The sequence below is a fragment of the Talpa occidentalis genome, unplaced genomic scaffold, assembly GCF_014898055.3.
Source record: "Talpa occidentalis isolate TD23 unplaced genomic scaffold, MPIMG_talOcc4v2.1 talOcc4.10, whole genome shotgun sequence".
Lineage (NCBI taxonomy): Eukaryota > Metazoa > Chordata > Mammalia > Eulipotyphla > Talpidae > Talpa > Talpa occidentalis.
The window spans coordinates 92290010-92434188 of NW_023600993.1; the positions used below are offsets into that span (position 1 = coordinate 92290010).

Below are 144179 nucleotides of genomic sequence, written 5' to 3' on the forward strand. Positions count from 1 at the left end.
CCCCAGCAACAGTCAGGGACAGCACTGGTCAGTAGTGCTGGTCACCTGGCCACTAGCGTTGCAGCTCCTTGTGAGTGCTTGGCCCTCACCACCAACAAACAGCTCTTAGAGACACCAGGCCTGGGCCTCTGGTGCTCCCTGCAGAGGCAGGCTGGAGGCAGGTGTGGCTGGCCCCAGCCTCTGTGAGGCTCTTTGGCTTCTCTATGAAGCTTTTCAGCTTCTCATCTTCCTCTAGAGGTTGGCTGGAGGCTTCTTCCTTGTTCGGAGGCCAGGAACAGAGTCAGAGTGCGTGTCCAAGCTGGCGCCTGCTCTGCCTTTTATCCTTTCAGGGCCCCCTCCCCCACCCCACCACAAATCTAATTGGATGGTTGTCAATCCTACGCCTGATTGGACCATACCACGGTCAGCTCACAGCTCACACCTGATAAGTCTTTTCCATGATCCAGGCGCCAAATCCAGGGGCCTCTCTACTGCCTGCAGCTGGGAGTAGCCACAGAATGGAGCTGGCTCAGTGGGACCCCATTCCCCTCCCTATTGCCCTGAACCAGGGGCTGGTGCCCTGGGGTGGCATGGTAAGGGGACCGCAGCCGTCCACCACCACCACTGGCCTCTGCTGCAGCTTGAGCCCCAGTAGGGCCACCGGTGGCCGGTGGCATAATGCCCATCACCCGCTGCTCCTGGGGCCCACAAGCAGTGCTGTGGGGCCAAGAGCCCAAGCCCCAAGTGGGGGAAGCCATATCTCTGGTTTCAGAGTGGCAGCACCCACTCTGCATTGAGTCCTGCAGTCAGTGAGCACAGGAAGACACAGGAAGGCCTGCAGCAGATGAGATGCATTTAAGTCCTTTCATGATAAACCCTAGGAAGCAAAAGAAAAGTCCAGTGGGGCTTAACTAAAGCACCCTGGAGCTGTAAAAACTTGTTTCACTAGAGGGTCAATCCTCAGAAAGGTTCTCTGTTGTCAGATTATCCCATAGAGACTTATCCTGCCCCATGGCCTCAGCCTAGCAGGGCTGGAACATGCTCAGGTCCTCAAAGTCCTCAAAGTGCCAGAAGCATATGTTGTGGCAGGACATGCAGACTGTGGTTGAGGACCTGGAGCACATGCAGACATGGAGCACAAGCAGACCTTGTCCCAGTGAGCCTATTGGGGATGCTTGTCATAGCACATGGGAAGGGGTGAATAGGGGTGAATAGGCAGAATAATGGGGTGGGGGTGGAGCAGGGATTGGGTGAGAGGGGAGCAGTAAGCCATTGGTCTTACTTTGCAGTGGACACATGCACGAATGTGCACAACCAGACTTAGGGAGTAGAGTGGCCCATGAGTCTGAGAATCAAGTTACAGGTGGGCTGAGGTGGAGGCTCAGTGACTGAGAGCACTAAATCATTGGGTCAGTTTGGGTATTGGGAGAAGCAGATACCAAGAAAATGCCAGATATGCAAGAAATTTATTTGGGGAACTTCTGTCCAGGATGAGGGGGGGAATTAAAATTAGACAGAGGGAGAGTCTGCAGAGCGTGATGGATGCCTGACACTAAGAAAGGACACAGGAGGGAAGGATCGTGTGAGAGGGGCTCCGACAGCAGCAAGGTTCTGACTAAGTTCCAGACAGGCCTAGAGGGACTTTCAGCACCAAAATTGCCCATTAGAGGCAACCCAAGAAGGGCCAGAATGACCCTCTTCTGATACTCCCAGTTGTGGCCAGTCATTGACTGGAAGCAGTCAGGGAAGCTTGGCCTGACATGAAAGGTGTAGCAGCTGGAGGCTGTCAATCACCCAACTGCCTGAAGCAAGGCCCCAGGAAGGGAGATCCATCCAGGCAAGGCAGCCCCTTGGCTGCCACAATGGAGATGATTTCTTTTCAGAAACCTCAATCATGAAAGTGTCTATAACAAAGCCATTGGTCTTACTTTGCAGTGGACACATGCACGTATGTGCACACACACACTCGTGACGCATACATGAGTATACAGACGAGCACAAACACTGCACACACACATTCATAGTCACAGGCGAGTTGCAGAATAAGCTCTGAACTAGCTTCTAGTATTTAGTCTGCTATTGACAAGAGTGTATGGCCTTGAAAAAACGTTCTTTCCATGAACACTTTTTGACTCTAAAATTAGAGGCATCAGTCCCATCACGTTTGATGCTAACATTTCATGAGTTTATGGATCCTCTTACAACCCAACATGAGAGAGTCAGACACAATTAGTGAAAAGTCCCTGCAAGGTTGAGCTCAGCACTGTGAAGCTGTCCACAGCCTCTGCAGCATGGGTTCAATTCCCAGCCAGCCAGGGGGAGATCCACATGATGTGGCAGACCTCTCCTGTCTTGCCCGCTGCTCCCCTCAGCAGTGTCCTCGGTCTGTCTGCCTTTTCTGTTCTCTGGTCTGTCTCTGGTGAATTCTCTCACCCTCCACATCTCTGGCCTGTACCCCAGTTCTTGTATAAATAAATAAATCTTAAAAAAAAAAAAAGAAAAGTCCCCACAAGAAGAACCAGGGCACACCCTTCATTTAGCTCCCATTTATTGAGAGCCAGACATGGCTGGTGCTCTGGTAGGTTGGTGATCAAATAATATGGTTCTTGCCCTTCTAGAGCAATTTCAAGTGGAGAGACCCAGGGAAAAAGGAAGTAAGGAAATAAACAATGGCAGACACTTGTAGGGGATAAATAAGATTCAGTGCAGAGAACTGTCTAGAATGGGGACTGCTAAGAAATTCCACGCATTGTTCATTTGTCCGATGTGAAGGGTCATTTGTCCGTTCCACACATATTTGTGGATCATTTACTGGGTGCCAGGCATGCTGCTATCTGTTAGGTTAAGTGATTTCTTAGTCAAGAACATGGACAAAGGCTTTCCTTTTGGACATTTTCCCAGACCCGCTTGGCTCTTCGTTACAACAGTGCTTGTCACAGACTGACTGGTGCGTCTCTTGTTAACGAAAGCCTTTTCTAGTCCCAGATCTTTGTGTTTTATTTTCTCATGTGAAAAAGTGATGTGAAGCGACCAGAGGCAAAGTCACAGAGCCAGGGAGCCTTTGATTTTTTCCAGTTCTGCAGCCTGGGTCACGTCACCTGGTCACTCTGGACTCCCCTCTGTCCCTGTGAGGAGATCTCAGCTCCCAGGTAACTACACAGAAACGTTGATTTTTCGGTGACATTCAAGCCAAAAAATTCATTTTTTAAATTTCTTCATGTGTTTTAATTAGACTAAAAACTGAGTATTTTCTTCACAGCAACACCAATGGCACTGAGCCCCAGTCCGTTCCTCCCATGAACTTCATTTTTAAAATTTTTAAAAAAGTATTTATTTTCTTGCATGATTTTGTACGTCTGTACAATATTTGATTCCTCTTCTAAGGTGTGGCCCCCATCATTCTCCCATCACCACAGTCCCTTGTGCTTACAGATGGAATATAGGGAAACAGAACAATGAGTCAGGAAAAAGACAACACTTACAAGCTGGCCGTAGACCTGAGGCATCCAGCAGGGGAGGGGGAAGGAGATGGATCAAAATTTTTAAATTTAAAATTTTTTTTATAATAAATTTTATTTTTATATTTCCCATACAATTGCAACCCCCTTATTTTGACCCCAATCCCTCCTACCTCTACCACATCCTAGTTCTGTGGCCTCAACCTCATTACCCACTTCTTTGGAGTCCAATTTCCTCCTTGGGAAATCAGTTTGCAGGCAGATCCTTCCTTCTGTCCTCTATCTCCTAGGAGGTGTTTTGTCTTGTTTTGGAAACCCAAGGAGAGGCAGCGGGCCCAGCTGTTTCTGGATGGGATAGAATGCTGTTGCCTCCTTGGGCATTTCTCTCCGCCTCTGGCACTTTAAGATCCTGGGGTTGCAAGAAAAGAGGGTGACTTTTGTTAAGCAGCTGCTGCTCGCTGTTGTGTTGGAGGTCAGGGAGCTCCATCAGAGGCTGCCGTGGTAATGTGTTTATTTATCACTGCCTAGGTCCACGCTCCCCGCACCATCGCCCGGCCCCTTCGGTTTGTTCTGCCCAAGGCCGTTGGGGTCCGACAGAGATCAACAGTGTTTCTACAGAGATGAAGCAGCTCGTCAAAACCTGAATTAGATGTTAAATCTTTTTGAAGTGGGGAGGAGGCAAAGGGTGGGAGGAATCATATTGTGCTAAGAATTTATCCTGTGTTGTTTCCTGGGAGATAATGTCCCCAGAAAGATTTGTTACCGGGCAAGTTGCAAACCGCTGTTTCAGGCTGATAGGTGTTGCCAATTCATTTTGATGAATCCTGCCAGTCAGAAAAGTATTTTCCCTCCTTTCATTCGTTGAGGCCAGTGGGAAATGGACGATGGTTTAAGAGCTGAGGTGGCATACCCTGGCATGGCCCAGACAGGTGGGTTTGAGGATGCATTGATGTGTGCATGGTGCCACAAAAGGAAATGTGACAGAGACGAGCAGGCTGAAACTAGTCAGCCCCTCTGCCCTCTGCCTCGGTCCCAGCCTATGTTCCCAGTTGCCACTTTTTTAGTTATTAACTATTCTCTGTTGCTCTCCCATTCAGATGCCACCCCATCCCCTGCTCAGCTTCCAAACAGTCCCAATGTCCCAGTCCCTGTTAGTGTGGGTGGAAGTGCCACAGACTGGGCACACATTCTGGTTCTCTCCCTGATGGGCTGACCTGAGAAAATTACAGGATCTCTGCGACCATTTCTTTATCCATAAAGTAGCGTGCTACACAGCCCAGTGCTCCCTCGCTCTGTGGACTGTTACTAGCCACACTCTTGCTCCCCAAATGTAGGAGCTGGACAGACTCAGATACATGCGGGAGCAAATTCCTTGCCATCGGAACTTTTGCTATCATTCCCTGAAACACATTATCCTCACTCACTGTCTGCACACAGGATCCAAACACAGTTGGATTTTGATGCTTAAACTTATTTAGCGTGACATATTGTCGTTAAAACAATACAGTTCTGGCAAATACTAAGTGCTCAACTAATGCTCGTGGGGATGATGAGGACAATGAGGTGACCCTGAAGTGGAGAATGGAGCTACTTTGCCACTCACCAGGCTTCTGGATTTCCTGGGCTTTCTAGCCTCCAGCAGTCCCACTACCCTCCTTTCTACCATTTCTGTCAGCGCAACCCTACTGGGCTCCCTGCTCATTTCCTAGGTCTTTCTTGGATGCACTTTCCCCCCTCTTTTCCCTGGCCAGTTACCAGACATGCTGCAGGTCCTCCACCCCAATCTCAGGGCTTTCCCCTGGACCCACATTCATCATTCCCAGACCTCAGTGTATCTTTGACTTTGGACTCTTACTTCCAGTGAGGTCTCATCTTTTAGCCCTTGCAGCTGGGGCATCTCCCCCACCTCTGGTCCAGGCCCTGCCCAGCTCATTCTTCCTATTGTGGGTACGAGTCCCACAAGTTCAAATATGATGGTCATATCAAGCTGGGCATTTTGGGGTTAACAAAGACTGCTGTGGACTTTATTTTATTCCTTTTGTTCTTCACACACAGCCAAAGCTGTCCTTTTCCTTGTCTAATCTTTGCACTAGTTTTCCTCTTTTTTTCCCCTACTAACACTAGAAGAAGTTTGTTTTAGCTATCTGAGCTTGGCAACTTTGATACCTCTTGCTAACCAAACCCCCAGGCCACAGACCCTCAGAAAGCTGAAGAGCTGAGCTGTCTTGATTGATAAGGTCGCTTACACACAGAGGTATTTCAGAAATATTATACTTACACACATAAATATTATGTCCAGTGACTATTTGTTGAATTGCACCATATGGTTGAAAGAACATGGGCTGAGAATCCAGGCTCGTCTGTTTCAAATCTTGGCTTTGTCACTTACTAACTACATGAAGTCAAGATTGGCATCACAGCCATGGGCAGAAATGAAATTGTTCGTGCCACATCACTGGAGTGATTTGAGCAGAGCCTACTCAGTGTGCTCCATACAGGCATGAACTTAAGATTTTGTTTTACAAGCTGGTGATTATATTGGCTGTCAATGGAGCTTAAATTCTGGCATCTAGGAACCAACTTAAATACTTGGTCAAAAAATAGCTGGGTCAGAAATACTCCCCCTTTCCTTCCTGAAATGTTAAAATTCAATAGGAAAATGACCTGTTCAAAGATGAACTCTATTTTATAAAGATGTTTCCAGTGGGCTCTGAGAAAAAATATTTCATAAACCAGGGGCAGTCACTAAATCAAGGAGTGGAGAAAAAAAATAGACTTGCTAAAGCAGTACCATTTTGGTGCAGGAAGGTGATATATTCACTATTTTTTACTATATTTGGCTGCGAATTCCAGACAGTTTTTGCCTTGATCTATGACTGAGATTCCGTGGCAGGGCAACATTTGAACTAACTATCAGGGCTTCTTACTACAACAGGAGACCATAAATGCGGGTGACTGGGTGAATATTTGGAGACTGGAGGCAGTTTCAACTAGAAAGTTCTGTTAGACTCATGGAAATCTGCAGGCAAGACATACACTGCTACTGATAGAAGATAAGGCTGTGCTGAAAGTGACTTCAGACAGGGGGTGTCTTTGGTGCCAGTTGGATTTCCAAGGAAATAAACTGAGATGGAGTTTAGAAGCAGGGTGTTTATTAGGAATGTCTCTGGGATTTGCATGTATGGACACGTGCGCTGGAGAGGAAGCAGAAGTGAGAAATGGGAAAAGTCCAGTTGCTATTCAGCTCTAAGGACAACTTTGGTGGACCCCAAGGGAAAATCTGGAGTTAGAATGATGAAAGGGGTGTCTTTGTCACCGATTCTGATGTGTATGTTGGGAGGGTTACCCCTACACATCCAACAAACAATTCTTTGGATGCCAGCTAGATGTCCTAAAATCCAACTCAATTTTGATCTATCTGGAGATAACATCAGCTTCCACAGGTTAAGAGTTCAGTCCTACAAGATTACCTCCTCCCAGCCCACAATTTCAGAGGACTGTCATGAGTTATGAGACCAGATATTACTTGTGCTTCTAACTGATGGACTAACGAAAGAAAGTTCCTTGCAATAAAGCAAGGAAAAGAAACAAAAGCTATAAAAATCAGAAAGAAAGAAAGAATAGTGGCATTATTGGTCACTATTTGACATAATGTTCTACATATTTAATGTAAAGGAATCTAGAAAAAGACAAAAACTGTAGTAAATAACAAGTGAGTTCCAGTAGTCTATAGGATATAAAAAATCAACAAAAATTGGGCCTTCCTGGTGGCACAAGGGGTTAAGATGCAACCTGTGAAGCTATCTGTAGCCTCTGCAGCACGAGTTCAATGCCTGACCCGCACACATGGTGCAGCATGTGGCTTTCCCGCTCGCTCTGGCTGGCTCGCCCGCAGGCTTGCCCGCTGCTCCCCTCAGCGGGGTATTTCAGTCAATCTGCCTGGTCTGTTTCCCACTTTGTCTCTGGTTAATCCTCTCACCCCCCACATCTCTAGCCTGTATCCCAGCTCTTGTATGCATAAATAAATCTTTAAAAAATCAATAAAAAGAACAATATCATTCACAAATTGTTTTCAAAAAGAAGAAATGTTTACAGGCATAGCTAACAAATTATTCAGGGGTTGTATGCTGAAACATGATGAAAATTATTAAAGAAGAGTTTTCAAATGTTGTAACATACCATGTTCATGGATTGGATGACTCAGGATAGTATAAATGCCAGTTATTCTCAAATCAATATATAGGCTTAATACAATTTATATAGAAATAACAGCAAGATTATTTTGCAGACACTTAAAAGAATAATTCTAAAATGTATATGGAAATGCAAAGAAGCAAGAATAACCAAAACTCATTTGAGGAAAAATAAAATGAGAGAAATAACTCTATCTGATTTCAAGATGTGTTATATAGTTAAGTAATCAAGACTGTATGGTATTGGTGGAGGAAAGATATACAGAGCAATGGAATGGAATAAAGAATACACAGTCCCACCCAAGTTTGGTCAACTGATTTTTGACAAAGGTGCAAACACAATTTAATGGAAGGAAGATTTTCAAAAAGTGAAAAGCTTTGGACATTCATATGTAAAAAAAAGTAAATCATGACCTAAATCTCACACTTAAAGCAATGAACTCAAAATGGACCTTACAACTAAAAATAAAACAAATCTATATGAAAAGTTTAGAAGGATATCTCCAGAGTTAGGGCTTGGTGAGGACTTTCTAGAGATTAAGCCAAAAAACAAAATCAATGAAAGAAATTGATTAATAAATTGGATTTCTTTAAATGAGCCCAAAGCAATAAAACTAAAATAAGTCTGTAAATGACCCTGCTAAAGGGATAAAAAGATAAGCTGCTGATTGGGAAAAAAAAAAATTTGTGAATTATTCACTTCAGAGGACTCATTTGCAGACTATTTAAAGAACTTTTGAAACTCAATATTAAAAACAATATAATTAAAAAATATGCAGAAACATGTCATGGAAGAATACACTGGATAACATACAAGCATTAAAAAGATGCTGAACATCATTACTTATTAAGGGAAAGCAAATTAAGATCACATTAGATATCATAACACAATTGTTAGAACAGCTAAAATAAAAAGTGACCTCATATGCTGGGTGGGATGTAGAGCAGCTAGATCTTTTACACACTGCTGATGGGCATATAGAATGGCATAGTCACTTTGGAAAATAGTTTGGTAGTTTCTTAAACTCATACCATCCAGAATTGCACTTCTGGGCATTTATCCCACAAAAATGAAAACATGTGCACACAAAAACCTGTACATGAATTTTCATAGCAGCTTTGTTTGTAGTAACCTCCAACTGAAAATAACCAAAATATTCTTCCATGGGTGAATGGTAAAATAAACTGCGGTACAAGCATACCATGGAGTGTTACTCACTAACAAATGGGAACAAACTATTGATATTCATAACAACTTGGATGGCTCTCAAGGGTATTAAGTGAAAAAAGCTGATCTCAAAAGGTCATATACTGTGTGACTTATTTACATAACTTTTTTTTAAATGACAAAATTGTAGAAATAAAGTACACATTAGCAGTTGCTTGGGGTGAGTGGGGTAAGGGGTGGTTGTAACTGTAGAGATAGCATGAAGTGGGTCTTTGTGGTCATGGAATTATTCTGTATCTGATTTCTGATGATTAGTGTAATCTACACATATGATGAAATGAGCATACACACATCGTTTCAATATTAATGTACTGACTTTGATGTACTGTAGTTAGATAGGCTTGACTATTGGGGAAACTGGGTAAAAGTACAGGGTTCTCTGTACTCTCTTTGCTACTTCCTGTGAATCTACCAATATTTCAAATTAAAAAGTGAGGGAAACATGGCCACGCTAATATTGCCAGTTCCATATGTTTTTCCAGATCTTGTTATATTTCCATCCAGTTCCATATGCAACCTTGTTAACAGTTCCATCAAGAGGTGGGGTCTATTTACCCTCCCTTGAATCTAGACAGGCTTTTGTGATCACCCTCATAAATAGAATGTGGCAGAGGGGGTGCTGTATGTAATGTTAAGTCACAATAGGTAATGCAGTTTGTTTGACGCTCCATTTCTCTCATGACCTTGGGGTTTTGGACCTCCACTCTAAAGAAATGTGGCCACTCTGTCCCTCTCTTCCTGCAGAGACCTTGCACAGAGGCCCATTGAGATAGGTTGCCCAGGGCTCGCTCCTCCAGCTCCAGCTGGAGGCCTCTCAGGTGAGGCCCCACATGTGAAATCAAAGAAGCCAACCGATGACCTAGGCCCAGCCAACCTCCCAGGGTAACTTGGTGAGAACCACCTTGCTAAGCCCAAGCACCTGCTGTATTGTGATACAAGATACACCATGAGAGATTGTAATAAAATGATTGGCTTGGTTTTAAGCCCCCACATTTTGGATGACTCATTTTGCAGCTATACCTGCAAAAAACAGGCCAAGCATATTTATAGGAATCTCTCAAGAGCACTTTGGCCATGCGTGTGCCACATGACAAAGTTCAGTCATTAAGGGAGGGTGAGACAAGAACAGAATGAGACAGACTGTTAGGTAAAATGGAATGTTCAGAAACAGGTGATTCTCTCTCCCTCTCTCTCTCTTTCTGTGTCTTTCTCTCTCATACATACACTATACACACATTGGAATATATATACACACATAAATATTCATATATATTTATATAAATGAGCATATGTGTTATGTATATGTATGTAATGTATGTAGGTAATATTTCATCATGTAGGGAAAAGAAAAATAAATCACTAGTCGATAAGGGGGGGGGGGGCTAGGTTAGTAATTTGTTAATAAAGCAAAGTAAATCCTCACTTGCCCTAACCCAGTATACTACATTCTAGACCAAATAGCTATCTTTCATAAAAACTTCTATCCTAGGATAAATAAGCATTTTAACATATTTAAATTTAGAAGTCCTAATAAAATGGCCAGCCTATATATTCAAAGGATAAGAAACAAAATAAAAATAAGACAACACATCACAGACATATTTGCATATGAATGACAGAAATTGAATTGCTAGTCATGCTCTAAAAGGAATTTGTGCAAATAAAATTGAAAAAAAATCATAATTCCAAAAGTTAAATATGGATATGCTTTCAAAAGACATGGGCAGGGCTCACAATATAAAAAAGAAAATGGCTAATAAATGTAGACTATTTAATCTCAGTAGCAATATGAGAAATCTGAATACAAAATCAGTGTGACATAGTTTGTCAAATTAACGAAGTTTATGAGAACAACCATATTCTAGGGAGAATATGATAAGTACTCTCACTTACAGTTAATGATACAAAATTGGGGAAATTTTGCAACCTGGCAAAATATGTAAAGAATGTTAAAATGTTTATACCTTTTGACCAAGTATCTGCATTCCTAAGAGTTTTTCTAAGGACACTGTATTAGCTTCCTAGAGCTGCTGTAATGAGACAGCACCAATGGGTGGTTGAATGAAACAAGAACCAGAGAAATGAACTGTCTCATAGTTCTGGAGGCTAGAAGGATGCTTCCTTCTGTGAAATGCAAGGGAGAATCCTTTGCATGTCACTCTGCTAGCATCAGGTGGTTTGCTAGCAATCTCTGGTGTTCCTTAGCTTATGAATACACCACCCCAAATTTTTCCCTCATCTTCATCTGGGGTTCTGTGTGCCTGTGTCTAACTCTGTCTCCAAACTTTCCTGATTTGTAAGGATAACAGCCATACTGGCCTCATCCTCTGCAAAGACCCTATTTCTAAATAAGGTTAAGTTCACAGATATTGGGATTAGGATCTTTACATCTTTTGGAGAGACACAATTCAACCCATAACAGACAGAATCCAAAAAAAAAAAAAAAAAGCATAAAGGCATTCAGCATAATGTCACTGCCAACTATTAGAAATGATAAAAACACATAGCAGGTGGAGCTAACTATCCACTAAAGGTAGTGAAATTCTCTGGTCATAAAAATAATTTTATGAAGATTTTTTTTAAATAATGAGGGTCATAGGGGCAGAGTTTATGACAATTTAAGCAAGAAAACACAACATCATGTAAGCACAACATGATCTTGATGTAAAATGCCTAAGAAAAAGATTTTGTGTACAAAGGAAATGCATTTACTTGTTCACACTGAATATGAGAGTTATGGAAAATTGTTAATCTTATTTTAATTTTTTATGTTTCTAAGTTTTTATGTTCCTTAAATGTAAAAAAAGTTGACTTTACAAATGCCTATGGTACCTTTCAATATAAAAAGACTAGACATTTCTCCACTTATTAGAACTCCTTAACAAACTGCCATGAGATTTTTGCCTTAAAAGGCTAGTACTGAGGAGGGAGAAATTTGTTTTGAACTCAGGAACTTCCTATGCCTTAGAGAAGTTCTGTAATAATAATCAGAAGACTTGGGATTTATAAACTGCACACAGAGTTTTGAAGATCTTGTTTCAAGCCTATCTAGTTGTTCATTAAGCTCCTTCTCTCTGAACTTCACTTCATCCTTATGTGACATGAAAGGGCAACATATAGTGTCAGCTCGGGAGGACATTCTGAGTGTCCAGCTAAATCTACATCATCCCCTGGCAGACTCTTTGTCGGGGACCTTATGACCCAAGAAGGTTGCCATGTCTGCTGTCTCTCCCACTTATTCCTCTAACACCCTCATCCAGGGACATTCTATCCAGTTCCTATTCCCTTCTAGTTCTTTCTTCTCTATTTGTGGGATTCTAACTATACACCTCCATGGTCTCCTACTTGTTTTCAGTTCCTTGACATTCAATTTTCCATGAAAATTTCTAAGTGTTGAAAACTTTTTTAAGGGAATTGTAGAATTAGAGAAACTTAGCTCTGAAATGATTTCCAAAAAAAGATAATTTATGGAGATAAGGATTTCCTCATATTTCTTCTTAATAACACTATTATTTTAATAATATTAATTCTATTACATATTAGATAATACACAATTTTAATGATAATATTTCCTTTCAACAAAGTGCATGCATAATAATTGGAGCCAGAATTTTGTACCTGTTGCAAATACTCCCTGAGGACACAATGCAGCAGCTAATAGATCCTCAGGTGTCTTAATAGAGGATGCTAATTCCCCATTACATTTTCCATTTGCATAGTGAAAAAAAGTTACAACTTGGCATCACCATTGTCTTTGAAGAAAGGAAGCTTCTATTAAAAGAGAGGCTACTTCTTGAACTGATCATCTTAATTTATGTATCAGTTCAGATCGAGAAGTAGGCGTGAGAGTTTGCAGAGTTACTCATTACAGTACAGAGGGAGTAACTGGAAGTCTTTTGGGAAATTGAAGAGGCAGCAGGCAAAGAAGCAAGAGTCAGAGTGGGAGGGTGAGGACAGGATGCCACAGGTAAGGGCAGGAGGGGCAGGGAGGAGCCTGGGTTGGGGGGACTTTCTTTTGGCAAAAAAGAAAGCCTAACAGTTTTTAGGTTTCTGTTGTGTGATAGCCACGTAAAGCTCCACCTTGGCATGAAGTCTACTATATTTAAAAATGTGAGGGATTTTGGTTTATGGTTTGCTTGTTTATATATTTCTGTTTATTGGATGAAAAGCTTGGCATTCATCCCTCACTGAGGCAATCAGGAACCCCAAAAGTAGAGGAAGTTGAGCTTAGAAGGGCTATAAACACCCTGGAATATGGAGAAATTTGGGAAGCCACAGGTCAGATAGTTGGGGGTTCAAGGAAATCGTGACTGTGACTCAGGGTGAGGAAGCCCCAGCAGACCTTGGGGTTGCCCATGCATGGTCAGTCAGAAGCAGGGCCCTAGCACACCTCACTGCCCATTCTCCCTCCCTCTGGGGTGACAGCTGCCCTGCCAGTGCCTCAAGAGCCTCTTTTAAGAGAGAGGAAACAAAGCCTTCAGCCTACACATTTTTTTTTTAATTAATAAATTTTATTTTTATATTCCCCCTACACATTTTAAGGGACTTTATTTTTCCTTTTTAATTGAGGAAAGGTTGTACAGTGCAAATGAACAATGGGTCTCATTTCCAGCCTCCCCCAGAAAATGGCTGCTTCTTGATTGCTACAGGAAGGAAACAGAGGCTAGACTTGTCAGAAATCAGCATGAGAAAGAGGAGACCAACTTGAGACATATTGTAGGACAGGAAAGTCAAAATGTTACCAATCAATCAGTAATCCAAGGCTTTCCTTTCAGATCCTGATGGGATTTAGCATTTTGGAGGATAAACAAGGAAGGCAGTCTTGAGGTTGCCCAGAGAATCATGAAGCAGGTGAGCATTTTAGTTCCTGGACTGGCTTTTGAGGGAACAGGGAAGGGATAATCCTTTATTGAGCACTTGCTGTGTGATAGGCACTGCACAAACATCATCTCATTGAATGTCATCTAACAATGTCCCTCCAGAGCATGTGTTACTGCCCACCACACAGATGATGGGCTGACACTGCGTGCAGGAACTGCTGCCACAAGGCTGGTACGTGTGCCAAATGCAGCAAACGATTGGCTTGGGGAGGCAATCAGGCTGGTGACTGCTGGTATTGAGCAGTGAGGACAGGGAACATTTCCATCACTGCAGGAATTTTATTGGGTAGCGCTGTTCCAGAAAAGACTGAACATAGAACAGAATCTGTAGAACAGATTGTAATAGTCTCAGGAATAGGGAAGTGTATTCACAAGAGATTTGATAGGAGTGAAGCAGAGTGCCATCAGGGTTCCAGGAATGAGGGAGAGCTCCCCAATTTGGATCCCTAAAGGGAAGATACAGAGGGTTCAAAGCTGGCAGCAGAATAAATAACCTCTTGCCAAGACAAAGGGAGGGCAGGATAGAGGGCCTTAGGTAGATAATACAGCTGTGTGGCGGGGCTGCCAACAGACTTTAGACATTGTGAAGATGGTCATAGGGGATGTGACTTATGACTGTTGTCCCAGCTGGATAAAAGATAGTGTGGTTGAGCCAATATTTGGGCAGAGCTGCGGGAGGTGAGACTGACAATAAAACTTTAAGTCCACTTTATGTTTATGCAGAATGTGTGTGTGTGTGTGTATTGGGGTGACAATTAGGCCTTGACTGAACAGCTTATTTTCTTGTATAGCCTGGGTGCCACCCTGAACCCTCCTGTGAGCACATCAGGTTAGAAATAGAATCTTAGAGATGCTTCAGCATTGAAATAACTGTCCCCCTCCCTTTTTCTGTGAGGACCTGTTTTAAACTCATGTCCACTTTGAGCTTCCCCTCTTGGGCAAAGGAGATAAGTTGGCTAGGGCTCTACAACAACTTTCTTTTCAAATGTGTGTTGGAATTGTCCATCTAGTTCAGCCTTAAGTATACACGCTTGCCTGGACTAGCAGAAAAGAATGAAGCAATGTTAAAGGTCTCACATTCCAGCAAGGTCAGTATTTCCTCAGTAATAATTGCAACAGAAATGTCTCCATCAGCTCAGTCACCACCGTCAGAATCAGTTCTTAAGGTATCTCTAAGAAACAGGCACCACTGGTATTAATATTAACACACCATTGATATCAATATCCACCATTGATATTAATAATTGCTCTCTATATACAAATAAACTTGTATAAAGAACAATTGTACAAGGTGCTCCTTGAAGAAGGAGGGGGACTCTGTCTGAGTCTTGATACTCTGTGCTCTTACTGGAGATCTGCAATAAATTAAGAAGTTCTGAAGTAAAGAAACCAAAGAAACCGTTTTAAATTCAGTTTAAGCCAGAATTTCCCAGACTATTTTGTTTGAAAGTCAGCTTCCCTACCTCCCTCCTTCCTACTTTCCCTTCGGTTTTTTTCATCCCTTCTTTCTCTCACTTCTTTCTCTCTCCACTCCATGTTTATAGTAATTACTTAATTTCCAAATTAGCCTTTCAAAACAATATTATTACCCAAGGTCATGTAGTAGGTTGATGATACATAGACTCTTTCTAATGCTGCATGTGACCTCAGGTCTATCATTCAGGAGACAGAAACCCAAGGATGGGCATTAGAATGGAAACTAGGACCTTCTATTGGATTCATAGTTGTGAAGTGGATTCAGAAATCAGGAGTCCAGGGTTGATGTTTCACTCTTAAGGCCAGTCAAGGCAAAGAGGGACATGTTAAACAGCACCACAGGAGTACAAATAATCTGAAATAATGAATGATGGAATTTGGAGGAAGACATTATTTCCATGAGGTTGTCTGGAGATACTCCTCATAACTTTGTGATACTCATAACTTTGTGATACTCCTCATAACTTTGTGATCCTTCCTTGAAGACATTGCCCAAATTTTATTAGTTGAGCATAAGTTTGAGATACTTTTCTATTCATTGGTTCAGTTTCAAATGCTAGTGACTCCATGATCACTGCAGGCAAAGAGTTACCTCCTTAGAATGCCATTTTCATTGGCATTTTACCTACCATTTCATGAAGCTAATTGTGAGCTGACATGGTTTACCACCACATTTTTTCCTCACCACCCCCTACTTGATATATTAGCATGGCCTAACTTACCTCCCTTTCTCACAATATCACCTTAGCTCCCCTTCATACCCTAGTGCTCATAAGAAAGATCTTGACAGATAATGATTACCTTACTTGAACCACCATCACTCCCCACTGCTAATAAGGTAAACCCCAACCAACTTCTTTGAATTCATCTGAGCTTGTGGCCCCACTGCTGCTGTGCCAGCCTGCTCCCTTCCTCCAGATATGCCTTTATTTTCACTCACCCAGCAAACTTATATATGCACTTTAAGACCCATTCCAATTGTCATGGACTCCTGTGAAGTATTTCTTGGCACTTGAGGTAAATGTTATTTGTTTCTTCTTCTGTATAATCATTGCATTTGTACGTATCCACACTTTGGGTCTTTTGCTTTTAAGGTAAAATGGAAATTATTCGAAAGAGGTTCCTGTGCCAGAGAATTTTGAAAAAACAAAACATTGAGCTCAGCCTTCCCTCTCTTCTAGCCTACTTTGATGAATTCACATCACTGTCACTGCCGACAACTACAACATACATCGTGCTCTACACGTTGGGTGATATGTGTTACATACACTTTCTCTTCAATCCTTAAGACAGAAATTCACGTTTTATCCCCACTGAGCAGATGGCCATATCCAAGGTGGCCCAGAGCCAAAAGCTGTGTTCTTTCCACGATGTGACACTGGAGATGACTCTCTCAGTGCATGACTAACCATATTACATGCCACTTAGCCCACTCTATGTTTATAGTAATTACTCTTAATTTCCAAATTAGCCTTTCAAAACAATATTATTACCCAAGGTCATGTAGTAGGTTGATGATACATAGACTCTTTCTAATGCTGCATGTGACCTTAGGTCTATCATTCAGGAGACAGAAACCCAAGGATGGGCATTAGAATGGAAACTAGGACCTTCTATTGGATTCATAGTTGTGAAGTGGATTCAGAAATCAGGAGTCCGGGGTTGATGTTTCACTCTTAAGGCCAGTCAAGGCAAAGAGGGACATGTTAAACAGCACCACAGGAGTACAAAAAGCAAAATCCAGATTAATGAATTTGTGTCTTCAACAGCTACATTGCAAGGAAAAGCGAGCAGAAAGAAAGAAGAAGAGAGAGAGAAAGGAACAGGTAGCAAGAAAAAGACTCTAGATTAAAAGAGAATTATGTGATGACATCAACAATTGCAATGCAGGTATCTTACTCCAATCTTGACTTTTATTTAACAAATTCATGAGAGCCATGTAAATGATCAAGGAAAATCTCATTAATGATTGAAAATTTGATAAAATTAATAAATCATTGTTAATATTTTAGGCATTATTATACAATTATATTTTAAAAAGGAGTTCCTAGTTTTATAGCTATAAATATTAAAAGTTATTGACACAGAGGGAGACATTTTAGATATACTTTAAAATAATCTGGGAGAAGGGCCCATCCAGTTCATAATTGTTGAAGCTGGGTGATGAGTATTTGAAGATCCACTTTTTTTTCTATATAAATTTAAAAATTCTAACTATAGAACATGAAAGTAAGTAAGTAACCAGGATGTCCATTGCATGAGCAGAAGGATTGATAGATGTGTTGAATATTTTGTTGTCAATAAAGTAACTATCAAAGCAGAAAACATATCTTTGAGCCAGATTCTTGTCCCAGTGGCTAGATTCTTGTTCTATCACTCAAAGGACTACCCACTTATAAATTTCAAAAACTTACAGGTATATCTCCTGATCATATAACTTACTGTCCTAGCAGCCTGTATTTTGAAAATGGGTTTCAATTTACCCCTTGATTTATTAAACTATGTAAATTTTTGGCCTAGGAACAATTTCTCAGTTTTATAATGTGATCAGTGTTAAAGATTCCAGAAGAGAATCTGTTTGCCAAAGTGCCTTTGGTGTGATAAAATTAGAGTTTCCATAGTAACTCTTTCTACCCTGATGTGGGTTGATCCTAGACGAGACCATGCTGAGTTTTCCCAACAGTAAGGAGGGAGTGTGATGGAAACAGCTTGAGTTGGATCCTGGTAGGGACTAACTAGATTTGTTTCTGCACGAAGAAAGTCTTTTAAATCACCAATTCCAAGAATAGAGCAAAGCAAAGTTCACCTGGGTCAAGGTTGATATCTAAGAAGTCTTTGCAGGAGGGGGGCAGTGGCAAAGGGTTTGCATTTTAGCACAGTTATTCTATCAACGTCAAGCTCACTCAATGGGGCTTATTCAGGATGGGGGTGGGTTGCTCAAACAGGAGCAAGGCCTTGCAAAGGAAGGGTCCGGGTTATGTATCTGAAACAGCAAGAATGAAAATCAAGAGCAAGTATAAGGGGCCAGTCAGCTAACATATAGGAGTTTGGGATGAAAGGGCCCATAGGAACATCTGGGTGTGTGTTTGTCTTGCGTCTGTCCCCACCCCGTATCTTCACCACCATACACAGAATGGTAAGTATTTCTGAAACTCACTTTTCTGGCAGGCCGGGAGGTACTGATATCTTCCTAAACTGTGTCTTCATTTCTTACTGTTGGCTAGGGCTGAGGAGGCTGCTGGCGATAGTCAGTGCCCACTGCTGTGCCAGAGCAAGTACAGTGAGCAATTTTTCCAGATGCTTCTTTTCTGGCTCATGAGAAAATGCAAGGCAGCATAGACTAGAAGATGAGGTCCAGCCTCTTGGCCAACCTGGTTTCGAGCTGTGTTTGAAGCTAATGCTCTGGGCCAGCAACCATTGACCTTTGTGTCCAAGGCTTCCCGAGTCAGGGAGCCTCAAATCCTGCAATCTACACTCCACACTTGGCGCTGTTTACTTATCTGATGGAGCTGTTCTCTTGGAAAACTGTGTTATTCCTGTAATGCAAAGTGACAGAGAAAATAAAAACACCCAGCTGAGAAAAAGCCACAATGTTAATGTGAAACACAAACTTTCTGTTCATCTGAATCTTAGTTTATTTTAAAAGAGAACCATAACGGCTCAGATCCTGGAGATGGGGAGGGGCTGTTGCCACAGCTGCCGGGTTCTCAGCTCCTTCCCTGACTTGCCTTCTGGTCTTAATCCTTTGCACTTTTCCCAGGAGCCAAGGTGGTATGATGTGGCTTTGCCCTCCCTGAGTATGGCTGCAAGACCAAGGGAAGAGCAAATTCTTGAGTTTACAGTAGATGAGGCTGAAACGAATGTCACCATGCTCTGCCCACTCACCCCGGAGTCCCTCTGACTGAACAAAAGCTCTGCCCAAGTTCCCCAGGGGCTTTGTTCTGGAGGAATCTGGCTTTGTGTTCCATCTGAACCAAGTTTGGGGTCTGAGCCCAAACTCTTACATTGAGCAACATCTGGTTGGCATCTTCTCTACCCTGTTTCCTGGTGTTTGCCTACATTTTTGGAATTAGCTCAGTTTTCTTCATTTCCTTCTGCATATTTTCTGAGCAGCACTATACCTATAAGAATTTTAGCCACATAAAGCCCAGGGGGAGTCCTGCTATGTAGATTGCTTCCTGTCCTCACTCCACCCCAAAACTGGAAAAACAGGAGCCCATGGTGGAAAATGAAGAGAAGCAGTCCAAGTATTAGAAGAAAAGCAGGAAATTATCCAGAGGAGGGGGTTTCATGAAACAAGGGAAGCATGCTCTGTCAAGTTATAGCTAAGAAGACAGTTGGGAAAAAATGCCCACTAAGTTAAGAATTGGTGACCTTAACTAACTGGGTAGTGATGTTGAAAAATGGAATGCAGTAAATTGAGAAGTTCAGGGGAGTAAAGAAAAATGAAATGTTCTTTTCAAGACATTGACTCTTGAGCAGCAGTTCTGAACTTGGGGAGCACATTAGAATTCCCTGGACAGCATTTAAAAAATCCTGATGCTTAGGTTCCCTTCCAGAGACTCTGGTTTAATTGGTCTTTTGAGGGAACTTGTTTTGTTTGTTTTTTGTATTTATTTCTTTTTTTTTTTAAAGATTTATTTATGTATGCATACAAGAACTGGGGTACAGGCCAGAGGTGCGGGGGTGGTGGGAGGATTCACCAGAGACAGAACGGGGAGCAGACCAGGCAGATTGACTGAAATACACTGCTGAAGGGAGCAGCGGGCGAGACAGGAGAGATCTGCTGCACCATGTGGGTAGCTCCCTGGCTGGGGATTGAACTCATGATGCAGTGGCTGCTGAGCTTCATAGTACTACAACTTACCCCTTGTGCCACTTGGGAGGCACCTGTTTTTTGTATTTATTTCTAAGATGGAAACCACTTGAATTATTTGTAGCCCAACTGTCACTAGCCAGGAAAGAGGAAGACATTAAAATTACAAGGGTGGTGGATGAAATTACCATGAAGCAGCAGCTGGGTGAGCTCAGATCTGAACAGGTGAACCAAAAGTGCTGGGGGGCTTCCACTGCCAATGACTGTTCCACTTGATGGTTTCTAGTCCATAACATTGGAGGTCAGGTTTTCTTCTGAGACTTCCTTTTAACCAAAAGCAGGGTGTCTAATGGAGTTTTTCATTTGATTTACAAAAAACAAGTCTTTCCATAAGAATATAATAAATGAATATAAGGAAATTCCTTTCCTGAAGGATGGAAGGATTATAACTATATCTATGACGGAGGTGAAAATGATGGAAACTGCAGATGAGGAAAAAGTGGACAACACAAACTTCCTGGGAGTAAATCATGTCTTGAGAAGGGGAGAAAACTGAACTAATTAGACACATATCTCTGTCTTTCCATGAGGACATCTAAAATATCAGTGCCAACTCATTCAAAAGTCACTGGGCTTTCTCTTTAAGTATTTTCATGTAAGGGAGGCCAAGTTCAAGCTGATGGTCTATCACCCCGAATCAATCGTAATGTATTGTGCTCAAAGGGAGGAGATAAATACAGATTAAAATAAACCAATGAGCCAGGAAAACTGAGACTTGAGCCAATGGTGATACCCCAGGTGGAAGGGCATGAAGACATTGTGGCAAGTTAAGCAGACAAGGTCTAGCAGAGAAAACAAGGTAGGCAATGGCAGGGGTGGGGTGTGGGTGGCAGAAGTGGGTAGTTCTTAGACAACTCTTGTGGGCACTGGGTCTTTTCTGTGATTCTCTCACCAACTCTGCAATTGAGTATGGCCTGGATCTGAAAGGGGAAGATAAGAATACCTTTCTCCAGTCTTTATAATCATTGCTTCATGTCTACCACACACAAAATATGTATTTTTAAAATTTTACAATTGAGTATGGCCTGGATCTGAAAGGGGAAGATAAGAATACCTTTCTCCAGTCTTTATAATCATTGCTTCATGTCTACCACACACAAAATATGTATTTTTAAAATTTGTTTGCTTTTGTATAAAGATAAATGTACAAGATAAAAAAAATCAAGTGATATAAGAAGTTTAAAATAAAAAGAGCTCCCTCCTACATCTCCTACACTGAGTCCTGCTCCCCAGTGGCTTTACTATTTTGTGAGTGGGCATTCTTAAGTGAGCATTTTTGTAATATCAATTTTTAAAGGTCAAAAACTAGATAATTGTATGGTACTGTGATAAATAAAAGGAAACTGCAGTGGATTGCCAGGATAGCTGCCCAGGGAGCTCTCTGACAAGCTGAATTTTTTGACGGATGTGTAAAAACGGTGGGGGAAATAGGCTCTATTGATATGAGTAATTTTTGAGGACTAGAGGATAACAAGGAAGGACTGCAGGCAGAAAAAGTCACATTCTGTAAAGGTGAATGAAGAGGGATATCAAATTGTGCAGCAATGGTTTTCCTTGAGCTTGGATTACTCAAGAGATAATTGGTGAACATTCAGACAGGAATGTTATGCTCACCAGGAGCCAACAAGCACTTGCTAAAATAAACCAGGAAATAGGCTTAAGTGCTATTCTATTTTTTTTTAAATAAGGTCTTTAGATTGGTTGTTCAAGGAGGACTAGAAAGAGTGTCCCTGAAATTATTCAGGGGCTTGAAATGTGATATGATATTGTAGACAAGAGGAAGGTAAATGTTCTGGGTAGTACTGAAATTGAAAGGGTTTTAAGCTAACAGTAACCAAAGGATGTATAAACAAATCAACCTCAGAGGAAAGGGGAAGGCACTATATACTCTGTGTCCTGATTTATTGTATGTCTTGTTTTCACTACCTTCTGTGACAGTAGAGAGACCATGCCTAGTACATAGTAGGTGCTCAATAAATAGATGCTGAGTGATGAAATGATCAACCGGAAGCCTGAACAATGAATGAATGATGGCATGAATCCAGGAGGAGACAATAACTAATGATCGGGGCCACTCAATTGGGAAAGAAATAACCAAACAACAACAAAAAAAACCTTTCAAGCCATGGACGAGAAATATCATAGAGCTTCCAAGCAGTAGGTGGCATTGCAAGAACTCTGTTCTTTGGTGTCAGTCTCAGTTTCTCAAGCATGGACAAGGGACTGGGTGGGTCCAAGCAAGCTTTTGCCTATTTTTTGAGCCTCTTTATTCCTGAATTTATGTTGTTGTAACATTGGAAACTTACAGAGTCCCACCAATTACCTTTCTCTTCTCTAGGGCTCCCAGAGAGAGCCCACATTAGTTGCTGAGACTTGATAATTCCCTGCTAAGCAATCGCCTTTGTAGGAACTTACGCTTCCGGTGGCATCCAGTTGATAACTAAGAAGGTGCCCCCAGCCCCTTGGCCACTGAGTGTGTTCCTGGAAAGCCACTCAGTCTCTTACTTTGCTCTTCCATCCACTTACTTTCAAGCCATGAGAATGAGATGCTCTTAAGTATTTTTTGGAGGTCTTAAAATTGAAGCCTGAGTTTTAATAATTTGTTCAGTTTGTGCTTAAAAATAACATCAGGATTGTGAGCATGCTAGTCTGGCTGGGCCTCACCACCAAACCATCATTTTCCGTAGCTGAGAAGGAATGTCCCCTCTCTCCTTTTCCCAGGCCTACATCTGTCCTCTCACATGTTTCTCCAAATTAAGACCAGGCACTTTGATGAGAACTTGTAAGAATTACTCTCTTAACAGCTTTCAAATATACAATACAGTAATTTAACTATAGTCACCACACTATCCATTACATCCCAGGACTTGTTTATTTAATAACTAGAAGTTTGTGCTTTTTGGTCACTTACACCCAATTATTTGCCCATACTCCCCTCATCTCTGGCAACTACCAAACTGTCAGTTATACCTCAGCTCAAAAAAGAAAAAAAAGGAACAGGCACTTAGCACTTAGGCATTTTGGCTTGAAGCAGCCCTTGTGGACAATGAGGGACACACAAGTAGGGGCTGGCCCTGGACTGTCTGTTATTGGTGAGAGCAGTCTCTGCCTGATTCTTCTGCATCCTTTATCTTCTGGTTACTGAAAGTGTGGTCCACATGGCCCAGGAGCTTGTTGGAAATACAGCATCTCAGCACCAGCCCTGGAGCGGCTGAAATCAGATTCTGCAGTTGAACAAGATCACCAGGTGACTCGCAAGTACATTATTGTTTGGAAGTCCTAGTCAGTATTGCCTAACTAGGAGGGTAAGTGAAGAAGCAGACAGTTAACATTTGTTGTAAGCACAGGGAAGGACAGAGGGAAAAGGAGGGAAGGGATTGGCAGAGGGGAGGAAAAGGAGTCATGTTTAAATGATGTGAATTAATACAGGTGGAAGCACTCTGCATTTACGACGAGTGTGACATAAAATTGTACCCAAGTGTATGTGGCAGACCAAGGCAACTGCTATAGGTTTTTCCCACTTTCATAAGAAAATACCATGCATCTTAGGAAGAGTTACTTGCATATTCACATTTTACTTCCTGACTTAGGTACATTTTTTAAAAATAGGTTAAATAAGCTCCATATGTCCTTGGGACACTTTTTTAGGAAATTCTTCATAAATGAGAGAAAAGGTGAATTTCTTAGTTCAGGACAATTTATCAAAGATCTAAAGGAGATTTTAGATCTTCTCATGCAGAAACATGTTTTCAATAATACAAAGTTGTTCTTGTGGAGCTTGAGGTCTAGTGTGGAGAGACAAACCTGAAGATACTCCCAGAAAAATAACACGTGACTCAATCGTGTGCTCCTAAAGCTAAGGGTATAGACATCATAGGAGTTCCAGGTAAGAAAACGTGTCTCTACTGAGACTGGGAAAGGGATTAGAAGGGACTGGAAAAGGGGTCCTGGGGTACAATGCTTGAGGTGAGCCTTGAAGCCTAGGTTGGAGTTTGCCAGATATTGTAGAACAAGATGGTCTTAAAGAGGAAGGTATGTTTTGGGGACTGAGGTCGTGTCATGTAACTGAAGCTCAGGATGTGGTGAAATAGGAGGAGGGTGGGACCAGGAGTGAGCTAGATGTTGGTGGCGGGGTGAGCTAGATGCCAAGGGCTTTGAATGGCAGTACAAGAAAATGAAGAGTTGGATCTGTATTCTCATTCTAGAAAGATAATGGAAGGCAGTGTAGGTGATAGAGAAGCAGGGATAGGAGAGGGAGGAGGCAGTGGGGAAAGCCCATGGTTATACTGGATGAGGGACATTGCAAGGCAGTTGTGTAAAAACAAGGCCAGATCGTCTGGGAGATGGTATCTAGGTAGTGACCAAACATAGAGTTAGAAGAAACAAGGAACATTTCAGAGATATTCTGGAGAGATTCAGTCTCTGCTGCCCTGTGCCTGGTTTATTTTTTGACAAAAGATCCCTAACAATCACCAAGTCTGATTGCTGAGATCTCGAGCTCCGGCTGTGGGGAAAACAATGTCACTCGAAAGCCCAGAAGCTCTTCACTCTCATTTTTGTATTTTGTTTGCTTTTCAAGGAACTCCTGCCATTCTGTAACACTCTACACTGAGCCCCAAGTGTCTTTCACCACTAGGCTAGATGTTTCCACACAGCCCAAGCTAGTAAGTCACAGTTGCAGAGAAAGCATTTCTGGTCAACATTTCCCTCCTGAGTCTGCAGAACTCCTTTAATGGCACTTAGGGATGGTGCAGCACATGAAGAGAGAAATATGTGTGGGATGGTGAGGAGGAGATTTGTTGACCATTTTAAAGTGATGACAGGAACCAAAAAAAAATTCTACCCCACTAAACCTGAACATTTAAACTCAAAAGCAGAGTTTTCTAGGAGGCATGTACCCTGGAGTTTGGAGATTGGAAATCTGTCCTAAGTCCTACTAGCTTCTCCTCCAGTTTTTCACCCCCCAGACTTCCTCCAATCAGGATTACAGCTAGGACCCCCTCCCTTATCCCTGGGACTCCATGGTTCTCAGCAGAGTTTCTGAATATTCTGGAATTGAGTATAGACTTTATGCATATGCATGTGGTTTTCTTGTATTTTCCTGACAGAGGATTTATTACATGAGATTCTTAAAAGATCTATGACTTCGAAAAGGGAAAGAACATTTGTTCTATATATCATGCACCCCCACCCCCAGCCCTGAGCAAATATATAACCTCCATCTCCATCAGCGGGAATCCTAGAACACTCTCTCCAGCTGACACCACTGTCTGAGCTCCCCAGCCATCATCCTCATGGCCTGTCTGCTTCAGCAACACACACAGCCATGAGCAGACCCCAGAGCTGAGCTGATTGTTTTGGTGCTTATGAAATGCCGCCTTCATCTTTCTTACCATTTGCAGGTGACATGTACTCATTCCTGGCAATATTATCTGTTTTTGAAATTTACTCAGCCCTCCCCTTGATTTTTTTTTATACTCAGAGAACAGAGTTCAAAAATATAAACAGGGTGTAGGAGCCCTTCCTTGAATGAATACATTGTCTCCCATCCTCATGCCAACTTAACACATGCTCATCCTACTTGTTCACACTTCTCTGTCTTTCCCTAATTGGATACCTGACAATCACATCTGCAAGACACAACGCAGATATATCTTCTCTTTGATGTTTGATGTCTTCCCAGCTACTGTGCTACTTCCTCCCACCCCACCCCTCTGATTTGTGTACAGAAGTTTGGGGACAGCACTAAATTCAGTGGGTTCCCACTGGGCCCTGTGTTTCTTGAAGGCAATGGCTTGCCTACTGTTGAATCCTCCTAACGCAAGACGATTAGCATTATGTGTCAAATTAGCATGTGCTTTGAATTGTATGGATCAAAGTATCACTTTGTAATCATCCTTTAAAAGGATGACTAATAAAAGATAAGAGTCCTGAACTAGGATATCAGTTGGGAATGCAGTGTTTACCGGATCAGAATGTCAGGCAGAATACTGTTCAAAAACAATTCTTTTGGGGGGTCATACAAATAACTAGGGACTATCTTGGATTTATTGCTAATTATCTCCTATCAGAAACCAGTAGTTCTTTGGCACCTTCACCCAGTTTACCAAGCTCCTACTGGGTGTCAGAGTCTGTGCTGAATACACAGTCACAAATAGAATGGTAATAAGTTCCGTCCTTCTGAAATTACACTCTGGTTGTGATTCTTTTGTCTTTATTTTACCTTTTGTATTCAGGTTTAAATTATGTTATCATTTCTGCCAAAACAAAAATATTTAGCTGGGATTTGATTTTTTTTTTTTTTGTAAGAGTAGGGTATCTGCTCTTAGGTGTCCTATTATAGTTAAAACCAAGGTGATCTTAAATTTTAATTACTGTTATGGATTGAATGTTAGTATTTCCATAAGATTCATATATTGAAATCCTAATTCCCAAGGAGTTGTGGTCCTTGGGAAGCAACTACGTTTGGATGAAGTCATGGGGTTGAAGTCAACATGATGGGATTAGGGCCCTTCTGGAAGAGGAAGAGACCTGAGTTTTCTCTTTCCACCATATAAAACAAGGAGGTTGAGGTCTGCAAGCCAGGAAGAGCTCTCACCAAGAAATGACTCTACTGGCACCTTGATCTTGGACTCCCCAACCTCCAGAACTGTGAGAAGTAAGTGTCCATTGTTTAAGTCATCCAGATGGGGCTGAATAACACACTCACATCTTAACAGGTCTATAAAATAGGTACCATGATCATTGTTATTATGCATATTTCAGAGATGAAGAATCAAGAACAAAGAGATAAAGTCATTTGTTAAAACTGAGACCATAATCCCAGAACCAGGATCCTTAACCTTTTTTTTTTTTTAAATTGGGAATCCAGGAATGGAGAAATTGTTTAGAACAACCAAACCATACCAGTCACACTGGTGTTTTAAGCTACATTCACCTTAAAGTATAGAAGAAGATGATTAGAACACATTCCATCACACAGGAACATTCTAAATTTCATTTCAACCTCAATTACTCCTGGAAAAGTTTCTGAGAACAAGGACAGAACTTATTCTGTATTCTCACATAATAACTAAAAAAGTCTACAATAAATGTTCATGGAAATGGATTCCTTTGTTTATATGAGTTTCCCAGCTAGGCTGTAGGGAAGAAGGGATGAGCAAGCCACTGGGAAACTCTACACCTATTCTCCCTGGAGTAGGGAAGTTGAAGTCATGAGACAGGAGACAGGAGCCATCAGAATGTGGACCTCCTGCCAAGACCGTGGTTGTGTTTCACTCATCACCCCGGCTTCAAGGTGCATTAAGTGCTCATTGCATGAATCCTCAAATGAAAATGAAGAATATAAATTATAAACCTATAAATAAGTAAACGTTTACTAAATAGTTGTCATTACAGCATACTAAATGCTTTATATGTCTTTTCATTCTTCCAATAACCCTATCATATACATGCCATCATTAAACCTTTTATACTGAGGAGCATGAGATTCAGAATTATTTGCTCAAGGTAACAGCTGAGGTTTGGATACAAGAAGTCGATCTCCAGGCTTGTGGTCACAGTGCTGCACCATCTCCCTGTCGGGAGATGCAACACAGGATGTGGGCATAGTCCCTGGGAAGAAGGTAACCTGTGGGAGGTGGCAGGAAAGTACAAAGTATGGGCAGAAGAAGACAGGTCTTGGAATTAGGTGCCTGGCAATTGTCACCTATTCAGTAGCACATTCCTTGCCATCTCGAAGGCCCAGTCTTACTCCAAAGGGTTAAATGAGATAATGTATGTACAATCTTCACTTGAATATGTTAAGTGCTTAATACACATTTATCATCATAACGATATTATTATTGAATGTCATTCCTTCTACTCTGAAGTAGGCAGTACACAAGAATCAAACTAAAATACCTAAAGTCCAGGGTTTTGGGTAACAAATGTCTAGTCCAAACCACAGCTTATTAAAATGGGTATGACTTCCAGAGTTCCCTCTATGCCTTCTATTCCTCTGCTATGTTAATGAGTTGTAATAAACCCTTAAAAGAAAACCTTTTAACATATTTTCTGTTTATCTCAAATATTTCCTTCCTTTGTCTTCAAGGTTGGGCAGTAATTAGAAAAAAATTTCTATTTTCCTTTCTTTCTCGGATCCCACTCAAGTCGAGCAGGTCCTGGCTCCATGCCCACCCACCTTTATTCCAGATGTTACCCTGGCGAACCTCTCTGGCTGTAACCAGGCAACCATTGGGAAGAGGGCCCTCCTGGCTTGGGGCCTAGAAACAGAAGAAAAACAAACAGGAGGATGTCTTGAGTCTTCTACTTTGGTTTTTCAATCTCACTTCCCTCCAACTTTTATTATTTTTGTAATGGAAACTGGGGGTTGGTATCTGGGCTGTCTGTTCACATACCAAATGTCCGGTCTGTTCTGAAGCAGGGCTAGATTTGGACTCTGGTTGGATTTCATCCTATTGATTCTGATTTGGGACTATGAAAGCCAAGGAAAACATTCTTGTGCCTCCTCTCACCATAATGGAAAGAAAAGCATGGACCATGTGGGTACACACTGATGAAGTTCAGGGCCCAGCAAAGAAAGGGCGCCCAGGCAAATAAGTAGCTTCATACAGACAAACTAGACCTTCCAAGTGGAATTTCTCTGCCCAGTTTTGTTTGTAAAGCATGGCTTCAATGCACGCCTCTCTCACCCTCTTTGCCACTTGCCTAGATTCTGGGTTAGTCTTCCTTGTGGCCTTCCTTTATATCCAAAGCTTAGAACTCAAGTTCTCCTATCCTGATTCGGTTGGAGAGACCATTTTAGACACAAAAGTACTGATAGCATGACCTCTTTAAACCAACCCAATTGTTTTCCATAGCCCATAGACTCATTTCTCAAAGTCCGGAATGTCTTTGAGAAATGTCATTCATTCATTCAACACCTATTTCCCAAGTACCTACCTTCTATGAGGCATTGCTACTCTTCCAGGTGCCTTGGATGTATCTTGTAAACAAAACTGGACAAAAATAAAAAAAACAAAACAAAACCCTTGCCCTCGTGGAACTTGAATTCTAATGGTAGAAGCAGATGATTCGTAAGCACAGAAACATGATGTCAGATGTTGAGGTCTATAAAAAACAATAAAACCATGAGAAGATGGGGGAGCAAGAGTAGGGGTCATCTGTGCTCACTAAGAAAATGACAGATGTGAAGAGATCAGTAAATTGGGGACTGATCCAGTCAAGAGGAATATATCTGGAGGAAGAACTTTCCTGGGCAAAGGGAAGAGCAAGTGTAAAGGCCCTGAGGTAAGACAAGACTTTATAGTAGGGCTTTTGAGTAGTGATTTGATCTAATTTATTCATAGAAGAATGATCTAGTATGCTGTAGATTTTTTTTTTTTTTTCTGGAATGCAAGGGCCATAGCGGGAGACTAGTTAGGAGACTATGGCAATAGGCTGGGAAGAGATGGGGATTAGACCAGAGCAGTGGTGGCTTCTGTCAATGCCTTTTATATGATGATTCTCTACAAGTAGACATCTGCTTTCTGGTTAATTCTGCTGGCCACAGGGTATCTCTCCCTACTTAGAGATACCTATTGAGTATCTCTCCCTACTGAGAGATAGAGGTAACTGGACTGCTTGCCTGGACTGCTTTAGGGATGCTGAGAGTTTCAGTTATCCTTTTCAATGGTTTTGGAGTTATTTTCTGTAGGTTTCTTCCCTTCATTATTATGGTCCTACCCCTTGAGTTCATGAAAACCAGATTTTGTCTGGTTTATGACCATGTCCTCTTAGGCCTCCTCTTCTCCAGAACCAACACTCTGCATCCTGACTCTTTATTCATATGGCATTTTCACAGCCATGCCACCCCATCCTGGGCATCCTCTTGGGTAGACCTTTAGTTGGGAGAACTGTATCTTTACCATCTTGGCAGTCTGGAGCGACAAGGAAGCAAAGCTTCTGCCATCCAAATCTCTACATTTCTGTAACATGTAGCCATTGACCTCTCAGTGATTTAGCATATTTATTTTACAGGGGCAACTAACTCACTTCCATCATTTTCCTTTCAGGGGCATGGTAAGAGTTAACTTCTAAATGAACTCACAGCACTCTGCAGACGACAGCAAACACCCAGTGTAATATTATCCTTATAAAACATATCTTTCCATAATGTGGTCCAAAGCATAGAGAATTTTTCTACTCTAGCATTTCCTGCCATTAATGTTTTCCTTTTGCAATCTTCAGATAGTGTTATGAGTGAGTTTTGTGATATAAAAAGCTACATAAACACTCTCACCTTGTAATCTACTGTAATGGTGTTAGTTAGATAGCCGCAGGCCTTTCTGCCTTGTCTTCCTTCCCCTTTAAGTGTAACAACACTAAAGTGTTATACCTTTCAGAGCTGGATGAGATAATGTCTCTTAAGAGTGAGCTGTGAGAAGTAGAGAACATTGCAAAGAAGTGGTACTGACACTCAGACCAAAATTGGTCCATAAAGCTGGGCAAATTCCCCATTCCAGGCCCCAAACCATGGTCACAAATTTTCCATTCCCATTCCAGCCCCCAAACCATCATAAATGCAGATCTGTTGGAATTGTCCCCAGGTAGATTTGGGAGCATCAAAGATGGAGATCATTTTTTTTCTCTAAGGTGATATTGGTGAACTGGACTATCTGCTAGCCAAAGAGGGACATGTGCATTTGAGATCATACAGTCATTTATCAATTATCAAACAGCCACCAAAACATCAACTAGGCTCTGTAATTTGTTGTAAACATAAAAATATGAATTAAACAGACTCTTGCCTCTGAAGAACTTTACATGGAAAAGGAAGATATGCTCAGATATTTGAAACAGTAGGAGATGCAAGCCAAAGATGTAAAAATGAGGGAGAAGAAATACCTGAAAATTATTTAACAGTTCTCCAGAGAACTCTTGTGATATGAAAATAGCATGTTTTAGTACAAAGCATGTCCAATTCTGCAATCTGGAATGTGTAGATTGTATGTACAACCCAATGTCCATTTTCATAGGAAAAATCAAAAAAATCAAATCTTTTTTTAGAATATGTGCCCAAAAGACATCTGGGCCAACTGAAATCAATAGAAATATAAACCAGTGACAGAAGATTGGCCACTGAACATTGACATAGGTGAGACTACACATCTTGCCTCTTAAGAAGCTTAAAGTCAATGGTACATGTGTTTGTCCATTTGGTCCTATTTACTATAATTTTAAGCATATTTCTATAAAGGGTGACATGTACAGAGAAGCTTTAGAAATGGATGAGAATAATGTGAAATAATGATAGTTATGTGTAATAAACAGAAATGGTCTCTATGTGAGAACATTATTTTCAAAATCATCATTGGTGAGATTAATTTAGATACAGAAGACTTTCACTGTTCAACAAATTCTAGGAACTAGCTCCAGAACCATTTGCATGACCACAAATTGTGACTGGTAGGTTTATAAGATCTGATATATGTGTTTTCTTAGATTCGCTTGATGAAATGTGCTTGTTGAGCTCTATGCCACTTGCTGGGGAAACTCCAGCTGCCACTACCACCCCTGGCACAGACATTGGCATTGGTCTCCCTGAGGAAGAGGGCTGGGTTCTGACAGGGCTTTCATTGAGTCATTTACAATGAGAGCCCAGGACCAATGGCGCCAGTGCCAGTGAGGTTGTGACTCCTCTTTCCACGTCCAAGCTGAGATGCCATTCTCTATCATTGAGCATAAGAGTTTATTTCCCCAAGTCCTGAGGGCCACAGGAGTATAAAGTGTTAATGGCCCTCAGGGAAAACTTGAAAAGAGCCATAGGAGACCAGAGGAAGTGTCAGAAAAATGACAGTTCCTTTTTTTTTTTTTTTTTCTAAAGAGCTATTCCAAGGTGTGGTGGTTCTTTATGACCTATTTAGGGACAAACTGTATAAACCAGCTGCGGATCTCATAATGCTGTGGACAGTGTGTTAAGTGAAGTACTACCCTGCATTTGCTTTCCCTCCCTGCCTCATTGCACTTTTACCTTCACCCTCGCTCCCCTGGAATGGTGCCTCTTAGCAAAGCACTAGCACTTAAGCTTCACGCCAGGCTATTTTCTAGGTGGACAACTCAATTGTCTTCCTCATAATTCTCTTTCAGACTTGAAGTGAAGACTATCCTTGGCATTTAGGAGTGTAAAAAGATTTTTTCAGATATGCCAAAAGGAAATTCCATAGCATAGTTTTACAATGGAAATAGGAGAGAAAACGAGGTTTGACCATCCTCTGAATTGGAAAGACCAAAGAGTTACATCCTTTGATGGGTTTGTTTGAAACAAAGAAAGATACAAATAACCTGAAAACTTTTTTTTTCCATTCTCTTATTGTTTTTTCTTCATGCCTTTTATGAGTATAAGAAATTGTATTATTCTCCCTATTTTCTCATTTACTTATAAAATGAAACTCCAAATAGACAGGAGTATTATCTTTCATGTTGACAGCCAATTTCCTAGCACCTTGAATTGAGGAGCTAGAATCCTTACATCACATGGTAGGGGAAATTTAAAGTATTGATCATAAGTGTTAATTTATTGATTGATTTATTGATTCATGGAATAAACATTTATGCAAAAGATCTTCTTAAAATTCTCTCCATGGCAACACTTCATTATTTCTTTTTTTCTTTTTTATTGTGGCAACACCAGTGTACAACATTGTAGGTGATTCAGAAGTGTCTGGGTATTTTCTTCATTTCTTGTGACTGAGAACCTACTGGCCCCAAAGGAACCACATACTGGGTTCACATAGAGCTGATATTAAGCTATTAGACACTTATATAAATGAACTAGTTTGTAAAATCATGAAATACTTCTCTTTCAGTTAATCTGTAGCATAACAGTAACTATGAGAAAGTATATGATTAATTTATAGTATAATTTCTAATATATACTCATTAGTTCAAGTTAATTATCATTGGGTGTCCCAATGATCATAGTTAAATAGGTTTTTTGACACAGAATTATTTAATTGATTATGAAGATAATGAATAAAGGAGTATCTCAGTATCATAAAGAATAGAAAACTTTGAAAGTAATTATCAGTTCAGCAAAAGCTGGAAGAGGCTTCTACACCAGGAACATTATTACTCTATTAAAGAGAAATGTTCTATTTAGTGATTCTAAAGTATCTCAAGATATCATGAAAGTAATGGCCATAAAATCAGGTCCTAAGAGCAGTAAGGGCACAGGTTCCTGCAGCCTCATTTGGCTGCTGAGTGGATCGATGTGACAGCAGAGAGGAGTGTCTGATCCCCCACCACTGCTCCAGATGACCCAAATTGACAGTGGCAATGCACAGATGGATCAAAGGCCAGGTACTCCAGGCCTGGATCATGTGAAAATTGCTGACATCCAGAGGTGGGTCTACACGTTCCATCAGCTGCCCTCAGGCTACAAGGAAGAACTGGACATCAATAACCTAATGTTTTATACCATTTCTTATGTGACATCAAGGCTCACACAGGGGCATCACTAGCTAGAGATACACACCCAATAAAAGACCACACCAACAATTACTAAAAATCAATGTATGCTTTGGAAATTATTATAATGCTTTAATGAATATTTTATATTATGACTTTGATGAATGATTATGATGCCTATGTAGTAGAGAATTTAAAATGCATCTCAAATCACAGTGAGATACCACCTCATACCTGTGAGAATGGTCTGTATCCAAAAAACTACAAGCAATAAGAGTTGTTTGAGGAATAAGTGTTGTATGGAGCAAAAGGAATCCTTATACATTGTTGGTGGGATTGTAGACTAGTCCAACCTCATTGAAAAACAGTATGCACATTTCTCAAAATACTAAAAATAGATCTACCATATGATCCAGTATTTTTTTTCCTATGCAACCACAGAAAGAAAGCAAAAATACTAACTCAGAGGATACATGCACTGTGTTCATGGCAGCACTATTTGCAATGGCCAAGATATGGAAACAACCTAAATGCCCAAGGTCAGATGAGTGGATTAGGTATATATTTAAAATGGAATAATGAAGTCTGGCCATTTTAACAACACGGATTGAGCTGGAAGGGATTATGCTAAGTGAAATAAAGTCAGATGGAGAAAGACAAATACCACTCATATGTGGAATGTGAAGAAACAAAATAGTGGAACAGATAAAACTAAATAAAAATAAACCTGAAAAATCCAACTGTAGAATTAAGGCTACCAGAAGGAGTGGTAGGTGTGGGGGAGCAAGCAAGGAAGGGGGCCCAATGAACTATGGTGGGGGATTATGGATTCTTTGGTGTTAGGGGCGGAGTGGTGACATACATTGTAAAAGGTGTGAACTTAAAAGGTGTGAACCCCTAACCCACATGTTGTTGTAAACCAATGTTACTTCAATTAAAAACAATTGATACAGGGCCTCCCCGGTGGTGCAGCGGTTGAGCGCTGGGTTGCGAAGCTGCCCGCAGCCTTTGCAGTGCCGGTTCGATCCCCGGCTGCTCCCCGGCCACCAGAGGAGGGTCCCACATGGCGCGCTAGACCTCTCCTGCCGCCCGCTGCTCCCCTCAGCAGTGTACTTCGGTCATTCTGCCTGCTCTGCTCCCTGCTCTGGCTCTGGTGAATTCTCTCACCCTCCCGCGCTTCTGACTGTACCCAGTGCTTGTATAAATAAATAAATAAATCTTTAAAAAAAAAAAATTTAAAAAAAAAAAAAAAACAAAAAAAAAAACAATTGATACAATTAACAAATAATTGTATTTGGTGTTGCTCTTATCGTAAATGTAGTAATATCATAATACCTTTTCTCACCGTGAAAATGATTTTTAAATAGGTTAAGACTCATAAGAAGTTGTAATCATGCAGTGTTCCTCTGTACACTTTACCCAGCTTCCCCCAATAACATTTTCACACACAGTCACAGTACAGTGTCCAGTCAGGAAATTAACATGCTATAATGCTGTTAACTTCAGCACAGGACATATTCCGATTTCACTAGGATTTATGTGCACTCTTTCATGTGTGTGTGTGTGTGTGTGTGTGTGTGTGTACATGTGTATGTATGTGTGTGACCTCTACTTTTAAGGACTCTTTCCCTAGGATCTCTGTGCCAAGGTTGTCGCATTTTAGTCACTGCTAGGTAGAGGCGAAGTTACACATGTGTGTGCCCCACATACTCACATTCCTTTCACTTAAGAATATTCATCCCATATGGAGAAATAGACCGTGTTTATTAATCACTCCAGAAAGTATGTCATTTCATTAGATTGAGCTCTGTCTCTAGGCATTGACTCATAGGAGGGAACGGCTCCCCAGTGACCCAGAGCCCCTATGACATGCTCCATGGACACCACACTTTAGGGCCAGCTGCTCCAATGCACTGCTGGAATCCCAGGCAGCAATGTGGAATGGCACGCCAAGGACTGCAGAGCTGTCATAGCCCAAGCAGGGTTATTTGTGGCTTCCAAGGAGGGGCTGTAACCTTTTATGTTATCCACAAATCTCAGCCGGCAAGAGTCAGGGAGAAAATGCAACCATGCTGTTTGACCTAGCTAGCTCTTGCCTACCTTCCCCCTCCTATTACCATTCCTTTCCCAGCCCTGAGTAGCCTGCATGGCTGTCCCAGAAAAAGGACATGCCATCAATAATATCTTTAGCATTGCATCAGGTCCAGCTGAGATGGTCAGGCATCTCTTCTGATTAGAAGGAGAGCCCAACAGCCTTGTTGACAAAATGGAAACTTCCCCATTTGAGATGTGAACATTCTGTGTTCTTCACAAGTTACAACAGAAAGTTTTACTTTTTGACTGGGGTATTTTGAATGGCAGTTATAAGGCAGGGACAGTCATGTCTGCATCAGCACTGCCTTATCTTCTATCAGTAAGGATGCCAGGACTCAGAATATCTCCTCTTTTTTTTTTTTTCCTCTGTTTTTGCAGGACACATGGAAAAGGCTGTTTTGTTGTCACTTGATAAAAAATTATGGTTTGAATTACCGTTTATCAACTTACCTAGTTGTATGTTTATTTATTTCAACCACCATGGGAGTCAAATTAGTGAAATGGTGACAAGTACAGCCTCTGGAATCAGCAGGTCTTGGCTTTCAGGTCTGCCTCAAACACTTACTGACTGTGTGGCCTTCAAATTAGGTGAGTGCTACCAGTTGAATTTTGTTGTCCTCAAATTCTTATGTTGAAGTTGTAATCCTCAGTACCTGAGAATGCGACCTTATTTGGAGGCAGCATTTTTATAGAGGTAATCAAGTGAATATAAGATCATTAGGATGGGCCCTAATCCATTATGGCTGGTGTCCTTCAACAGAGGGGCTATTTGGACACAGAGACAGGCACAGTGGGAGAATGACCTGTGGACTAAGGGCAGGGGTTGGGGTGATTCTTTTACAAACTGAAGGATGCCAGAGATAGTCCATAAGCCACGAGGAGCAAGTGAGGAAGCCTGGACAGATCCTTTCCTCCCAGTTTTCAGAAGGGACCAACACTGACCAGTCACCTGCTACCCCCTAGGAGTTCCAAGGATTCCTCAGCCTTTGGGCAATTGGGAAAGTCCTTTTGGAGGAAAACTTAGCTGGATGGGAAATGAAGCCCAATACTGCTCAATCCAGAAGAAATCTTGATTCCACGGATCAAGTGGAGGAGATAGTATATTTCACAAGCCTCTAAGCTGGTATGTCCTAGAGACATTACCTTATCACTTGTTAGCCCAGTTTCCTTATTCTGGGAGCAGAAGAAGAGAGAAGGGGAAACTTTAAGCCCAGGTTTTTCATTCCTATCTCTGTCACTCAGGGCACAGCACACAGACTCACAGATTTTCAAGGGTGAGCCTCATCAAGAAAAACAAACAAAAACCTAGAGCGTTCTCTTTGGGATGATGCAACTTGGAGGTGTTCTGATTTTCACTTTATAAGGAAAATATGAGAGTCTTCTACTTGGAATGTGAATGAGATTGACAGAAGCATATTTAACTGGGGAGTAAGAGAGAAGAACAAGTTCTTTAAGTGAAAACAAAGAAAGGTTGCTGTATTATTTAATTATCAGCTAGTTGCCTATTTTACTGCCTTTGAATAAGCCAGGAATAGCTTGATTTTTAATCACAGGAATTTGGGGCAGAGGGGCCCACCATCCATTCTCAAAGAGAACTATCAGGTATTTTGGAATGGATCTCTTGAATATCACATGACAGAGAGAGCCGCCCCATGGGAAAGATGAACAAACCAAGGAAGAAAAATTCTTCCTCTGCATACAATCAGAGGAGTCCTCCCAAAATGGAGTAGATGTATGTCTTGATTTAGGCTTCTCCTAGATCTTGAGGCAAATATTTAGATGCAGATAATTTATTTGGAGGAGGATTCTGGAATGCAGAGGTGTGGACATTGAGAAAGGAAGACAGGTAAGGCAGAAATGTCAATAAATGATCTCATCTTGAAGATCTTCTGAAAAACTGCATAGAAAATATCTCAGATTCATCCCACCCCATGATGGTCCCCCCCATCTCCTGAGAATTTAGGGATTCTCTGAGGTGTTATTTTCCCTATCCCCATATTTCCACCTTGAACCTGAGTATGGCAGAGAATCTTTTGTGGCCTGAAGAAAGACCTCAATCAGAGAATGGTGCAGACACTTTATGTGTGAAACTTGGGACTCTGGTGTACTAAGTGAATCTCAGCATCTGCTACAGTAGAATTAAAATGTAGAGTTTACCTTCTCCAGATCTTCACAACTAGTAAGAAGGAGCACTAACACTGAAACATTGGTCCCTTGGGATCCACACGATTAGGCGCTCAGAAGAAACAGTAGCTTGAAATAAAATTTAAATTAAATACATGACACTCTGGATTTTGAAAGTGTGCCGTAAATCATTCTCTAGGAAAGAAATTGAGATATAGTTTCTATTAAGCAAGAGTAGTTTGAGGGAAAATAGAGAGGAATAGAACTAAAATTGTGTGGAACAATTAAAATAATCACAGGAAGCATTAATGAGTAGAATTGACAGTGTGGAAAATTGAATTTGCTAAGCAGAAGCTAAGCCCAAGAAAGAAATAAAAAGCACAGAGATTAATAATAAACAGAGAAATGAAAGAAAGGTTAGAACATTTGACATTGAACATTGAGTGTCAATATACATATAATAGAATCTCTTACAGATGATATGGGAAAGTGAAATGATCAATACTATAGTAATAGAAAGACACGATCACATCTTCAAATATAATAACCATGTCCATAATAAAAACATATATCATCAACTCTAAATTACTAAAGACTTGTTTAAAGGATTTTGAAACAGAAAAGAGCTGTAAGGATGACAAAACCAAATATGAGGTCAGTAAATAAGGACACCAATTATGAACTACTAATATAATGGTAAGTTTTCTGGTACAACACATCCATACACATAAAAATATGCTTACTTCTGCTTGAACACCCTCTACTATAGATTTCGTAGTGGATATTTTGGTAAGCCATAAACTAGTAGGATTTAGACATAATTTTCCCTATCTTCAATGAAACCACTCCCCCTCACATGCATATTAATTACTCCTATCCCTTTTATAGATTTATCTCTAAGAACTGTCCTTGTTGAGAATAAGGGGAAAGCTTCTAGAAGGTTGTTCTTGGTAATCTTACTTCCCATCTTGATCATCTTCACAACTCGTACACCACAAGTCTCTACCACTTGAAATGTTTAACAAATCTCCAACACTGTTGATATATTTTTAGAGATATTTTTCAGTTGGAATATAGTTTATAAGAAGTGATTTGATCATCTTAGTGCCAACAGTCATGGGACCATCACCACAATCAAGAAAGAAGACAGTTTGGGGCCTCCCCTGGTGGCGCAGCGGTTGAGTGCTGGGCTGCGAAGCTGCCCGCACCCTCTGCAGCGCCGGTTTGATCCCCGGCCACCGGCGAGGGTCCCACATGGCACGCAGACCTCTCCTGCCGCCCGCTGCTCCCCTCAGCAGTGTATTTCATCAGTCTGCCTGTCCTGTTCCCCGCTTTGGCTCTGGTGAATTCTCTCACCCTCCCGAGCTTCTGACTGTACCCAGTGTTTGTATAAATAAATAAATATATCTTTAAAAAAAAGATAAAAGACAGTTTCATTGCACTGTGAAATGTGCTCATGCTCTTCAAAGTCAATCTCTTCCACATCTTATGCCTACGGCAACTGTGAGTTGATTTGCTGTTCATTTAGCTTTAAAATTTCCCCACTTTTTTGGTAGTTTTTGAATCTGATTTGTTTATTTAGTATGATTTATTTGAGGCATATTGGTATTGTTATATGTATTAGTGGTTGATTTATTTTATTGCTGAGTAGCTTCTATTACACACACACACACACACACACACACACACACACTATTGGTTATCTGTTCATCCACTGATGGACAATGGCTTAAGTCATGGGCATGGTAGTGTTTGGGGATGAATTTTCTCCTTCCCCAAATTCATATGTGTAAGTCCTAAACCTTAGTACCTCAGAAAGTCTGCTTATTTTGACATAGGGTTTTTCTAGAGGTAATCAAATGAAAATTAAATGACTAGGTGTAGCTTTATTCCAATGTGACTAGTGTCCTTTTAAGAAGAGGAAATTTGAACACACAGAGAAGGAAGACATACACAGAAAGAAATTGATGTCAAGACAGAGGGAGGAGATGACCATCTGTAAGTCCAAGAGAGAGACCTGGAAAAAACAGATCCTTCCATCACCACCATTAGAAAGAATCAATCCTGCCAACACCTATTATTATACTTGTGTTTCACATACTTCTTAATATGTCTGTACCTCCTGTTCATTTCTAATGCCTCTGAAGGCAGACCCTGTGTTTCTGGTTACTCTTGTCTTAGTCCTTAGCCTAATTTCCATTGTATAATAAGTGCTCAGAACACGTCTGGTTCAATAAAAGTTCTCCTGAGGGAAAAGTTCATCCTCCATTTTACACGGAGTAGAGACTTTCTGGACTCTTACTTTTGAGATAATCCAGTTTTTTTCCCCCTTAAATTATGTACCTGCCAGCCACATCCATGACCAAGAGGAAGAATGCACTGCTTGACCTGACTCATAATCCACAGTAGGACAGCGTGACTAAAAGCACAGATGCTGAAATCAGGCTACCTTAGCATTTGGATTTTGGTTTCCATATCACCAGATGAAAGATTTTCTTTCAACTAAACATCACAAAGCTATTTCCTTACCTGTATAATAGTATCTACCTCAGAGGGATTGTTGTGAAGATTAAATATGAAATCTGAGGTACTCAGCACATTATTAGCATTGTTATGTTTTTTACTCCTCAGCATTGCACCAACATGCCCAGTGCCAGCTTATGAGTTCCACCAGCCCAGCAGTTGACTTCCAGATCAATGACATCTTTTCCAGAAAACTGCATTACAATCTTTAAAAGCTAGAGCCATGAAGTTCACTCAAGTAGAGATGTTAGAAGTGTGATGGTTTCATTTTATGTATCAACTTGGCTGGGCTAAGGGATGCCCAGGTAACTGGTGAGACTTTGTGGGTGTATCTCAGAGGGTGTTTCTGGAAGGTTAGCATCTGAATGGATAGGCTGAGTACAAAGTGACCTTCATACTCAGGTCTCATCCAATCCCTTGAAGGCCTGAGTCAATAAACAGGGAGAGGAAGGGCAGACTCACTCTGTGCTTGACCTGGGAAATGTAACTTCTGCTGCCCTTGGACATTGATGCTGCTGGTTTATGGGTCTTCAGTCTCCAGCTGGGATTTACATCATTGTCTTCTCTGGCCCTCAGGCCTTCAGTTTTGGATTGGAATTTGCAACATTGGTTCTCCTGGACCTCCAGAAAGCAGATAGCAGATTTGGGGACTTCTCAGTCTCCATTATCACTGAGTCAGTCCCTCATAACCTATCTCTTTCTACATATCCATATCTATTATCAGTCATTCGTTCTGATTTTCTGGAGAATCCTAATACAGGATATGGTCAGTCTTTCCTTTGCTCCATTTTAAGAGGGAACAAACATTAGTGGGTATTTGTCAAGTACTTATACTCACTATAACTGGTAGAGGGTGAAGGTCTGAAATGCAAAGAATAATGTTGGACAGATCTGATGAGTTTGGTGCTTTAGTTCCATCACTTAGGAATTAACACAATCTCAGACAAATCAAATCGTCCCTCTAGTCTTCATCTTTTGTTTATAAAACTATGTTATATGGTAGTTGCTGTCCTCTATGCCTCGTTCATGGTGCTGGGTCCAGAACTATTCATTATTTATTCAATCAAGTTTATCCTAAAAGGTTGGCACTTTGCTACCCAGTTGGCATTTCCTCCAGCGTGTGGGCTGCCAGGCCTCTAGCTTTGTCCTTTCTCCTTTTCCTAGGCCGGATGGAACTGGTTTTCCTTCCTGGCACACACTCCACAAAAGGACTTGGGAAAGGAACAAAGACTGAAGAGCCAGCCTGTCATTTTTTCCACTTTTTAAAAGTAGCTCTGTCCAAAGGTCGTACAAGGGAGGAGTTTTTAGCCGCTAGCTAAAGTGGGGGCTTTCTTGTCTGTGGATTTCCACTGATCTGACCCTTCACTACAGGTCTCTGCCTGCAGGTCTGGAATGTCAGCCCTCCCATGTGTCGCTGCTGCCCTGACTCATGTGGTCCCTGTTCTCTGGTCAAGTTCTTCCAGGGAAGACCTGAGACTGCGCAGGCAAAGCCAGCAGGTAGCCGGCAGGGAGCCCAGTACGCTGAGGGGTGGTCAGCATTTGCAGCTGTTAAGCCAGGTCTTGGGCTTGACAGGACAGATGAAGCCCTTTGTTCCTGCAAATGGGCTTTTCCTGGCAGTGATGGAGCTAGCCAGAGTCCAGCCCCGCGCCTCCTCTGCAGCTGCAGCCATTATCCTAAAGTGGTTCTATTGATCTGCTGACTCCCAGTCTCCTGCCTGCTCTCCCTCTCCTTTTCACTCCCCCCTTGACACCCCATGGTTGAGCTCCGAAATACTCTGTAGCTAACCTCACACAGGCAGGGCTTCTGCTTCACTGGAGAGTCATCATTTTGAAGTTAGATTAGACAACTGTGCTTGTCTCCTGAGAAAGCAGGTATTCTCTTAGGAAAAGCAGTTTTAGACTGGCAAAAGATATGTCTCCACTTACCAACCACACCTTCTGGATTTTAGTTCTTTCTTGTGTTGAGTTTTTGTATGCTCTAGGAAATCTGGAAATGGAAGTTGGATTTTGAAGTTTGCATTTTGGCTGACTGGAGTATGCCTTGCAACGTCATGATCATACTTAATTTTAAACAATCACCACTCCTGTTCATATTAATACAGTTGACATGTAATCCAAATCATTGAAAGTCATACAATATTTTCTCTTCATAGTGGTAAGTTCCTTAAATTTGCTTGATTTCATTTTATTCTTACCACCTTGTGAAATAACTATTATTACTTTTATTTATAGGTAACAAACAAGAAATGACTTGTAATTCATAAAGTTTGCAAATCCAAAGACAGGACTCAAATCTAGGATGATGTGACACACAAAAAAAAATCATTATTTTCCATATGGAAGGCTGCATTTATGATGCTAGTTGGAATACAGCTGAGTCAGTTGTATTGTACCATCCACTACTCCATCTTATGGAGGAAACTCTTTATCTGATGAAAGTCTTTGTCCTTCGGGGGAGCATGACCTGGTCTCCATCACCTGAGAGCGGGCCCACCATCAATTTTTACATGTTCAGGAGCTTTAACTGACATGGGCTCTGGCTCTTTTGTGGTTCTTACAATCATGTTAAATATTTTGAGGGAAGTTTGAACTGCTGACCTTTAGCGAAAACATGCAAACAGCATGCTCATTTAAGACTTTATCCAAAGTCCATAACCAAAGTCTGTTGAGCATCCTTTCTCGAAGTAAGATGTGAAAACAGAACAGAGACAGGAAGCACCATGGGCTCCTATCCCTGGATGAGGCAAGCACTGGGTTCAGTGTATGTCACCGGGAAAATTATGGAATGAAGAGGATCAGAGGCCAGGATGCTGTCCTGACCTTTAATTAAACTTATGATCATCTCATGTGCCTGTGTGGAAGACACACTTAGGAGAGATGTATGTACCTTCCATGGGCTTCGAATGAATTACTGCCTTGTTAGAATAAGAGTGAAAGGAGGTCTCTGGCAGAACCAGATTGTGATTATTAGTGAAGGCAGGAGAATGGAGCATCAGTGAGACAATCCCTGTACATAATTATTATTTATTACTATTGAACAATACTATCTGCTGTGCACCAATCCAGTGCACTGCCATATATAACATTGACACGCTTTTGGCCCCACCAAATCAATACCGTCTATTGCAGACTATAGAGATGACTTTTGTCCTTTATCTGCCCCCAATCCTCATTTTCAAAGTGGGAGATGTTTAGAGTGGGATATAATTTTCAGTTTCTTTTTAATTTCCAGATGAGTGCCTACCGATGTTCTTAGCTTTTCAGCACAGTTTGGCTGTATTTTATTTTTTTGGTTCATTCAGATTATAAAATCAGCAATGTGCTTTTACTAGAAAGAAAAATCACAGCAGATTCTGTAGGAAATTTTTGAAAAGGAAAGGTGAGTGGGGAGGAATGGAAGAGTACTGGGTTAAAAGTCTGGGAATTAGGAAATCTGGGATCCAGTTCTAATCTGTCACTATGGGATGAAGAGAGTGTCATGATTTTTCTCCTATGAGAAATGGGACAAGTAATTTAGCAATCTGTGAACCTCAGTTTCCATATCTGCACAATGACAAGTTTGGAATAAATCACAGGTGTTAAATATATAGCAGGCATATTACTCAAGATTTCTATGCTTGTAACAGACATTGTTAATCAATCACAGTTCGCTTTCTGATCCAGCCAAAACACAGTCTCAGCACACTCACAAAAAAATAAGGACTATGTACCGATCAGAGTTAAAATCTAAAATGTTCAAATCAAGTGTTCATTCAGGTTTTTATTTCTAGCACAGACATTCCAGGATCTTGAAATAGTAACCAGCTTCCTGTAGTTTTATGCCATAAGCCTTTCATTATCTTAAACTCATCCTTTATTTATCTCTCAATTAATTTTAAAGACAGAAGACATAAGAAAAATTCAATAAGGAAGCTTATTAATTCAATACAAAATTATTCTTGTAAAAAGACTGTATTATTTACATGTTAGTAGAACTGAACCAAAATGACATTCATTCTAGATCTATTCTAGTTGGGTCTTCCTTCTTTCTTTTTCCCTCCTTGCCTTGAACAGTTCTCACAATCTCTTGCTGTAATTTTTTAAACTGATTCATAATAAAAAAAATTCATCATTGTGGCACCAGTCATGTACTTATCACTTTGGGACTGATTTTCTGTAGACATTATATGAATAATCTCCATTATTTATTGTTTCATAAGAAAAGATCTTATACGAGCACAGCCAAAGAAATGCAATGTGAAAAGGAGACATCTGTAGGTGGTGCCAAGTATTAATTCTACTTCTATACCAGTCTAGAACTGGATAGCAAGTGACTGAATGTCTCTGATGAATATTCCTTTAACCATGAATGTACTTTTTGGTTATTGTGAAGCAAATTAATTAAGCATCTATGAACAAGTAATTCTTTCATGATGCCATCTTTAAAGAACATATGTTTTAAATAAAATTGGTCTGTTATTTCTAATGTGACCATAGGTATCCAGGCTGAATACTGTATTGGTTAGCCTTCAATTTTAAGGAGTTATCAGTATTTCACTTTGCGTGTCTTCAGCTACACAAAAAAGAGGAAAAATAGTATCTTTATTAAGGGCTGAATTTTGAGTAAAGATTGGGTAGAAACTTTAATGAAAAGTATAAAGCTTTCATTTTATAAACTTTTGTTATCCCCCTACTCCAGACACAGTGAACTGCAATTCAAAAACATTACATCCTCTATGACACTTTAGAGACAACATTCACATAATTTGTATTAGACTATGTTGTTATAATTCCTGTGTTATTAATAGTTCCTTTTTTAAATCTCTGAGTCTGAATTACAAATTAAACTTTATCATAGGCATGTATGTGGAGGGAAAAAACATCAGAGAGAGGGGTTGCTGCTGTGATTTCAGGCATCCCCTGTGGGTCTTGGAGCACATCCCCTCAGGGGGATGCATGGAGGAGGCAAGCATTTGATTCACAGAGCTGTATTTTGTGAATGGGAAGGTCAGGAGCCTGCTGTGTCACATATTCTGGCTCCCTGTGATAAGAAACACCTTGACAGGTGCCCTGATTGTCCATCTTTCTCTCATTCCAGCTCTTTCCTACCTGCAGTGCCTCTACAGAATAATGGAAGGGTTGCCCTTTGGGGGTAGATGGGCTAAGAGGACTATATTTGGAGTGAAGATATGAGCAAGTCTTATTCTGACCTTTAGGACAGGCTGCATTCTATAATGCAGACTCTACCAGGGAAGCTTGCACTTTGTGTCTGGAGAGAAGGTGTGGACTGCTCAGGGCCTGGGAGTCATAAAGCAGGATGTTTATTGCTTTGCTGGAGCCTGGGTCCACTGAGTAGGGGTAACTCCACAAGTGCTTCACTGCTGTCCTACCTGGGGTACGAATGAACCACCTCATGGTGGAAGTGATATCACAGAAAGATACCGTGGAGTGGGGCAAAAATCTCAAAGGGACACCCTCTGACTTTCTAACCCTATTCCCCGGTCCCCAGCAACATCACTCCAAAACTGGGAACATTTACAGGGCTCTCAGGATTTCATGCACTTATTCCCTCAAATACATTGCTAGGATTTTGAATAAGGGATTGTTCCAAAGACACCAAAGCTCTTTTTAATTTTGCTAATATCTACTGTTTGGCAGATAATAACTGCAGTTTGCAATGTAAATTATGGGCTTTATCTTTATAAATAAAGGTTTTTATAAATATGCACTTAAGCCACCATATATCCAAGATGTCCTTTTTTAAAACTTAATATAAGTTTAATAAAGTATAAGTCCATCATTTCTCAAAACATACCTCCTTTTGTGCTTTTCATCCTTGAATTTAAACACATCCCACTATTCATCAGTGGGAAAGCAGACCCGTTGTTCACCATCCTTGATTAGGTGTGATCTCCTGTAGCAACATCCCCTAATGCTATTAGCGGGGATTTAATAGCACTGATAACATTGCACACCCTGCCATAGGCAAGTGACCAGAAGATGAACCTTCACATAATGTCCGTGTACACAGACTTGGCTCTATTAACCATCATTAATAAGAAATGATAAGCGACAAGGTCTGTCAAGTAGGGAAGCAATCTCCTCATGTTTGAAAAATAAAAATAGACTGAAGACCATCTGCATTCTGAGATTTTGCCTGCAAGATCACAGTGAACCAAGGAGGCGAGCCCAGGCTGTATCCACACCATACTTCTCTCTCCCTCATCAGCTTGGCTTGACTTTCAAAAACCCAAATGAGCAAAGACTTGACTGTGGGTTTATGATGGTGGCCACTAACCACCAAAGAGAAGAGGACTGAGAGGCAATGTGGACCCCAGTCAACAGGTCTTAATATTTTTATAGTCACTGTCCTTGACATTCACGAATCCAAAGTGTGTCATTTCTCATGGTGAGTCCAAAGAACTGTTCATATCACCCATATCGCTTTCTTTGGGAGAATTTGGAGATCAGAGTTTCCAGAAAGGCCAGTGGTAGATGGAGGTGGACGCTCCTCTGCCTCTCCTTGGACTCAGTTCCGCCTCCACAGATCTGCGCTCTCCATCCTGGAGCGCAGGGAAGAGCTCCGGGTCCTCTCCTCCCTCTCTGAGCACCGCTCAGAAGGCTTTTTTTGATAAGAGACTTGAAATGTCCTGTGACAGGAAATTCTCGCTGTTCTATTTGTGCTTTCCTGTTGGACCCAGTGGATTTTGTTTTCATATTATTATTTAATTTGCAGACAGGAAAATCATTTGGATCTGGAGTCCCCTTGATAACACCATTAGTGCAACTGCCAGGACGCCCCCGTGGGCACTGCCCATGTCCTGGAGCACCGAGGGGCCGTCCTTTCAAAGTTCCTGGTGGGAGTTTCAAGGGGGATCACGTGACACCCCTTAATCACATTTGTGAAGGGACTAATTAAAAACACAGCTGTCGTCTCCAGTTCACAGTACCTACACAGCTGAAATACTTATTAGGTGTTCTTTTGTTTTTTAAATGTGAAAACTTCTCACTTCTCTCCAACAGAAAAAACAAAAGTAGATAACAAAGCCAAGACAGAAGGGCCTTCCCCCTTTTCTTTCCCCAGAAATGACAGGCTTTGCTCCTGGGGAAAACACTTTGTGCTTCTGCAGATTGGCTTTTTATAAACGTGCCTGTTTAGAAGACTTGTTTTTCCCTTTTAAAATGGCCCAGACGCTCACTTCCATTTATCCAGGGCAGGGAGCTTCGGAAGGTTTGTAGCCCATCTGTGGTGGCAGGACGGCACAGAGCAGATACTCTATGATGCAGGCAGACGGGTAAAGGAGAGTCCTGGAGCCCTCAGTGGCTTTTTTCAGGCTTTTGTTGAAAGTTTACACCATTTGTAGTACAGCACCCCGGTACTCGGCAGCACCCAGGTACACAGGCTGGTGGGCCTCCCAGCCCCCTGTGAGTCTTCACTCTTTCTGGGCTCTCTGCATTTTCTCGCCGTCTCTGCTTCTCTGCTCTCACTCTTCTGTTGCTCTTTCTTGTTCTGCTACTCTACTGGCCACCCTTATAAGTCCAGTCTCTCAGCCCAGGTGCACCCACTTACACATGCCCGCACCCTTCTCCAGGTGTCCGCCATAGGCACATGTGAAGGACTGTAAGGGTGCATCATTAATGCTAATGGAGGGAGGGCTGAAAATCCTGATAATTTTCATTTACCCTACACCATGTCATCTAGCACAGAGCAGTGGCCACAGAAGATCACCTCTGTCTAGGGACACAGACACACTGAGGATACTCAGTTTTAAGTAGAGGCTCCCTTAGGGACTCCCTGGTGGCGCAGTGGATTGAGCGCAGTGCTGTGAAGCTGTCCACTTTCTCTACAGCACGGGTTTGATTCCCGCTGGCTAGGTAGATACCCACATGGCACGGAAGACCTCTCCTGCCTCACCTGCTGCTCCCCTCAGCCGTGTTTTTGGCCAGTCTGCCTGTTCTGCTCCCCACTCGGTCTCAGGTGAATCCTCTCACCCTCCCGTGCCTCTGACCTGTACCCCAGTTCTTGTATAAAATTAAATCTTTAAAAAAAAAAAAAAAGGAAGAGGGTCCCTTGGAATACAGATGTCAAGTTATCTCCACCTTCAGGGAGGGGAGCAGAACAACAAAACAATCATATTAAAAAAATGTCTTAGAGATGCCTGCACCTAAGGACTTTGCCCTGAATGAATGAAAAACCTTTCAGACTTGCTGGCTTCACTTTGGTGAGTCTGGGAAAATGCATTTCTCCAGCTCTAGCTGATAAATACTTTAGATTTGACTATATTGTTCAAACCATGCCAAAAATACCAAACATACATTCTACCACAATAATGCCCCATTACATACAAAAACATCTTAAACATGCTGTTGTGGCTTTTTATTTATTTCCCTTTTTTCCTGACTCCCTGCCTCTTTCTCTCCCTTCCTCTTTTTCTTCTTTCATTCATAGGTACACAGCTCTTGGAGTGCTTGCTAGATAAAGACCCTGTGCTAGGCACTGAGTATGTGCACATGGAGATGAACAAAACCTGGCCTAGAAAGAGTCAAGGCAGGTGTGTGTTTGTGTGTGTGTGTGGGTGGCGGGGGAGGGTTGCTGTCAAGCCTTATATTCTGTGGTTAATTTGGAACCATAAATTGGTGAGAGTAAAACTAGAAATCAAAAGTTTTGAGGAAAAAAATCAGTTGTTTTAGAGCCTTTTCTGCAACCCCAGGGCAATAATGAGACATCTTTGGAGAGGAAGGCTGCAAATATTTAATCATCTAACCCCTTGGGATCAGAGTGAAGATCAAGCACAGTGGAGATGGGCTCTTGTTTTTCCCTTCACATGGGACTGTCCTGTCTGGCTTTGCATTCAGCTCCCAGGATAATTGCACATGATTTTTTTTTTCCTACTCTCCTCTCTTTCATTTTATTCATCCCAGAATTTTATTTTGCACATCTATTAAGATACAGGTACTTCCGTAAGCATTAGGACTTCCCCATTGGTTCAGACCCACACTGCTTGTAAACGCTACAGAACTAAGTAGCCTACCCTGGAGTTCTAATGCCAGTGGCCACTGCTGGCTTTGGGAAAAAAGAGAAATTTCCAATTACAGGAATTTCTAATATATAGGATGTGACTTCTTAGTCTTTATCTTCTCTAAAACTTTTACCCTGTCACTTTTCAAGTGTTAAAATTCCCTTATCTGTTTGAGTAGAATCTACTGTGGTGAAGTTACTCCCTATTAACTCTGTCTCTGTTCTGTGTCAATAACATCAGTTAAATAAGATATTCTCACAATATTCAATAACTACAGTGAAACTACCATTTCTGGCTCAATATCCATTTACAAATTTGAGTGTCTCATGTCTCCCATATTTTGTGCTGTGCTTTGGAAATCAATAGTCACCAATACCATGGACATTCGTGGCTACTGAGCATTTGAAATGTGGTCGGTTCAAACAGAGAGGTGCTATAAAATACACCAGCTTTCAAGAACTTAATATAAACATAATACAAAATCCTGTATAATACCATTATATTGATTACATGTTGGAATGATAGTATGCTGGATATACTGTTATGTATTTATTTCTTTTCATTTTTAAAAATGGAACCACCAGAAAAATTTAAATGGCATAGTGGTTATCATTTCATTTCTGTAAGATAGCACTATAATTCCTCCTAGTTATGTACCATGTTTATTAACACATGAGATTATCTTTTTTATCGCGAGTAATATTCCATTATGTATATATACACCATCATCAAAATCCACCATCATCAGTCTTTGAGTACTTAAGATATCTTGTTTCCAAAGCTTGACTCTTGTGAATAGTGCCCTTGCCTTTTGTGACAACATGGATGGAATTGGAGGGGATTATGTTAAGTGCAATCAATCACAAGGAGAAAGACAAATACTGGATGGTGTCACTTATATGTGGAATATAGAGAAATAAAACAAAGTGTCAGATAAAACCAGATCAATAACAAATTCCAGAAACATGACTGTGGAATTCAGGTTACTAGAGGGGAAGAGAGGTGGAGGGGGAGTATGATATGGGTAGGGGACCAAATGGATTAGGTGCTTTGGTGGTGGGTGGGGCGTGGTGACATACACACCTGAAGGGTGTGATCCTATAGTTCTAAATCATTTCCAACATTGTAAATCAGGCAGCTCTTTCAGTTGGCTTGTATGTAAGTGTTTTCTCCTCCTTTCTTTTTTTCTAATAAAACTGCTCTTATGGATATAAAAAAGGAATGTTGTAAGTCAATTTTACTTGAGTTTTTAATAAAAGCACATGAGGGGCCATTGTCAAGTCTTTGGAGTGATAATCCACTCCTCCCCTTTCCTAGGCAACATAAGGCACATATTAATATGTTTACTGGGTCCTATTGTGATGGGTGTTAAGAATACAATGGTGGGCCTCCCCGGTGGCGCAGCGGTTGAGCGCTGGGTTGAGACGCTGCCCGCGGCCTCTGCAGCGCCGGTTCGATCCCCGGCTGCTCCCCGGCCACTGGAGGAGGGTCCCACTTGACACGCAGACCTCTCCTGCCGCCCAAGCAGTGTACTTCGGTCCTTCTGCCTGTTCTGCTCCCCGCTCTGGCTCTGGTGAATTCTCTCACCCTCCCACGCTTCTGACTGTACCCAGTGCATGGAAATGGTGAAGAAAGGAAAAAAAATGCCATTTGCCCTCACAGGACTTCTGTTTTAGAGGAAAGGTTCTCAGTCTTGGGGTGCCCTTCCCATACACATAGCCTCAGCAGCCACAGGACCGAAGCATTTGAGGGACGAAATCTGAACCACATTATTAATGGTCCACAATTAACTGTATATCTTGTGACCTTAGCCTCTCTAGCAAAATGTTTGGAGAATTGCTTTGGATATTAATTGATGTTCTGGGGAGAAATAAAAAACAACATCTGTGGCCAAAGATATTTGGGAAAGTGAGTTAAAAGCAATAAATACAACATGTCTTTACTGTGGGACCTGTTGATTGACAAGCTCTTCTCATAGTGGGCTACCTTCAGGTGCCAACAGGTATCCTTGGGATACCTCAAGGATTTCCTTAATATATTTGACCAAGGATTCTGCTTGTGGTCAATTTTTTTTCCTAGGAATAAAATCATGCAAAATAAACTCTTGGAGATGGTGCGCAGTTTAATTTTTCATCATCTTTCATTTTGCTATATACTTTCTGTGCTGGGTTATTAAGCTACTGCTTCTCAAACGAACACCCATATTGTTTGTGCTTAGTGTTGGGGTAACTGGCCTCTAATAAAGCACATTGTGATTTTACCACCTGGCTCCAAGCTGGGCTTTGCCAGGAGGGGGAGGTAGAGAGAGAACAGAAATCTGAGACAAGAGGGACAGACTCCTTTCCTTTGCTTCCTGCTTCCTATTATTTCAGCAACTCCAAAGCAATGTGTCTTCATGTGAAAGCAATTCTTTTCCATCTCCACAAATGCATCCAGTTGGTAGCAATGTAGAGGACACTTGAATTAGTGTCCAAAGTCCCATTATGGTGAGAATATATGCGTGCTTCAAAATTCCTGTGTTGAAGCCCTGACTTCTGATGCCACGGTGTTTGGAGGTGGGGTGTGTGGGTGTGAGGAGATCACAAAATCACCAGGGTAGGGCCCTAGTCCGAAAGGCAGGTGCCTTATATGAGGAAGTGGAGATATCAGAACATCTCCCATCCATAGCTCTCAGCAAGCCAAGGAGAAGACTCACCAGGAGCCAGTTCCTTCCAGAACTTTGATCTAGCCCCAAAAGGCTAAGAGAATGAATTTCTGTTGCTTAATCCGTGCAGTCTGTGGTATCTTGTTCTGGTAGCCCAAGATCACTGAGACAGCCTCCCTGTCCTGATGAGTGCTGGTGGCTGGGATCCCTCCTCAGTTGTTGGTAGGCTGGTCCAGGGTTGCCCCCCTCTACCTCACATCTCTTTCTTTGTTCCCACAGCTCTAGAGGTGGTAGCTATTTTCTAGAGAGCAGACTTTATATAATATTTTTAATTAATGAATGTATCCAGAATGTCATGAGTTCATTATAATCAATATAAAATAATTAGTAATATAGTCAGGGATTATTAGTGAGCTATTTACATTTCCTAAGTATTTGAAATCCAGTGTATGTTTTACATTTACAGCATATCTCAATTATGAGCAGCCATATTTCAAGGACTCAATCTCCTACGTGGCTTTTCATTACCATGTTAGAGTATACAGATCTTAATAACATCCTGCAGAAGTACAGAGTTTCTCTTTACGACTCCAGAAAGTTTGGAGATCTGTAGTCTTAGGAAGAGGGGGCTGCCTCCTGGATTTGGGGATATGGGTTGGGCATACAAATCTGACATTCCTCAAATTGCCCCAAAGTTACACAGCCTGGCTTATGTGCTGCTTTATCCTACCACACCAGCCTCATGGAGTGAACACAAACATGGGCCCTGTGCTGAAATGCATTGCCCTGTCCCTGAAACCTGATCCTCTTTGCTGGAAACCTGTCTTCCAACTAAACTTCATTCCCTGTACTGGAAGTTTATATATATATCTTGCCTTAGAACAGGCTCCAACCAATCTCTTTCCTAACACATGCTTCAAGTTCAGCCACAAAGAAGTAAAAAATAGAATACCTACATGAATATGTATACACACACACATAAACAACAGGAAAACAGGTTTGGTCTGCTTTTCTCTCTCATGTTCTCCATCTTTCCTCATATCTGATATCTGCCATTTTACATAGGAATAGAATCTCCCTCCCCTTTTTTCTCTTTTCAAGATCTAGATTCACACTCTCTTCACCCACTTGTATGAATGCCCAATTTTTTTTAATCTTTTTTTTTAAGATTTATTATTTATTCATGCACACAAGAATGGGGTACAGGCCAGATGTGTGGGAGGGTGAGAGGATTCACCAGAGACAGAGCGGAGAGCAGAACAGGCAGACTGACTGAAATACACTGCTGAGGGGAGCAGCAGGTGAGACAGGAGAGGTCTGCCGTGGCATGTGGGTATCTTCCTGGCTGGCCAGGATCGAACCCGTGCTGCAGAGGCTGTGGACAGCTTCACAGTGTTGCGCTCAACCACCTGTGCCACTGGGGAGGCCCTGAATGCCCAATTTTATGGTGGTGACATTGGTGGAAATCCACATGGCATTGGTGAAAAGTCCCATGTTTTGTTCTCACCACCCTCACCTCTCTGTTATGAGGTAAGACTGAATCTCAGAGATGACTTTATTGGCTTCAGACCAGCTTCCCATTACATGCTACTCAATGTCTTTTTTAAATACTCTAAACTAGAGACATTCATAATAAGCAGGGGGAAAAAAACCTTACATATTTTTCATTAACGTATACTGTTAACTATGCCAGTAAATTATGGATAATTTAATTTAATTTAGACTTAATGGCAACATTTTTCCTCACTAATGAAATGGTTATTTGTTATTAGGAAAATATTTATTGAAGTGGAATTGTGTGATCTTTCACATCACTATTAAACCTTGCTAACCCATTTTTAATTTCAATTTGGATTTAATTAAGATTCATTAAGCATTTTATTAAATCGAAATTAAATTCTAATGGAAACAGGCTTTGCCAAGGAAAGACGGTTGTGTCCTTCCTTCACTTTCAGTTCTTTCAAGTGTCACTTTCCAGAAGGACTTGGCATGAAGTGGGGCTCCTTTATTATTGGTAGAATGGAAAGAATACAGGGGTTTTCCACAGATTGATTACGGTTCAATTTGCAGATTCCTCCCTGAGTCACTGCAAGACCTTGGATAATTCATAACATTTTTGTAATAATTAGCTTATTTCTTTATAAAATGAAGCTTACACTCTAACAGTGATTGTGGCAAGATGACCTCTCTTGGGTATGAATGTAAATTCATGGCTTGTACCTTGTAGAGTAGTTGGGTAAAGGGCAGCTGAGTGGCATCAATGGGTAGTTCTTCCTGACTCAATTAAACAGAACTCACAGGTAAACCCTAGTCCTATGGGACATGCTTGAAATTGATAAATATCAGTGTTCATTGATCTAGCAGATTACTGCTATGGACCTTCTATGGTACAAGCTGTATGCCAGGGATACAGAGGTCAACAAGGTCTTCATGACCTAATGATAGAAACATGTCAGTTACAAGTGTGTGGATGATGAGCCTTTATAAAGAGAGCACGTAATGTGACAACTATTAAATACCTACTCTGACTTATACGTGGCGTCCCTTTTAGAACCTCTGACTTCTACTTTAGGTCTCTACTGAACTCTTGACTAAACCCAACCCTTGATTTCATTCTTTTCTGTAACTCCCAGGAAAAACAAAATGAAACAAAACTCTTTTCCTAATGCTCCATCAGTTGGATAAGACTCTGTTCTCACCTTCCCAGGTGAGGTGATGGGGATGTACCACCTCAGATGGAAGGATTCATTTTGATTTGACTTTTACTTCTGGAGAGACTTCTTTAAAAGTAGAATTAGGTTTTTTCCTTTTCACATATCTCATTTTTAGATTGAAACCATTGTGCTATCTTGATATCTGAAAATAGTTTTTTATATATAGAATGCCAGAGAAGACTCCTGCTTCCCAGTACTAAGCCCTGTTCTTTGAACATCCACTTATGAGAATTAGAGGAAAAGAAGATATTCAGACCTCTGTCATCCAAAGAGAGCAATGGATAGCCCCCTAATAACTCCCCCCTTAAATATATATCAACCATTTATTTTCATCACTTTCATGCACACTCATGTGCATATACAATGGACATGTGAGCACAGAGACACCTGCATATGCATGCAGATGTGGTTCACTCACCTGGGCAACTTCTATTGGCCTCACCGCACATTCCAACCCTGGTGTGTGACCCAGAAGGCTGACTGATATTGGCAACCTGAATGGTTCTCTTGACTTCTGGCTCTCAATTAGGGGCAGACGATGAGGTGCCCCACAGGAAAGTTCAGAAGGGAAGAGGGATGAGGTAAGAACTTGTGCTCTCTCACTTTCATGAGGACTGAGTCTGACTGCACCTGCTGGCCAAGATCATAGCTCTGTGTCACCTGGCCCTTTCTCTGCAGGGGACTACTCCTGCCCTCACCCCTTCTGCTCTGGGAGAGGTACCAAAGCTCCACTATTGCACCCCTTGGACACTGACCATCACTGTGGTTTCTCAAGAGCCTGCCTATACCTTTGCGAATTGCCCTCCAATAGACCCACTTCAGCCTCCCAAGTTGAACATGCCCTTTTCTGCCATGATCCTGACTGAAAGGCACACACAGAGGTCCTCAGATGAAGTTCCCACTCAGTGCATGGCTGGGCAGCCTTCATGAGAAGCAGGGAAACACAGGGTCCCAGTAGTCATTGTGGTGTCTCTGGCAGTGTTACCAGTTGACCTGGGATATAATAAAAGTGCTGGAAAGCTTGGCAGATGTGATTTCCTCCTTTGCCATGTCTTTCTAATCCCAGGAGCAGGCTGCTCAGTAAGTTTCTAAGACCTTCCTTTGTCTTCATTCCAGAAATGAAGAGGACCAAGTGGCCCAGATGGAAAGCAGAAAGGCAGACAGAGAGTTGTGGAAGAAGAAACTTAAAATAACCAAACAACCTAAAGAAAACAAGTGAAGTCTTATTGGAAACAACTGCCTCAAAAGAGAAAAAACCCTCCCAGCTTAAGAAAGAAGATGAGAGGACACAAAAACAAGCCAGATGAGAATCACTGAAAGGAAAACAAGAGAGGAGGAAGAAAGGGTGTCATCCCACAGAAAATGGGCCAAGAGAACAAAACACCAGGCTACCTCGTCTCTGTCTTCCTTTTATTCGGACACACAGGACCTCAGATGAAAGGTCCCAGTGTGTGCGCCTGAGTATGTTTCAATTAAAAAAATCATAGCAGTTGGGTTAGGGGTAAGAGAATTTTGCAAATCTTTCCTTACTGGTGTGAGCTGGCTGGAAAATCAGACCATTACTCCATGGTTTGGACAACTTTGTGGATTCAACCCTCAAGTCCAGCCTAATGTTCCATGCTACTGGTTCTGACCTGGAAAACTGTAGCAGGAATGGACACAGTTGGTAACCAAAGTTCCACCTGCAACACTTGCTACCTATGAGACTGGAGAAATTGTCCAATTTTTCTCCTTTTCTTTTTACAAAATATGGCAGATGAAACAAAGTATCAGACAGAACTAAATCAACAGCATATCCTAGAAATCTGTAGAATTGATGCTACCAGAGAGGGAGAAGGTGGGTTGAGAGTAGGGTGTGGAGGGGCCCAGTGAACTCTGGTGGAGGACTAGGGGTGCTTTGGTGGGTGTGGTGTCATGACATATATCTGAAGAGGTGGGATCCTAAACCTCTGAATCATACACAGTTTTGTAAGCCATTGTTACATAAAATACATACATACATACACATACATACATACATACATATATACACTTTAAAAATACGCCTGAGAACTCATGGGGTAGTTGTGAGGATAAACATATATAATACATAAAAACCTATATAATACATAAAAACATATATAATTAAAAAGTAATATATTGCTATCTGGTATAAAATTCGGATTTATTAAGGGATTTCCATCTCTCCAGGTCATCTTGTATTTCCCTGCTACTTTCTTTTTCCTTCCCTGGGTCTGGTGTTAAAGTTCCAGCCTAACATCCTAACATCTGACATTGTTGCTGCTGCTGCTGCTGCTGCTGCTGCTATTGTTATTTTTTCACATTGTCGTTGTGTTGTGCTGATGCAGTTTTCTCCATTGTGATTTTTCTGAAAACTGCTTCCTTGAACTCAAGAGGTACCTATCCTTCTCCCAAGGACCTTATGTGGGGAGTATCAGAACCCTTTCCTGTGGCCTGTATCTGCAGCCTGGGTTAGCACTGGCCATCATTCCCTGCTGTTTATGATCCCAGTCCTTGCCAGAAAGTACCCACAATTGAGAGGGAATAACCTCTCTCCAGGCTTTTCTGCAAGTCCTGTAGTTCTGGGACAGGTGGTCTTGGGTGGTCTTGGATTTTGTCCTATTTTTGAATTGAATCCATTAGAATTAAACCAAGCAGAAGAAAATAAAATCAAAGATAATATCCTCAAAAGATAAAGTTTAATTTGGCTTATGTTAGTGGATGGGTGTGCTCCCAGACCAGTGTGTCCCTATCTAGAGCTCGGTTTGAATTTCACTGCCAGTCTCACTACTGATAACAAAGACCATCTCTTCACAGTGACTGAAGCTGAGGTGAAAATTTTCCCCTCTATCTGACTGGATCAAATGTTGGACTTTGCAGCTCCAGAATGGCCTCCTTTTAGCTTACTTGGACACACTAGTGCTTTTTCCAGCCCAGATGAACCCTGTCATCACTCTACTCTGATTATAAGCCCTATTAAGACTTAAGCTTTCATCTGCCTGGGTGGCACCAGAATTTTGGGGACATGTGGCCTCAGTCCCCATGATTGGGTGGCGTGTGGCTGTGAGACTCTGATGAAGTAAACAAGGTTTATAAAATAGGTGATGATGATAAAGATAGAAAATTGAAAAACAAATTCTGTAGGGCATCTACTTTGCCAGGAATGGCACTAGGGACCTGGAGAAATCTCTAATTCTCGGGATAACAATGGTAGTTGGAGACCATTTTCCCATTTCTTAGATAAGGAAGGAGGTACATGGGGCTGAATATCTTACCTAAAATCACTCTCTCCAAAGTTTGGGAGAAGCAGAGCTGAGAATTCCTTTATAGTTTGTATTCTCTCAAATTAAAATATTTGGGGCATTATTGTTCTCCTTACCACACAATAAATATTTGGCAAGTCCCTAAGAAATGAAAGAAAAGAGGAAAAGACAAAAGAAACATGGGGAAGTGGGGGCAAATTGTCCCTGAGTCCTGAAGGACTGTCCATCCCAGTGGATGTGGAAAGCAGACCTGCAGGAGATAGACATCAGCTCAGCCTTCTTCTAAGACAGCTTCCTACCACCCAGCTTTCAGGGCAGAAGTTTGACCTCCAGTCTGTAATGCTCTGTCCATATCTTCCATGTCTCTAAAGACATTCTGGAACCTTCCTGTCCAGACCTCACCTGGCGAGTGCTGCATGCTAGGAGAAAAGGTCAGGGAGAGGGAGATGTCTGCTTACTTCTCTTGTTCTTCTCACTATTTCTGCTCTAACAGCTCAGAGGTCCTCAGTTTACAGCTGTCACCACTCAGCTCATTTTTTTGAGTTTCAGTGGTGGTGACCAATCCTTTCTTCTTTCCTCTCCACCTGTCCTTTCACCTTCCTGAGTATTCTCTCGAATCCTGATGAAGACTAGAAAGATACTCAACTTCTACCTCCCTCCCTAACAGAACTTGGAATTATCTCACCCACTTTAGACACATGATCCAGGGCACAGTATTATTGCCACTGCTCTGCACTCACACCCAAAGCTGTTTGTCCACCAGTCATTCACTCAACAAGTGTCATTGAGTGATAAAGTGATTAAAAATTCAGGCTCTGGACTTAGATTACTGACTCTGTATTTTAGTCCTGCCATTTTATATATTATGTCAATTTTGTGTAAGTTACTACAGCACTTTAGACTTTAGTTACCTCTTCCCTAAAATAGATTAACAAGGGGTCATTGTGGTTAGGAATAAACACATGTCGAGGACCGAATACAATTGTCCAACACAGCACATAGTTGGTGAAGGCAGAGAGGTTTTGACCTGTAATGGGGTAATGGGTTCGTGTGTGTGTGCATGTGTGTGTGTGTTTGAGGGAAGGAAGAAGAAACTGGAATTTCTATGTGGTTTTACCTGTATAGGGCTCCTTACATCTATTTCTGTAGTTCTGGCTAGGTCCCCTCCTCTCTGAGCCTGTTTCCTCATTTCATGTGATAATATACATACTTCAAAAAGTTTGTAAAACATTCAAAACTATTCCTGAATCAGGTAAGTGTTCAGTAAAACACTGTCTTGCCCTCTTTACCTCTCATCTTACTCATTCTTCAGGGCTACAGATCCAGGAACGTGTATCAGGAGTTTTAAGAAACCACTATAAATCTCTCAACTCCAGCTAGGAATGCTGTCCAAAGGGGACAATGTGTGATGGGTGGGCAGGTCAAAGTCATAAGACTTTCATTGACTTTTCTGAGAAAAATGAACCCAGGGAAACCAAATGTTGGCCACTTTTCCCTTCTGACACCTCATCTTTTTCTCAGATTAAGCTAAGCTGGTGATCAGGTTCTGGCCTGGAGCAGGGCTCTCCTTTGCCATGGCCCTCTCTAGAGAAATGGGTGTATCAGCCAGGATGCAGAAGAAGAAGGGGCCTTCCTGCTGGCCTCACCCAGGGAGGGGGTGGAACTCAGGCCTGTGTCCCCTCAGTTCTCACTCAGGAAGCTGAAAATTAAAAACATGACCTGAAATCTAAATGAGTTCATTGTGGAAACTTCTCCAAAGGCAAAGGGACCTTTTGGACTTTTCTCTTAAATTCTGGAGTGGTCCAGAATGTGATTGCAAGAGGTTCTCTGCATGAGTCCCCTGCCTCCACAGACACAGCTACAAAAACCGGACACCTAACCTCCTAATGCCCTGGTACGATGCACACATTTTCTCTAGTGCTAGGAAGAAAAGAACCATAGTCAGCCAAGGGAAGACCTGAATCAGAGTGTGGAATCCTGAGTGGAGCACAGAGACTAGAGTGTAGACAGGGACATTCAAGGAACTACCAGGTAGACTGTGCAATCAAGACCAAGGTTAACTTAATCAATGTTGAGTAGTCTGTGTGCATGTTGCACTTTGCACATATATAATTCAGTTCAATGAGGCAAAGGCGGGGCAAATACAAAAACAGATTTTCAGACAGTTGCCAACACAAATTAATCCATTCATTTTTTTAAGTACTTCTGATGTGCCAGGCCCTGCACCAAAGTCTTGGTCTGCTTTACAACATTTCATTTAAAACTTCTAGGAGGGCAGCTATATTCAAGGATCTGGAAAGTCAACATCTGTTTGGAAAATAACACCTTTCTTCTCATTTTTATTTGAGAAAAGTGGAAGCTAGTTTCTAAGGGACCAAAATCTTAGAGAAACCAGTTGTGTACTTGGCAAGGAAGTGCATTTTTTAATGACCGACTATATTGCCCTGCTGCCCCAGTATTCTACAGGGAAGAGCAAATGTAGGGGCAACAGCATCATGTGAGGGTTTCATTATTGTACCTACACTCTCTCACTTCCTGTATATGTCAGTAAGTGAGTAAAAGTGGGAATGACACAACTCAGTGTCACGATGCAGTGGGGTGTCTGGACAAGATGGTGATGGCTGGGAGGTTCATGGTCAGTGCTCTCTGGCAGATACAGGACAGGTGTGCTCTGCCATGCCTGAACAGCCAGCATGAAAATGGATAGGGCTGGTATCAAAAAGACTGAGCCACAGGATGGTCAGCAGTAAGAACACACACTCTCTGGGGAAACACCCACTGCAGCAGTCCTGATGGGGATACAGTTAACCGAGAGCACCAAGTGGAGAGGAGTATGACACAACACTTTCCATTTATGTCCTTCAGAATCAAATTTCAGTGGCATGTGGATTCTGTGCAGAGATGGGTACCAGTCTGCTTCCTGGGGAGGGCGGTTGGGGAGGCTGCAAAAGGCAAGATTCTTTTCACCTCCTGGAAGTCAGGCATGAGCTGAAGGAGGGTAAGAAGAAGAAAGATGATCAAGGCAAAGAAGGAGATGCTGTGTAGTGAAGGGAGGGAGATCTGCAGAATGTCTGCCCTGGGCTCTGGGGGCTGTGCCAACAGGCTCATGCATGTTTGTGTGAATGTTTGCTCTATCTGCAGGTGTCAGCAGCTTCAGTTTCCTGGTGTGTCCTTTATTGTGTTTTCCTTGTGTTTGGGTTTCCCTAAAAACTCTTAAATATAGTCTGTGTCTTGCTTTCAGTTGTAATCCATTGTTATCACATTGCAGCCCAGTGGATGGAGCAGTAAGATGCACTGGGGAGGCATTCTTAATTCAGCATTTGTCAGCCTTTAAGAGGTGCTGGTCTCTGATATTTGAATCTATTTCTCAGTATTTTTTCCACTTTAGATGAGATATGAAGGCTACAAGGGGTTAGAGTAGGGTAATTACCTTCCCTATGTTGGACAGGTTCTGGTATGATTTTTTTTTTTTTATTAACATTTTTTTTTTTTTTGCAGAGAAGAACTGGGGTATAGGCCAGAGATATGGGTGAGGGGTTGAGCTGATTCACCAAAGAAAGAAGGGGGGGCAGAACAGGCAGATTTACTGAAATAAACTGCTATGGGGAGCAGCAGGTGAGACAGGAGGGGTCAGCTGTGCAATGTGGGTCAGAACCCTGGCCAGGGATCGAACTCAGGGCTTAGAGGTGGTAGTGCTGAGACTTAACCCCTAGACCACTAGGGAGTCTCCCGATCTTTCCTCTTGTTGAATATGCTGTGCACATATCAAATGGCTACTTCACTCTTCCCCTGCCCAAAATATAGGAACTTTCTCTTGTCTCTTTGCCATGAGAAACTATGAGGTATTCTGGACTAAGAACCCATGGTAATATGCCTGATTCCCTAATACTGAAGTCTCAAGTTTTTTTTACTCCTTCACTTGTCCACACAGCCTCCAGCAATTCATCAAAAATCCCAATTAAGTGTTACTACAAGTTCATGGCCATGGTGGCTTCCATTCCGGTAAGCTGATTTAAGTTGTGTTTTTCCACATTTACTGCTTTCCAGATTCCAGGGTGGTGGTTTGCCCCTGTGACCTCAATTCTCTTGTGGGTCCAATAAAAGTCAGGGTTGTTCAAATTTTCTCTTGTTTTAAGGATTAAAGTGATGATTTCTAAGATCTTTTACATGTCAAGAGATGAAAGTCAACTATTTTTTGGTTTAGTGTTATTGTGTAGATCTTTCCCATCATTTAACCTCTAACTATTTGTATCTTTTCACCTTAAGTGTTTTTATTTGTAGGTAGCATTTAATTGTTTCTTACATTTTTATCTAATCTGTTGATCCCAACCTTATAATTGGGATGTATAGAACATTTACATTTAAAATGTTTATAATATGGTTCAATTTAATTCTACTATCTCATTTTTTGTTTTCTATATGTCACTGTTGTGTTTTTATTTTTTTCTGCTCTCCTTTGAGATGACAGAGTGTGGCCCTGTGTTGTTTGGAATGGACCCCATAGAACGTGGCAGTCCCACAGGCTAACCATACAGCCTCAGTGTGCAGTGGGTTAGGTCCTCTAGGCTTGTGTAATGACACTCCATGATGTTCGCATAATCACGAAAGGGTATGACAAAACATTTCTCAGGACATATACCTTGACTGCAATCTTTATGACTCCAACTTCTTTCAATGTTTGTGTGTTTGAGAAAGTATTTAGCCTTCACATTTGAAAGATATTTTTTGTGGGTATAGAATTTTACATTGACCAGTTTCCCTCTTCCTTCATACCCACTTTCAGTACTTCAAAATGGTGTTCTATGGCCTTTTTTGTTGGCTTCTAACACAAGCACTGCTATAATCTTACATTTGCTCTTTTGTGCTTAAAGTGTCTTTTTTCTCTGGCTATTTTATATAATTTTATCTTAATCATTGGTTTTCAGAAATTTCATTATGCTGTGATTTCATTATGGTGTAGTTTTCTTTGTTTTGTTATGTTTGGGGTTCACAGAGCTTATCATTCTTTTCTCAACTATTATTTTCCTGTATCTTCCTTTATCCTTTAATGTATATTAGGTCACTTGAATCATTTTATATCTCATTAATGCTTTTTCACTTTTAACAACTTTTTTCTCTCCATTTTGTTTTGAAGCATTTCTATTCTATGCCTTCAAGTTCACTGTTTTTCCACTTATGTCAAATTTGTGGATTTTTTTCCCTCTAAAACATTTTAGACAAGAAAATTAATTCAGTTTATATTATACCTCACTTGTCTCTAATTTTGCAAATATATGAAATATAGTTATATCAAGTTTTAATGTCCTTGTTTGCTAATTCCTACACCTTTGTTGCTGATAAGTTTCAAATGATTGATTTTTCTCCACATTGTTTTTTTGTTTATTTTCAAACCTGGTAATTCTAAATTGAATGTGAGACATTATGAATTTAACTATGTTGGGTGTTTTAATATGTGCCTGGTAATTCTTAAATAAATGGAAGACATTATGAAGTTTATTATGTTGAATGTTTGATGTATCTGTGTTCAGATAGATAAATAGACAGACCTTTTGGATCTTGCTTTTAAGATATGTTAAGTAAGACCAGATTACTGTTTATTCTAGGGCAAATTTTTCCTCATTACTGAGGCAAGACCTTATGTTGAGAAGAAAATTGAGGACCCTTTGAGTTCAGCAAAAAAAGAGTGCTGTAATTTATCAGCTGTGTTTATCATGGACAACAGATGGAAATGTCAGGACAAGAACTCATGATTTGTAATCCATATTATAAAAATTAATGTGGTAAAGAACAAAAAAATGAAACATCAGACAACAATGACTGCCTGAAATTTTCCCAAGAAGTTGGTATACTCCAATTAGAATGGCAGAGAAAATGACTGAGATTATTTATCTACATTTTACAGAAAATAAGATTCAATGAAGTTAAATGATTTGTTTAAGGTCAATCAGATTTAAATGTAAGAACCAAGATTTGAATTACATTTAGACTGATGTAAATCCCATTTTTTAAAATTGTCAATTAAGTATAAGAAATGGCAGAAAAATGACAATTGTGGGAACTTGGAGACATATAGGAGTTTTTTACTGTCCCCCAACTATATTATATGATCACTGTCTCATAACTCATTCTAAGTTGGGACAGAACCTGGAAAAAGGAAGCTGAGAAGACAAGGGATCAACAATGTCTGGGTGTGCTGGGAGTTACAGAAGGTAAATAGTCAGACAAGCAGAGGGGATACCTAGGCACTGTTTTTAAAGGTGCAATGGGTTCAATAAGGAGTGTCTTGAATTATAATCAGTATTTGCTTTGAGCATGGCAAGGGGAGGGAGGGATGGTAAATAAATGTCATTAGGCAACAACTCATCCCTCTTTTCCAATGATTATGAATAAGGCCTTGGTGGGATAAAAATCCTGTTGGGCATGTTATTTTTTGTTTGTTTATGCCTGTAATTCCTTATGTGAAATCATTCTTTCCCCTCTCCAAGTGTTCTTAATGGGACTATTGATGTCAGTCTCCCTTTGCAGTTGTGACTAACCCATGGGATGGGCATATAGTCACAGAAACTATCATAACCCTCACTGAAATACAGACACTGAGAGATAGGAGACCCTCTCCATATAAGGTCAACCAAAGGCAGACTAGGTGTTCTCCCACATGAATAAGCATTTTCAGATTCAACTAAAGACATTATAATCTCATTCATATGGGGATTCTTAAGAGGCCTGCATTTGAAACAAAAAAAGGGAAAATGTGACTGTGGTAAAAACTGCCTCCCCCATTATACCTTGCCCCAGATAGTGCCACCATCCCTACCTCCATCAGAATACATTGGAACAAGAACAGACATACAGACCAATGGAATCGAATAGAAAATCCAGAAATAAACCCACAGATTTATGGTCAACTAATCTTTGACAAAGGAGCAAAGACTATGCATTGGAGCAAAGAAAGTTTGTTCAATAAATGGTGCTGGGAAAACTGGGTCGCTACATGCAAAAGAATGAAGCTTGACCACTACCTCACACCATACACAAAAATCAACTCAAAATGGATTAAAGAACTAGACATAAGACCTGAAACCATAAAATACATAGAAGGAAATATAGGCGAAACACTACGGGATTTGCACATCAAAGACATCTTTACAGACACATCACCCAAAGCAGTGATAGTGAAGACAAAGATAAACAGCTGGGACTACATCAAATTAAAGAGCTTCTGCACAGCAAAAGAGACAATAACAAAAACAAAGAGAAACCCCACCAACTGGGAGAACATTTTTGCACCCAACACTAATGATAAAGGACTGATCACAAAAATCTGCAAAGAGCTGATGAGACTCAGCAACAACAAAGAAAATAATCCAGTCAAAAAATGGGCAGAAGAGCTAAAAAGAAACTTCTCTGAAGAGGAAATGCAAATGGCCAACAGATATATGAAAAAATGTTCAACATCACTTGTCATCAGGGAAATGCAAATCAAAACTACCATGAGATACCATCTCACACCAGTGAGAATGGCACATATTAAAAAAACTAGCAACAACAAATGTTGGCGAGGATGTGGAGAAAAAGGAACTCTTGTGCACTGTTGGTGGGAGTGCAAACTGGTCCAACCACTATGGAGAGCTGTGTGGAGATTTCTGGACCTACTAAACATAGAGCTTCCATATGATCCAGCAATTCCACTCCTAGGTATTTACCCAAAGGACACAGAAACATCCATTCCAAATAGCACCTGCACTCCTATGTTTATAGCAGCACTGTTTACAATAGCTAAGCTTTGGAAACAACCCAAATGCCCAAAAATAGATGACTGGATCAAGAAGATGTGGTACATATATACCATGGAATATTACTCAGCATTCAAAAAAGATAAACACATGCAATTTGCAGCAACATGGATGGCACTGGAAGGGATCATGCTCAGCGAAATAAGCCAAAAAGAAAAAGAAAAATACCGGATGGTCTCACTCATAGCAGGAATCTAGAAAACTTAAATAAGGGACCAGGAAAATGAATATAAGAAAGTAAAAATCAAAATCAACAAAAAACTATGAACCAGAGACACTTTTTGGGGGGTGGGGGGCGGGAGGGGAAGGATTGGGGTCAGAATGGGGCGTTTGCAATTGTATGGGGGAATATAAAAATAAAATTTAATATTTAAAAAATAAATAAATAAATATGCAAAGAGAAAAAAAAAAAAAGATCAGCTGTATGATGATGAAGTATGCTCTTTATTTTAAAGCCAACTATGTTTTTGAATGTATTGTTGAATGGCATCTAGAAGTGGAACACAATGAAAAGTATTACACAGAAATGTATTTAAGACCAAATTATCCAAAATAAATGCATTTCTTAAAGTGAAAAAAAAAAAAAAAAGAATACAGCAAATCAGAGAAAGCTGAGTATAGCCTCTAAGAGCTGGATGCACATTGTTAAAACCTCAGTGATCTTTGACAAATTTGCCCGTTAAAAGAAAGATGGTTTTAGATATCTGTGATAAAGTGATGAGCAGGACAGACAGCTATAACTCTCATGGAATATTTTCTTTAGGCAGAAGACAAATAAAAATACATTAATTCAATGCTCACATAATATTTGTGTGTCTTAGTGTTATGGAAGCATGTACAGGGCAGGTTCTCTATAGATTCGGGCAGATGGGTAAAGGAGAGTCCTGGAGCCCTCAGGCTTTAATGCTCTTTCTACACTGATTGTTATGGGACAAGTCTGCAGACTGGCAAGGCAGGGAGGCCAGGGGGAAGGAGAGCTGGCAGGCCTCCCAGCTCCTAGCAAGTCTTTACTCTTTCTCTCTGGCATTTTCTCGTGGTCTCTTCCTCTCATAGCCACGTGCCATTGCCATTTTTTCTGGCTCAGTGACACTGACCTTATAGCCTCAATCTCTAGGCTCAGGTGAACACACATACCCACACCATGCTCCATATGTCCATACTCCCATGTGCCTTCTACATTGAAAGCCACAGGTAATAGCCACAGAGGCTAGTGGCGTAAAAGCCAGACCACTTCATTTACCCTATACTTAGTTTCCTTGGTCATTTGTGAAATGAAGACAGTGGTATAAGGGCCAGATGACCTTGAATGGAATTGATGGACAAGATCACAGCTCATCATTGTTCCCTGTGTATCTTCTCTTTGGGAAAGGTCCTGGATCTCAGTATGCCTGAGTTGAAAGAGTTCTGCAAGCAGCTGGCAGAAGTCAGGGAAGCCTTTCTGTGCTCTGACACTGACCCCAAACCAAGTATACCTGGTCATGGTCTTCCAAGATGCACTGGAAGTCTTCAATCATTTTTGACTAACATATGGGGAGAGAGGACGTAGAGCTAAGTCTGGCAATTCAGCACTGCTCCTTATTGGCACTGCCCTGCATCTCTCTTTGGAAGCACTGTCTGCAGTGCCCAGTGGTGTCGAGAAGCACCTCCAGGTTCAGACATTAGTATCTGATTTTTTTTTTTTTCCTGGTCTTCATTTCCTTTTCTTGTCTGCTAAGCTTTGAAAATACATATTGCAGTTACTTGTTGCCCTGTTTTTTAAGCTGCCTTGAACTGCTGCCAGGGGCTGTTGCCAGAGGAGCTAATGACTAAGTCACTCTCCTTTTAGCCTCTGGCAGACTGGGAATTCACTTGGGTGTGGGGGGATGGGGAGCAAAGGCCTAGCCATCCTGAACCAATCAGAAAACCACAATAAAAGTGCCGGCCAGGGAGTCAGTCACTCACCCTCAAAGCCCATCGCTGAGCTCAGCGTGGAGGTGACGGCCAGGCCTGGGGTGCTCTGCGAACCACATCAGAGAGAGGGACTTGGGCATAAAGTCAGGACCATCAGAGCAGCCTTGGGGGGATCCCAGGGTCAGCAGGGAAGACATACTTTGATTTTGAGCCAATAAAGGCCATAGAAGAACAAAAACAACAGAGAGCGAGGGCTGACAAACCCAGGTGAAATAGATAACTGGTATTAAATAATAGCCAACACCAGCTGAAAACTTACTTTGTGTTGGACTTTAGCCTAAGCACTTTGAAAGTAGTAGTTCATTCAATCCTTCCAAAAACCCTAGTTGCTAGATTTGTTTTTTCCCAATTCCAGAAGAAGAAACTGAGGCATAAAGAGATTTTCAGTGAATGTGATCTATGTCTCTCCATTGACCCTTCCTCACTTGGACAACTGCAACATCCTCTTCTTGGTCATCTTTCTGCTTTTCCCAGATGGCTCATCGGTTCCAGTGTATCCAGCATGAGTACTGAGTCAACTACATGAGGTTGGAAATGGATCTTTCCCTGGTCCAGCCTCCCAAGAATCTCAATCCTGGCTGACATTTTTGATTGCATTTTGAGATACCATGTTGCTGAGGATACATCTATGCTGTGGCCAGTTTCTGGATCCACAGAAACTGTAAAATAATAAATGTGTGTTGTTTTAAGCCACTAAATGTGTGGCAATTTGTTACAGAGCCATAGATAATTACTCCAGGGAGGTTCAGCAGACAACACTGCTTTGGAAGGATGAGAATTGATTGAAAAGTCTGACTAAGGAAAACAAGGGGTCAGGCAGGGACACACTAGGATTGGGCGATGGGTGAGTAATGGCTTTACTGAAAGCTTCATACAAGAGATTTGCAGACAAACCAGAAGCGGGTGACAGGGAGTTCACTAGGGAAGGCTTTCAAAGAGTTTGCCCATCTTACAAAGCAAGATGGAGGATGTAGAGGAATTATGAAATTGTCAGGGGAATGTCCCTCCCTCTACATTTAGAAGGAGCCCAAGGGAAGATGCTGCATTCATACCAGATGACCTTGATCTTTTTACAAATATAAGTGCTCAGTTATCTGCTGAAGGGAAAAGGAAGAAGGTGTTCTACCATAGTGTTAGTATTGGTGACCATGTCATTGATAGTTGACCCAGATCATCTCATTTAGGACTGGCCCCCTCCTTAGGAGATGATTTATTTCTACCTATATTTTACATATAGGTATTAACAAGTTCAGAGAGATTAAGTTCCTCATCAATTGTCACCCAGCTTGGAGGTGGTAGAATTGTAAACAAACCCAGGCCCTAGAGTCACAGTGCCATGCTGAGGCTCTGGAAGCATCTCTGGCAGATTCCACAGGAAACATGAGCTCTTTGCCAGAGCCATTCGACTCTGTGACAGCAGAGCTTCGGAGCTGTAGAGTGTGGTGGTCTCTGGAAGGTGGGAGTGGGAGAGAGAGGCAGGAGAAGAAGAAAGATGCTCTGACTGAACAGACATAAGTGAATGAGGGCATTCGAGGGAAATCTTTCAGGAGGTGGAAGACCCCCATGTGTACACAGGCTGTAGCTACAGGAGCATCTAGCCATAGGAAACCATGGGCTTCCCAGGGACTTCAAAACAGGCAGCACAGGAGATAGATGGTAGTGATGGGGGAATGAAGGACTGTCTCAGACTAGAAGGCAGGCAGATCATAGAGCAAGATGGCAAACAGGCAAAGCAGGAGGGAAACCTGTGCAGTTCACTCCTACAAGCCTCAGATACATTTTCATAGATTGACTCTTTCTCTGTGCCTTATGGCTAAGACATTGCCAGCCCTGAAATAGAAGCCTTCATTTGTACTTCCATCCTCCTAAGCCAAGTGATTGACACCCAATTTGCAGGTTCATAGTCACTCCTGCCAACTGAGTGCAAACAGCAATCTCAAGGCAACAAGGTAAGATGATGTAATGGTTCAGTTTGCAGACCTGGCCTGGGGTTCTACCAGGAAAAAGGCAAGTGTTTTCTAACTTACTCTGAAGAGCGATGGCATGTACAGCTTCCCTGTGCACACCTGGGTAGGGTGGGAGTGACCCTGGGGTACTGAGGACCAGTCTATACAACACTGAGAAAAGCACTAAGAAGGTAGCAACCATGTTTCCTTCATATTTTTCCTTCTCAATGGTTAGCTGTATTTGACACCTAGTAGGTGCTTTATCGAAGTAGTGAATGAATAAGTGTGAGTGTCATCATGCATGTTGCTTGGCTAGGTCTTCTCGCAGTCTGTTTTTATAAACACACATTCTGAAAGCGACCCTGAATTAGCATTAGCTGGCACTTATGTATTTCAGAAGCAAGGGTCTCAGAAGCCTAAGCAGCATGCACACCCCTCCTCCCTCCTGGCTCCACTCCCCACGTCTAGAGCAAATCAGCTCCTCTACTCCCCCTCCCTCACTGAAGAGGGAGGCCAGCGCTAACGGCCTTGGCCCCAGTTTGCTTGTATAATTAATGTGGGATTTTTCCTCCTCTAGTAAAAAATGACCTTGTCAAACCAGAGACGACAAAATCTTGGTTACTGAGCGATTGTGGGCTCCCTGCTGGGATGGCATCCCGAGCCATGCAAAGAGAAATCTAATAAAATCGGTGTCAGGGGCTCCCTGGGTGCCAGGTCCCCTGCTGCCTGACCCCACGATCCCAATTTATTAGCCAAACCCAAGAAAGCAGACAAACCTCACTGGCTCCAGACAGGAGACTTCCAAGCGGGAGCTAGTATGGGGGCTGGGACTTAGGCTTCAGCAAAAATGACAAGGGAAATGACAGGAGGTGCCAGTCTGACCAGGGAGTCTAGGGAAGCCCTATTCAGAGCATCTTGCTGCCTTGACAGGGCAGGTTTTAACTTGGTGGAAGAATGTGCTAGAATGCTCCATTGGGAAGGAAGCTGGTTTTGCTCTTTGCGCTGTTATTAGCCGGGCAATGGCCCGCACGCCATGTACTAGCCCTGTTCCTGAGAGTCAGCAGGCGTCAGTAGAAGAAAAGCCAACGAATAATATTTGCATGGGGAGTTTCCATTTTGTAAATCGAGCACTTCATGAGGCAGGGAGTCTGAAATGTACTGTCACTATTTACCCTTCCTCACCACCAATACTCCCTGGGATGGGAAGCACTGTCTAGTATCGTACATGAGTGTCTCCCTTTATTAGCTCAGTGATCTTGGGCCAGTTACTTCTTCAGCCAAAAAAAAAAAAAAAAAAAAAAAAGGATGACAGTACTATTCTCATAAAGGTTCTGTGAGTATTAGAGAAAAAAAATTCTGTAGTATAGTGTGAAAAAGGCAAAATTGAACCATCAACATAATAACATTTCTCTATGCCAGCAAAAACCACCTAGATGAAAACAAAAGAGAATTCTAGAGTGAAAGTAAAAGCTATGAGAAGATGTCAAAACTCTAACAGAGCATATAAAAGATGATCTGGTGATTTGAGGGCTTTGCAGGCTTATGGATGAGATGTTTTAATATAGTTAAACTATCTAATAGCCACAAATTAAACTACGAATTCAATGCCATCACAATAAACATTATAGATATTTTCAAGTATCTAAGTACTAGGCAAATGCATAAAATGTGTATGGAAATATGGGCCTCCCCTGGTGGCACAGCGGTTGAGCGCTGGGCTGCGAGGCTGCCTCTACAGCACCAGTTCATTCCCCGGCCGCCGGCGAAGGTCCCATAAAAAGAAAAGAAAATGTGTATGGAAATATACTATGGTTTAGCTGATTTTGGAAAAAAATAACATGGAGGAAAGATACACCGCATTAAATATTAACATACAAAGTCATAAGAATAAATATAATAGGGTCACATCCTTCCCAAAGTGAATAAAGGCATAGATCGAACAACCAAAAAAGGCAGATACTTGTATGTCTGAACAGCTGATAGATAAGAAAGGTGACTAGAAGAATCAGTGGATAAAATCTTATCTATTAGTTTTAAGTGAAGGTGCTGAAAAGCCTGATTCACGCTATGGATTACAATGGAAATCCTTTCCGAGAAATAAAACAGAAAAGGTAAAATTGCAAGAATTAATCCAAGAGAACACTATTATTGTGACCTGAGAATGTGAATGGGTTTATTAAACAAGGTTCAAAGAACATAAATCTTAATCAAAATGAATAACGCCTCATCTCAACACACTTAGACATGCTTCATAGACAGTTGACAGACTGGTGGAAATTAATTATAAGTTTTAAAAGTTAAGAAAGGATTCACAGCTAGAATATATAAGGGCCTCCCACAAGCTATCAAAAAATGGAAAAGAATAAAGCCGAAAAGCACAAGTGGGCAATACACAGAGAGGCAGTGTTCATCACCGATAAATATAAGACGGGATACTAAAACATCTGACATCAGAAAAATCTGTGAAAGGAGTAATGAGTTATTATTTTATCCAATCCCATTGACAAAAACTGAGATAGTTGGGAGGGATGTGGGTAAACATCTTTTGTTTCTATGAACTGTTGTTCTGAATACTGACCGAAGCAACCGCTGGGAACAAAGCTCCAGAACTTCTTAGTCTAATGTTTGACTATACCTTCTGAAGCTGCAAAATCACTTTTGTTGCCACAAGATATTTGAAAGAAAATATGTTCAACATAGCCTTGTTTGAGACAGGTCCTGTTAAACTATGGCCAGTAGGGCCTATCTGGCCACACCCTTTTATTTATGTACTTCCTATAACGGACTGCTTTCATGCTGAAACAGCAGTTGTATACACGCCACTGAAACCTTAGGGCACAAAGCCAAAAGAATTTACTATCCAGATCATTATAGAATGAAGTTTGCCAACTCCAAGTTTAAAGTATCAAGGAACTCCAGGCAACCTGGGAGTCCCATTGTGCAGGGAAAAGTTAAGTAAAATATAAGGAACATGTACTATGGAATACTATGTAGCTCTTATAAGTCATGAACTGTTTGAGATACATACTTACAGACATGAAATGATCTTACAAAACAATGCTGAATGTAAGAAAGGAAGAAAATGAATCACGTTTGCAGTACTATTCCATTTTTGATATTAAAAATACCTACACAATAGTGATGTGATACATTTTGAGATGTTATATACCAGATCAAGTTATCATATTAAAGGCATGGTGAATATTAAATGTGGAGTGGGGATACACAGATAAAACACATTTTTGCATGAGTTTGATGATATATGTATGAAATGACAAGCACAATTTGCTTATAACTCTGTGTGTAAGATGCAGGAAATTAAATGAGGCTATCCTTAGTGTGATGTTCAGCACATCATGAATTTTCAAATAGCATTTGCCGTCATCATCATCAGTATCGTCATCGTTTTATTATTAATCTTTTGAAAGTGAATTCCTAAACATGAAGTTAAAATCAATGAAGAGCTTACTTAAACCAATCCTTGTCTCATTAATGAGCCCAGAATAAATGGATGGACAGTAACCTTCTTTGGAGGAACTCTTTAAAGGTCAAAAGGAATCCAATTTCTAGCTTAAACTCATGAATTGACAGGGAGTAGAAGGGGGTTGTTGATTGTTGTAGTTATTGTTTCTGCGCACCAAATATTTCTGGTTCTTTCCAGAGTGCATGTCTGTTCCTTTTGGTGAGTCTGAGCCTTGTGACTAGGTCTGGCTGAGGACCTGTGAGTGTAAGTGATGTGCGCCACCTTTGGGCCAGAGAATTAATTGTTTTTCTAGGCCTCCAGAGCCATCTTCCCTGGTTCACACACACAGTGGATGGTGGTGGTACCATTGTCCCTGAGGGGGACAACAATAATCAGAGACCCCTGCAGTCTCACAATGCACATGTTGATTGAAACCACTGATATTTTTGGGTTATTTGTTACCCCAGCACACCCTAGTCTTATTCTGATTGATACATCTTTCAAATCCTTAATATGCGTTGAGGCACTCACAAAGATCTAGAAACAGAGAATTGGAAAGGCTCTCAGAGGCTGTGCAGGAAAACCCTCCAACATGGACAGAGTGGGCACATGTTGAGAATAGGAAGACCCAAGCCCAGTGGAAGAGTCCACATTCCCCACAAAAGCTCCTGCCATTCTCACTTATTACTGAGATTCTGCTAGCAGTCAAATTCTTCCTCCTTGCCACTTCCAGCCACTTATGTTCATCCTGTCCTTTTCCTCTTCACTCAGCAATCCTTCACAATGGGGGAGTGTGGTCAGTAGCATGATGGCCCCACAGAGATGTCTTCATCCCAAGACAAAACAGGTTTGGGGGATGTGGTTGTTGAAGATCTTGAGACAGAAAATTATCCTGGATCATCTGAGTAAACCCAATGCTGTCACCAGTGTCCGTTTAAGAAGGAAACAGCAGGATGGGTAAGGGGAGGAGCTGTTACCACAGACACAGAGGTTGGAGTGACACAGTTGTTGGAAGGTTTTGTCAAAGGTGACCTGGAACCACAGAGCCCAGACAACCTCCAGAAGCTGGAAGATCCAAGGAGCAGTTCCTGCCAATACTGATTTTAGCTCAGTGATACCCATGTCAGACTTCTAACCTCCATAATTAAAAGATATAAATGTATGTTGTTTCAAGCCATGAAAGTTTGTGGTAATTTGTCACAGAGAACTTAGAAACTAATATGGTGAAATTAGTTATTGTATTCCTTTGCATTTTCTGTTTCCAAACTAATTGCTATTTGCTACACCTGGTTTCATTTTTAGCTTTAAAAATTTGGTTTCACTATCCAGTTTGTGAAAAATGGGATTTGTAGCCCTTTGCCTTTATATTTTGTTCTGATTGTGACTTACCATAGGAAATCAACAGCAAAATTAGCTCTGCCTAGAACTAGTCACTGTGCAGACAAGTAACATGGGCTTTAAACAGCTCATTAAATGTGGGGTCTGCACAGACCTCAATGGGCCAATAAATCCTTTTCATGGTGGGTATTGCTGTCATTTAGGTCCATCTTCCCAAGCCCATAGTTGTTTCATGGATCTTTTTTGGAGGGGCAATCAAATATAGATTTTACCAATTCTTGCTCACTACCAAGTATGAATTAGGTAACTCATGAGTTTGTAGATTTGGTCAAAACTAATTACTTTTAATAGTTTATGTAGTAGCTATGAATAAGGAATCAAGAGTTGACAAAACATATCAGAGTTGAGAAATGGAAGAGCTTTCCCTTCCAGAGTTGACAGTGGAATCATATTAATATCTCATTTTTCTTTATTGATTAGTATGTTCCAACTTTTGTTAAGAACCAAATGGTTATTGCCTTATTTAATTCTCATGACAGTCATATGTTGCTGTTGTATAATGGAGACAACAGCATCAAGGATGGCTAAGTAACCTGTCCAGTTTTCTCAGTGAAAGAATGAGGGAGTTGGGTTGAAGCCCAGGGAGTCTGACTCTGCAGCATATACCTTAAATCTGCATGATATTATCACCCATAAAGACATCGGTGTGGCCCTCTCTGGCCTCTGACTTGGATTTGTCTGATCGCAGGTCTAGATGCTGCCTGAAATGTGTGGACACTGTCCTTGGAAATGAAAGGTCTTGTCAGCTCATTTTTGATGGATCACATTTCTTAGAATAAGCACAAAATAAATATTTTCCACTTGCTAAGTGATTTTATCATGCCTCTCTGGACCGGGCTTCATGGGGGAGAGAGGAAACAGGTTTCATGGTTAAAGCCTGAGAAATACCTCTCAGGCAGTCATGGGTGAGGGGTTAGTAACGGGTGACTTCGGCCCCCATTCATGCTCACCTGGCATGGGAAGCTCGGGGTGGTTTGGCTCAAACGCTTAACAACAAGCTCCTCATTTGTCCTCCTGAGCTGATGGTCTGATCAAGAATTTGTCTGAGGGAATCTGTTCTAGGAGAAACCCAGCTGCCTCTAACAGGAAAGGAGAAAAGAGACACCGAGACATAAATCTCTGGCCTGTTGCCTCTTTCTTGGGAAGCTGTTCTCTCCAGCCTGGAAATGTGGAAATGACTAACTAGTGAGACCAAAGTCAGGATGAGTGTCGGAGCCATGGGCAGACATGTGGAGCCCTCTGAAGAGAGAGCTGCCCCTTTGTATAATCTATCTATATCCAGTATTAAAATCTTACATTAGCCATTAGGCACACAAGCACATGCTCAGCATCACTGACCATCAAGGAAATGCAAATCCAAACCACAATGAGATCCCAACTCACACCCATTAGTTGGGTTATAATTGAAAAGATAGACAATAACAAGTGTTGGTGAGACTATGGAGAAACAGAAGACCTTACACACAGTTGGTGGGATTGTAATATGATGCAGCTTCTTTTGAAAACGGTCTTGTAGTTCTACAAAATGTTAATCATGAATCCACCATATGACTCAGTGATTCTACTCCTAGGAGAATACCCAGAAGAAGTAAGAGTATAGGTTAGATACAGTGTCTTGGGAAGTCTCACCCATCTTGATAGCCTTTGTCCCCTGTCCTCTTTTGCCCAACCTCTATTTACTTTATGCCCAATTTTTTTAATGCTAAAAGTCTGCCAAGATGAGTTTATCTTTTTCATTGCTGAGTAATATTCCATTGTGTATATGTACCACATCTTCTCGATCCAGTCATCTATTATGAAATTTGCAGCAATATGGATGGAGCTGGAAGGGATCATGTTCAGCGAAATAAGCCAGAAAGAAAAAGAAAAATACCAGATGATCTCACTCACAGCAGGAATTTAGAAAACCTAAATAAGGGACCAGGAAAAAGGCTAATTATAATAAAGTGAAAATCAAAATCAACAAGCAACTATAAACCAGAGACACACTACGGGGGGAGGTGAGGAGGGGTTAGGGTCAAAATAAGGGGGGGTGGGAATTGTACGGGGGACTATAACCAAGATGAAAATGCATACATTGTGCAAAAATGAAAAATGATGTAAAAAGCATATATAAAATTAAATTAAAAAAATTCTATTTGATCCTCCCCCCCCAAAAAAAAAAGTCTGCCAAGATGAACTACCTGCCTGCCTCCCTCCCCTGTCCCACTCAAGCTGCCTTGCACAGTTATTCTGTCTGCCTGGGCCCTGAGACATTGAATTTATGACTAACTCCTCCAATCAGAAAGAAGCACTTTGTGATGCATCACAAAAGGAAGAGGGATGCAGATTGAAGAAACATACCTGTATTTGGCTGCTATCAGAGATATGGTATAGGAGTCAGAAGTCACAGATTAGGAATGGCATGTGAAATACTGGGAGGCAGGTTTCCGGGAGCAATAGTGGAGAGGAAAAGGAAAAGAAATGTTTCCAGGATAAAATGGAGGAGTCTAACCTTGGCCTAATCAACAAGGAAGCCTCAGTGGAAAAGGATCATGAGTTCTAGGAGTCCCTGGGACTTCAGAAGTCTTTTGGTTCCTTAGAGGCTCTCAGGAAAAGTAGCAAACTGTTTTGACCTGGTTTTCTCTGTTTACAAGAATTACCTTCATTAGAATGTTTACAGTCAGCCAAGAGTTGGTTCCAAGCAATCCATCAGGCATGTCTACATAGGTCTCAACTTTATTCCTAGGCAGAGCTAAAATTCTGTCCCATAGGATTACTAGGTCCCATATTAATCAATTCAAAAGTATTAATAAATAGGAGAGGTTGGGTATTTTCTAATTCCACATGCTCGTTCTTCTAATTATTAATTGATTTATCAGATTGTCCTCTGATCAATTCACTCTCAAAACCAAAGGAAACTAGTATTCCTCAATTGTTTATCCTGCCTAATATTCCTCAATTGTTTGTGTCCTTCCTAGTATTCCTCAATTGTTTACCCTTCCTGACTACTTAATAGTATTTCCAAGATTTACTATATGCATTAATTACTTGTGTGTAGTGTGTTGGTGCTTGAAATTTATTTCAACCTGATAGAGTAGAACCTGTTTCTACTGTGTTTTCTACTCACCTTGCATTTTCTTTGTTTGTCCCTGCCCCCAACCTATTTCCTGTTTTCTCTTGGGATATGCTGGCTAGTCTTAAATTTTCCTTTTCTTTTCTCCACCTGGTTGGAAGTTATATATTGCCTATTATTTTAGTAGTTAAGATTAAAGATTTTAATGTGCATAATTATCATAATAAAGTACAGGCAGCCTGTACTTTATTTATCAAGTTAGGCAGCCTGTCTCCATTCTTAGCATCACAAAGATGTTTATTATCACAATTATTACATTTTAAAGTAAGTTTTAAGGTTTACCATTATGTTAAGCAATTTCTTAACATGGTTTCTTGTGATCTACTTTTTCTTGGTTGAATCAATTTACATGTTTCTGAAGCATATCTTAGTAGAGGACAGAAACCATGTAGGATCTATGCTAAACACATAATATACATCATTCTGTTAATTGTATCAGTAATTCTGCATAATATGAATTAGTATCCCCATTTTACAGATGAAGAAAAAAGAAAGGCATGAAGAGGAAAGTGGTATGCCTACTCAAAATCAGAACTGGTATATTTCGGATGCAATATGATGTTCTGTTCAAAGACAACAAGTAAGCACTATCCTGAGAATCAGATAGAATTATCTTGGGCTAGTCAAGAAGCAATTAGAGGGTTATAGAATATGTGCAGGGAGAACATGGTGCTTAAACTTAGTGATTTGTGCAAGCAACTTACTTACAAACCATCCAATAGCTCTAAAAAATTGTTTCAATGGAGAATTTCCCAAGCCTGAGAGTTAGATTTGGCTCATAATAAATCTGGAGCGGGAAAGGATGCTTTAATGGTGGGAAGGAGGGAAGATGAAGGGGAGAGAGAAGGTAAAGGTATCAAATGGTCACTTGGCTTTACTCTAAGTAACTGAATCTGACAGTTTAAGAGAGTGCAGAAGTAATTTTTTAAAAGTATTAAAGACTATATTTTAACAAAACCTTAAAATCTGAATGGAAAACCTACCAGAAGGTGAGGTGGGAGCCAAGGCAGGGAGGGGTTCCATGAGCTGGGTGAAAGGTTATTGGCATTTTGGTGCTGGACATGGTGTGATAACATATATTTGCAGAGGTGTAAACTTGTACCCCTAAAACATACACAGTGTTATAAACCAATGCTACCTAAGTAAACATAATAAAAAAGGACTTTAATTTTTAGAATATTTTTAGGTTTACAACAAAATTGAGAGGAAAGCACAGAGACTCCCTATATATGCTCTGCTCCTACACGTGCAGAGTATTTCTCATTACCAATCTCACTCAATAGAATGGTATATCTTTGCCAAGGATGAACCTGTATAGACACATCATAATCAACTAAAGTTTACCTTAGAGTTTACTTTAGGGTCCACTCTTGGTGGTGTACAGTCTATGGGTTTGGAAAAATGTATAATGACACATGCCCATCTTTAAAATATCATGCAGAGTATTTTCACTGCCCAAAATCCCTCTGTGCTCTATCTATTTCATCTCTCTTCCTCTACCAGACCCTAGATTTTTATTTTAAGTTTTCAAAACATATCTGAGTCAGAGCCTAGATGATACACAGCACACCAAAGCTCATTCATGGAGGACACATGACAGCTGGCGATGCTAGTAGGAATACCATCATGACATTAGCGATGAACAGAAAGGGACTTCAAGTTGCCATCACCAGTCATAGCCTTTGGTGGAATTTGTGGCCTATTTGTGACTTTGGATGTAATAATTATCCTAATTTAATTATAAAATTATATTTTAAAAAATTCATCCAAAGTCAACACTAAACTACCCGGACACTGACAAAGCAACACCAATTAATTGGTCATGCAACACTCAATCTTCGGATTGAAGGAACCCACACTTCTCACAAGATGAGGTTCACTCTCACAATTAAAACTAGATCATTAAAACTGTACCCTGTTGGTAGTGACACATTTTGCGGCTGAAATCCTCCTTAAAACAAAACTTGCTGTCTTTAGAATCATGACAATGTGCTGAAAACACCCACACCCACCCTCCCTTGACGCCCTATCCTTGCCTGCTTGCACTTCAGCAAATCAACACCCAGGTTTTTGGATAAATTTAGTAAACTGCCAACTCTGGCGACCACCCATCATCAGGTGAGCTCACACAGAGATTTTCTTGCCCCAAATAACATACGTCTTACCTAAGGACTGTTTTGCAGAAGACTCAGCTTCTTGAGGGAGCTGCTGCCCACAGGCCCTTGGTGGGTGTGTGATCACTGGGTCGGGAGGACTGCCAAGTGGAAAGTGCCAAACCACATTCCGGTTCTAACACTGCTGTGTGACCTTGGAAGCATGACTCAGTCTTTCTTGCTTTATTCATCTGTGAAATGGAATACTTACATCATGAGACTGTTAGGGAGTTTCAATGAAGGCAAGTGAAGTTCTTACTGATTGATTTAGTAAATGTTAATTATCATTTGCTGATAGCATTAATTTAACTGGGGAATTGAAGTGAGCATAAGATGGTCAAGGTCAAGGTCAGGGAGAATGCATAGACATTTTCAATACACGAGATCCCATTACTTGAGTTTTACAAACCCAACTGACTCACTCTTGTGGTACTACTTAGTAAGAAATTATGGCTAATGGTGATTGATACTATTAATTAATTTTAAACATCACACACACAAAACAGAATACTAGTTACACTATGAAAGGTCATACAAAGTTGGAAGTTAATGTGTTCACATGTTCATTCACATCCTCTCCATAACGTGATGAACTCATCCTGCTGACTTTACAAACTATACACTTCTTCATCCACATCTATGTCTCTCTCTCTGTCTTTGTCTCTCTGGCTAGGATAGATGGAAATGTGTTGTAAGTATAAAATGTATACCATATTTCCAAGAATTCATATGGAAAAAGTAACATCAAATGTGTCATTGATAATTTTTATTTTGATTTCATATTGACATGTTTTTCATATATATATGAGTTAAATGAATATTGTGAAAATTAATTTTTCCCATCACTTTTACTTTTTTATATGTGGCTGTTCTACCACTTACCATTTCAGTCAAGTTGCATTGCGTTGCTGTCATTTACATACACATAATTCCATTTAAAATTTTATATGTGACTTATAATTTCATTGGACAGGCTGCTCTCCAGTTTTTGTCAATGGGCAGATAAGGATAATTTCCTATTTATTATATGTCAACAGCACCTTTAGAAAAATAAATACAGTTTATAATAATTATTTATTTAACTATACCTTCTAAAATATCGCTTGCCCAAAAATCTTTTCTCACATCACCCCAAGGAAAATCTAAGCTGTTTCTGTTGCATACTCACAAGTTATGATTTAGTGGATTCAAATTGAAAGCAAGCTTACTACATAGAGCACATAAGATAAAAGGAAATGATTGAGATTCATGGGTAAGTTCAAGTTTTTTTCAGAAAACGAGTGATCAACATGATACTCTGGTCTCTAAATAGACAAAGTGGGAAATTGGGGACTAAAGTACCTAAGTGGCTTTAACACATCCCTGAGAGAGGCTCAGACTTGGAACTCTCACCCTGTTGCCAGGCTGGCATCTATAAGTGCACAGAGTATTATGGTTTCCCCATCATAGATGCTTCCCTTTCCCCAGGAGATGTTTCACTAGTGGAGCTCTCTCCATGCAGCTGCAGGAGCACAGAGACTGGGTCGAGGTGCTGGTCACCTTGGGACAGGCCTGACTAAGTTGCCTACCTCTTTTCTCTGCATTTCCCAGTCCATTGAGAAGCCTCTGTCAGCAGATACTTTCTTCCCCCCACCTGTGGCATCCTGAGCTTATTCTGCAGGTTCTCTTGATGCCACACTCTCTGCACAAGAAGCAGTGACCAAGAAGCCTGGCTATGCAGTATTTGGGAAGGAAAGCACCTGGCTCAATGAGATCCACAGCCTGCTGCCAAGTGCTAAATTGCAGCACTGTGTGCCAAGACTGAGGATACCTGTTACAGTAAGACCTCTTAACAAGAAAAGGCATGCCAGAGACACAGCTCATTGTCAGAAACTATTATTAGCGGGGCTAGAGAGGAGCATTCCCAGGCACCAAAACAGGGTGTCATGGTACAGCTTTATCTATAAATGCTCAGGGAGTAATATGGAATGTTTGAGAAAGCACAAATATGATGGCCCTAGGAAATCAGAGGAAGAGACTGGGAAAGGGTAGAACTAGTATGTTTCCTGGTGAAGCAGTAAAGTGTGTCTTGAGTGGGTAAGAACAGTGAGGAGGGAAGGTGGAGACAGCAGGCAGTGAAGTCAACTATGACATTGACAATGGTACTGACAGCAACAACTGGTTTATAAAGTTCTCACTTATAAAGTTTATAAAGTATCCATATGTGCCTGGTGTGTACTGACTCCTTTATTCTTCAGAGACACCCTATTGTCATTCTCTTCATCTAATGGACAAGGAAGTTGTGGCTTTGGCTGGTTGAGTAAGTCACACAGTATCACACAGCCAGTGTAGGTAGACCCTAGATGCAAACACAAGCCTCTCTGATTCCAAAGTCTCTGAAATTTCCACTATGCTAGAGGCCAAATCAAAAACACATTTTGTTTGCTTATTCCTCCCAAGGTGGTGGAGAATTGTGTATTATCCATGCAATTATTAAAAATCACATTTGGCTGATCTATGACTCACAGAAAGATGAGTTTCACTTTGTAACTCTAGATCAGTGGTTCTCAAGACAATCTTGCCCCTCAGTAGATGTCTGGCAATGTCTAGAGACCTTTTTCATTGCCACGACTGGATTCTGGGTGCTACTGGCATCAAAAAAGGGTAGGTCATGGAGTTGGTAAACATCCTACAATGCGTAGGCCAACTCCCACTGCAGAGAGAATTAGCCAGTTCCAAATGCTGATGAGATGGGGGTTGATAAACTAGATTATAGAGAAAAGACATAGACATCTATGGAATGACCTGTCTTCTATAAAAGCCACTTTATAGCTCAACATATTTTTATTAATTTTAATTCAACATATTTTTATTAGGTGCACCTAACTGGCTAGCACCATGCTGGGTTCTGCAGACATACATTATTAAAACACCAAATGATTTGATTCAATATTTGATTCAAGAATATAGTTGAAACCCATAAGGTACATGTTTAAATGGTGTATAAGAGAAGACCTTTTTAAGAGGTGATAGACTCTCAAAATAGACACATAAATTTTTGAGACTGCAACTCACCTTTAAGTTAGCTTTCAAGTGCTTTTAGAAAGATAAGGAGAAAAATTAAACAATGTGTACATATTAGTTACCAAATTCTTATTTGAAGTTAAATTCATACTTATTCCTTATCTTGTCACTGTAATGTTATGTTTTTTCAATCAAGTGAATTTACTAAAAAGTAAAGAACTTTCCTATAACATTGAGGAATTTGTTTTAAATGTATCTGCTAAGAATATTGACTCGTAACCTTAAGACTTATTGTTGGTTATTGAAAAATATATTTGTTGGTGTCTCTGTCGCAGAGAATTACAATTGTTCACTTACAATTAAAACACTGTTTGTTGTAAGGATTGAAGCTTGTTTATCTATTTTGAATTTATTAACCCATTCACTAAGACTTCATTTAGTTTGTGATGAACAGTGGTGTTAAACTGGCAACATTTTTCAAAGGATTCCTTCTTGCATTGATTTGCACAAGCAAAGATTCAATTGTACCTTAAAGAGATAAATGTTGTTAAGACATAGCGCAATCTTCTAGAGCGCTATGTTCAGTGGTTAGAAGAAATCAGACATGGTTCCTAAGGTAGGGAGCCAATGGACAAGGGAGACAAAAACCAAAGAAGCAATCAGGAAGAACTAAAGTGACAACTGCCATAGCTGCAATGACTTGAGAGGTCCAGAGAACAGGGTACATGGCCCCATCTAGGGGGTCCAGGAAAGCTTCTCTGAGGAAGTGGTACATGAGCTAAAAATTTGCCAAAATGGGCAGTAGTTACTCATACTCTAAGCAGAGGGAAGAGCTTATGTAAGGGCCTGAAGTTGAGAAAGGGTTGGGTGGGTTCTGTGCCCAAAGCTAAGAAGTATAGATGAGGGTGCTGACTTGGGAGTAAGAGGGGCAGATGGCGGCTGCACATTACGTGTACAAGCACACCATGTTACTGAATTTATGCTTTTATCTTATGATCCATGCAGAGTAACTAAAATGTCAAAATGAAGAGGGTGAAGTGAGACATGTTCATTTTGGGAAGCTCTCTCTGGCCACTGGGTGGTGAATGGATTAGCACAGGAGCAGGGGGAAGGTAAGGAGACCATCTGGGAGATAAACATATAAAATGGTTTAGAGATGCTGATGACTGGGAATAGGATGATGGCGATCTAAATGAAGAAGAGTAGGTGAATCCAAGCAAGGTTTGGGAGGTAAAATCCACGGGACCTTATATCTGATGAATGGGGCATGATGAGGGCAGATGAGGGAGACAGAGGTGTGGCGGCCTTACTCCTGGGTTTGGGGGTTATGTGTCACTCTGGGGACAGCAGAAGCTATGGCGGATAACTCAGTAGACATTTCACAATGCACCTGCAGTGTCTCCTATGAACAGGAAAGGGGAGTGGACCAATCTCCCTATAATGATACGCATTACTGCCAGGTGTTTGATATGGCCTTTAATCTAGAGGAAAACAGCCATCAGATCTGAAACAGGAGTGGAAGTCTGGATCGTCTGAATATTTAACTCAAGGAGTTGAAGTCCTGCCAAGTCATAATCACAAAGCAAACCTTTTGCTCCCATTTCCTTCTGTGCCAATAATGACATTTGAAACAGGAAGGCGACATCTATTGCAAAGCAAGATCCCCCTCCATGAGCACACTGGTCAGTCCTTGCCAGGTGGTCTGCTTCAGCCGTTCATTTGCACAGGAACAGCTTCTGGGCTGGCTCTGAGATGAATCTATGGCCAAGATCAGCCATTTAAAGCTCACTTGCATTTATGGTTTCTGTACATGACACGTCACAGGGCCAAGGTGGAGGGAATAGGCACAGAAACTGTCACCTGAAAGGAAGGAGCTGGGCTGGTCGCCAAAGGCCGAAAAGAAGGAGCAGGAGGACCGGAGGAGAGTTGAGAAGCGCAATCCTGTTTGATGGAGGCAAGGTCTCGGTCTGAGTCCAACAAAGTACTACCCCTCCAGGCACCACGGCAAGGGAGTGTGACCTCAGTTCAAATCCCAGCTTGGTAAGTTGTCTGCTTTAAGGAAAGTCCCTCATTACTTCCCTTGAAAACATGGGAATCATAAAGCCTATCTGGGATGGCTTTAAGGGCAAAGCGATTTCGTCCTACGTGCTGGGAAGCCCTTCTCTTGTTCTGTTTGGGAAACACATAGATTTAAGAAGCAAAAGGGGAGCTTCCCTCCAGATCCTTTCTAATCCCCTCCACTCTCCTGGACTAAAATTACATGGGCCCCTCAACAACATGGTCTTGGGTTCAATGTGTTAGCTGATTTATTAAGTTTCTCCACTGAGCGAAAGCAAAGCAGCTGAGGTAGATGTTTAAATGGACCCTCCTGCGGCACACACACTCATCTTTCTGAATCAGCCGAGTGAGGTAATGTGGTGTTAGTCACATGCACACTGAGTAGTTAGGGGATTTTAAACTACATCACTCCAATTGTTATTATTTCATGTGTTAAAATTAGGTTTTTGCCTGAAATTGCTTAGTGACAATACTCCTGGACTTTCTTCCAAAAGCCATAAAGATGGCCTTTCAAATTTAGAAAATGCTGAAATTGTTGGAAAGTTTTATTAAGCTGTTTAGAATTTAAGACAGCAGCTTACAGAGAAGCAGTTAAGAAATAAACAACATCTCAGGATATTTTCCAGTTCCTTCATGAAGCAATAACTCAACATCTTGTCACATTGGAAAAGGAGACAGATCAAGTGTCTAAACATCCTAAGTGTCTTTAAGGAAAACACTTCTCCCTCCAGAACAGTGAATCGAGCATTAAACCACATGGTTGATGGTGAGTTATAGCATCTTAGACTTGGGACATATTTTACAAGTCATCTCAGTCTATATCCCCAGTCAATGAAAATTTCCTTTATTTATTTATTTATTTACTTATTTATTTATTTAGATTTATTTTTATTTATGCATACAAGAGCTGGAGTGCAGGCCAGAGGTGCGGGGTGAGGGTGAGAAGATTCACCAGAGACAGAGTGGGGAGCAGAATAGGGTAGATCTACTGATACACACTGCTGAGGGGAGCAGCTGGCTAAACAGGAGAGGTCTGCTGCACCGTGTGGGTCACCTCCCTGGCCAGGAACTGAACTCACGCTGCTGTGGCTACAGATAGCTTCACAGTGCTGACTTAACCCCTTGTGCCACCAGGCAGGTCCCTCCTTTATTTTACAAAGAAGCAGTAAAGTTTCCCCTGTATGTCTTTAATGGCTAATTATATCCATTGCCAGCAAACCCTTGTCTTTTAGTCTGTGTTTCATTTCCAGCCCTTATTTCTACCTGCATCTGTTCCGTGCAGAGAAAACCACTCTCTCATCTGAGAATATCTGCCCTTCTCTCTGACATGATCAGGTTCTCTCTGCTTCCAAATCTGATCCTTTTGGTAACATCCTCTATAGAAATTTTTCCTTACTGTCTGGGAAACCATACATCTAGCTGTACTGAGTGAACTTGCAACAACATACCTCCCTTTCCTAATCCTCCAATGTGTTCTTCAATCTGAGCACATGGCTTTTGGAGTTTCAGGTGTACAATCAGTGTTGGTCATTGACTTCACAGTCGTGGAAGATGCCGGAGAGATAGCTAAAGCATCCTCACTTTACAGATGAAATAACCAAAGTTCAGAGAGGAGATACCATATATCTAAGAACATGTAGGTACATGGTGGCATAAGTGAGTCCCAAAGCAGACCTCTTCTCAGTCTAACTTTCCTTCAATTATGACAACATGTCAACAAGTCTGCAATTCACTCCTTTTTGTAGAAGAGCATGACCCCTGGTTTGTAACAGGCACTCAGTGAATTTGCACTGAGTGAATGAATGGATACAGAGTGAGTAAGCAAGACTGTTTCCTTAGGAATTTTGTTTTAAGCAAAACATTCATGCATGTCAAATGGCAGCACTCATGATCACCAGCCCTTGGCCATGGATGAATGTTTGTGGAAGTTCTCAGTGATGGAAAGAGGTTCTTATCCTGGAACTGACTAGTGCCAGGTCAGTGCGAAACAGAAAGCATCTGATTTTGTTTTGATTCTAAATCTAAATCTTGCCAAGGTCATGTAGATTGTGAGTTCAGCCAGTTTACTAACTCAGGCAAACCCAATGATTCTGGAGAAAATAAATCAGTATTTTTAGGTTGATCATAAGAAGACAGGTCCTAAATTATCCTGCACTCAGTGACTCCAGCTTGTCAGGCTTCCTATTCCTGCCAAGGTACCATCATTTTGGAAGTCCTCTTTGTCAGCTCCCAAAACACCTCTCCTCCTTTGGCTTCTGGATAGCCATTACTCACTTGGTGTCAGGGCAACTGATCTCCCTTAACTCAGGGCAAGCTCTTGGAAACACTTTCCTTTATTGACACAGACAGCTGTTTCAATACCTAACAGGTATCTACCTCTCTTCCTAGGGAACAGCAGGCATATTTCTGGGTATGTGAGAACAAAGTTAAGTGAGGATTTGCCCATGGAAATATGCCTCCACGATGGACCTCCAAACAATTAACAAAGGAGAACTCAAAAAAACTTTGACTATCTGTTTCCAGAAGGTTGTTTGGTACTTGTCTATTTTTTAAACTTTCTATGTTTATTATTTTTTAGTTTGTTTTGGAATAATTTTAGACTAACAGAAAAGTTTCAAAAGACTCTATAAAAATTTCTATATAATCTCATCTAGATTTTCTACAAGTATTAGACATAGTGCTTTATTATTCTATCTACATACATACATATTACCCTGAAATGTTCCAATGAAGGTTGCACAAGTGATTTCCCTTCACCTCTAAAGTATTCTGTGTGTATTCCCTAAAATCAAAGCTATCTCCTGATAGGGTTCAACTATCAAAATTAGGAAATTATCATTGATCCAATATAATCATTTAATCTGCAGATCTTCTTCAGAGTTCAATAGATACCCCATCACATCCAGTGACTGATCCAGGATCTAATCTGGAATCACACCATTGCATTTAATTGCTGCATCCCTCAATCAGTCATACCCCTTTGTTCTCCTTTAATTTGGAACAGTTCCTTTGCTTTTCTTCATATTTCAATGCTTGGTACACTGGAGTAGTAGAGATTAGAATGTTCCTAATTTGGGTTTGTCTGAGTTTTCCACACAATTAGCTTCAGGCTATGGAATTTTGTCAGGGAAACCACAGATGTGATGTTGTGTCCTTCTCTGTGCATGATATCATGAGACACATGATGTCCATTTGTCCCATTTTTTGGTTTGTTTAATTGCTTCATTAAAGTGGTGTCTGCAAGCCTTCTGCACTGTAAAGTTACTATTATTTTTTGTAATTAATTAGTATCACATGGAGAGATACTTTGTGACTATATAAATATCTTGTTTCTCATCGTACTTTCACCCACTAATTTTAGCATCCATTAATAACTCTTGCTTGAAGCAATTATTACTGTGGTGGTTGCCAAGAGGTGATTTTCTAATTCCATCCTTCTTTTTACATTTATTTGTTGGAATTCTGGCATCTTTTCCATACATATCCTCGTTGCCTGGTTCAATCTGGTCCAAAGAAGGCTTCATTTCGTGTGAGTTGTTTTAGTTACTTACTTGGTGTTATCACTAAAACATTTGAAGCAAGAACATAGTTTTAAAGAAGAAAACCTGCCAACATAACAGGATGTGTTGTTCAATAAACTGTAAATGGATTGCAATTTAAGTGGGTCTTAAAAAATTAGCATACATAAAGGCATTTTGTAAAAGTTGTCAGAATAAATAAACTGTTCCAAGACCCCTTTCAGAAGCTGAGTAGAAGCTTCAGGGTGAAGTCTTACATCCTCTCCTCTCTCAAATGAGAGGGTGTTGACACTCACAGTATCAGAGGACTGAGTCACACCAGGCACCATCTTTTGCTTGTGGGTAAGTAAGTTACTTAGGTGAAATGTGGCACTGAGATGCCACAGTTGAGGACAAATAAGCAATCCGCATAGACAGGTCTTTCTTATCTCTGTTTTTTTAACTTCCTAGTTTTTTTTTTTTTTTTTTTCTGGGGGGGGGGTTGTTTCTCTCTGATCCATATAAATTGGAGTTCATTTATATGCTGCTGCTATTATCCTTTAACTGGATGTCACCTTCAGACAAACATGTAGGGTTACAAGAAGGGATAAATAGAACCATCCTATAAATGATACAGCTGACTCCTTGGGGTCCTACAAGCACCTTCTTCTCTGGACTCCCTCTTTTTTCTCAAGTTTCTTGGGCAGTGTTTCATTGTCCTAAACTTGACCCTAGATGCTGACCAGTTTCTCCCATGACTCAGCCAAAGCACTGCCCAAACCTTTACCTTCACCCCTCTGGGGTTTTGCATCTGGGCAAGTAACTCTTATTCCTGGCCAGCCTATGATCTTTCTTCCTGGAATCTTCCACTGCCACATCTGTCAGTTTGAGGTCTCTGACCCCAGCTGGCTTCTCTTCTGGGCTACTGGCTCTCTCCCAAGGACAGCCAGAACTCCTGAGTTAACAATCTAGTGTCACATTGCTTCCCTGTCTATCCTGACTTTATAGAGGAAAAAATTCATTTCCCTTTTAGTTCTCTAAAAGAAGTTAGCACTTCTCAAAAAGAATTTCCACTGAGAAACAAGAACAAAACAGACCAAAAGGTTAAACAAGTAAATAGTTTAAAGAGATCCCAGGTTTTATACCAAATAAAAATTTCAGCACAGGTAATATTAAGTAGCCACAGTTAGAAAACAGGGACCCACAATACCTCTGAGTACACCATCCATCAATTTTATGTTTTAGTGAAAGCCCTTGATGTGGGATTTCTTTTAGAATTATTGAGATTTTCCTGGTTCCTAACTTATGGGAAAGGGACCAAATTATATTTCCACAGTCTCACAGGATACCCAATTCAATGAGGTCCAAGGAGAGCCCATGGTGGTCACACAATCTTTGGCAAGTTCCCAAATTTCCCATATTTAAGTAACAGGACTATAGCTTCCAAACTAGAGGACTAGAAAATAAAGCAATATGCACAAAGATAACTTCCACTTGGCATTAGAAATTTATACTTGTCACTCAACTCAGGTCAATATGAGGTTTGGTAAACAACCTAGTGCCAGTATGTCCCTCTCAACATGGTTGTAAGTACTCAGTACAATTTGCAACTTATTGTACATCAAATACCAAGACCTTCCACATCATGAAAGAGTTGAGAGAAGACAAGTAAAGCTACAGAGTCAGGTTAACATGCATATCACCTTCCATGGGGGCCATTAATTATTGATTTCCATATTCAACGTGTATTTTCTCTTACTTCCAAAAAATATTGGACTCACCAATTTGAGTAACACTGAGTAACTTGGGAAATTGTTCATTTGTAAAATGGGAACATGATTTGTTATATGATGCTATGACGATTACTTGAAAAAGAAAGAGCCTCCATGGAACCAGCATGGTCATTTGAAGGATGTGTTGTTATTTAGTCCTTGTTATTCTGTCCTTCCACCTTGTGGTAGGCAGGATTCTAATATTGGACACCATATTTCCATACTCTAAAATCTGGATCCTATGATATATCACTCCCATGATTATGTCAGCGGATGGTACAGCTACCTTTAAAATAGCGAGTGGGCCCTGTCTGACAGCCAGCCAAGAGATAGAGACCTCAGTCCTACAACCACAAAGAAATGGATTCTTCCACCTCAGGAGATCAACATACTGTTACTTTTCAACAGACATGTGGGGTTACAGGAGGGGATATATGAACCATCCTGTAGATGATGCAGCTGACTCCTCGGGGTCCTAACACCAAGGAACTTCTTCTCTGCCCTCCCTCTTGTTTCTCAAGTTTCTTGGGCAGTGTTTAATTGTCCTAAACTTGACCATAGATGCTGACCAGTTTCTACCATGAATCAGCCAAGAACTGCCCAGATAGGACAGAAGCCCAGTACAGTCAAAACCTTGACTCAGATGCTCAGCAGAGTAACCAACTGAGCTCACCTGGATTCCAAACTTAGAGAACTGTGAAATAAAGTGTGCTTTGTCTTAAGTCATTAAAGCTTGTGGCCATTTATTATGCAGCAATAGAAAACTAACACATTCTTATTTTCCTTCTTCTTGCATTCATAAACATTTATTTTTGAACATAGTCTATGATAGGGTCTCCTTCAGAAACTGTAAAACCCAGGCACTTAATTCACTAACCATCACAAAGAAGTATGTTTTAATATCCTGTTTTCACATGAATGAGCACAGGATTATAGAATTTTGGAAACTTGGTGGTCTCTAACCCAATTCTTCTACTGTACTGCCTCATCTTCATTTTCCCCTCTTCCACATAGGATTTGGACTTTGCCCATATGGAGTGGAGCAGAAAAACCTGGTGGCAGGGAAGAAGTAAGGAACATTGCTTCTGTGGTTGCCATGGAGATAGCACAAAGTGGAAGGCAACATCATGAGTTGGGAGCAGTCCTTGGAGACATCTAAAAAACTTTTGATTATTGTCCAGCTTTTCTGATCTTCCTCTCAATGCTTCAGAACTGTGTTTGGCACAGTCGTTCGGAAGTTCTGGTTCTGCTTCAGAGTGCTGAGGAGGGATTGTGATAACAATGATAACAACAGATATTTAATAAATATTTATTCTGTTCCAGGCATTCATCCATCTTTAAATTTATCCTTTGCCTCATTCAGGGAACTGTGGGGCCAGGTCATGTTGGAACTTGAGTACCTGAAAACTGTACCCTGGCTTTGAAATGGAAGCAACCACATTGAGCATATTTTCCAAATCTATTCCATTGCTATTTCATTTTCAATTGGGAGAATGTCATGTTGACAATTTCTCTTCACCAAGGGACAGTATTAGACAATTTTTAATTAACTGAAGCTGAATTTAACTAATCGTAATTTCTATTTTGGCATAAATAAAATACCTACAATGAAAATAATGTCAGTTTTAATACACTTAAATTTCAATTTTTTCAATGTCCTCTCAACTAATGCTTTGCAAAATAAAATTAACCACCAATAAAATACATTAAGATGTGTGGATAAGAAGAGACATTTTTCCTTTTACCTCAAGCTCAATATGGATCAACAGGGCACTCGTCTTAAAAATAATCTTTACATTTTGTTCAGCATGGGCCCTTTGCATTAACTTTAATTTAAAAAATATATTAAATAATTATTTATCTTAATTTTTAAGTTTCTTGGATAGTCTTAAATTTTACATCTGAGGTGAGTGCTTCACTTGTCTCATCTAGACCCTTGCTCAGGGCACACATCCAGCTTCTAGAGAAGTCTCTGGTCTCTACAGTACATTGAGGAGAATGCTGACATTTGCTGCATTATACTTGAGACATGCAGTGGTAGATTTTGACATTTCATGTCTCAATGTGCCTAATTTTCTGGTAATTTAACCCAACATAGACTATATTAGAAAAACCCAGGACTTTGCAAAGTTTTGTTTTAAAGAAAAAAATTCTTGCAAAGAACACCGTTGTACTAGTGTAGTAGGAGCTACAACTTTAGTCTGAGATGTAACCATGCTGATATTTAAGGATGTCCACAAGACTGCTGGGTCCCATTTACAGGCAGAATCAGAGTGCTTCCTGGGAAAATAAGAAGGCAAGTGTGCAATTTTCCACAATGAGCAAGTGCTAGTTACTTGATCAACAGTGTTTTTATTGTTTTGATAAGCACAGAAAAAAGAAGCAATGCAAATATGTCCTAGGTCAAAGAGATGTTTACTGTAACTAGATGCTACTAGGCATCTTTATTCCCCTATTTTCCCATTTGTAATCTTATTTAAAAAAAACATGATGGGAGATCTTACAGCATAAGTGAGGTATTCGTTCCAAGTGAGGATCAATGGATGTCCCTAATCCATTTGTACGAACAAAGCTTTTGGAAGAGCTCAAACAAACAGACAAATGATGTGAGAGAGTGAGGAAGGATACTGAAACATCACAGGATGCATTGCAGTGTCAGTTCCCCAGGCAGAGGAGATACTGTGAAAACATAGCAATCAGTGTCATGTTCAGATTCCAAATGGCAATTCAGTTTCAGGAACACAATATGAGATGCCACATTGAATTAATATCTTAATTCAAATGCAATGGGTTGGTTTTGTTTCTGTTCAAATTGTGAATGTGTTTTGTATTATAGCCGCATATGAGCCATGAGGATAAACAGTTAACATAAAGCTTGAAACATTGTATACATTGAAGTTACATTATGTTAGAAATTATATCAACACTGAACATACATGCATTTTTTTCCCTCCATAAAGTTCCATTCTGTGTCCAAGTTTGGAAAGCTAAGTCACTAAGAAGTGTCTTGGCAGTACAGAGAAGATTTTGAAGGAGAGAGAAGGCAGTGCTAAACCCAAAGGGGCTAATAGCTCGTGGCACACCATCTCATATCTATGATGGAAGAGAGATTCGGGAGCTCTGAGCCTCCAGACGCCCTTCAGCTCCAGCTGCAGTCTGCTTAATGATGAAGTGGGTCTGAGCCGCTCCGTAGTTTGTTCGCACAGTGTTAGAGCAAAGTTAGAACAGCTCCTGCTTTCTCCTCTCACCAAACAGCCTAATGAGATTGTTAGCAGCGTCGTGAGAACCTGTTATCATGGTTACATCTTAGCAAGAAGGTGCCTACGTGCGGAGGGCATGCCCACGTGTGGATGAGGTGTGGAATTTTCACCACTGTGGCACTTCCTACTTTCAGGAGCTGTGAATTTGGCTGGGCAGTGTCTGGGCTTTCAGCCAGCCGCTAAGCTGTCCAGGTAGATGACAAACTAATTAGGGGAATTGCAAACCAATTAGCACTTGGGCTGGATTGGCTGATGCATCTTAGAGACTTCTTCATTGAGTGTTTTTGCTGTAAGAATCAGCCCCGTGTCCTCTTCCCCCACCATCTAGATGGGCTAGCCAATCTGTCCTGACAGGGGGGAACTTCAGCCCTGGGAACATTATTAATTTTTCCAGGGACATTTCTATTCTAATATGTTGGCCTTCCTTTAGAAGATGGCAGTTCTTGCCTGAGAGATGATCATTATGCTCAGGAGCAGACAGACTAGGTCAGCCCCCATTCCCAATGAGAAGAGAAGCCAAAAGCAAATCATCTTCCCTGGGGGACTGGAAGGCAAATAGCTCACAGGGCAAAACATTGATCGACAGGGTTTATTGTTCACCACTGGCACAGATTCCCAAATTGGGTTTATTTTTCTTTCTTCTGAAATATTCTTGCCTTCACCTGTGGATCCCAGGCGCATACCTAGTCTTCTCTCCTCCCTGGTAACCTCTGCCTCTTGCCCCCATTGGTGCTGGTCCCCCACACCAATCCTGCCATGTTGAATTCTGTTGGCATTGTGGCTGAGGAGACAGGGATGACTGAGGACCAGATAGGAGGAAGAGGGCTCCCTGGAGGGGCATCTTTTGTTTGATTTCTATTTTTAGATGTTATTTATGCATTTGAGGACACTTTTTGCTCCTGAATGATAAGAGCAAGGAGACTGTGTCCTAAAGACCCTGCAATTCTCTGCTCCATTGAAATGTATGATACCTGTGATCACCTCAAAGGGCCTGAATTCTAGATGTTTCTCTCTGGCATGTCAGACATTCCATCGCAATCAGAGTCTGACCTCTCCAAATATAATCAAAGGTGAACTTAAAAGACTTTCTCATGGTAATTCTCACACACAAATGTATCCGCGAAACTCAGCTGTTCTCATCTTGGCAAGGGGACATGTCTAGGCAAGCCTGGAGCTTCTGTGGCTGGGATCAGGAATTTAGATTGGGAACACAGGAGCCCCTTGGGATAGAATTTACTCTAGTCAATCAATTTACCATGGAGCCATGCATTGGGAAAGTTCTAAAGGGAGCTACATGTCATCCAGAAAGCACATTGGATTTGATCAGTATTAACGGTCATGAAGATGGGAGGTAGAGATGGTGACATTGTAATCTCTACTTAAGAACAAGAGAAAGTCAACATATAAAATATTGAATAATGTGTCAGATGGCATCGTAGTTATTTTTTAAAAACAGTGGTTTGTATCATTATAGAGATTACAATTCAGTATCTGTATATCCTTTGCACAGAGAATTATATTTCAATCTCTGCATATATTACATTATATTCACCAGCAAAAGTCTAGCATCCTTCCTCGACCACACATCTGAATCTTTTTATCCTATTTACCCAGTGCCCCTTCTCTTTTCCTTCTGGTAACCACCATTTTGTTTTTATAGTCTAAGAACTGTAAGTTTTGTTTGTCTTTGTTTTGCCTTGTTTGCTCAATTAATTACTTTATGTCTTTATCTTCCACATATGAGTGAAATCATATGGTGTTTATCTTTCTCTGTCTGACTTATTTCACTTAGCATAATCCCTTCCAGTTCCATCCATGTTGTCACTCATGGAAAGATTTCAATTTTTTTTTTTATAACTGAGCAATATTCAAATGTGTCTATATACACCATATCTTCCTTGTCCAGTGATCTTAGGATGTCTCCATATCTTTGGCTAATATAAAAAATTCTGCAATGAACATAGGGGTGTATCTATCCCTTCAAATTAGTGTTCTCATAGACTTGGGATAAATAGCCACAAGTGGACTAGCTGGATCACATAGCATGTCTACTCAGTTTTTTAAAAATCTTCATACTGCTTTACATAATGACTGTACCATTTTATATTCCCATCAACAGTGCACAAAGGTTTCCTTTTCTCTGCATCCTCACCAACACTTGTTTCTTGTCTTTCTGATAATAATCATTCTAACCGTGTGTGTGGGGGGGATATTGCATGATTTTGATTTGCGTTGATTGAATGATAAGTGATGATCAACATCTTTTCATGTGCCTTGGCCATCTATCTGTCTTCTTTGGAGAATTGTCTATTTACATTCTCAAAGCATTTTTTATTTGGGATTTTGCTCTTTTTGTTTTGATGTTGCTGTTCAGTTGTGTGAGCTCTTTATATATTTTGGATATTAATCCCCTGTTGGATGGATGGTTTGTAAATATCTTCTCCCATTCAGAAACTCATCATTTTGATGTTATTTTTCACTGTGCCGATTTTGAGTTTGATGAAGTCCCATTTGCTTATTTTTGTGTTTATTTCCCTTGCTATTGGAATTGGACCCCCAAAGACATGTGTAAAAGCTAATGTCAAGGAGCTTATCATCACCAGTGATCACTTCTGTAGTTCTTACTCGTCACCCTTCCCTGCACTCACACACATGCCTTGCCTCAACATAGATGTAGTACATTTTGCTGACCCTTGACTTTGGAGTTGATGGCATGAGCTGCTTTGACCAATGGCATGTGGGTGGAAGTGACAGTGGGCTGATTCAGAGCAGGACTTGAGCGGCCTCATCTGTTTCTACTTACGACGTCTCTGCCACCACTGTGAGTTAGCATGCCAGCCCCTGGTTCTGGCAGGAGGTAGAGAGAAAGAGCCAAGCCACTCCAGTCAAGTTTTTCTAGCCAACGCCAACCTGGATCAGCTAAACTGCCATCACCCTGAAACTTGTGAGTCTTAGCATGGTTTGTTATACGATAGCACGCAACAATGCAGTTCACAAACAAAAACTGAAACAAAAAATGGAAGTGGATTCTAACTGCAGAAGTGTCATTTTTTTTCAGTCTAACCCCAAAGGACTTATGCCTGAGTCCCAGGGCAAGGGGATGGCAAACAAACACAGCCAATAAAATGGAAAAAGGTGTTTCATTAATAAAGCATCATAAAGACTCAAGACCTGCTAATGCTAGGCAAAGCAGGTTTTAGCCCATGTTGCAGAATGTAATCCTTATGGGGTTGGGTGTAAGGGTGTGGTGGTTTCCAAATATGTCTGCAAATTCTTGACACTCTAACCACCAAAAGGTAGAGCCTAATTCCCTTTTCCTTGATGATATGCCAGTCTTAGGAATTGGAAGTGACTTGCTCCTTTTTTCTAATAAATGTTATGTGCTGTAATGACACTGTGTGGCTTACAGGGTTAGGTCATAAAGGGGTAACAGCTCTTTTGCTCTTTCCCTCTATTTCTCTCTCCCTTTTTTATGCAAGCACTCCTGCCCTCAGAATCCAGATGCCATGATGCCAACCAGCAGCAAGGAAAGCCACATCAAGGTGTTCCAGCCCCAGTGCCTGCTCAGTGTCCATGTAATGGTCAGCGGTAATATCCGAAATGGGCATGAAGGAGTTTCCAGATATTCCAGTGCCCTGTCTTTGATGGTGAGTGCTACAAAGATTATGTATTCATGGAGCCTGGCCTAAACTGCAATATGGTGATTCCTTAAGTAACAAGGTTCATGGGGTAATTTTTATGCATCCAAAGAGAACCAGAACAAGGGCATTTTCTTTTTGAGTGATTGTATTGGAATGGGAAGAGACACAGTTGCCTGGACTAACGTGTTTCTTGGCTAGACAGAAAAGAAGTCATTCTAAGGGCTCAAGGTGGCTAGTGGTGGCCCCAGAAGCATTAGCAAGAGCAGATGTTGAACCCATACTTTCCCTGTGACTTGAAGGCACCAGGGGCTACCGCAGCAAGAACAGAAGTGGATGCTAAGAACATCAAGTATGCTATGGAGTAACAGAGAGGTCCCTATTCGCAAGAGTCCAGAGCCACCCCGTGGGGACCTCCCAAAGTACCTGAGGAATCCCATTAACAGGGCTGGCCCTTGCATGCTGCCGACCACGGCAGAACTGGAGAGCTGTGTGTGTGACCCGCTTTTCCACCCAACACTGCTGTGGCCTGAAATGCCGAGCTTGCACTTTTGGTGCCTAAGTCTAGTCTCCCAAAGCCCTCACATCCATCATCCATTTCATTGCTCACATTAACACCTGTGAGGTAGGTATTATTATCCCCAGGTCTTAGAGCCTATAAATGGCAACCCTATCAGGAAATCAAGTCCTGGTTTGTTTCCTGTGCCCCAATTGCCCTGGTAAATTAAATGCTATTTTTAATGTAAGTCCACAGAGAACTTCTTAAATTAACCCAAGTGAATTCTATCCCGTACCTTAAACCCCTACTGATTTATCCGTTCTATGAATTCAGAGTTCCACAAAATAAAATCCTACTAATCCTGTCTCTACAAATGTAGAGTTCTGTTAGGAGGCAGACAGGAGGTCTCTCCTTCATCACATACACATATGTGATTTGTTTTGATCACATACACATATCTGCCAGAGGTTTTGTGTTAAGGCCGCTCTATGAAATGATCTCCAAGGCAGGCCCTTTTAAATAAAGACCTCGGCCATATAGGCCTGAGGTTTGACTGTTGGCCAAGCTCAGTCTGCAGGTGTGGCTTCCATACCTTCCTGGGGAGCAGGCCTGCCCACAAGTGCCAGTGGTCCTTCCAGCCCCTTGTCTCTTGTGTACTGTGTGCTAGGTATGGGGTTGAGGACTCTGCTCCTCATTGTCTGTCCTGCCTTAGAATCCTGCTTCAGAGGCAGACAGGCCTCATGGTTGATTCAGATTCTCCCTCTGCTCTTCAGAAGTTCTCATGTAACAGTGAGAACTTCAGTAACAGTGACCACAGACCTGGGACCCAATTTCTGCCAGGCAGCATGGGCCAAACACAGTAGGGCTATAGCTGACCTCGGTTTTCTGCCTCCCCATTCTTAGAGACCAGGAGAATCCCCCAGTTTGTCTACAGCTGGTATGGTCAGAGTGTCAGCAAGGTGGGGTATCTACGAGGATGAAACTGACCTGATGGCTGGCAAAGAGCACCCCCATATGTACCCTTAAGCCTGTACCCCTAAGATGAAGTATAGTCATTTGAAACTGATGATACCCAGTGCTGCGGACAGTGGAGAAGAACAGGTCCTAACTAAACTACCTAGAGTGTGAATTGAAGGACACTCCGGCAATCTCTACCACCTAAACTTTGCTCCAGCCATTAGATTTCCAGGAATTTATCTAAATCTGGGTTTCAAAAAACATGTCAAGTGGCTTATTGGAGCTGTCTTAAAAAGTATTAGCAGCAACTTAAAATACCCATCAGGGACAACTAGTTGAATATGCTTTATGAATACATAGGAAAGTGCTTAGGCTTGGAAGCAAATGAGATAAACTTTTACACATTTCGTGGGCCACATTTTCAAGTAAAAACAAAAGAACAAACTCATGAAAACACCTATGAGTTAATTCAGAAGAGTATATAAAATGAAACACAACTTGGCCACAGCTGGGGCTCTCTGGGGGTCAGAGAAGGCTCAGACAGGGTCCCCCGCCATACCGGTCAGACTTGCAGAGAAAATTTGGGGAAAGAAAAAACAAACAACTACAGCAGTCACATCTGGCATTTTGGTATGGGGAGAAACTTTGCTTTCATGACCTCCTTTTTGCCACTTGAAGTTTCTGCTTTAGTTAACTTGTTCCATAATTTTTAACATGTATGTGTGTTAATGTTTTAAATTAAAATAAACCATAAGCTAAAAAGATATTTATACAAAAAAAATTGATTCGAGATTGTCACTATGCAAAGTCTGCAAGCACAGTTTTGTTTCCAACACTGGATCCCAGGCAGGGAAAGGCAGGCCTTTAGTTTGGAAAGCAAACAACGTCCCTGCCCAGTGAACACTGCCTTAGGGAACTAAATGAGACTGATTTGAAGATTTGAGGCCTAGGGGATTTGGACACGAAATTGTCCTTTGCATCTTAAAGTGTACGTTGCCCTTGGGTTGACTGTTCAAAGCTTCGTCAGTTCACTTTCTTGTTACATTCTAGGGTGAAACTCTACAATGCTATTTCGAGAACATTCTGGCCACTTTGCACCAGTTGGTGAAAGTCAGTTTAAACTGGCATCAATAGTCCTGTTTCAGAGGTTTCCTCCTTTCTCAAAAAATGCTGTTTTGTTGACTTTTTTTTTTTTTTTTGCAACTCTTACTGGAATTCCAAAATTTTCCTAGGAGAAAATTTAGGTAGAATTGAGGGAAGGGAGCCGCTGTCAGGCTCCACTTTCCCAATTCCACTGCCCACCTTCTTCCAGCCCCCACCAGGCTCATCCTTGTCTCACTAGGAAGAGCTCAACTTTTTGTGTATCTTGGGATTCAGGATAAAACTTTATTTGAAAGTTTATTTTATTGGAATTCTGCTACTAAAATGCATTTGGAAAATAACCTTTTATTGCAGTTTGTGCACAGCAGTATTTAAAAATAAATAGAAAATAAATTTAATGATTAATGTGGGGGCTAAAAATTAAGAGTTTTCCTGATGTAATATAATTGAGATCAAGGTGGCAATTGCTGAGTAGGCAAAGAGATGAGTAATTTGAGTCCATAGGGGGATTTGGGCACAACATGTTCTTTGCATCTTAAAGTGTATGGTTGAGTCTGTAACCTTAATGCTGGGTTTGGACCCTGGTCTGCAAGTCTCTAGCTGTGAGTCATTTGGCATCAACTGTTGTGCGCTTGTCACCAAATATGCAACACAGAAATTGTCACAGTGGCAGTGTGAGTTCATAGTTTTGTTGTGTAACTAAATCAAATACCTAAAAGGCTTAGATCTGGCTATTAGCTATTAGCTGTTGTCATTACCTTTAATCAGATGTTCCTCATTGGGCTTAACACTACACTCAAATGGGAATGTGCACAAAATATTGGAAACATTTCAATATGAAAATTATTTGCAGTTTAATATTATGCCTTGGCTTTCAGGGAATTGAATCACTTATGATATGGAAATCAATCATTCAACTTCTAAATATTTAAACTCTATACCGATTTTCAGGAACAACTAAACAAGACAGCTGTCTTTCTACCCAAGTAGCTTAGTAATTTTTAGCCATAATTTACATATGATAAAGTCTACAAATCAACTATACAGACTGATGAACTTTTCATATGTAGTCACCTGGGTGACCATCATTCAAATCTCAACAGGAAATGCAGAGAAGGCGCCCACCTACTCCTTCACACACAATATCCTTCATATAGGGAACCCCCTACCTATAGCCCTATAAAAACTTTTTAAATGTGATCAATACAAACTCATTGAAACTACTGACCTAAGGAAAAGTTTTTCAGAAAATGTTGTCCACAGTGAACAAACATAGGCAGAAATAACAGGATAGAAACCTACCTCCTTTTTATTACATTTAAATCTTGGATCATTCTTGCACCTGCAGTGTGTTTGATCTTGGACTGTTTAGTTACATGAACCATTTATTTCTTTAATTAACCAGTTTGAGTTGAGATTTCTCTTAATTGTAACCACATGGATACTAAAGTATATGAAGCTATTTGACGGCTAAAATGACAACAAGACATAAAGGCACCCCAGGCATATCAAGAACAAAGACTAAAATAGAGATACAAGATATGATATGATAAATGGTTGCAAGGAATCAAGGCAACCATCCCCAAACCATGGAAACTAACATATCGAGAAAGTTTGCAGACACCAAATTACTGTTTGCAAAGCAATTTCCCATGTATTTTATTAGCTTCTGGGGTAGATTAAATGTTTGTTATCTCCCTCCCCCAAATTCATATGTTGAAACCTAACCCCTAACATGATGGTTTTGGTAGGCGGAACCTTTGGAAGCAATTAGGTCATGAGGGTGGATCCATTGTGAATGGGATTAGTGGCATTATAAGAGGCTGAGAAATTTTCCTTCCTCTTTCTGCCAGCATGTGAGGGACACAGCAAAGAAGCACCATCTACAAACCAGAAAGGAGGCTTCTGCCAGACATAAAGTCTGCTGACACTTTGATCTTGGACTTTTCAGTCTCAGAACTGTGATAAATCATTGAGTGTTGTTTAAAAGCCACCCAGTTTACAGTTTTTGGGATTTTGTTATAGCAACCCAATTAATCTAAGATAGTTGCTTTAAAATATGTAAAGTTCACTGCTCAGTTCATGGCACAGAGAGCCCCAATAAACAATAATTTCCATGATCTCACTTTTATCCAATTCCCTCAGTCATAACAACCAACAGTTCCTTGTAGGATAATAAAATAACCACTAGAAGCATAAGCTAGTGTCTTTAACTCTAGATGACAGGACTCATAGTAAAAGTTTAAAAAGGCATCAGACAGAAAATATAGAAAGTTGAGTCATTCCCATCTGAACGCAAACATGAAATACCAAGTGATTCTCTTTGGAGAGATGAGACTAGTCACAGTCCTGGGAGATGGAGCATAGGGAAGAGGAAACATATCCACATTTGCCATGTTCCCAACCTGAGAGATAGTGGTGCAAAGTCAGACATTGTACTGGCCTTTGGGCCTTAGATTATGGCAGTGAAGCCAAACAATAAAGCTAAATATAGCAAATTAGCTTGTAATAAAAATGTGTGCTTAGGGCGCATGCCTAGAGGTCACGGGAGGCCTCGCAGAGTGGAAGATCTGTCAGTTAAGATGTTCTGTGTGCCAGCCAGGCAGATGGATGGAGGGACCAGACATGTGGGCCAGTAGGTATAAAGGAAGAAAGAGAAGTGCACAATCTCTTCGACATCCCAGGAGGGCAGACACGGCAGTTTACAATTTGCTAGAGCAGGGTTACAGTTAAAGGCTTGTAAAGGATTAAAAGTGTGGGCCCCCAAGGACAAGGGTGTGGCCAGGACTGACTGATGCCTTTAAACCCAGGCCAGCAGTGACCACAGAGAGGACTGAGGCCATTGACACTCACTTGACCTAGTCCTGGCAGATGCTGACATTCCATCGCTGTGTGGTTCCCACAGTGCTAGGCTTGCCAGCAGGAGTGAGCATCACTAGTGTCCAGACTCTGGGAGGGAGGAAAGGAAGGCATGTGTGCAGGGATAGAGTGGAAGAAAGGAAAGTAGGAGGACAGGAGGGGAGGTCACACCGCAGGCCAGGAACCAGGGTGGCATCCAGTTAAACATGGACATTTAAACCAATGATCCTGCTCTGGTTCCTAAAGAGGGAAGTGTGTGACATTGGGGTAAGAGGCATTGAGTCAGGGGGCATTTCTGTTCTTGGGGAGGTCTCACTTGCCTCCTCTAAGAGGCATAGACTGTTTAGGAGGCAGCGACTCAGCCTGGGCATGACCCTGATCTCCAGAGAAATAAATATTTTTGCAAGAAGCTATTTTGATCCAGGTGACTGAAAACAGAGCCTCTATACTGAGTGGTCAACCAGGAATTTTAGGAGTCACAGTGGGTGGGATACTTCTAAACTCCATGGAGTACTGAGACAGCTGGCATGGGATGGGTCAACTGTATTGACTTGGTTAAACACATCCCCAACCAAGACCACATCTTCCATCCACTTGAGGTCCCCTCCAGGGCTGGTAGATGCTTCTCCTTTACACAGAGACACTTAAACACACACACACACACACACACACAGAGTCTCTCTCTCCTCCCTAGAGCATGTCTTTCCTTGTTACCAAGAGAACCCCCTGATCTTTTCCCCCACAGTGGAGACCTGTTGTCCCTGACCTAACAACACATAAGCTCCAGTTTAGCCTTTCTAGGGAATCACTCTGGATTTCTTCACCACACAATGACAGATGAGAACAGCTCAGTAATTTGAAGATCTGGAAGAAGAACACATGGTCTAAGATGTTCCCAGGGCTGGTCTGGAATTACTGAGCATTGCTCATTTCAGCATGCAAAGGACTGTGCTGCCCTGCGCTGGTCTGCAGCTCTAGAGAAGGCATCAGATTCAGTCAGATCATCTTATGTTACACATCTTTGTCTAGAACAGGCTCACAGAGGAGTTTTTGACATGTGCGGTGTTGCGGCAACACCTGAAAGACCCCTCAGTGTGGGTTTTTACCGGGAAACTGTCTTGGCAGTCTGGATACTAGATGTCTGTCAGTGTGGCTCATGCCTTTGCTCTCCATTGCACACAGATGACGTTCTCCTCTGGGCAGCCCTCTTCCTTCGTCAGGCTGCATGATTGCATGCCCCTCCAACTTTGGTTGGTGTATGGCTCATGGTGACAACACTGGCTCTAGCTTTAGGGGACCTCATTGATCCGGAGTCGATCCCAATCTCACGGCATATTGTAGGAGGTTAGCTCAAATCCCCATGAGTGAAGCTGATGGCTCCACCTGAGTCAGGTGTCAGGTCCCTGCCCATGAGTTTTGCAGGTAGGTCCTAGAAGCAGAGTCACCCCTTGCAACCATCACTAGTCCTTTAGGATGGACTGAGAGAAGCATTTCCCAATGAAGGGCAAAGGATCTGGCAGTGCTTCAAATGTGTCCAGCACAGATGGTTTTCTAGAAAACCTGCTTTACGATGAAGATCACACATTGTCTTCAGTTTCATGAACTAACCGGGGTGTGAAACTTTCCTTCCTGCATGAGAAGGGATGTGGAACAAGATCCCCAGCACAACAAAAGCTTGTTGGCAGCAAGGTACTTAGGATTCATGGCTCCAGCCCCATATTTCTACAAAAGCAATTCCATACTCTCAAAAGCAATTATACATCATATTATATCATCAGAATAAAATAAATATAAATCCCAGGATTAATAGGAAGGCATAAACAACCACTGACAGCCTATAAATTGTACTAGGAATACTTTGATAAACTCCCATGTTTCCCTACTTCCCTTAACCTCGTGGCAATAGCTGCTGAGATTCAGCACACAACAGGGACATATACGGTGAGTGTCTTGGTGGCAGCATGGAATAAAGAGAGTGGGAAATAAAGAAAAAGATCAGGGCAAATGGGTGGCAGAATAGTGTTTTAAGGGGGGGAAAGGCCAGAAGAGCTGATCTAGGAGCCTTGGAAACACCTTTCTCTCCTATAACTTCTTTCTCTCCTATAACTTCTTTATTGGAGCATCATACAGAGTCTCTATGACTTTGCTCTTCGTGTTCCCGCCCCCCAGCCTATAGCACAAAAGAGGCAATTCTGAATGAGTTGTTACTTATTCAACAAACACTCACTGAGCATCCACAGGCTAAGGGGAGGAGAGTGGCTCTGGATCCCACGCTCCGATCCCACGCAGCCTAGGGAGCAGTGCAGGGCATAGCTGAGCAGACAGCTGGAGCTCAATGGGCTCATGCAAAATTACACATGTGCAAAATCACATGTGTGTAAGAAAGCAGTTCATGGTGGTCACTTTCTCCATTCCCGTTACCATACTGACTCACACAAAGGACATGTTGAGGATTTTGGATTGCGCCCTTCCAATTGATATGTTCAAGTCCTCACCCCCAGAACCTCATAACGCCCCCTTATTTGGGAACAGGGTCATTGCAAATGTCATTAGGTAAGCGGAGACTGTCTCCATGAGATGACTTCCTTATTGAAGGAGACGTGGGTATGGGGGCACACACAGGGTCGACTCCAGGTGACCAGGAAGGCAGAGAGGGGGGGTGATGCTTCCACAAGCCAAAAAAGGCCAAAGGTGGCCAGCGAACCACTGAAAGTGAGGGGAGGAGCTTGGAACAGATGTCACCTTAACCTTCTGAGGGCATCCACCCTGCTGACAGACACCTTGATTTCAGACTTTTAGCCTCTTGTTGTTTAAGCCTGACTGACAAGAAAACTCTTTTGTGGCATTTTGTTATGGCAGCCCTAAGAAACAAACACATGGGTTTTACATGTTCTAAAGATTCCAAGAAGGGAAGATCCTCCAGGCTGAAGGAGCAGCTTGGAAACTTAGTTGCATGAAGAAAGGGACAAGGGGACAAGGGGAGATATCTCAGGTTGCTGGAATGTATGTTAGGACTAGCACGGGGCTGCTCTATTGTGTGCCCACTGTGCCTAGAATTAACAGGCATTCAACGATTATTTACTGAATAAATAGACAAGAATAGGCTATTCAGTGCAAATGAGCAGGACTTGGGTGCATCCACCCCCGGTCTCTGCCAGGTAGTTCAGAGCATGAATGTTCCAGTTGAAGGAAGAGCCCCAAAGGCAGAACACTGTAATTATTCCTGGAATGAAAAGGTCAGTCCCGGCAAAGGAGGGTTTGAGTGTCTGGTGCTTCCATCTCCCCTATGCCCCTCTGCATCTCAAGCTAACCCATTCATCACACATGGTTTGCAACCGTAGGTTGCCAAATTTCACTCCAAGCTCACTTATATATTTTGGAGCCTAGAGAAAAATGCACAGTGAATCAAGGAATGGAAGTGGAGGTGGAGAAAGTGACCAGCAACTGGGCCTCTGACCTTATCTTGCCCCCTCCAGGAGCTGCTTTCTTAAACATACTTGATTTCTCCACAAATCACATTGTGGTGGGATCCAGAGGGGGGCAGTCTTGTAGCAAAATGCCTGGAGGCTGTGTTCACTTCTTTCCCTGGCAACTTAGAAGGCAGCTCATTTACAGCTACCTCCTATTAGTTTTTTGGGAAAAATATAGCTAACAATAAGAAGAGAATGCCATCTATTTCTTTAGCTTAAACATGCCTGCTCCAGTGGTGAATGGCTGATCTCTAGGCTTGCTGTTTTCAGGCTATAAAAGCTGTTTATTTCACTCTATAAAAGAACATTTGAACTTATATAGCTATCTATGTCTACATGTTTCAGGGAAAGAAAAAATGCAAGGGGAATTAGCAAAACAGCATGGAAACCTGATCTGTAGGGGCTGCAGGGTTTGCATAACAATTTTCTTCACTGAGAAGCCCACGTCCCTGCCCCCAAAGCACCCACAGCACCCCCTGAACAGGAAATGTACTGAGCTGAGTATGACTCCAACATCAGCAGGCATTTCAGCAAAGCTCTCCCAGTCAATCATTCCTCATGTTGGTGTGATCTATATTCACTGGGGACCCCTTGGCTCTTAAAAAGCTGCAGCTGCCCAAAGGAGGTGACAGACGTTAACAAATCTGTGTTGTTTTTCTTCTAAAAACTGAGTTTGTGTGCGTGCTTCTCTTGCACAGTGTGCTCCTGTTCTGGGCTCTGGGAATGAGAGGCCCGAGGTTCTGACAGATGAGCTAAGTACCTGTGCTACTTTCCCATGTGAAGTGTTCAAGACCTACCCGGCAGCCACCAGGACACTGGCCAGGACTCCTTATTGGAAGGGCTCAAGTGTCTCTGAGCAGGCTGAGTACGGATGGCAGTTGCCAGCACAGTTCCAGTGTATGTATGCTTGGTGGCCCCTCAGTCCACTCTTTTGTTAAATTCATTTTTTTTTCTTTTATTACATTGTTGTTCATTTTTTTTTTGTACAATATTTGACTTCTCCCTTCAGGTGTAGTAGTCCCCCTTGGTCTATTCTTAGTGGTGACTCTTTCATGCTCCAGAATGCCCTGGTTTAGATCTTATATAATCTGACCAATCTACTCCTGGAAGTCTGTTTATGCTTTTTAGGCCACCTTTGATGCCAAATTGGAGGGAGACAGGAGCTTTGGTACACAGAAAAGTTTGAGAGAAGAGTTCTCTTGGCTTAGGTTCCCATAAGAGCAGACCAGAGTTAAGGGATTAGGTGCAAAGAGTTTATTTGGGAGGTGCAGAAAACACCTGCAGGCAAAATGTGGAGGTGAGAAAAAGGGACAGCAGCCAAAAAAGGTGTGCTAGGAAACCACACCATGGGCACCTGCTGCTTAATTCTACTGGGGTGACTCTGGCAGACAATGAACACAGCGGGATTATTCTGCATGTGGGGGACACAGCTTCAGGGGGTGTGATTTCTAGTATTTCCTGGCTGCCTGCAGGAGGGCACAGGAGCCTTCAGCTGCTTTGGAGAACAGCTATAAGCAAAGAGTTCTACAAACTGATGCATGTTCTGAGCAAACTGAAGGGAGGTGGCACTAGCAGTGGGGCCAGGAAGGAAAGATGGGATAGAGAAACAAGCACAAATGTTATTGAGTATCTGCATTTTTCCTGACTCTTCAGCTTAGTTTAATTAACATGGACTCACTTCCAGGAGGTTCATAGTTACAATAGTGAAATTATTTTAAATACAAGGTTTCATGTATTTCTCTTCAGCAAAACCATGATCTCCATGGGGCAGGATTTTGCATTCACGTCCTTCAGGATGTTTGAGTATAGAACATGACAATGTTTTCTAAATGAGTCACTAATGAATGAATTGTGGCAATTTTCTTCCCTATACTTTATCACTCCATATTTTTCTACTGTCTTCAGGAGGTATATTTTATTACCCCCAACTTGTGGGCAGGGAGACAAAAAGAAACTTTCCCTGATACCACATTGCCAAGAAATGCAAATCCAGATCTAACTTCAAGCTCATTATCTTAGCAGGGGGAAGGATATTTCCTTGTTTAAATCTTCAGACGAGTGAAAAAAAAGTCAAAAATTTAAAAAACAAATGCCTGCTCTCCCTTAAATGATTTTGCTCAGCAAAGAGTTAAAGGCCTTTGAGGGTCTGTGGCCATTAAGTTTTCTTCTTGATTGTTCAAAGTTTGCTGGAGAGGCTATGGGGAGGGGAGACTTCAGTGCTGTTCTGGTAACGATGCTACAGCCTGCTCTCTTAGACAAAACCAGCCAACCAACCTTGATTTGTAGCACATGCAAAACCCCATGGTGTAAATACACCCACTAGTACCAACTTTAAACTGTCAATGTGAAATCACTGAATGTGGGTGTTGGCAATAGACCTGCAGCAGCCCAATATAGTGTTTCTATCACCTGATTTCAATAGATATAAATTCTCTCACAGATAAGAGTAAAATGTAGCAAACAATTAGAAAGCAATGCATTTTAAATATTTACTTAGTAACCTTGCTTTTAATGCAATTTATGTGTGAGTTCATTCATTTCAACTTTAGTAATGTTGGTGGTGAACCACTGGCCCACAAAATTCCTGTAAGTTTAACAATCAGCTCTCATCACCTGGTACAAGCTGACTCCAGGGCACCATTTTGAAGCTCCTCTCTTGAGTAAGTGCTTTTCTTGTAGACTCTACCCAAAGGTTTGTCCTAAGTCTCCAAAAGGAAGGTATTCAGGGAAATAGGTCAATGACCTACAGTTCAAGATTCTAAACCAACTATCTCTTGATAGTATCAACATCTGACCCTTTGTGTTGAGTTATCCTATTTGCCATCACTCTCATTCCTGATCAACCATATACCCTTTGCTGTCCTAGATATCCAGAGACCAAGGAATGCGTTGTTCAGTTTCCTTTGATTTCTTGCTTCTAGGTGAGCTGAGTTAAAAAGGGGAAATAGACATGATGGCAGAGAAACAGAGACTATTGGAAGTATATGTAACAGTTTTCTGTTACATATTTCTGCCAGCAGCTTTTTTTTCTGTGGCGTTTAGAATTGCGATACAGATTCCTGGAGGCCCCAATCTCCTCTTAGAGCAACTCCTCGTACTACCCCTTCCCCCAGCACCTTGGGGTGCAGGCTTCCACCATAGCTGCAGCTGAGCATACACTTTATATACCAGACAGTTGAACCTTGCGCCCACAGCCTGCACTCTACTTTCCAATATCTTCCTCAGTCCACGGGCGGGCCAAATCTCATTCTAGTTTTGGTCATTGTCTCTACGAAAATGAATTCCAAGATTGGCTGACAGTGTAGTAGAACATTTACTAGAATGGAGAGATTTAGACTAAAACAGGTGCTTCCCCCTGATGTCCAATTATCAGCATCTCCCAAAGATATTTTAAACAGCCAGATTCACTCCCAGGCCTTCTTGTTAGGTGAGGTGGGGGAAATCTGTGTTTTTAAGCCTTCCTAAAGTCTGCGAGTCAGCCAGACTTTAGAACAACTTATTGTGCACAGAAGAAGCAAGGAGAGGAAAATCACTGGATGCAGAGGGAACTTCAAATAAAGGGAAAAAAAGGGAAGAATTTTAGGTGAATGCCAGGAATGGGGCTTTCTGATTCTCAAATATTGTGACTCTCTGGAGCAGAAGGGAGGGACTGTCTGTGCCCAGCACTGTTGACTGACCACTTCCTGGAACTGCTTCCTGACCCTGGTGGCCGGCCTTGCCTCCTCAGCACTCTGCATGGCATGACTCTGACCGTAACCAGGCAACTCTAGAGTCTGGCCACAGCTCCTGTCAGGGTTGCCAGATGAATATAGAATATCCAGTTAAACTTGAACTTCATACATATAGACACATATATTTATAGTATATGATATGTTATATATTATGCACTACCATGTAAGTGCATACATGCACATACATGTATACACACTATATACATAGGCTATACACACGTGTGTATATAGACTATGGACACATGCTATCTCTACACAGGTTACATAGTGTAAATGTCTATGATAGTATATATGTACATGTAGTAAATAAATGTCAGTAGATATAGTTGTATGCATGATATGTACAATACACACACACATATATAATTTTCATCTGAAATTCAAATTTAACTGGACAGCCTGCATTTTTTGATTGATTGCCCAACACTGGGCAGGCTGAAACACTAACAAAGATCTCCTTTCTGAGAGGATATTTTGAACTTCAGTGTCTATGAGTCAGTGGGAGAGTCAGTGATGATGAAGAGTCCTTCTTGGTTTTTGTTTTTTTGTTTTTTTTAAATCAAAGAAGATACCTTCTGGTTTCTGGGAACTACAGGCCTGCCCCAGTAGGTGGCAGAACCAAGCACCTCTCTAGACATCACCAAATTCCCCCAGTGGACAAAATGTCCCTGATTGATAAGTATTGCTTGAAAGAAATGCAAACATAAGCTAGAAAAATGTATTTCCAGAAGAATTTGTTTTTACTTTTAAAAATGTTTTTGTTTGTGCTTATCTTTATTTCTTTTCTAATGAGATTTCTTACTTCATTGCTCATTTTTGTACAATATTCTAGAAAAAATATTTTCAAAAGAGGGTAAATTTAACAAGGCCCTCAGGTGGCTGCAAACATCCTGAAAAGAGAATTGGTTGTAAGGTAACTGATGGTGAGACAAATTGAGCACTGGGATAACAATAGGTGAAAAGTTGGATCAACAATGGTCAAAGGCAGGAAGCTGGACCCCTTGACGTGGCTGGTTGTGTAAGGCCCACACTGAGCAGCCTGTTGGTATCAAAAAAAAAGGTCCCCATTCCTACCTAGATGCTGCAACTTATTAGCTGTGATATTCTGGGCAAGTCCCTTAACCACCCTGATCCTTAGAGTCCTCATTAAGGGAAAGATGATGAAGACTGACTTAAATAGGTTGTGAAAATAATAGTCAGATCTTATAAATATTTGTAACAAAGAAAGAAAGGAGGCCTTGTTAGCCCTGGGTTTGGAGGGATCAGTGAGTCTTGGGCAGGGGCTGCTAGAGAGAAGAAGGCCAAGGGCGGGGTGGGCTGGAGCAAGCAAGTTGACCAAGTGCCTGCCTGTCACACATGGCTGCAGGTCGCTGCTTGGAAATGTGAGAACAAAATGGGACCCCAAGCTAATGACTTTCAGGTGTGCTGGCCCGGCTGCCTGGCCTTTGGGGAATCATGCTGAAGCCAACGTGAATGTTCTAGGGTTGCCAAGGCAAACATCCAGGCCCTGGGTAGCCCAGAGCCAGGAGCCTGGGCCTCCCACCATACTGCATACACCTTGGGGCTGCTGGTGACTTTCACCTGCCCAGTGTGGACACAGCAGGTGCTGCCCGCCCTCCCCTGCTCCCAGAATCCCTCGCTACCTGGTCAGCTGCCCAGGCCAAGAGTGGTGCCATTGTTCCTTCTTTCTCTTTCCCCACCTGGGCCCCAGTGACAGCCCTGCTGGTGGGAGACATGGAGCCAGAGACTCTCCTCATCTCCCTCCCCACAGCCTTTGCCCTGCTTTATTTTTGCACCCATACTTGCTACAGCTTTCACCAGCATTCCTTGGCATTCCCCTCTTCCTTCCATCACCCAGCTATGGACCCACCCAACTTGTGTTCTACCCAAGCTCTGCTCTGCTTTCACCACACTCTCAGAAGGGGTGCAGAGGAAAGCACCTGTCACACATGCAGCCTCGATTACTCCCAAGGGCACAGTGAAAGGGAGACAGAAAGGTCAAGGTCAGCACACAGGAGGGCAGGGAGCTCAGTTCAGGGACATCTGTGGCCACCACACAAATTCCATCTCAAGGACCTGGGCTTTCAGGAGGATCTTTTCTGGCTTCATAAGTTAACTGTGCAAATATTTTTGCTCTAGGCCTAACAGAACTGAGTCAGAATGTAGACAACACTGCTTATTTATTAGCTGTGCCAACACGAATATAATTCAACATTGTTTCCTCATTTACCCGGCCAGAATGACGTATCCTTTCACATGATTGTTAGGAGGATTTTTGTAATTACTTATTCTTTCTTTCAATATGTATTTATTAAGCATCAACTCTATTCTAGAGCAGTGTTAGGTCCATGGGCCACAGATAGATATGAGTACTCTGTAGGTCATACCTCCAGGGCTGACGTTCCAGGGAGAAGGCAAGTGACAAGTTATCACAAGTACTATACAGTAAGCACTCACGTACTGTCAGCTGGAGGTTCTTGGAAACTGCAACTTTAAAAAATCAGCACATAAAGAAACCAATCTCCACATAGGTTAATTGATATAAACAAGAGTCAAGCCCTAGAGCCTATTTCTGGTCACATAAACCTCACCAAACTTCTAAGGAAAGTCCCAAAACAATTTTAATATTCAACAATTAATTGTCTTCATTCATTTATTGATTCATTTTCCAACTCTCTTTTTCCATTCAGAGTCACAGTGGCTAAAGCCTCCCCAGCAGCTCAGAAATGAACTTTGGACAGGGTCTTTTCCACCACAGGGTGCACTTACACACACACACACACACACACACACACACATACTCTCACACACTCATTTACACTGGGATAGCTTACATGCCAATGAACCTAACTTACAGGTCTTGGGATATGGGAGGAAACTGGAGAACCTGGAAAAAACCCACACAAACATGGGGAGAACATGCAAAGTCCATACAGACAGTGCCTGGGCCAGAAACTGATTTTTTCCCTCATTAATGTTATAACAAAGCCACACTGAATAAAGGACACTATTCAAGGACCTGCTGTGTGTGTTTATATGCATATGCAGATATATATACACATGCACATATAAAACATACATACACACATGTCCAGATATGCATATACAAATATACACACATACATATACAGGATGCAGATAAGAGATTATAGTGGAGTTTCCATGGAACATGCCACTCAGGATCCTGCTTCAGATCCTTTGTACTTGTAGCTGCAACACTATTCCCTAACTTTCTTCAGGTCACTGCTCCAATGCTATTTCTCAGTCTATGGCCACCCCGCACAGAGTAATACCCACTGGCTCCAGCTGCATTTCCCTTCCCTTTGTTTTCTCCCTAGTCTGGAGTGCACACGGTACCTTCTTTCCCTTTGCCGCTTTAGCATGTCATCTCCACGAGGGCGCAAATGTCCTTCTGTTCACTGTTACAACTCCAGGACCACGGCTATGTCTGCAATGTAATAAAATCCATCAATACATTTTGTTGATTGAATGGATAAATGAATAAATGCATGAAAACTGGATGAGCAGAGTGTGAAAGACATAACTTTTCATGGAGAGTGTCTGAGAATTAAAAAAAAAAAAAAAACTTGAGGAGAGTGAAGTGTTATCTGAAAGTTGCAGGGAAGGGAAGAGGGTGGAACATGTGCAAAGGACAGCTAGAATATGAGTTTGTCCTGAACTTTGCTAGTGTTTTTCAGAAACTATGAGCTGCAGCTAGGATCAGAGGCACTGGCAGGAAATGTGTGTAGAGAGAAGGCTGGAAACAAATCTTATTGAATCCCCCTTAGGAAGATGGGAGTTGGCATGGAACCCAGAACCTAATGTTATTTTTAAAAAGTAGCACAGCATCAGGCACACAGATGTTCGATGCTTTCCAAACATCTACTCTCCCCTAGACCAGCCCATAAGGAATACACAAACCCCTAAGGGAATGACTATTATGACTCAATTGTCCCTGCCCCTAGGTGAGGGCATCATGGCAGGTGAGACCTGGGACAACGGGTCTTGGACTGGGTCACGGTGGAGTGTGGCAGGCTGTGTATGTCAGCATCAGGGTGCAACTCAAGGAACCATTTCCTCTTCTCAGAATTCAGCCAAGGCCAGTCTACCCCCATCCTGCCAGCCGTCCCATTTTGAAATTCTCCACTCCAAGTATGCTGTTCCCCAAAGTGTTCAGGAATGAGAGCTCAATTATCCCAGCTTCAGTTTTTTTCTTCTCTAGTTACAGTAAATAAACTAGAGTTTGTGTAAACGGATTTTGGCCACTTGGGTAAGCTCTTGCATAGACATTTTACTGAAATAGTATCATTGCTCTGAAGAGGGTTCAGTTTCACAGAAGAAAGTTGTGGCTACTTCTCACTTGGAGAAAAGAGGAAGCTGAAAGCTCACACTGGACTAAAATGAGGGCAGCCAAGATGCTCTGTGGAGTCAGCACTAAAGATTCTCCCTCCAGTTCCTCATGTATGTCCAGAGTTCTGAGGAGACATTCCAGTCTAAGAATAGTTGAAAAAAGTCATGGTGACTCTCTGGTTTTGTAATGCATTTTCTTACAGAAAACTACTTTTCAGAAATGAATGAGCACTGTTGCTGCAGTGTGAGGTAGGGTGTGTGTGTGTGTGTGTGTGTGTGTAGTAAATGGAGTGATTATAAATTTGTGGAAGTGGCTTCCTAGGTCATCTCCTTTGTGAATGGCATTACAACTTACTTATAATTTAAGGACTCCATCACCTCTCATCTCTCTCACTGTGTCTTAATCAATCCCACATGTTGAAAGTCACCTGGGTTCAATCTACCCAAAGTTGGAAAAGTTGCTCTATATAGAAATTGTCTTTTTTTTTTTTGTGGGACCCTCGCCGGTGGCTGGGGATCGAACTGGTGCTGCAGAGGCTGCGGGCAGCCTCGCAACCCATCATTCAACCGTTGAGCCACCAGGGGAGGCCCTAGAAATTGTCATATTTACTCTTCTGCTCAAAAGGCCTTTAATATAAGCTGTCCTATAGAGTAATGTCCAAACTCCTTAACCTGGTACTTATAGGTTCCTTTTAAACAGCTTCTCTCCATGTCAGCTCCTGTACCCAGTCTTGTAAGTTTCAGCCAGAGAGAATTCCAAGGGTCTGTGATATCATTTAATTTTTACTTTGACTTATATCTATTTGTAAAGACCTAGTAATCTTGTTAAAAGGGTGCTCAGCAAATATTTCTGTACTGAAAGAATGAAGGGTAGGATGGCCACTCTGATAATGTTGATTCTTCCAATCCATGAGCATGGGATACCTTTCCATTTCTTTGTCTTCTTCTATTTCTTTTAGCAATGTCTTAAATTTTCTTTGTTAAAGTCCTTCACCTTACTTGTTCAGTCTGTTCCTAAGTATTTAATTCTTTTGTCTGGTATAACTGTAAATTGGATCATTTTCTTAATTTCTTCCTCTTGCTCACTGTTTACAAATGAGAAGGGATTTTTGCGTATTGACTATGAAAGAGATGTATTAATACAAACATCTGTTTATATTTGTTCCATTTTGATCTTTTGTTTTCCCAGGGTTCCAACATTTTCAAGAATATGTAACTTCTTGACAGGATCTGAGTGTTGATAAGTCAAAGTTAGAATGAGGGCCTTTGAAAGGACAGATAAGTCAACTTTCCTTCTCATTTCAGGGCCATGAATTCTGAACGGCGATGAACATGCTTTATAAAGAGGACTCTGCAGTCTTTGGGAAATTCTGAAATGGTTAAAGAAGAGAATTAGGCAAAATGACAGTGATAAAGACCTGGCCTGGGTCCTGGAGGAGAGAGGGAGGGTTGCTGGCACTCCCACACCCACAGATCTCCTCCCAGAGCCTCCATCACCTTCTCCTCTTTCAGAGAAAACCTTGATGGCAAGCTGGCTCTTGACAGTGGCTGAAGCTGAGCTTCTGAGTTTCAATAAAATGTCAGATCAAATGACCACCATCTCTATACCAACTGCAAGGGATAATGCTGCTGTTCCACAGTAGTAGGAAAACAGTAACAGGCTTAATATTGCTGATTTCAGAACTTTTTTAAACCTATTTCTAGGAGGTAAAATACACTTTTATCAGGAGTGAAACTTTTGGGAAATATCTGATCTGTATTCTAATTAGCTTGGTTTCTGGTAGCCTGACATGCACTGAAACCATTAGATTCACAGGGAGGCTGTCATAACTGAGACCCCTGGGGGGTCCTGGGGGGCCGCTAAAGCAAGAGATGCCTCCAAACATCAACGCTTTATGGCTGAGAGCAGTTATCCCCTTTATCCAACTCAAGGGTTGGACATATTTCAGAATCCAGCTAGGTTGCCTACAATGGGTGATATTTCTAGAAGAAGACAAGATCTCCATCTAATTAGTGAGCAGGGCCACTCAGAAACTGGGAACAAGGAGACCAGCCATGGGTGTGTGGATAAAGTCAGGTTTTGAATTCAGGTCTTCATCACTTCAAATCCGCACATATATGTGCTGCACTATAGTCTCTCCCTTCATCCCAACTGCTGCTGCTTAGTTTTGTGAAGCCATACCAAAAGGAATCCTTCATGCCTCATGCCTGGGACACGATACTCCATCCTGGTTCTGGAGGTTGTGTCTCTCTGCCTTTGGTTGATTTTAATATGACATGAGGGCCTAGAAGTCCCTCTTATTCATTTTATTTATTTATTTTAATGGCCTAAATTCAACTCCACTAAGCAAATCAATTCAGGCCAAGGCTGAAATTTACAATACACCCACCAATACTATGGCTCAACAGGATGCATTAAGAGGCTAGTTAAACACCAAATGCAATATAAATCTCAGCCTTATAGGTGTGCTGAAAACGTAAATAGCTTCCAAAGAGCTTCGATCAATACTAAGATATATGAGCTGGCTCAAAGTGTGCAAATAATTTAAATTTTAAATTAGCCCCTCCTTAGTGCCCCTCCCTTCCCCCATTTCCTGGGCTTTGCAATTTCTTTTAATGGCACCCAATTTCCAGTATCTAAATATTGGTTTTTGGATTTCTATTATGATATCAAAGCTGAGACTGAGGTGGCATCAGGATCTGGGTTTTGACTGAAATCCAAAGATAGGGATGATAAAAATCTGAAAAAAGAGGGTGCTGAGGGATAAGATAAAGGGTGGGCCCACAGATCTGGGACAGTACAAATAGGTAGCATAAGAAAAAAAAAGCCATGAGTTGGTATTGAGAACTGGAAGCAGGTAGAAGGTGCCAGCTCTTACTAAAAGGTGTCTTGGTGATGCCTTAATGGGTACCAGGCAGGGCTTGTTCTGGAGAGTCTTAAATTCTGACCATGGTCACCTGGTCATGCTCCCCTCACCCTCTGGATAACTGGGCTGCCTACAGGTGACCTGGAGCTCCAGGGAGAAGTGAATAGGAAGAGGTCATTTTCTAAGGGACATCAGCTCTTGTAACTGCTGCGTTGTGAGGCCTCACTACCCCCATCCCAAAGGAGGTGTCTCAGCCATATCAACAACATAAAAGAAAAGGTGGGCAGGGGTGTGTTCCAAGGCAACCTTCTCTGGGAAGATGGTCTGCAGGTTTGGAGTGTTTCTTTAGTCTGATCTGAACCTCAGTGAAGATGAATTCTTACTGTCTCTAGAATAGCTATCAAACCAGCAGAAGGAGACCTCCCACAGACAAGCAGATGTGCAAATCCCAGGAGATGCTCTCCCCGACCCCCACTCTCTCCTTTGCCCTGTGGCATATACAAAATTCCTGCTCCAGTCTTTCCAAAGTTTGTGTCACACATCTTGAATGTTCCACCTGTTACTATTCTTGCTCTCTTTCCAACTTAAACACGAGCAAGCTCCACCCCCATCCTGACTTCTCTGATTCTCTATAGGCCTCAGAAGAAAGTGCACCCCAACCTGGGGGCTCACTTGCACCTGCTGCCATCTGGCCCTAGTTCTGCAATCCTCAGGGTCCTCAGCTCTCTGGGAGTGCTCTGCCCTCAGGTACTCCTATGCCTTACACCCTCCCTTCCTGCCCGTGTATCCCAGCATCCAGCTCAAAAGCCAGTTTCTACAACTATCCCAGGAAATGAGATGGCTCATTCCTCTGTGCATCCCTTGTGCATATCCTGCTTTGATTGCAGATTTCCCAAATTGCTTTCCAATTATCTGTGCATGTGGCATTCTCTGGTATCAGTGTAGTTGCTCCTTGAGGGCACTGGCTGTTTGACATTGCCTTGAGCTGATTCTCAGATATTGTTGGTGGCAGAGTGTCCATTCAGTAGATTTAGGCCAGATGGGTGAGTAGAGGGTATCACAGAGTGAGTCACAACTGCAGCGGAGACATCCCCACACATTTTATAATAATAGAGCAAGTATATTCTTAATCACTGACTCATTTACTCCTCACATAAATCCCACCAGGGAGGTGTTTTTATTCCTTTTCTGTAGATGCCAAACCGGGGCTTACTTAGAGAGTAAGACGAACCGTATTGCCCAAGGTCTGACAAGTAACAAGTCAGAATTTAAAGCCCACTCCATCCAGGATCTCTAGGCCACTGTAGAAATACCTCTGCCCTTTGTGGGAGATTCTGACTTGTTGGCCTGTGTCTGACTAGCTGAGGTTGGACTTGAACAAAATGAAGAATTATGTAAGAGAAACAATTGCAGCAGAGTCTCCGAAGGGTCTGCTTCTAATAGGATTTACAAACCCGCTTCTCTGGCTATTGATAGTTCAAAGCCCTGAAGTGTAAAATCAAAATGAGGAGGACTTACACAACACAGCTCCGCATTTTGTTTAGAAATCCCAAACACACCTCACTGTCCAGGCTGGATCTTTCTTTCCTTGCACAGTTTTCAGACACTAACAGAATCTTCACTCATTATAGAGCCTTCATTTGGTGCTGTCCTTGACAATCATTTGTGGTTGGGTGAGGACAAAGGAAGTTGTCACCATGAGAGTTCACGGACTGCTTTTCCTCAGGAAGTTCTTCAAGGTAAAGCCCTATTCCACAGTCCACTCAGAACTCCTTTGCACTGTCATCTATTCCCACAAAAAGCCCTGCTAACACCAAATATACCGGACCCTGCTTTAGGTGTTGGGTTATTCTGGCAAAGAGGAGAAGACTCTTAAAACCATAAAACTTAGATTATTCAGGAAGATACCAAAAAATAACCTAATAAATAATATAAAAATATTTTTTCATTGCAATAAGTATTATCAAATAGTGCAATAGGAGGCACACTTTGGGGAGATTACTTGATTTTAGATAGTGTCATCATGGAGCCTTCCTGGAGGAGGTGTCATTTAGATAGAAATCTGAAGAAGGAAAAGCACTTGAGGGTGGAGGAAAGGAAACTGTAGGCACAGAAAGCCAGAAGTCTGGATGGGCAGCCATAGGGTGGACAGTCACATGCTTGTCTGAGGGCACACATGATCAGGGCAGCATCATATTGTCTCTAAAATGTAATTTGGAATTCCATGGTGCTGGTGCTCTGAGGAAGGGGGAACTGCTTTTATCTTCTTCTCAATCTTCAGTTTTATGAACTTCTAAGTTTCCTTCTATCACAGCATTCTATTTTATTCCTGGTGTGCACGGACAGATGTGAGAACACTCCTTTGGAGAACCTCCTAGGGTGAAGTCAAAAAAGAAGCAAACTGACATGGATGTTAACCCTCAAGCCATCTGCCAGCAACCAACGCATGTGGTTCAGGTCTGCAATGACCATGAACCTGGGGCATCTTCCCTGCACCAGTGCCTCCTCTATTTAACACCTTAGGGAGACAAGCAAGTGACTTTATGTGATGATGCCGACCTCTTCTCTCTGTATGGCCTCATAGGGTTCAAAGACAATCAGGGAGGTATCTGGAGAAGGTGACCAGGATGAGTGCAATGCCAGCTGATGGAAGAAGAAAGATGCACATGCAGGATGGAAGAAATAGTCTCACAGGCTTTGAAATTATGTGCCAGTGGGTTCATGCACACATGAAAATGAGCCAGGATAGAGCAGATTTATGCTGGAGATGAGTCAAAGTAGGCTCATGAAGTTAGCAGGAGACCAAAAACAGGGGACCCTGACAGTCAAGTCCAAGCACCTTCATCCTGCCTCTCCAGCCAATCCTTCCTCTTCTTTCTCTTGTATAAAGGAGACTTGTTCCCTTTCTCCCCAGGATGCTTTCACAGCTATTATGTCAATCCTTTCAATCACCTTGAAAGGTACAATCATTTCTATTTACCAAATGAGGAAATGGAGAATCTGGGGCTAACTTAGAAGGGGTGGAAGCAGAATTTAGATTCAAATCCCCACATGTCCTTAGCACAGCTGCATTTCTTTCTGCCTTGTTTTACTGCATGCAAGTGTTTGGGTCACTGCAAGGTTTGTCCCTTTGAATCTCCACACAGGTAGTTACCATGATTATCTCAGTTTTACAGACTTAACAACTTTCCCACTGTCACTGCTTAGAAGTGGCACGTGAAGTGCTCAAACCCAGGGATCTTCCTGCTGCTAACAATGCACTGCCTTGCTCCTTGTACTTGGTCATCGTGACTGTTAGACAATAATATAATTATTAATAATACTACAAAAATCGCTTTGGGGCAACATCAGAAGAGCAGAAGTGAGCAGTGAGCTAGGTGCTTAGGCAGCTGGCAGCGACACGTGCACCTTGGGGCTGCTGTTTGCTTGAGCACTGGGTACCTCTGAAGTCAGCGCTGTCAGCATAGATTCCACCAGGGAAAGGACAACACCCCTCAGTTTCTCCAGCCTCTCTGAAATCTGGCCAAGGAGCAGGTTTTGAGCTCAGCTCAGACAACCCCAGGGCCTCCAGGCCCCGGCATGGTACCCTCGCTATGCAGACAGAAGCAGCAAGGCCATCTCATGTGAAGATACCACCTTGTTCCTGACACCTTAGGCTTAAAATGGCCACCACTACCATTCAGCATCTGCCCAGGGGTGCGATGTAGGGAGAGAGGGAGAAAAAAGAAGGGGGGCCTGCAGGCTCTGGGCCAGAAGGGAGAGAGACTGGTGCAAAGCCTAAAAGAGCCAGCTCCTTGTGGGAATCCTTTGAAGTGTGGGGCCAAAAGCCCCGCTGTGTGGAATCAGAGGGGAGCTCTGGACACAGCCAGGGCCAGAGTACGGGGGACTGGCAGGTCTTCTTAGGCCTGGATCCCCCTGTCCTCAGCTGTGGGGGAGCTGCTGCTCAGGTCACACTGCTTGACATCAGTCACACAACAGTCTCTCAGAAGCCCCGGGGGAGGACCTTACATTTGGATTGTCCTGCAAAGGGTGAGCTAAAATCACATCCAGGAAAAAAAAATAATATTAATTCCCTCTTCAGTTCTCACCCAATCCCTAGAGGACGCCAGAGGCCGTGTGCTAGATTAGTTCCAGAGTCTCCGCAGCACCTCGGCCCTTGCTGAGAAGACCCGGCTCTCCGCAAGGCGAGGGCGTCCAGGCAAAACGCCCCAAAACCCTCCGGTTTCCCTTGTGCTCACTCTCACCTGCTGCTTGGAGTTTCGGAAGCATCACTTGCCTCTCTCAGCCGCAGGTCAGCCCTGCCCGGGACGCGGGCTCCGCGGGGCTCATGGCGGCGGCCATGACACCCACGCCCGGCGCGCCAAGCCTCGGCTCCACCCGGAAGCGCAGGCCCCGCCGCCCCACTCCCGCCCTCAGGAGCTGTGAGGTTTTTTTTTGTTTTTTTTTTTTTTAATATTTATTTTTCAGGCATACAAGAACCGGGGCACAGGCCAGAGATGTGGGGGGTGAGAGGACTCACCAGAGACAGAGCGGGGAGCACAGGCAGACTGACGAAACACACTGCTGAGGGGAGCAGCGGCGAGACAGGGGAGGTCTGCCGTGCCTCGTGGGCCTCCCACCGGCCAGCGGGGATCGAACCGGCGCGGCAGAGGCTGCGGACAGCTTCACAGCGCTGTGGCCTGCGCCACCAGGGAGGCCCCAGGAGATGTGAGTTTTCTCTGGGCTTGTGCGCGCCGTTCCCTAGGGCTTGGTAGGCGAGTTGGGGTCTGGGATGCTCACAGCTGCTTTCCATATAAACGGATGGTGACTGCGTCTCCGCTTTTCGCTGGTTCGGCTCAGGCTCAGGACAGGGTGTCAGGGATCGCTCCGCTTTTGGAAAACGGGGAGACGTGTTATGACATAAAGTTTCTCTTTCAAACCTTGCAACCTGAAGTTTTTAAACAGTGGAAGACACGCTGAATGTCTCAGGAGACCCAGCACCCGCTGAAGGTGGGAGACAGGCTCGGGGTTGGGGGGACTCAGCAGCAGCCCCTCCAGGAGCGGCTGGTGGGATCGATCTGGCTCCTGCGGCCATGGGGGCCCTGAGCTGCAGCCTTTCTCCAGAGCAAACATCCGTCTCTCTCCTCTTTGTCCTTAATGACCACAGCCAGAGGGGAGCGACTTTAACTCCCAAGGCGGCTGTTTGTATCCAGCCTGCAAGGAGAGGTCTAAATTGGCATTCCACATCATAATAAAAAAAAATTCCCAGCAATTATTAAAAGATTCTTATCTCTTGCTCCCTACGTGGATAATGAGGCCCTTCTCTGCTGGACTGAGACAGGCTGTCTCTGCTCTCACTTAATGAAACAGGACCAAGTTTGCAAATGAGCCTGCCCGGGCTCTCCCCTTAACCTCTGCTTGTCGAGTTGTACATCAAACCTCTTGGCTTCTGTCTTTCCTTATTAACAGCCCGTAATCTTAGCAGGGCCTGGACTCAGCTGGGCTCTTCCTCTTCGGGTGCACAAATCTGCTTTTTCTGGACGTAGAGACAAGGGCTTTGCGTTTGTCTTTCTGGCATGAAGTTTTGGGGGCCTCGGGGTTCTCCTGGTTTCCTCTAACAAGTAGAAAACAGGGAGCTGCAGTTAGAAGTGCTTCTGACTGAACCCTCTACCTGCAGGAATAGGTCCCAGGATGTGCGCCTTACCCAGCCTACTCCTCAGGGTGTGACCATGTCAGCTGAGTTATCACAGAAGTGACTGAACGCTATTTTCCAAGTGACTTCCCTGGTCCCCTTTTTGGACTCTCAGGGACTTTCCTGGACTTTGACCCTTTTTACCAAGAACCTTTGAAATAGGGATAACTTTGTCAAGTGGAGTGCTTGACAGCTTTCCTTTAAAGGCTCATCCCCTCCCTCCAGGGAGGGAAGGAGATGGTGGGAATTAATGGGAGAGGTTGCTCCAGCTGGTCACCATGGACACGGGCTATCGTTTGCACAACATGGAGCTGAAGGCCCCTTTCTGTAGAAGTTGTGGATCCTCTCTGCAGCAGTGTGACGGACACGATCATTTTGGAGAGATGTCACTCATCACTTCAGCACCCATCAGGAGTGCTGCATGTGCTCTTTGAGATTTTGTTCCACTTATCTGTTGTTGTATAGCAGAGTGCCCAGAACAGAGTGTCTTTGAACAAAATCCATTTCTGATACTTCATGATTGCATGGATCAGGAATTCAATCAGGGCTTGGTGGTGCTGTTCTGGGATTTCCAAGTGCCATTCAGATGGTGGCCTGCTTGGTCTGAAAGTCTGAAATGACTGCATTCACATGTCTGGTGCCGTGTGGAGGGCAGCTTCTCTAAGCAGGTCAACCAGCTTACCTGGCTCCTCTCTCTCCTCAGTGACTCTCCAGGGCTCTCTCCAGCCAACTATTGGACTCCTAGCATGATTGTTGAAGGACCCAAGAGAAAACATATCTGGAGACAGGTAGTGAGACCTGGTGACCTCTCATAGCCTGAGCTGATCCTCGTTATGCTTCACTTATATAATGGCCTGCTTACCACAGCCACCAGAGAGTCTGCCCAGATTCCTGGGGAACCCTTAGGAGTAACAGCTGGGTCCCCAGTCCAAAGCTTGTAGAAGAAGGTATTGGAAGAAATGCCTGGAAGAGATGGGCTTAGCCTCTTGATAGATGCACCAGAAGGTTAATGCTTAAGGGTTTATCAGTTCCTATATGAATCCAGCACCTGTTCCTGTATGAATTCAAGTTTAGAAAATGGTAATCGCAGAAGTATAATTTCCAGCTTCCACAGATGTAAAGAGAAACGAAGGTCTGCAGAGAGATGAATCTGAGGCCTGGGCTTCATGCCACAGGGACTTGAACAAAGACCTTAAAGTGTTGTTGATGACCCCCATGGACAGCCCTCTGTAGCTTGGAAAGTGGGATAATTCAGAGTCAAGAATGGAACTTTCACCCCACGGGATCAAGCTGGAAGCTGCTGCCTTCCTTTGCCTTGTATTGCCTGAGTCCTGGGGATACATTGAAAGCTGCGGTTACCCACCTCGGTCAAATGGAGTCCCACAGGGATTGGAGGTATGGCGTGTGTCTGCACTAGAAGTCTCTCTGTTATTATACTCTTAGCACTTGGCATTTGGGGCTGGGGTGCTCCTTCCTTCCTACCAGGGCAGGGGTATTACCTTGACTCTTCATGTCTATCATCGTGTGCTTTGCCAGTCCAGCACTCCTGAATGACAGCCTTGAGATGTTAGGCACACTATTTACTTCCATGTGTCCCCAATTCAACATCTGGAACCCCTATTCTATTTGCTTATCCTCAGAGGCACAAGGAGACAAGACTATTTTCAGTGGTTCCGAAACCTACCCATGTATCAAAATAACCTGGGAAACAGAAGGAAAATGCACAGATTTCTGGGCTCTCCTTAAAGAGGGCTTGGATGGGGACTCAGAAATCTTTATGTCCCCAACTCCTCCCTGGTAATTTTGATGTGAGTCTCTGACTTCTAGATACATTTTATTAACTCCCAGCTATGCTGGGTCCTCATTTCAAAGGGACAGGGCCAATTAGCCCTCTCAGTTGGTGAGACCAGCTTGGTTATTGAAGAGACAAAGGCTCAGGGTGTGTTTTCTATAGCTAGAGCCTGACCCATGACCTTAGCCAGCTGCCTTGCAAATGCCATTGGTCACCAGGGCAACCTAGCCAGGGAGGGTTAATGGTTTAGAGCAAATGCGTCTTCACCATTGGTGTGGGAGGGGAGGGAAAGACCACTATCTCCTAAGAACTGGGTGCACTGAATCTGCCCTTGCAAACAGCATCATCCTCTTTCATTCTAAATACACATGATGCAACTAGATTCCTCCTTGGCTCTTTGAGGCTTAAGACTGCCTACCATTCCCACAAAGAGTTACACCACTACCCTTTTCCTCTGAGGGGATTCTTGTTCAAACTAAGATAAAATAGTACCTGGTAACAGTTCTTAAGGCACGGGCTCTGGATTTAAACACCTGGGATGGAGTCTTGGCTTTGGTGTTTGTGAGCAGAGTGAATACAAGCAAGGGAATGAAACTTTGTGCCTCAATTTCCATGTGCTACCATAGTTGAGTAAAATTAGTGTCTATCTTGTTTTAGTAGAAAACATGAGATAGTCCTTATAAAGTACTAAACTTAGCACTGTACCTGCTACTTAGTAAGCACTCAAGAAATAATCACTGTTGTTGGGCCTCCCCAGTGGCGCAGTGGTTGAGCGCTGGGCTGCGAGGCTGCCCACAGCCTCTGCAGCGCCGGTTCGATCCCCAGCCACCAGGCAAGGGTCCCACATGGTGCGCAGACCTCTCCTGCCGCCCGCTGCTCCCCTCAGCAGTGTACTTCGTCATTCTGCCTGTTCTGTTCCCCGCTCTGGCTCTGGTGAGTTCTCTCACCCTCCCACACTTCTGGCTATACCCAGTGCTTGTATAAATAAATAAATCTTAAAAAAAAAAAAAAAAGAAATAATCACTGTTGTTACCATTGCTATTGGAGCTATGAGTGATAGATCCCTCTCACACGTGGCCCTTGTTCTGGTCCCCAACTTCAGGCAAAGGCATCATCCGACCTGAATGGCCATGGAATAATGGGGATTTCTTCCTCTCCCTCTGTCTCCTCTCCAGCCCACAGCCACCATTCAAATGTCCCTGCCCTCACCCATTCTTAGAATCCATAAAATGACTGTCCAACTTGGCCTTCATCACCTCTAGCTCCCTGCCTGCAATTACTCTTCCTCCTATTACTTCCCAGCTTGGTCCAGAGGGAGACTTCTGAGAGATGAGTCTTAATAATTAATTCTGCTTACAGAACTTATTAGTTTCTTCTTCCCGTGACACTAAGTTCAAATCCTTTGCTTGGTAACAAAGCTAACATACAAAGCCCTTCATGCATTGTCCCAAACCTCGCCTCCCGGTCACCCCTGACACTTTCCTCTGTGTAGTACATACCAGTAGGAATTCCACCTCTACAGGAGGTCTGTCTGTAGTTTTCTCTGCAATATTTTTCTTCTGGCCAAGATGCCCATCACCTTCTTTTCTCCCTGGAAAGCCTTGAGTCACCTTTAAAAGACTAAGTCCAAATGTCAGAAGTCTCTGTTTGATGTCCTTAGGTGGAATCAATCTCCTCTTTGTCTATACCTTTAACCCCCTTCTTCTATTGGAGGACTTATCTCAAAGCTATACATGCAAGTAGATGAGATTCAGAATAATATGTTTACAAACACAGCTTCTGAGGACATGCTGTCCTGGGTATAACTCAAATTCTAACTTGGCTGTGCCTTCATTTTCTCCTCTATAAAAAAGGGCTTCTGGAAATACTTCTTTCCAGAGTTATTGTGAGAATTAAATAGAATAAGATAAGAAGGATATGCAGCATTGCATACCAGTACTAAATAAAAAGTACTTTTTATAAAATTAAATATATACTTATAAATAAATATATTGAGTGGCATGTATAAACATTCAGTGACATGTAAACATATAAAATCATTTTTAAATATGATTTACTTTTATTTTAAATAAATTTAAATATAATAAATCTATTATAATACATCATATGGCTGATGCATTCTTTCAGTTGCACCCAGGACTTTGTCAGATGTATATACCACACTTTATTAAATAATTCCACATCTGTGTCTGCTTCCAAGTTTCTTTAGTAGCATAAGCAAAATTAAAATTGAAAACCTTGTGCTATAATTTTGTGAGATAGGTAGGTAAGTAGGCAGGCAGACAGACAGACAGACAGACAGATAGATAGATAGATAGATAGTAACCGTTATAAAATTTTCTTGGAGAAATTCCCAGTATAGTTGGGTCAAAGAGTAAGTACACTTTTAATTTGGATAGATTGTTAAGTTTTCTTCAAAAATACTGCATCGGTGTTTATTAGTAGGTCAAATCCTTGAAATCCATTTCCATGTTTGGAATTATTATTAATGTTCAAATGGCACTTTGATGGGTTAAAATCATTACTCCCTTTACACTGCATTTCTTTATTTATGAGTAATATTAAACACTTTTCATAGTTTTATCGACTTCTTTCCCCCATGAATTGCCTTTTCCAGATAATTCCTTTCTAAAATGAAGATTTCAGCAAAGAGCTTATTCTAACTCGTTTGGGGGTCGTTGCAAGGTTTGAAGGAAAACTGCATTGTGAGCATCCTGCAGATTGCTCTGAATGTTTTATTATGATTTGTGAGGAGTGATTGATCACAATCAAAAAATTAATTACCAATCAACCCTAGTAATTAAGTCATAATCATATTTGCATATATGTGATAATTTATGCAATCTTTAAACAAGGAACTTTAGGTGGGAATATTGATGGAGGAAGATCTGCTAAGATGTCAGCTATTGGGATAACTGGATCCCTAGTGGTTAGTTCACTGAAGTAAAGGAGAAAGACTGGGAGAGGGATGTTCACGGTCTGGGTGGCTTTTTTCTGACCCACTAACTGCACATTTCACCCTGACACATCTATTTACCATTACGATATTTTAGTTTAAAAAACTGGTAATAAAAATATGTTTGGCTCAGGGCAACTCCAGCTCCAGTGTACATATATAGCCTGGGTCTGGCAGATCTATGCTATTATATCCTCTTCCCTCACCTCTTTATTCACTTTTGTAATAGTCAAGTGATGTAAAGATTTAGGTCAAGGTCAGTGAACATTTTAGGGGAAGGGAATGATAGTAAATATATTTTTGCTCTGTGGATCATACAGTCTCTGCCATAACAAATCAACTCTGACACTCTATCTCAAAAGCAGACTAGACACAGGAAGAGGAATGTGCAGGGCTGTGTTCCAATAAAACTTTATTGACATAAACAAGCAATGGGTCAGATTTCACCCATGCACATAGTTTGTTGACCCCTGGTATGTAAATTCTTAGTGAATCAAGAATTTTGGGGGTTATTCCTATGGCAAAAATTTTAATCTTCCTAGTTTTCCTCCTCCCAGCTCTCCTTGCTCTTATTTTTCACCTCCTCTTTTAGCTCTTAATGTCTCCCCATTCTTTTTTTTAATAGCTGGGTAAGTTACATATAGCTTCAAATACCTCTGTATGTTTTTAAGTCTAAAGTGGTAATAATAGAACAAAATGAAAAAGTTATGAGGAAGAGTGAGCTCTAGAAAATTCTTTGAGGGCTACACAAATGTGTTTGTGTTGGGGGGAGTGCAAAATCTCAAAATGGGAAAGAGGTAAAAAAGCTACCCTGAAGTGAAATATTTACTTTTCAGGCTGTAGCTCATCTTTTATGTAGCTTCTAATCTATTGTAAACTTGTATATCTTATATATTATAAAAACTTGAATTCTGGTTCTGCCTGGTGAGTGGAGAGTTCTTCAGAGCTCTGTTCTCTTCATCTGGAGCCAGATCGTCTTTTGGTTATCACTGTTATTCACTAACTAGGTGAATAAGCTCTACCTACTTCTTTACCCAGAATGGTAGGCATACATACCAGCCATAATCTTTTTCCAGGCCCAGCTCAGTCATTTGGAATGCCTTGGTTAGCTAGAGTAATCTGAATCAAGTTTGATTTTGCAACATCATTCTCAGTATTTTCTGGACCAGCGACATCTAGATACACTCTAAAGTCCTAGCTGTGTGCTGTCCCATACTCCGATTCGGGCTTTCGTCCTAACACCACCATCCCTTGGTGCCTACGTCCTAGCATGGCAGGGTAGGCATTCCTGCTGTACAACCAGCTATCTGAAGGAAGCTGAATGTGATGCTCCTTTAAAATAACGTGTGTTGATAACTACATTGGTCTAGTGTTGTTTTATGTAGTCTATATACTTGTTATTATGGGTTGAATTATGTTCACTCAAAATTTATATTTTGAAACGCTAACCCATAGATGTGACTTTATTTGGAAATAGTGTCGCTGTAGATATAATTGGTTAAGGTGGGGTCATACCGGAGTAGGAATAGGATGACCCCTCAACCCTGCAGGACTGGGATTATACAAAGGGGATTTGGAGATGAACACAGGCAGGGGTATGTTATGTGAAGGTAAAGGTAGAGATCAATTTCCCAAGTTAGGATACACCAAAAATTTCCAGAAGTTTTCTAACCACCAGAAGGAATGCAGACTCTCCCTCACAGCCTTCAAAAGGAACCAGTCCTGCAAACACCTTGACTTCAGGTGTTTAGTCTCCAGGACTGAGACAAAGTTTTCTGTTGCTTGAGGTACTTGTTTTGGCAACTCCAACTGGGTCTCTTTATGTGCATTTCATTTTGTCCTCCCAAATACCCTATTACAATCGGAATAATAAATTGCTCATTACAATGAGGAGCAGTTATTATCCCCAAGGAAAGAAAAGATTCAACTTGGACAGTTTAAGTATCATTTTCAAGGTTACACAGATGGAATGAGGTAGGAAAAGGATCTGAACCACGCCATCCTAATCCCTATCCTGTGGCCTGATCCATTTTGCAAGATGGAAAAGCTCAGGGAGAGAAAGACCACAAAGTCAGTCCAAGGAGCACTCAGTTCCTATCAGCCTCAGTAAATGAGAAGCTACAAGAGATACGGAAGGTGGGATGTTGACAGTGCAGCAGTTAAATGGGAGAGAGCAGTTCAAATGGACAGGGGGTTATTTGTGGGTGTTGCTGATTCAGATCTCGGCCTTGCAGGTCTGAGTCATCTGTTTGTCCTCAATCCTCTGTGCTCCCAAGCGATCGAAGCGCTGCCCTGTATCAGCCTCCCTGAGTCTGAGCTCTTTGCCTGTAATCACTGCCCTGTTTTTCTGCATGACAGCCTTGGTTAGGAAGCCAATTGGTCCTTTCCTCACGAGGATTCTATGGAAGCTACTAGAAACACACCCCAAACCAATTTTGGGGCTTGGATCCATCATGCTGAGAGTTAGCAGGTCAGGCCAGAACTGAGTTCAGAGGTTAATTGAAATCAGAAGTTTGGAACCTGTTAAAGTGTTCATTTAATTATGTGCAACTCCTCCCTTGTCCTCCCCTCTTTGCCTTCACTCTGGAGCAGTCAACAGTGAGAAAAGGGCCCTTTCTGCACACAGATGTTCACATTTAGCCTGAGACATCAGCAGCACTTGTCTATCACTGTACTCACCTGAGAAAATATAAACCCACCTTCTCAGTGCTCCAGGAGATGGTGTACTGGAGATGAGAGAGCTGTGATATACCCAAAGTCCTTCCTAACCTAGAAGCAGCGGGGAGCTGGAGGTGTCTGGACGCAGAAAGTTTATGCTTGCTCCCAGAGTGATTGTAAGAAAACTTGGCAAGGTTGCAGCGTTCATCTGACTTCACATTCACCAGTTGTATGTGCTCAAGAAAGCTTTGTATTTTCTCTCGTCTCATATGCCTGATTCTCAAAATAGGAATAATACACAGACCAATGGAATTTTGCATCTGAAACAAAATTAATACACTATTTGGAGACAACAATTATTGAAGCAAGGCTGGTTCCTTATGAATGCTCTGTTATTGATAATCCAGGGCTTTCCCTTCCTGCTCCTTGCTCCTCTCCATTAAGACAAACCGGCAGACAGTAGCTCCAGGTTCTGATTGATCCTTCTGTTAATGGCCCTGACTTTGTCAGACATTGTCAGACTTCAGTGTGAATTGTTGGCTTGGACTTCATTCTCTACAGAAAGACAGGTCCCATGTGAATTAGATCTCAGCTTCCAGAATTCACTGTTGTGACCTTTCCTGCTCATTTACTAGGTGGGCTTCCATTGGCCTGAGGCAATTAATGTATTTCACAGTGTGTTTTGTAGATTACATCTGGCCGGATGTTCCTCTGTGTGGGTTCCTTAAGCAATGTGGGAGGGAAGGAACACCCTCATATACATGGAATTTCAGCCAAGAGACCTGGTGTTTCAACCCCTTCCTCTAGACCAAACACCTCTATTGTTGCTCTCAGGGAGCAAGATTTATTCAGACTGAAAGCAAGAGGCAATGGTTCCAAAACCCGTTTTGATATATACCCACTTCTGTTCAGTATATGTCAAAGATTACTCCTCTTGATGGCACAGATTTCAGTGTCTGTCCATCTTGCAAGAAAGAGTCCAATTATAGATCTATTGCAAAACACTATATGGGTAATTCCCAAAATAACCACATGAGGGGTAATGGTAATATCCAGGGGATCAAATGTTCTTGTTTGTCAGAGATAGTGCCACCCACCATCCCATCCATCATCACCCCTTGCTACCCAGTTAGAACCTGAAAGTATTTGATCATCCTAGTTATGACTCAGAGCCAAGGCATGTTCCCCAGTTGCCCAGTAGATCACATGGTTTCAAGAGGAGTCTATGGGAGCACCTTCTTCCTCAGGTAAGAGGATGAAGGACAGTTGTTGAATGCTATCATGAAGAGGTCAACTACTTCACCAGATGGGTCCAACAGTCATCCAGAAATCATTAAGAAAAAGAATTGGGATAATAAAGGAGCCACTAGGTTGAGTATGTTCTCTCCCTTGATTGAAGATCATGGCTTCTAAAACCCAGCTCACATTATGGGTGTTGACCATGTGTGGAGTATGGTGGAAGATGATGGTAAGGTTGGCCCACCTTGGCCTTGCCTTGCAGGATACAGTGCTTTATTGAAGCAGGAGGTTTAGTGTAAGTGATAACAACCATAGCAGAAAGAATGGGGGAGATATAATAGCTTCTTTAAGTGAAGTATTTAGTATATGCTGGCTTTTGTACTAAGCACAGCATAGGCATTGTCGTATTTCATTGTCACATAGTCAGCTGAACAAAGACCTATTGTCACAGATGAGAAATGGATGTTACAGAAAGAGAGTGACTTGTCAAGGTCACACAGTCAGAAAGTGGAGAGAGAACGATTTTTGAAATCTGGTATGTCACAGTCTGAGTATTTAATTATCACATCACCCTGTCTTTTTAATATGGAAATATTTATAGCTTGATGATATGAAACCTGAAAATTTTCTTTCAATAACCCAATGATAGCCCCAAATAAAAAATGGTAGGGATAGTATAGTAAAATAAAATTGGTTACCTCATATTAATTCTTGAAGCTTGATGATGGAAATGTGGGTATTCATTATACTATTCTTTTTTCTGCCTATGTTGTGTTTAATGATTTCCAGTAAGAAGTTAAGATTATCACTTTTGTATATTTAGCATTAATTCTCAGGGTATTATTTTGAAAAAATAAGAGCATTATCTTGTTTTTTTATTCCTTATCAATTTATCTTTTAATAAATTGTGAAAATGAGAATTTTGTTTTCCAATAGTTTCAGTTCTCAGAGAGTTTAATTAATTATGGCCTTAAGTTCTCTTGAAAATATTGTGTCTAGTTTGTACAAGATAAATCAACTGAAAACTTAAAGATTAGGTAGCTACCTAGAGTTTAATGAAAAAGACAACCTTGCTTTCATTAAATGATTAGTATATGTTTCAAAATAGAAATTATCCAATGGGAAATTTGCATAGGGATGTACATTTAAGAACATAAAACAAAAGATTTGCAAAAGAAATTGGATTAGATTATTAATAATTTGCCATTTCTTTCTGGATAAAAGGTATGCCACCCTGTCTTTTGGGAATTATTAGTCTCCCAGTTTCCTCCCTTTTTAGGAAACATCTTTTCCAAAGTCAGTTGATCTAAGACTCTGCTCTGTGCTACTGTTGCCCCATTGAGGTGTTCCTACTTTGCTGTGATTGAGCTTTCCCCTCTAAGCCAGATCATTCCCGTTTTGCCTTTGGTTGCCATTTTGCTCAAAAAGTATGAAGTATGGAAAAGATTCTCCCTGCACAAAAGTTAAAATAGTTTTAACATCATGTCAAAGGAACATCAGTGGATGGCAGATGGTGGTGGTGGTAGTAGAAATTCTAACAATGATGGTTGTGACAGTGGTAATAATGAAAAGGAATGGCAGTGATAGTAAAATTAGCAAAAACTAAGTGGTACCTTGTATGTATGGACCACTTCCAATTATGAGCCATTTGTACATAATAACTCATTCAGTCCTCACCATAATTCTTGACACCTGAACTAAGGTGAAGCAAGGAGCTCCTGGAGATACAGTGTAAGAATTGCTCACTCCTGGGGATGGGAAGAGGGAGCATCTCCTTAAATGTAGCATCCCTGATGCCTCAATGACCCCAATCTAGTCCTAACACTGCCCTGTGAGGTTTATGGGGGTGAGATAGTCAGTCACCATCATATGGACATTTTACAAAACTTAAGTGAAACTTAAAGGGTATTGATAAGGGTCTGGGGCTGACCCAGCAAGAAGCATAACAAGAATTCTAATTCAACACCTGTTGTCATCAAATCCTGTGCTTTTCCTGTATTTTCTTTACTTTTTTACCACCCTTTTATAAGGGACTTGGTGATAGAGTTAGTTATAGGGCCTAATGTTATAGTGGTTTCTCAAAATCTCAGTCTTGTATTGGGAGAGTCTTAAGAAATGTTGAAGGAAGGGAAAGAGGATGAGACAGGAAGGGGGGAGAGGGCAGGAAGGGGGGGAAAGAAGCAAGAGTGGAAAGAAGGGAGGGAGGAGGGAATAGGAGCAAGAAGAAAGGAAGGAAGGTCACAGCTTGTCCAGAAGTCAATATGAGGAGCCACATTGTCCCTGATAACCCTTTCTGTGCATTAGGCAGGACATTGTTTTGTTTACATGACAGAAATCCAGTTCACACTAGCAAATTCACACAGGCGAAAGTGGGAATGTATTTTTTTAATGTATGTTTGTAGTAAAAGGAACACTGAAAATCAAACTTCAGGTAAAGCATGGTGTTGGAGGTGGCCACCCCATGTAGTGAGCAGAAGGGCCTTGACCTGAGTCCCTAAGGCATGTGAAAACACATGTGTCTCGGAGGAAGACCTCTGAGTGACAGGACTTGGTGTTGAGAGCCTGGAAAGTGACCTGCGTGGAGTTAGGCTTCTACATCTCCACAGTCTGAGAATAACAAAATGGAGAGACCCTGCGCAGTGAGCAGAAGGGCCTTGACCCAAGTCTTTAAGGCATGTGAAAACACATGCATCTCGGAGGAAAACCTCTGGGTGACAGGACTTGGTGTTGAGAGCCTGGAAGTGACCTGCGTACATCTCCACAGTTTGAGAATAGCAAAAATAATGAGTGAACTTCCCAGGCTCTGGCTAGGGGGCGATAAGATTATGTGCGTGGTACCCTACTGTCTGAAGTAAATACATAATAGTAAGAAAATAGACTAATCACTCATACATGTTATCATTATATGGTATGCTTTGATGTTACACCTGCTGCAACTAAAATAGTATATAATGAGCACTAAGACAATCAAGATTTACTGCATGCTGGACATGACAGTCCCCCATATCTGATTTCCCTCTCCATCATGTCCCAGGTTCGGACTCACTAGAAGTCCATAGCATGGATATAACTAGTTTCAAGAATAATTGAAAATGGAAAATTGAGCTCTAACAGCACATCAATATCATCTTTTCTACAAGGTTCATGGGCTTCCTGCTTAAAAAGACATGCAGACAACTGATATCACACACTGGAATTGTCATGATAAATATTCAGAGGAGGCCTTATTACCTGTGTGGTGACAATCACATTACCCAAAAGAATATGATATGTTCATACATTTCTGTGCCATAGGGTTTCCAGGGATGGAGAATAAATATCTAGTAATAGACAGAAAAACAGTCAAGAAAAATATGGCATGATAGGATGGGTGGGATTATGACAAGTGCAAGTATAAAACAGGGCTTTGAGGGAGGGAATGATATTGAAAAATGCCTGGAACAAGGGGACTTCAGAGCATGACCAGCCATTGTGTTTGGCTTGATTGTAGTTTATAATTCATGTTATCATGAGAGTTAGGAAGAAAAAGAAAACAAAAGTATTGTGGTAGATAACTTTGAATATATAGATAAGAAATTGTATGTGGTTTTTGTATCATTCATTTTTTTCACTTATTCAACAGTAAATATTTGTAGAACACTTGTTGGACATCTAGATGCAAAGATAATCATGAAACACAAATAGTTCCCAGTTTAGAGAAGTTGCTCATGTGAATGGGAGCTGGGAATAGCTGAGGGTTTCTCTTCTTATTCATTCTGTACCTATTACCTGGAAAATCTTCTCTCCACTTCTTTTCCTGTTAACTTTTATGCATATTTCAAATGTCTGAGCTGGAACCATATGCTCTAGGAAGCCTCACCTAACTAGGTGTACCTGCATCACCCATGTATATCAAAATGTCCCTCCAAGAACATCTATCTGCATATCTTTGTTGTCAAAATGTATTATTTTGAAATTCATAGTTGTACATTCATATATCTTGCTAGACATTGAAGCAAAGTCCATATTGCATTTATTCTCAAAATAACTCTGGCAGACATAGAGCTGAACCACCCAGATCATCCTTCATGGAGAGACTTGTCTCAGCTGTCAGTTCCTTCAGGGTCTGTTTCTGCTGTGGAGATCCATTCCTCTCTAGGGAGTGCTTTTCCTATAGCAGCCCAGTGCCAACAATCAATCAAGTTCAATATGGGACAATTTTGGGGAACCATGCACACTTAAGAGTTTCCCATTCAGTTGTCCAAGTCTTTGTCTGGCCTCCACCAGAAGTCAACTTCTCTGTCTGTCTAATCTCATTTTGTGTCTCTCCCTTCCAAATATATCCAGTGCTCACAAGCACTGAATGTCAAATTGTATCTCAGCATCTGCCTATAGAGAGCACAGCCAGTGACTCCTTAGCATCTAGAACTAAGTCTGTCACATAGCACATAACAGGACACAAGTGGCTTTTTGTGCAGATATAGAAGTTGAAAACCACCAAGGTTAAAAAGTTTACTCATACATTTAATAAAAGTTAGGTGCCTATATATTGTGTGTCTCTGTTCTAGGCACTAGATTTTGGCATAGATGGAGTTGACCTTCGGTATCTTCAAAAACAGTGAATCAGGGCAGGGGCCTAGTACAAGATTATCAAAAGTTAAGGAGAATGAACATTGAAGTGGGTCAATACTATGTTAAATATGACATAGAGAAGTTAGAACTTTTTTTTTTCTTTTGAGAAACATAGAAGGGAAAAATAGAAAGAGAAAAAGTGTTACTTGCTTGGCATGACTAAGACTGCTGATGCTTATAATATCTGGGTTCTCCTGCACCTTCAGGCACCTTCTATTTGACTGCAAATTCCAACTTTTTCACCAAACTGGAACAAAGTAATTATTTCTAACCAGTGTTATGTGAGCAGAAGTGATGTGTATCATTTAAAATCCTAATCCATAATACTGTCCCTTGAAAATCATCTGCTTTATCTTTCCCCATCTTGCAACAGATAGAGAGAAATGCAAGAACCCAGAACCAAGAAAGTCCATGCGATAGAATAAGCTTGTATCCCTGAATGACTTGAATGGCACAGTGACCCTCCACTTTGACCTTTGCTACACTCTGATGGAAGCAAAATGTAAGTAGATATTACATGAAACCACTGAGATTTTGTAGTTGTTTAGTAAAGTCAGTTGTCCATTATAACTAATATTTGTGCTACAGAATGTAAGAAAAAGTTTCTCTTCTCAGAATGGAAAAACTTTGATTATATTTAGAGGCTGAGGGGATGGTGCCATGGAAGATAAATTGAGAGAGCAAATGAGAGAGTGGATAATTGTTACTGCAAGTTCCCTGCAGCCCAGAAGGAAGTGACCCAGAACAGGATCCTCTTTCTCCTCTGTTTTGTTGTCAAGAATGAGAATATTGGTCATTTTCATGTTAGTGGTTTTACTACTAATTATTAACTAGAGAGAAAAATATGAGAATGGAGCAAGGATAATAAACACATGGATGTAACAAAGGTTCAAGAATCAATGCTGTTACACACATGGCGTTTTGCAGGGAAAACTCATAGGAAGACCAACAGGAGTTTAAGTTCCAGCTTTGCTATATCATAGTTGTAAAATATAAAACTATTTATTATGAGATATTTCAGTGGTAATAAGGTAAGTTGGTAAACATCTCATATGTATTATTTCCTGTGTGTGATGATACGAAGAGATGCATGTCAATTGCCCAGGAAAAGGTGTGGGAATTTTTTGGAAATCATAGCAATAAGTAATGTTTATTGAACAATTACTTAGTCAGACAATGTTCTAAGCAGAGTATTGATATTAGCTCATTTATTTCTCATAATAACTCAGTGAGGTATGTTCTTTTGTTACCCCATTTTATATATTTGAGGTAAACTAAGGTACCAGGGCCAGGCACCAACAGAATCTCTTACAGATATTAAAAATGTAAATATAATAATGCATTAAATACACAATAAGTACTCAGTAAAGCTAGCAAAATAAATTACAATTATAGCATGTTCTAAAATTTGTAGGAAAACCAAGTCTTGTGGATCTAATTCTGAGTATTTTATTTGTTTTTCATAGGAGAACTGGGGTGAAGGCCAGAGGTATGGGGTGGGGGAGATGGATGAAAGGATTCATTAGAGACAGAGTAGGGGACAAACAGGTGGATCTACTGAAATACACTGCTGAGGGGAGCAGTGGGCGAGACAGGAGAGGTCTGCTACACCATATGTGGGTTAGCTACTCAGGCCATAGCAGTGATAGCGCTGAGACTTAACCCCTTGGCCACCAGGGAGGCCCTAACTCTGAATATTTTAACTAAGAAGAAAACCTTATGATTTGTTTTTAGTCGTTCTCCTTCTCCCTTTCTTCCACCCTTTATGGCTATTTGTTCTAAGGCTCAATTCCTCCTTCTCTGAGAATAGCTCTGAGTAGGAATAATTAAATGGGAACCATTGTTCCAGACTAAATTTTTCATCTCTGAAATGCTAGGCTTTGCTTCAGGAAATCCCCCAAATGAACATTAGCCACCATTGTTGTTTTATGTCTTTAAGCTATACCACTTATAGCCCCTGGGTCAGGTGATAGACATCTTGTTTGTATGACGGTCCCCAAGGGGTGAACTTCAGTCAAAGCATGTTACCCTGGAAGACTTGGAGCCATTTTAGCTGCTCAATGGAGAACACATCCCAGGATACAGGCAGGTTTCCAAGACAACTGGGGTTTGATGGTTCATTGAAGGGTGGCCAAAGCAGCTGCATCTTGGTGCTCTGGAAGTCTCCAACTATTCTGCAAGAGCCTTGGGTTCAGGAAATCCAAAACATATTTGCTACAAACATTTTTCTCCTCAATTTTTAATCATGTATATATTGCAAGGGAAATGTATCCCATCTGTTTTTTTTATTCATTTATACTTATATCATCCAAATAAAATTTTGAAATTTATTTGATGTTCCACACTTAAAAAAAAAATTCACTGGAACGGAAAAGCATGTTGGTAAAAGGCAGTGCTTCTGCTTCTCACGCTGCCATGCTGTGGTCCCTCCAGTGGCCTCAGAGTCCACACAGTGAGTTGTCCATGTCCTGGATTCCTTTGAGGTACCATCCCAGCTCTTACAAGGACAGATGCCATGGGTGATGAAGGGTTCTTCTCATTCTATTAATCACAGAAACTTGGCAAAGAGGAGAGGTTAAAGGACCTCAGATATCACCGAGTCCAACCTCACTGTTATTACACAGTTGAGGAAACTGAGCCCCAGAGGGGACAAATTCTCTGCCTAATGGCACATGGTTAATTAAAGGCAGATTTGGGGATATAAACTCAGGTCTCCTGAGCCTATAAGCTGCGCAGCAGTGTTCCTTCTACTTTCTGTTGTAAAGTATCAAAGCACCACTGCAAGATCAGACTGCAAGACCAAAGACCTAAGTGCGTTCAAGAGTTAGAGACGGTTTGTAATGGGCAGGTGGGCGAGGGGCGGAGATCACAGAGACTTTAAAACAGGCTCCGTCCCTCAAAGATCACAGGCTCTTGGGAGGAGATAGATGGCTTTCATAATGCAGTATAGTGACATTCTTGATGATGTTGACCTTGGCTATGATACTTAATGGCTCAGAGCCTCTGCTTCCTAATCTGCAAAATGGGTTAAAATTAGCTTTGGGCTATTGTGATAATTAAATAAAAGCCTAGATATAAAAATACTTAGTACAGAGGCTACCATGCAGCAAATGTTCAAAATGTATTAATTCTTAGTATTACTATTGTCACAATGACTTAGTGATCTGACTTTGTGGCATGGTGTATCCTAAACTCTGTTTGGTGAGCACTATTTCCAGATGTGAATTGCCTTATAAAAAATAAATGAATGTGAGGCAATGTCCCATATTTTCACATGTTTTGAAAATACCATATCCTCCACTGTTCTCTTGGAAATTCTTAATGCATGATACACAGTTGGTAAGGTCTCTGAGAAGGCACGCAAGAGAGAAAACTGTCAAATTTTGTTGGATGCAAACATTGCCAGAGGTCACTGATCTCCTTTCTAAGAACACTCGTAAAGGAATAGACTGTTTCTGTTGCACTTCAGTTTTGAGGATGAAGGGACTGGAGAGATAAAGGGGGATATGAAGCTCCCAAAACATCTGGGCAAGGTGACAAAGATGAGCGCTTAGGAGCATTCACCCTCGAAAGGGGCACTGCATTGTGCAGGACTGTTCAAGCAGAGAGGGCTGGTCAGAGGTTATCGTGGACATTCCTGGACATGGAGTCACAAACGTGCTGAGGAAATGCCCGAGCCCAGCCAGGCTCTCTCTCTGCACCGTCTGCTATGGGCATGAGCCAACAGTGCTGGCTGGAGATTGTGAGACCAGCTGACTTTCCCCCCCAAGGGCAGGAAGCATGCTGGGTTCATTTTTACATTTACAAGGCCTAGTGCAGGGCCTGGGACTAAGTGGGACTCAATAAATGTGCAGTGAGTTGAGACCAGATCTAAGTGGATGTGAAAAGCCGTGATAAGGAATCTGGATGTTATTTGGCAGACAGTGGGGAGCCGTGGAAGCTTGTTGCTCAGGGTAGTGACGTGTGCAAAAGGGCACTTAGAAAGATTGGTTTGGCAGCATGTGGGGGATGGAACCAAGAGGAGAAAGATTCTAGAGGCAAGAATCAACCATGCATTGTTTCAAACAAAAAGAAAGGGCACTCAGGGGTAGACAGAGGAATGGCCATGCTGAGGAAAAAGCAGCTGCAAAGGTAGAAACTTAATGAAACTTTCTGTACCTGTAATTAGTTGTTGTTGTTTTTTTTAAGTTAAAAGAGAAAAATTCACACAGGTTCACACCTGATGTTATGTTGTGCAGAGGGCAAGAGAAAGGCCTAGATGCTCTGAGTCTTGAAGCCCTGGAAGATGAGAGGAAGTAGAGAAGGGGTTGCAGATTGACTTGGGGACAAAGTTCAGTTTTCAGCTTGAGTGAGGTTGGAGCTGCTGGCAGGCATGCCAGGGCACGAGACAAGGAGCATCTGGGAATGTGCAATGGAAACCTGGAAGGTAAATTAGGAAAAGGAGGTTTGGGATCCACCTATGAGGGCTGAGATCTGAAGCTCTGTGTATGCATGAGTATGGATTTGAGATGAGAAAGGAAGGGAAAATCTGGGATAAGTGCATGAGGCGCTTCTGTTACTCAGCACTGTCCACAGCTACAGCCTGGCACAGTTTGTTCCTTGTCCACCATGAAGGAAGATGCTACCCACAGCCATAGCTCCATCCAGATCCCAAGTCAACCCTGCAGACTGATTTAGTGTCCCCCACAGGTGGAGTCTGGATGTGTCCTGTTCTTTTACCCCAAATCCCTACCCGCCCACTTGGTTGGATTTTTTCACACTGTCTCAGGAGTTGTCTTAATGCAACCTCGAGAACCTGGCTGCTTGGATTTGAATCTCAACACCAAGAGAGCAGAAAACAATTTGGCTCTTTCTTCTTTTCCATTTTTCTGAAAATTGAGAATAGAAATAACATGTAGGTGATAGGGTTTGGCTAGTAAAAGTAAGTGTAAAGCAGTTAGAAAGTTATCGACATAGAATAGGAACTTAATGTAGTCTGACTATTACTATCATTTCTTTTATCTTGTCAGTCATTGGTACCCAGGACTGATGACTGGGTTTGTGTTTGTTTCTCCACAATTTGCCCAGAACCCTGTTCCCCTTGCAGGATCTAAATTACTAGTTTTTATTGTGCTGGGGATCTCCTGAATCTAGCTCTGACTCACCCCCTACCTTCTTCCAGACAGCACTCCTTCCATCACTGCCCAGGGACATCGGCTGCCTCACCCTCCATCCTCCTTCATTCATTTATTTATGAAATTGCCCACTCACCCGTTTATTGAGCATCTACTTTGTGTTACATAGACAACTAGACTGGAAACTGACCTATCCTTGTGTGGATACTGGGACCCTATGACTTCCTATTGTGAGACCTCTGCCCTCACGTGAATTCCTAGCGTGCTCCGAGACTGAGCTGTTGGACTCCCCCAGCAAAATGACTGTGCTTTCTTGTGTCTTCCCAGACTCATGAGTAAATGGCAGACATAGAGTAAAGCCCAGACCATCCATGCTGCTGACTTGGGAAGATACACAGAAAGGTCAGCCTTGCTTACACCCCATGAAGACACAGGCTAGAAGACATCCGCTTCCCCATATCTGTTCACATCTGCCCTGATACCTCATAAAACCTTCCCCCAGATAGTCATTAACGAGGTGGCAACATGGATCTCAGGGGCCCAGGGGGGATGTTCCGTTTGATGTCCTGCCCGACAGAATTGCTCTTTGTGAAAGCTTGAGGCTGCTTTGAACCCCCCTTGGCAGTCCCTCTTTGTGAGCTTAGACATGAAGTCTGAGGACTATAATTGTGTGGGGGAAGCAGAGCAGTGGAGTGTTGGGGCTGGGGGTGGCAGGGTAGCAGAGGAAGATTACCAACAGGAACAAAAGTGCCACATGGCTAATATGAAATGGTCAGTCCCATCCACCTCTGCACCTTGCTGCCTGGTGTGGACTTCTTATGTGTGTACAACCAAACTTCTGGTCAACCAGGAAGGACAGGAAGGGCTTTGCTGCTTTCTCTGCAGTAAACTTATATCCCTGTGTAATTGCAGATGTCTGTTTTTCTCTCTGTTCTTGTACAACATTCAGCACCATTCCTGGCATGTGTGAATGCTGAGAAAAATTTGTTGACTGAATAAATGACTAAATGGACCATGTAGCAGGAAGAAAGGACCTGTGAACTTTCATTTTCTCTTTTCTACCCTTGACATCTGAGTGTGGCAAAGGATAGGGAAGAGGCTCACGGGAAGGCTGACGCCACCATTTCTGAAGAGGTGACCTTCTGCTGCCCGAGATGAACAAGCCCCCAGAGCAGGGTGACATAGGGAAACCAGCCTGACTGCTCAGCCAGGTGCAGTGAGCCCTTCTCTCCCCTGCCCCCGATATACACACTCCGTGGTGGGAAGCAGACCATGCTGTGGAATGGGGAATATCACTCAGTCCCTCCCAATGGAGACCATTAAGTCATATCACCTGGAGCCCAGCCGAGACATCCACACGTACTTCAGTGTCTGCCTGTATGTATTAGAAACCATGCATTTCTCTGCCCTCTGGAAATCACCTGCTGCTCAGTGGAAAGACGCAATATTGTGAAATCAAGAGCAGAGTGCTTTTGAGCTCTGGCTGTCACAAGGCATTTTTATTTATTTATTATTTATTTATTTTTAAAGATTTATTTATTTATTTATGCAAGCACTGGGTACAGTCAGAAGCACGGGAGGGTGAGAGAATTCACCAGAGCCAGAGCAGGGAACAGAACAGGCAGAATGACCGAAATACACCGCTGAGGGGAGCAGCGAGCACGGCAGGAGAGGTCTGCATTCCATGTGGGACCCTCGCCCGCGGCCGGGGATTGAACCGGCACTGCAGAGGCTGCGGGCAGCTTTGCAGCCCAGTGCTCAACTGCTGTGTGACCAGAGGAGGCCCCACAAGGCATTTTTAAACATCTCCTACATTGACTCTTAGTCTTCACAGCGGTGCAAGGTGTGGCGGCTACTCGCCTTCTCATTTACACACAAGGGCAATATGGCCCAGGCCAGTTAGTTCACCACTCTTGTTACCAGAGAGGGAAACTAGCTGGCCTGGATTTCCCAGCAGTCTGAGGCAGAGCTGGGACTGCACCCAGGCAGAAGGCCCCCTGAACGGCACTCTTAAGCCTCGTACTCGATGATCAGACCCGTGATCACAGCCATGTCAGCACTAGTGACTTTGCATGGGAGGTCTGTCATGTGCACTACGCTCCAGTTTTCTCATCTATTAGAAAAAGTCCTTGTGGCCCACAAGGAGCCAGCAGTGTCCGGCAAGCAGAAGGGGACTTCTCCCATCAGCTCGGCCGTTGGGACAAACTCACGAAGGATGCTTTTGTCACAGTTTCTGCAGAGTCTCGTTCTCGGGGGATCTAAGAATCTATCAGGAGACTGTTGCCTCTCATGCTGAGGGCGGAGGCATCCTCAAGGTGAGCCCAGGGCAATCTCATTCAGAAAACAAACGTTTATGGAGCTGCAGCAAGAGGCTGGGCAGCGGCCGATACAGCGTCAGGGACTCTGCAGTTGGTTCATTAGAAGCTGAAGCCCCCTTGGAGGCCAGCAGGGAGCGGGGCTAGAGGGGAGAGCAGTGCAAAGGCCAGCTGGCTCTGCAGCAACAAAGTCAACATCTCCCCAGATGTCTGCCCCGGGGTGGAGGCCATTAGCTCCAGTTTACCTGCTCACTTCATTTTTCAAAATTAGCCACAAAAGTCTCCCTTGGAAACACAATGGGCAGCACTGCTCGGCGGGGGCTAAAGGAAAACAAAGCCTATCTTTTCCATGCACTTGTTTGGAGTTTCTGAATGTCCCCCAGAGCCCATGCCTTGGCAGGCCCGTTCTGATGGCTTCTAGGTAGATGTCTGTGTGACCCCACTTTTCCTTGGGCTCCCACAATCACCTCAGTGAAGACCAGGCTCATGTCCCTTTCTGTCGCCAACCTTACCAGCGCCCTGACACTTTGCCCAGCCAGGCACTGACTTTCTCATTTTCTTGCTCTTTTTTCCTGGGGGATAATATTACAGTTTAAATTCCTGGGTTCACTTTGAGGGTTGCTTAGAGACGGTATTAGCTTTCCACCACCTGATTTAATCTCTTCTCTCACTCCCACCTCCCCCACGGCTGCTGAGACAAGGCAGAGGGCAGAGGGGAGAGGTGAGGAGGTTACACACTTGTCTGCGGTGACATCTTTTCATCAGGTAGTGGGGAGAGCACAGTCAGACGGGAGTGGCCAGCTGTCGGTCAGTGGGGCTGTGACAGGTTGTCTGTCTGGTTGTTGACTGTCTGTACAGCTCAGTGTGAGCTTCCATGGGAGAAGTGTGTGTGTGTGTGTGTGCGTGCGTGCATGCGTGTGTGTGTGTATAAGCAGGGTGATGAGAAAGGGAGAGTGTATGAACAAAAATGGAAACACTACAGTACAAGTTATGCAGTTGAAACTTTCTGGGCAAAGTGCATCTTCGTCCTAGGAAAGTGATTC

The 144179-nt window shown here is 41.9% G+C and overlaps 2 long non-coding RNA genes across 2 annotated transcripts; one reads left to right on the plus strand and one right to left on the minus strand.

Moving 5' to 3' along the window:
• Positions 1–9562: 9562 nt before the first annotated feature.
• On the plus strand, positions 9563–17160 carry LOC129146139 (uncharacterized). Its single transcript, XR_008552652.1, has 3 exons — positions 9563–9676; positions 13634–13709; positions 16984–17160. It is a non-coding gene; the product is annotated as an uncharacterized LOC129146139 (long non-coding RNA).
• An 11879-nt stretch (positions 17161–29039) lies between these two features.
• On the minus strand, positions 29040–121103 carry LOC129146137 (uncharacterized). Its single transcript, XR_008552651.1, has 5 exons — positions 121025–121103; positions 112921–113011; positions 80601–80758; positions 79731–79909; positions 29040–29201 (listed from the first exon to the last, which is right to left on the minus strand). It is a non-coding gene; the product is annotated as an uncharacterized LOC129146137 (long non-coding RNA).
• Between the last annotated feature and the right edge of the window lie 23076 nt (positions 121104–144179).